Source organism: Petromyzon marinus, unplaced genomic scaffold (assembly GCF_048934315.1).
Source record: "Petromyzon marinus isolate PM22_M1 ecotype Great Lakes invasive population unplaced genomic scaffold, UKy_Petmar_22M1.pri1.0 PM_Scaffold_113, whole genome shotgun sequence".
NCBI classification, from domain to species: domain Eukaryota; kingdom Metazoa; phylum Chordata; class Hyperoartia; order Petromyzontiformes; family Petromyzontidae; genus Petromyzon; species Petromyzon marinus.
In genome coordinates this window covers 141,307-283,072 of record NW_027423073.1, presented here as the reverse complement: position 1 = coordinate 283,072, position 141,766 = coordinate 141,307, and the positions used below count along the sequence as shown (strand labels likewise).

General features: G+C 52.4%; 3 protein-coding genes and 1 long non-coding RNA gene across 6 annotated transcripts; 3 read left to right on the top strand and 1 right to left on the bottom strand.

Moving 5' to 3' along the window:
* The first annotated feature begins 10,166 nt into the window (after positions 1-10,166).
* Positions 10,167-29,979, top strand: LOC142922598 (uncharacterized). 2 transcript variants are annotated; one of them, XM_076063416.1, is made up of 4 exons: positions 10,168-10,847; positions 14,059-14,804; positions 25,545-25,596; positions 26,835-29,979. In XM_076063416.1, exons 1-4 carry the CDS (start codon positions 10,638-10,640, stop codon positions 27,069-27,071), a joined length of 1,245 nt encoding a protein of 414 aa, XP_075919531.1. In that variant the 5' UTR covers positions 10,168-10,637; the 3' UTR covers positions 27,072-29,979. The 2 variants fall into 2 exon arrangements, with proteins under 2 accessions (XP_075919532.1, XP_075919531.1); XM_076063417.1 differs by lacking the exon at positions 25,545-25,596 and having other exon boundaries at positions 10,167-10,847; positions 26,835-26,923.
* Positions 29,980-59,808: 29,829 nt separating this feature from the next.
* Positions 59,809-113,455, top strand: LOC142922596 (cysteine protease ATG4B-like). The gene is made up of 14 exons (XM_076063415.1): positions 59,809-59,892; positions 65,976-66,077; positions 67,725-67,796; positions 77,260-77,358; positions 91,875-91,982; positions 93,441-93,513; positions 94,262-94,341; positions 99,540-99,616; positions 100,773-100,865; positions 104,207-104,285; positions 106,193-106,335; positions 106,847-106,903; positions 110,070-110,181; positions 112,439-113,455. The coding sequence occupies exons 1-14, from the start codon at positions 59,883-59,885 to the stop codon at positions 112,516-112,518; spliced, it is 1,185 nt and encodes a 394-aa protein (XP_075919530.1). The 5' UTR covers positions 59,809-59,882; the 3' UTR covers positions 112,519-113,455.
* LOC142922597 (uncharacterized) lies at positions 106,914-110,063 on the top strand. The gene is made up of 4 exons (XR_012940185.1): positions 106,914-107,661; positions 108,086-108,633; positions 108,767-108,796; positions 108,855-110,063. It is a non-coding gene; the product is annotated as an uncharacterized LOC142922597 (long non-coding RNA).
* Positions 113,439-132,789, bottom strand: LOC116956799 (thymidylate kinase). 2 transcript variants are annotated; one of them, XR_012940184.1, is made up of 6 exons: positions 132,521-132,789; positions 130,454-130,562; positions 124,538-124,628; positions 121,284-121,481; positions 114,663-114,846; positions 113,439-114,553 (listed from the first exon to the last, which is right to left on the bottom strand). XR_012940184.1 is itself a non-coding variant. In XM_032978639.2 (5 exons), the coding sequence occupies exons 1-5, from the start codon at positions 132,651-132,653 to the stop codon at positions 114,736-114,738; spliced, it is 642 nt and encodes a 213-aa protein (XP_032834530.1). In that variant the 5' UTR covers positions 132,654-132,789; the 3' UTR covers positions 113,439-114,735. The 2 variants fall into 2 exon arrangements, 1 of the variants encoding a protein (XP_032834530.1); XM_032978639.2 differs by having other exon boundaries at positions 113,439-114,846.
* Between the last annotated feature and the right edge of the window lie 8,977 nt (positions 132,790-141,766).

Here is a 141,766-nt window from a genome sequence, read left to right as displayed (position 1 = left end):
ACACCCCCTAGACATCCCTAGACACCCCCTAGCTAGACACCCCCTAGACACCCCCTAGCTAGACACCCCCTAGCTAGACACCCCCTAGCTAGACACCCCCTAGCTAGACACCCCCCTAGCTAGACACCCCCTAGCTAGACACCCCCTAGCTAGACACCCCCTAGCTAGACACCCCCTAGCTAGACACCCCCTAGCTAGACACCCCCTAGCTAGACACCCCCTAGCTAGACACCCCCTAGCTAGACACCCCCTAGCTAGACACCCCCCTAGCTAGACACCCCCCTAGCTAGACACCCCCCTAGCTAGACACCCCCTAGCTAGACACCCCCTAGCTAGACACCCCCCTATCTAGACACCCCCTAGCTAGACACCCCCTAGCTAGACACCCCCATAGCTAGACACCCCCTAGCTAGACACCCCCTAGCTAGACACCCCCTAGCTAGACACCCCCTAGCTAGACACCCCCTAGCTAGACACCCCCTAGCTAGACACCCCCTAGCTAGACACCCCCTAGCTAGACACCCCCCTAGCTAGACACCCCCTAGCTTGACACCCCCTAGCTAGACACCCCCTAGCTAGACACCCCCTAGCTAGACACCCCCTAGCTAGACACCCCCTAGACACCCCCTAGCTAGACACCCCCTAGCTAGACACCCCCTAGACACCCCCTAGCTAGACACCCCCCTAGCTAGACACCCCCTAGCTAGACACCCCTAGCTAGACACCCCCCTAGCTAGACACCCCCTAGCTAGACACCCCTAGCTAGACACCCCCTAGACACCCCCTAGCTAGACACCCCCTAGCTAGACACCCCCTAGCTAGACACCCCCTAGCCACCCCCTAGACATCCCCTAGACACCCCCTAGCTAGACACCCCCTAGACACCCCCTAGCTAGACACCCCCTAGCTAGACACCCCCTAGCTAGACACCCCCTAGCTAGACACCCCTAGCTAGACACCCCCTAGCTAGACACCCCCTAGCTAGACACCCCCTAGCTAGACACCCCCTAGCTAGACACCCCCTAGCTAGACACCCCCTAGCTAGACACCCCCTAGCTAGACACCCCCTAGCTAGACACCCCCTAGCTAGACACCCCCTAGCTAGACACCCCCTAGCTAGACACCCCCTAGCTAGACACCCCCTAGACACCCCCTAGCTAGACACCCCCCTAGCTAGACACCCCCCTAGCTAGACACCCCCTAGCTAGACACCCCCTAGCTAGACACCCCCCTATCTAGACACCCCCTAGCTAGACACCCCCATAGCTAGACACCCCCTAGCTAGACACCCCCTAGCTAGACACCCCCTAGCTAGACACCCCCTAGCTAGACACCCCCTAGCTAGACACCCCCTAGCTAGACACCCCCTAGCTAGACACCCCCTAGCTAGACACCCCCTAGCTAGACACCCCCTAGCTAGACACCCCCTAGCTAGACACCCCCTAGCTAGACACCCCCTAGCTAGACACCCCCTAGCTAGACACCCCCTAGCTAGACACTCCCTAGCTAGACACCCCCTAGCTAGACACCCCCTAGCTAGACACCCCCTAGACACCCCCCTAGCTAGACACCCCCTAGACACCCCTAGACACCCCCTAGACACCCCTAGACACCCCCTAGACACCCCTAGACACCCCCAGACACCCCCTAGACACCCCCTAGACACCCCCCTAGACACCCCCTAGACACCCCTAGACACCCCCTAGACACCCCTAGACACACCCCCTAGACACCCCCTAGACACCCCTAGACACCCCTAGACACCCCCTAGACACCCCCTAGACACACCCCTAGACACCCCTAGACACCCCCTAGACACCCCTAGACACCCCCTAGACACCCCCTAGACACCCCCTAGACACCCCCTACACACCCCCTAGATACCCCCTAGACACCCCCTAGACACCCCCCTAGACACCCCCTAGACACCCCCCTAGACACCTCCCTAGACACCCCCTAGACACCCCTAGACACCCCTAGACACCCCCTAGACACCCCCTAGACACCCCCTAGACACCCCTAGACACCCCCTAGACACACCCCTAGACACACCCCCTAGACACCCCCTAGACACCCCTAGACACCCCTAGACACACCCCCCTAGACACCCCTAGACACACCCCCTAGACACCCCCTAGACACCCCTAGACACCCCCTAGACACCCCTAGACACCCCCTAGACACACCCCTAGACACCCCCTAGACACACCCCTAGACACCCCCTAGACACCCCCTAGACACCCCTAGACACCCCCTAGATACCCCTAGACACCCCTAGACACCCCTAGACACCCCTAGACACCCTAGACACCCCCTAGACACCCCTAGACACCCCCTAGACACCCCTAGACACCCCCTAGCTAGACACCCCCTAGCTAGACACCCCCTAGACACCCCCTAGACACCCCCTAGACACCCCCTAGACACCCCCTAGACACCCCTAGACACCTCCTAGACACCCCTAGACACCCCCTAGACACCAACGAGACACCCCTAGACACCCCTAGACACCCCCTAGACACCCCCTAGACACCCCTAGACACCTCTAGACACCCCTAGACACCCCTAGACACCCCCTAGACACCCCCTAGACACCCCCCTAGACACCCCTAGACACCCCTAGACACCCCCTAGACACCCCCTACACACCTCCTAGACACCCCCTAGACACCCCCTAGACACACCCTAGACACCCCCTAGACACACCCCTAGACACTCCTAGACACCCCCTAGACACCCCCTAGACACCCCCTAGACACCCCCTAGACACCCCCTAGACACCCCTAGACACCCCCTAGACACCCCTAGACACCCCTAGACACCCCCTAGACACCCCCTAGACACCCCTACACACCCCCCTAGACACCCCCTAGACACCCCCTAGACACCCCCTAGACACCCCTAGACACCCCCCCTAGACACACCCCCTAGACACCCCCTAGACACCCCCTAGACACCCCCTAGACACCCCCTAGACACCCCTAGACACACCCCTAGACACACCTAGACAACCCCCCCTAGACACACCCCCTAGACACCCCTAGACACACCCTAAACACCCCCTAGACACCCCCTAGACACCCCCTACACACCCCCTAGACACCCCTAGACACCCCCTACACACCCCCCTAGACACCCCCTAGACACCCCTAGACACCCCCTAGACACCCCCTAGACACCCCTAGACATCCCCCCTAGACACCCCCCCTAGACACACCCCCTAGACACCCCTAGACACCCCCTAGACACCCCCTAGACACCCCTAGACACACCCCTAGACACCCCTAGACACCCCTAGACACACCCCCTAGACACTTGTGACGATCGCGTGCCCCCCTTCCCCCCTCCTCCCTCCAGGTGTTCTTCGCGTCGGTCCGATCGGGGGGCAGTAGCCAAGTTTACTTCATGACGCTCAACAGGACGTCCATCATGAACTGGTGAAGAGTGGTGGGGGGGGCGGGGCGAGTGGGGAGGGGGCGGGGCGAGTGGGGAGGGGGCGGGGCGAGTGGGGAGGGGCTACACCCCTTGCCCGAGGGAAGTGGGTGGAGGGAGGAGTTGGGGCGGGGCCAGGGGGAGGGGGCGTGGCTCCTGGGCCTCCAGCCCCTCCCCCCCCCGAGCGAGAGATGTAAAATACACTGAGTTGCGTCGTCACGTGGGGGGCGGGGGGGGCGTGTTTATGGGACCCCCCCCCCCCCGACTTTACCCCTCGAACCCCCTTTGCGTGCCCCCGTCACCCCCCCTCCCCCTCTCGCCAGCTCACCCCCCCCGCCCGCCCCCCCCCCCTAAACTCTCCCCCACCGCGCCCCCCCCCCCACTGCGCCCCAAATTCCCCAGGCTTTTCGTTTTTGTTTTGAGCCAAACTCTGAGCCCAAACTCCTCCCCTCCCCTCCTCCCTCCTCCTCCCCTCCCTCCCCTCCCCCTCCTCCCTCCCCCTCCTCCCTCTCCCTCCTCCCCCTCCTCCCCCTCCTCCCTCCCCTCCTCCCCTCCCCTCCCCCTCCTCCCCTCCCCCTCCCCTCCTCCCTCCCCCTCCTCCCCTCCCCTCCCCCCTCCCCCCCTCCCCCTCCTCCCTCCCCTCCCCCTCCCCTCCCCCTCCCCTCCCCCTCCCCACCCACTCACCCACCCACTCACTCACCCACCTACCTAATCCTCACCCACTCACCCACCCACTCACCCACCCACTCACCTACCTAATCCTCACCCACCCACTCACCCACATAATCCTCACCCACCTAATCCTCACCCACTCACCCACCTACCTACCTAATCCTCACCCACTCACCCACTCACTCACCCACATAATCCTCACCCACTCACCCACCCACTCATCCACCCACTCATCCACCCACTCATCCACCCACTCACCTACCTAATCCTCACCCACCCACTCACCCACCCACTCACCCACATAATCCTCACCTACTCACCCACCCACTCACCCGCCTGTGCCTCACCCTGCTCACCACTAACCCTCACCCTCCCTGTCGCCCACCCCGTCTAACACTCACCCCTCTCACCAACCCACCAACCTCATCCTCACCACACTGAGCCCCCTCCCCCCATTTGTGTGTACACACACACTACACACACACTAATATACACACACACACTACACACACACTACACACACCACACACACACACACACACACACATACACACCACATACAACACACATACACACACACACACTACACACACACACACACACACACAACACACACACACACACTACTACACACACACTCACACACACACTACACACACACTATACACACACTATACACACACACACACACACACACACACACACAACACACACTACACACACACTATACACACACACACTACACACACACACTACACACACACTTCACACCCACACACTACACACACCACACACACACACACACACACTACTACACACACTACACACACACTATACACACACTACACACACCACACACACACACACACACACACACACACACACACACACACACCACACACACACCACACACACACCACACACACACACACACACACTACACACACACACACACACCACACACAACACACACTACTCACACACTACTCACACACACACACACACACACACACACACACTACACACACACACACTACACACACACACACACACACACACACTACACACACACTACACACACACACACACACACACTACACACACCACACACCACACACTACACACACACTCACACACACACACTACACACACCACACACACACCACTACACACACACACACACACACTACACACACACACACTACACCACATACACACACACACACACACACACACACACACACACACACACACTACACACACACACACACACACACACTACACACACACACACTACACACACACACACACACACACTATACACACACACACAACACACACACTACACACACACACACTACACACACACTACACATACACACTACACAACCACACACTACACACCCACACACATATACACACACATACACACACTACACACACACTACACACACATACACACACACTATACACACACACACTACACACACACTATACACACACTACACACACTACACACACACTACACACACACTATACACACACTACACACACTACACACTATACACACACTACACACACTACACACACACTACATACACACTACATACACACTACACACACACACACTATACACACACCACACACACACTACACACACACACTACACACACACTATACACACACACTGCGCGCACACACTACGCACACACACTACACACACACACTACACACACTACACACACACACTACACACACACACTACACACACTACACACACACACTACACACACTACACACACACACTACACACAAACACTACACACACTACACACACACACCACACACTACACACACACACTACTCACACACACTACTCACACACACACACTACACACACACTACACACACACACTACACACACACCACACACTACATACACACACTACACACACACTACACACACCACACACACACCACACACTACACACACACACACTACACACACACTACACACACACACACCACACACACCACACACACTACACACTGCACACACTACACACACACACTACACACACACACTACACACACACTACACACACACACCACACACACACACACACTACACATACACACACCACACACACACCACACACACACACTACACTACACACTACACACACTACACACCACACACTACACACCACACACACACACACTATACACGCACACTACACACACACACACTACCACACACACACTACACACACACACTACACACACACTACACACACTACACACACACCACACACACACACCACACACGCACCACACACGCACACTATACACGCACACTACACACACACACTGCACACACACTACACACACACTACACACACACACTACACACACACTACACACACACTACACACACTACACACACTACACACCACACACACCACACACACTACACTACACACACACTACACACACACTACACACACTACACACCACACACTACACACCACACACACACACCAAACACACCACACACGCACACTACACACACACACTACACACACACACTCTACACACACACTACACACCCCTCACCCCGTGCCCCTCAACCCGTGCCCTCAACCCGTGCCCATCACCCCGTGCCCCTCAACCCGTGCCCCTCACCCCGTGCCCCTCACCCCGTGCCCTCACCCCGTGCCCTCACCCCGTGCCCTCAACCCGTGCCCTCAACCCGTGCCCTCAACCCGTACCCATCACCCCGTGCCCTCACCCCGTGCCCTCACCCCGTGCCCTCAACCCGTGCCCCTCACCCTGTGCCCATCACCCCGTGCCCTTCAACCCGTGCCCTCAACCCGTGCCCCTCAACCCGTGCCCATCACCCCGTGCCCCTCAACCCGTGCCCTCAACCCGTGCCCTCAACCCGTACCCATCACCCCGTGCCCTCACCCCGTGTCCCTCACCCCGTGCCCTCAACCCGTGCCCCTCAACCCGTGCCCTCACCCCGTGCCCCTCACCCCGTGCCCCTCACCCCGTGCCCCTGAACCTGTGCCCCTCAACCCGTGCCCCTCACCCCGTGCCCCTCACCCCGTGCCCCTCACCCCGTGCCCATCACCCCATGCCCCTCAACCCTTGCCCTTCACCCCGTGCCCCTCAACCCGTGCCCCTCACCTCATTCCGTTATCCGTGGGTGTGGGTTCTTGACCGGACATTGCGTGTTTAGGATACCTTGAGCCGATGATGATGTTAATGATGATGATGATAACGATGTTAATGATGATGACGATGTTAGCGATGTTAATGATGATGATGTTAACGATGTTAATGATGATGACGATGTTAATGATGACGACGATGTTAAATGATGATGATGTTAATGATGACGACGATGTTAAATGATGATGATAATAATAATGTCTACAAGGGTACCAGTGTAAGTTGGATACCAGTCTCCCCTGAGTGTTCACTCGCACGCTCACCAAAGTTCACGATGGCCGGAGACACTCAGGGCATGGGCTCAGGCCCCGGGTCGATGAGGTGGTGGTGGAGGAGGAGGAAGACGAGGAGGAGGTGGTGGTGGAGGAGGTGGTGGAGGAGGTGGAGGAGGTGGTGGTGGAGGTGGTGGTGGTGGTGGTGGTGGAGGAAGTGGTGGAGGAGGTGGAGGAGGTGGTGGTGGAGGAGGAAGACGAGGAGGAGGTGGTGGTGGAGGAGGTGGAGGAGGTGGTGGTGGAGGAGGTGGAGGAGGTGGTGGTGGAGGAGGAAGACGAGGAGGAGGTGGTGGAGGAGGTGGAGGAGGAGGTGGTGGAGGAGGTGGAGGAGGAGGTGGTGGAGGAGGAAGACGAGGAGGAGGTGGTGGAGGAGGTGGAGGAGGCGGAGGAGGTGGTGGAGGAGGCGGAGGAGGTGGTGGAGGAGGTGGTGGTGGAGGTGGAGGAAGACGAGGAGGAGGTGGAGGAGGTGGAGGAGGGTGACATGGGGACTCACAAACAGGGTGAGGGTGGGTGGGTGGATGAGAGGTAGTGGTGGGTGAGTGAGAGTGGTAGTGGGTGGGTGGGTGAGAGTGGTAGTGGGTGGGTGGGTGAGAGTGGTAGTGGGTGGGTGGGTGAGAGTGGTAGTGGGTGGGTAAGTGAGAGTGGGTGGGTGGATGGGTGAGTGAGAGTGGGTGGGTGGGTGAGAGTGGGTGGGTGAGTGGTAGTGGGTGGGTGAGTGGTAGTGGGTGGGTGAGTGAGTGTTAGTGGGTGGGTGAGTGGTAGTGGGTGGGTGGATGAGTGAGAGAGTGGATGGGTGAGGGAGAGTGGGTGGTGAGAGAGTGGCGGTGGGTGGGTAAATGAGAGTGGGTGGGTGGATGGGTGGGTGAGAGTGGGTGATTGAGTGGTAGTGGGTGAGTGAAAGAGTGAGAGAGTGGGTGAGTGAGAGAGTGGGTGGGTGAGTGAGTGGGGGGGTGAGTGAGTGGGTGGGCGAGTGAGAGAGTGGGTGGGTGGGCGAGTGAGAGAGTGGGTGGGTAAGTGAGAGAGTGGGTGGGTGAGTGAGTAAGTGAGTGGGTGAGTGAGAGAGTGGGTGAATGAGTGGGTGAGAGAGTGGGTGGGTGAGTGAGTGAGAGAGTGGGTGGGTGAGTGAGTGAGAGAGTGGGTGGGTGAGTGAGTGAGAGAGTGGGTGGGTGGGTGAGTGAGAGAGTGGGTGGGTGAGTGAGCGAGCGAGAGGGTGGGTGAGTGAGGAGTGGGTGGGTGAGTGAGTGGGTGGGTGAGTGAGTGGGTGGGTGAGTGAGAGCGTGGGTGGGCGAGTGAGGGAGTGGGTGGGTGGGCGAGTGAGAGTGGGTGGGTGGTGAGAGAGTGGGTGGGTGAGTGAGTGTGTGGGTGGGTGAGTGAGTGAGAGAGTGGGTGAGTGAGTGAGAGAGTGAGAGAGTGGGTGGGTGGGTGAGTGAGTGAGAGAGTGGGTGGGTGGGTGAGTGAGTGAGAGAGTGGGTGGGTGGGTGAGTGAGTGAGAGAGTGTGTGGGTGAGTGAGTGGGTGGGTGAGTGAGTGAGAGAGTGGGTGAGTGAGTGAGAGAGTGGGTGGGTGGGTGAGTGAGTGAGAGAGTGGGTGGGTGAGTGAGAGAGTGGGTGGGTGAGTGAGTGGGTGAGTGAGTGGGTGAGTGAGAGAGTGGGTGAGTGAGTGGTAGTGGTTTGCGTTACGCCGCGCTACGAACCCGGCGTCCTGAGTTCGATTCCCGCTCACGGCCACCAACACCACCAATGACGACTATCCGGAACGTGGTTCCGGGCCTCCCCTAGGTCGACTCGGCCTCGAATGAGTACGCACACTCTCACACGCACACTCACACGCGCACACACAGGCACACACTCACACGCGCACACACACGGGCACACGTGCACACACGCACGCGCACACTCACGCGCACACTCACACACACGCGCACACTCACACACACGCGCACACTCGCACACGTACACACGCGCACACGTACACACTCACACACACGCGCACACACACACACACGCACACTCTCACACACGCGCACACTCACACACGCAGACCACGGTGGTGTTATGAATCACAGCGAGAGAGAGATGAACACGTGGTACACACAGGTACGTCATCATCGTCATCACATTGATGATCCTCATCCAGCAGTGGATAAGACCACGGTGTTGATATGAATCACAGCGAGAGAGAGATGAACACGTGGTACACACAGGGCTAGTGACGTCATCGTCGTCACATTGACGATCCTCATCCAGCAGTGGATAAGACCACGGTGTTGATATGAATCACAGCGAGAGAGAGATTAACACGTGGTACACACTGGGCTAGTGACGTCATCGTCGTCACATTGATGATCCTCATCCAGCAGTGGATAAGACCACGGTGTTGATATGAATCGCAGCGAGAGAGAGATGAACACGTGGTACACACAGGGCCAGAGACGTCATGAATGAAATTGATCCGCACGCCGATTGGCTGCCCGCTAATTGGCCGTGTCCATAATTACACCCCGACCCACCCACGACCCCCACCACCCACTACCCCCCACCTCCCCCACCCACCCCCTGGTGGGTGGCGACTACCCCCCCCAGCCACCCACCCACCCTGCCTGCTGAGCGCAGCGAGCCACAACTCAACTCTCTCTCGACTCGCACGGGATCCACGTCTCTCGCTGTCTGTCCGTGTCACGTGCTCACCACCTGGTCCACCACCACGTGGTCCACCACCATCACCACGTGTTCCACCATCACCACGTGGTCCACCACCACCACCATCACCACGTGTTCCACCACCATCACCACGTTTTCCTCCACCACCAACACCACGTGGTTCACCACCATCACCACGTTTTCCACCACCACCATCACCACGTGATCCACCTCCATCACCACGTGGTCCACCACCACCATCACCACGTGGTCCACCACCACCATCATCACGTGGTCCACCATCACCACGTGGTCCACCACCATCACCACGTGGTCCACCACCATTGTTATCATCATCAGCTGCTGCTGATCGTCATCATCATCAGCTGATGATGATGATGAGGGGAGGGGTCGTGGGAGACCTCCCGGCGGCTGCCCCCCACACCTCGTCAGCTCGCCTCTTCCGCGTCGTTCGCCTCGACTCGACAACAACAACAACAACCACAGCAGCAACAACAACAACCACAGCAGCAACAACAACAACAACAACCACGGGGAGGAGAGGGCGGTGGGCGTGCGTGGAGTTCAGCGAGAGAGAGGCACAACCACCACCACAACCACCACCACAACAACCACCACCACGACAACAACCACCACAACCACCACAACCTTCAACAACAACCTCAACAACCACTTCAACATCAACCTCCACAATCACTTCAACAACGACCTCAACAACCACCACCACCACTTCAACAACTACAACAACCTCAACAACCACCACCACTTCAACAACTACAACAACCTCAACAACCACCACCACTTCAACAACAACCTCAACAAGCACCACCACTTCAACAACTACAACAACCTCAACAACCACCACTTCAACAACGACCTCAACAACCACCACCACTTCAGCAAAAACCTCAACAACCACCACCACTTCAACAACAACAACCACAACAACCACCACCACTTCAGCAACAACCACAACAACCACCACCACTTCAGCAAAAACCTCAACAACCACCACCACTTCAACAACAACCACAACAACCACCACCACTTCACCAACAACCTCAACAACCACCACCACTTCAACAACAACAACAATAACCACCACCACTTCAACAACAACCTCAACAACCACCACCACATCAACCACCACGACAACAACTTCCATAACCACTGCAACTCCCATATCAGCCACGGCATCATCATCGCCAGCTACAACATCATCATCACCAGCTACAACATCATCATCAGCCACAACATCATCATCAGCTACAACATTATCACCTACATTATGAGCTACATCATCATCATCAGCTACATCATCATCATCATCATTATTAGCTACATCACCAGCTACATCATCATCAGCTACATCATCATCATCAGCTACAACATCAATCACCTACATTATCAGCTACATCATCATCATCAGCTACATCATCAGCTACAACATCATCATCAGCTACAACATCAATCACCTGCATTATCAGCTACATCATCATCATCATCAGCTACATCATCATCAGCTACATCATCATCAGCATCATCATCATCATTAGCTGCATCATCATCAGCTGAATCATCATCATCAGCTGCATCATCATCAGCTACATCATCAGCTACATCATCATCAGCTGCATCATCATCATCAGCTACATCATCAGCTACATCATCATCATCAGCTGCATCATCATCAGCTACAACATCATCATCAGCTACATCATCAGCATCAGCTGCATCATCATCAGCTGCATCATCATCAGCTACATCATCAGCTACATCATCAGCTGCATCATCATCAGCTGCATCATCATCATCAGCTACATCATCATCATCATCAGCTACATCATCAGCTGCATCATCATCAGCTACATCATCAGCTGCATCATCATCAGCTACATCATCAGCTACATCATCATCAGCTACATCATCATTATCATCAGCTACATCATCATCATTAGCTACATCATCATTAGCTACATCATCATCATCTACAACATCACCAGCTACAATATCATCATCAGCTACATCATCAGCTGCATCATCATCATCAGCTACATCATCAGCATCATCAGCTACATCATCATCATCAGCTACATCACCATCATCAGCTACATCATAAGCTGCATCATTATCAGCTATATCATCATCAGCTACATCATCATCAGTTACATCATCAGCTGCATCATCAGCTACATCATCATCATCAGCTACATCATCATCATCAGCTACATCATCATCATCAGCTACATCATCATCATCAGCTACATCATCATCAGCTACATCATCATCATCAGCTACATCATCATGATCAGCTACATCATCAGCTACATCATCAGCTGCATCATCAGCTACAACATCATCATCAGCTGCATCATCATCAGCTAAATCATCAGCATCATCAGCAGCTACATCATCAGCATCATCATCAGCTACATCATCATCATCATCATCAGCTACATCATCAGCTACATCATCATCAGCGACATCATCATCATCAGCTACATCATCATCATCAGCTACATCATCATCATCAGCTACATCATCATCATCAGCTACATCATCATCAGCTACATCATCATCATCAGCTACATCATCATCAGCTACATCATCATCATCATCAGCTACATCATCATCATCAGCTACATCATCATCAGCTGCATCATCATCAGATACAACATCACCAGCTACAACATCATCATCAGCTACATCATCAGCTGCATCGTCATCATCAGCTGCATCGTCATCATCAGCTACATCATCATCAGCTACATCATCATCAGCTACATCATCATCAGCTACATCATCATCAGCTACATCATCATCAGCTACAACATCATCATCAGCTACATCATCATCATCAGCTACATCACCATCATCAGCTACATCATTATCAGCTACATCATCATCATCAGCTACATCATCATCAACAGCTACATCATCATCATCAGCTACATCATCATCAGCTACATCATCATCATCAGCTACAACATCATCATCATCAGCTACATCATCATCAGCTACATCATCAGCTACATCATCATCAGCTACAACATCATCATCAGCTACAACATCATCATCAGCTACAACATCATCAGCTACAACATCATCATCTGCATCATCATCACCATCAGCTACAACATCATCAGCTACAACATCACCATCAGCTACAACATCATCATCAGCTACATCATCATCATCATCATCTGCATCATCATCACCATCAGCTACAACATCATCATCAGCTACAACATCACCATCAGCTACATCATCATCTTCAGCTACATCATCATCAGCTACATCATCATCAGCTGCATCATCATCAGCTGCATCATCATCAGCTGCATCATCATCAGCTACATCATCATCATCAGCTACAACATCATCAGCTACATCATCAGCTACAACATCATCATCAGCTACAACATCATCATCAGCTACAACATCATCATCAGCTACAACATCATCATCAGCTACAACATCATCATCTGCATCATCATCACTATCAGCTACAACATCATCATCAGCTACAACATCACCATCAGCTACAACATCATCATCAGCTACATCATCATCATCATCTGCATCATCATCACCATCAGCTACAACATCATCATCAGCTACAACATCACCATCAGCTACAACATCACCATCAGCTACATCATCATCATCAGCTACATCAACATCATCATCAGCTACATCAACATCATCATCGGCTACATGAACATCATCATCATCAGCTGCATCATCATCATCAGCTATCCCTGTCCCCTCCCCCCATATCCCTCACAGCCCCCCCCTGGACCCCGCTGGGGTCTCTGTGACCCCCTCACCAAGGGGACCCTGGACCCCCTCGCCAAGGGGACCCTGGACCCCCTCGTCAAGGGGACCCTGGACCGCCTCGCCAAGGGGACCCTGAACCCCCTCGTCAAGGGGACCCTGGACCCCCTCGCCAAGGGGACCCTGGACCCTCTCGCTAAGGGGACCCAGGACCCCCTTACCAAGGGGACCCAGGACCCCCTCGCTAAGGGGACCCTGGACCCCCTCGTCAAGGGGACCCTGGACCCCCTCGTCAAGGGGACCCTGGACCCCCTCGTCAAGGGGACCCTGGACCCCCTCGTCAAGGGGACCCTGGACCCCCTCGTCAAGGGGACCCTGGACCCCCTCGTCAAGGGGACCCTGGACCCCCTCGTCAAGGGGACCCTGGACCCCCTCGTCAAGGGGACCCTGGACCCCCTCGTCAAGGGGACCCTGGACCCCCTCGTCAAGGGGACCCTGGACCCCCTCGTCAAGGGGACCCTGGACCCCCTCGTCAAAGGGACCCTGGACCCCCTCGCCAAGGGGACCCTGAGCCAGAGGCGCCGCCCTGCCCCGCTGCAGCTGAAGGGGACCCCCAGCGAGGTGTTTGTGTTCCCTGGGGGGTCCGGGACCCCCAGCGAGGGGTTTGTGTTCCCTGGGGGGTCTGGGGCCCCCTCGTCACCCCCGGCAACACTCGGGGGTCTGCGGTCCCCTCGCGGAGCCAGGCAAGCCGAACCCCGGTGAGTTGGTGAGTGAGTGGGTGAGTTGGTGAGTGAGTTGGTGAGTGAGTTGGTGAGTGAGTTGGTGGGTGATTTGGTGAGTGAGTTGGTGGGTGAGTTGGTGGGTGAGTTGGTGGGTGAGTTGGTGGGTGAGTTGGTGAGTGAGTTGGTGGGTGAGTGGGTGAGTGAGTTGGTGGGTGAGTTGGTGGGTGAGTTGGTGAGTTTGTGGGTGAGTTGGTGGGTGAGTTGGTGAGTGACGGGGTGGAGGGGTGAGTTGGTGAGTGAGTTGGTGGGTGAGTTGGTGAGTGAGTTGGTGGGTGAATTGGTGGGTGAGTTGGTGAGTGAGTTGGTGGGTGAGTTGGTGGGTGAGTTGGTGAGTGAGTTGGTGGGTGAGTTGGTGGGTGAGTTGGTGGGTGAGTTGGTGATTGAGTGGGTGAGTGAGTTGGTGGGTGAGTTGGTGGGTGAGTTGGTGATTGAGTGGGTGAGTTGGTGAGTGAGTTGGTGAGTGAGTTGGTGGGTGAGTGGGTGGGTGAGTTGGTGATTGAGTGGGTGAGTTGGTGGGTGAGTTGGTGAGTGAGTTGGTGGGTGAGTTGGTGGGTGAGTTGGTGGGTGAGTTGGTGGGTGAGTTGGTGGGTGAGTTGGTGGATGAGTTGGTGAGTGACGGGGTGGAGGGGTGAGTTGGTGGGTGAGTTGGTGAGTGTGGGTGGGTGAATTGGTGAGTGAGTTGGCGAGTGAGTTGGTGGGTGATTTGGTGAGTGACGGGGTGGAGGGGTGAGTTGGTGGGTGAGTTGGTGAGTGAGTTGGTGGGTGAGTTGGTGAGTGAGTTGGTGGGTGAGTTGGTGAGTGAGTTGGTGAGTGAGTTGGTGGGTGAGTTGGTGGGTGAGTTGGTGAGTGAGTTGGTGGGTGAGTTGGTGAGTGACGGGGTGGAGGGGTGAGTTGGTGGGTGAGTTGGTGGGTGAGTTGGTGAGTGTGGGTGGGTGAATTGGTGAGTGAGTTGGCGAGTGAGTTGGTGGGTGATTTGGTGAGTGACGGGGTGGAGGGGTGAGTGTGGGTGGGTGAGTTGGTGAGTGAGTTGGTGAGTGAGTTGGTGAGTGGGTTGGTGGGTGAGTTGGTGACTGACGGGGTGGAGGGGTGAGTTGGTGGGTGAGTGAGTTGGTGAGTGAGTTGGTGAGTGAGTTGCTGAGTGTGGGTGGGTAAGTTGGTGAGTGAGTTGGTGGGTGAGTTGGTGAGTGATGGGGTGGAGGGGTGAGTTGGTGAGTGAGTTGGTGAGTGAGTTGGTGAGTGACGGGGTGGAGGGGTGAGTTGGTGGGTGAGTTGGTGGGTGAGTTGGTGAGTGTGGGTGAGTGAGTTGGTGAGAGAGGGGGTGGGTGAGTCGGTGAGTGAGTTGGTGAGTGAGTTTGTGAGTGTGGGTGAGTGAGTTGGTGAGTGTGGGTGAGTGAGTTGGTGAGTGTGGGTGAGTGAGTTGGTCAGTGTGGGTGAGTGAGTTGGTGAGAGAGGGGTGAATGAGTTGGTGAGTGTGGGTGAGTGAGTTGGTGAGTGTGGGTGAGTGAGTTGGTGAGTGAGTTGGTGAGTGTGGGTTAGTGAGTTTGTGAGAGAGGGGGTGAGTGAGTTTGTGAGAGAGGGCGTGAGTGAGTTGGTGTGGGTGAGTGAGTTGGTGAGAGAGGGGGTGGGTGAATGAATAAGTAGGTGGGTGAGTGAATTAGTGGGTGAGTGAATGAGTGGGTGGATGAATGATTGGGTGAGGAAATTAGTGGATGGGTGAGTGAATGAGTAGGTGAGTTAGAAGGTGGGTGAGTGTGGGTGAGTGTGTGAGTTGGTGGGTGAGTGAATGAGTAGGTGGGTGAGTGAATGAGTGGATAGGTGAGTGAATGAGTGGACGGGTGAGTAGGTGGGTGAGTGAATGAGTAGGTGGGTGAGTGAATGAGTGGATGAGTGAGTAGGTGGGTGAGTGAATGAGTGGATGGGTGAGTGAATGAGTGGATAGGTGAATAAATGAGTGGATGGGTGAGTAGGTTGGTGAGTGAATGAGTGGATGAGTAAGTGGGTGAGTGAATGAGTGGATGGGTGAATGAATGAGTGGATGAGTGAGTAGGTGAGTGAGTAGGTGGGTGAGTGTGTACGCGTGTGTGTGTGTCAGCGTGCAAGCCTGCCAGCCAAATGCAAACAAGGAGGCTTTCACAGCACGCTTGTGAAACACACTGGCACACTATCACAGAGACACAGTGTGTGTATGTGAACATCGCCACTGGGGGAGACAAAGGCGGCCGGGCGTGGTGCTGGTAGCCACCCACCCCCTCGTGTGCCACAGTGCCGGTAGCCTTCATAGGCGGTGCTCGCTTAATAGCACTTGCCCCTACAGTCTGTTACAGGCTGGACGGGGGATCTTTGTCTGTGTCTACCTTCATAGGTGCTGCTACTCGCTACTAACAGCACTTGCCCCAGCAGTCTGTAGAGGCTACACGGGGGACCTTTGTCTGTGTCTACCTTCATAGCTGCTGCTGCTACTCGCTACTAACGGCACTTGCCCCTACAGTCTGTAGAGGCTACACGGGGGACCTTTGTCTGTGTCTACCTTCATAGCTGCTGCTACTCGCTACTAACAGCACTTGCCCCAGCAGTCTGTAGAGGCTACACGGGGAGCTTTGTCTGTGTCTGTGTGTGAGTGTTGTTGTTGTGAGTCGTTGAACACCAACTCCTGTGTCGGGATGAAATTACACGGGGAGGTGAGGCCAGAACTCACAATCACTCACTTCATTACACACACACATACACACATACACACATACACACACATACACACTCACAATCACTCACTTCATTACACACACACATACACACACACATACACACACATACACACTCACAATCACTCACTTCATTACACACACACATACACACACATACACACACATACACACACACACTCACAATCACTCACTTCATTACACACACACACATACACACACACATACACACTCACAATCACTCACTTCATTACACACACACATACACACATACACACTCACAATCACTCACTTCATTACACACACACATACACACAGACATACACACACATACACACTCACAATCACTCACTTCATTACACACACATACACACACATACACACACATACACACACATACACACACATACACACACATACACACTCAATCACTCACTTCATTACACACACACAAATACACACACATATACACACACACACATACACACACTCACAATCACTCACTTCATTACACACACACATACACACTCACAATCACTCACTTCATTACACACACACATACACACAGACATACACACACATACACACTCACAATCACTCACTTCATTACACACACACAAATACACACACATATACACACACACATATACACACACTCACAATCACTCACTTCATTACACACACACTTACACACAGACACACACACACATACACACACATACACACAAATACACACACTACATACACACACTACATACACATACATACACACATACACACACAGACACACACACATACACACACACACATACACGCATACACACACACATACACGCATACACACACATACACGCATACATACACGCATACATACACACATACACGCATACATACACACATACACACACATACACACTCACACACATATACACACAACAACAACAACCGCCATTCGCCACTAAGTGGTGGTGACGTCACCACGACGCTTGTGCCAGGCTATGTGCACCCTAAGGCCACGTGAAGTGTCGAACGCCCGCTGGCAGGAGGTCACGGGGCAGACCCAGGTGCCACGGGTCGACTGACTGAGATGACTGGCTGATGCACCACCTGTGCCCCCTACTGTGCCAACCTGCTGTGCTTTAGCCACCCGGCGCTCCGCTCGTTGTTGTGAGCGTCGCTCCTCCGCCCTCCGTTGTTGTTGGAGGGCGACTACCTCCAACTGCCCAGTAGCATCCTTCACGAGCCTCCTCCACAGAGGTCGATCTTGACACCGCTGGTACCAGTCATCGCCAAGTCCACTCAGCTCCACGTCCTCCTGTACCACATCACTCCATCTCTTCTCTAGCCCGTGCCGCGCCCGCTTAGCCCCCTCAATCCGGCCGAACAAAAGCTGTTTCGGCATGCGTTGGCTGGGCATGCGGGCTACATTACCCAGCCATCGCAGCCTTGCCCGCCGGAGGAGCTCACCGATGGGACCTTGCCCAGATCTTTCAAGGATTTGTGAGCTCCTCACACAATCCAGTCTGGTTAAACCCAGGATGGATCGTAGGCAGGCCAGCCTAAATGTTTCTAACCGGCGAAGATGTTCCATTAGGGGGGTCCACGTTTCGCAAGCGTAGAGAAGGGAGGGAATGACCGTGGCCGAGAAGACCTAAAGCTTAGTGCGAAGCGACAGACCAGGTAGCTTCCACACAGCGTTACGCAACCGATGAAAAGATATTGCCGCTCGACTGATTCGGAGTGAGACCTCTGCTGTTAAACTGGAGCCAGTCATAAGCACACTACCCAGGTATGGGAAACTCTCCACTCTCTCCACAACTGCCCCATCACCGATTGGGAGTTGTGGGGGTGGAGTGTCCGATGGTACAAAATACCCAGGCAGGTGCTTAGTTTTGGTGGGGCTGATGGTAAGGCCCCACCTCTTAGTGGCACGCTCCAGTCTCAGCAGCAGCGTCTCCAACTCCTCCTCTGAGTGAGCAGCTATTACCAAATCATCAGCATACATAACGTGGTTGACCAATAGGGAGCCATCCCTTGACCGCACCCGGGCATCGATCAGCCTCCCATTATATCTGTACCATATGGAGATTCCCCCGGTACAGCTATTGAAGGCTTCACGAACTACGTGGTCAAAATAGATGTTAAATAATGTGTGAGCCAGAGGACATCCCTGTCGCACCCCAAGGTGTACAGGGAATGGCTCTGACTCCCGGCCACATAGTTTTACCCGGGCCCGCTCACCATCATGAAGGTCCTTAATGATCGTGAGCAGAGGGTCAGGTACTCCAAAAGCACGAAGAACGACCCAGAGCCCAGGCCTACTGATGGTATCATAGGCCTTGACAGGTCAATAAAGCAGAGATGTAGGTCTTGTTGGAATTCCCTACACCTCTGCTGTAGCAGACGGACAGGAAATATGGCATCTGTGCAGGACCGCCCTTTCCTGAAACCGCATTGGGGCTCCACAAGCCTCTCCTTGCCAGGACCTTTCCCACACTGAGGAGTGAGATGCCCCTGTAGTTGTTACAGTCTGTGCGGTCCCCCTTCTTAAAGAGGGGGACCACCAGCGGCCAGACCGTTGTTATGATGTCATATAGGGCAGTCTGTGCACAAACGCCACCCTCCCTCAGCATTTCGCTTGGGAGATCATCTCTGCCCGCTGCCTTTCCTGGTCTCAGACTCCGGATCGCCTTCAGTCCTTCCTCAACAGATGGCACCTCAGCCAGCCACTCACAGGGGGTGACTTCTTCCAATATTTGAGGCACCGCAGCCTCAGCAGGGTCATCCTCACTTTGTGCCACGATGTTTTCCTGGCTGAGGGATTTTCCCTCCCCCAGGACCTCACAGAAATGCTCAGCAAATCTGCAAACCTGTTCCTGGGGGTCGGAGATTGGATCACCTTTTTTTCCCCTAATGATGGTACACACACACACACACACGTACACACACACGTACACACACACGTACACAACACAACAACCGCCATTCGCCACTAAGTGGCGGTGACGTCACCACGACGCTTGTGCCAGGCTATGTGCACCCTGAGGCCACGTGAAGTGTCGAACGCCCGCTGGCAGGAGGTCACGGGGCAGACCCAGGTGCCACGGGTCGACTGACTGAGATGACGGGCTGATGCACCACCTGTGCCCCCTACTGTGCCAACCTGCTGTGCTTTAGCCACCCGGCGCTCCGCTCGCTGTTGTGAGCGTCGCTCCTCCGCCCTCCGTTGTTGTTGGGGGCGACTGCCTCCAACTGCCCAGTAGCATCCTTCACGAGCCTCCTCCACAGAGGCCGATCTTGACACCGCTGGTACCAGTCATCGGCAAGTCCACTCAGCTCCACGTCCTCCTGTACCACATCACTCCATCTCTTCTCTAGCCCGTGCCGCGCCCGCTTAGCCCCCTCAATCCGGCCAAACAAAAGCTGTTTCGGCATGCGGTGGCTGGGCATGCGGGCTACATGACCCAGCCATCGCAGCCTTGCCTGCCGGAGGAGCTCACCGATGGGACCCTGCCCAGATCTTTCAAGGATTTGTGAGCTCCTCACACAATCCAGTCTGGTTAAACCCAGGATGGATCGTAGGCAGGTCAGCCTAAATGTTTCTAACCGGCGAAGATGTTCCATTAGGGGGGTCCACGTTTCGCAAGCGTAGAGAAGGGAGGGAATGACCGTGGCCGAGAAGACCTGAAGCTTAGTGCGGAGCGACAGACCAGGTAGCTTCCACACAGCGTTACGCAACCGATGAAAAGATATTGCCGCTCGACTGATTCGGAGTGAGACCTCTGCTGTTAAACTGGAGCCAGTCATAAGCACACTGCCCAGGTACGGGAAACTCTCCACTCTCTCCACAACTGCCCCATCACCGATTGGGAGTTGTGGGGGTGGAGTATCCGATGGTACAAAATACCCAGGCAGGTGCTTAGTTTTGGTGGGGCTGATGGTAAGGCCCCACCTCTTAGTGGCACGCTCCAGTCTCAGCAGCAGCGTCTCCAACTCCTCCTCTGACTGAGCAGCTATTACCAAGTCATCAGCATACATAACGTGGTTGAGCAATAGGGAGCCATCCCTTGACCGCACCCGGGCATCGATTAGCCTCCCATTATATCTGTACCATATGGAGATTCCCCCGGTACAGCTATTGAAGGCTTCACGAACTACGTGGTCAAAATAGATGTTAAATAATGTGGGAGCCAGAGGACATCCCTGTCGCACCCCAAGGTGTACAGGGAATGGCTCTGACTCCCGGCCACGTAGTTTTACCCGGGCCCGCTCACCATCATGAAGGTCCTTAATGATCGTGAGCAGAGGGTCAGGTACTCCAAAAGCACGAAGAACGACCCAGAGCCCAGGCCTACTGATTGTATCATAGGCCTTGACCAGGTCAATAAAGCAGAGATGTAGGTCTTGTTGGAATTCCCTACACCTCTGCTGTAGCAGACGGACAGAAAATATGGCATCTGTGCAGGACCGCCCTTTCCTGAAACCGCATTGGGGCTCCGCAAGCCTCTCCTCAGCGTGCCTGGCAAGGCGATGCTGAATAATCCTTGCCAGGACCTTTCCCGGCACACTGAGGAGTGAGATGCCCCTGTAGTTGTTACAGTCTGTGCGGTCCCCCTTCTTAAAAAGGGGGACCACCAGGGCATCCTTCCAATCCTGCGGAACCCGTCCAGTGGTCCAGACTGTTGTTATGATGTCATATAGGGCAGTCTGTGCACAAACGCCACCCTCCCTCAGCATTTCGCTTGGGAGATCATCTCTGCCCGCTGCCTTTCCTGGTCTCAGACTCCGGATCGCCTTCAATACTTCCTCAGCAGATGGCACCTCAGCCAGCCACTCACAGGGGGTGACTTCATCCAATATTTGAGGCACCGCAGCCTCAGCAGGGTCATCCTCACTTTGTGCCACGATGTTTTCCTGGCTGTGGGATTTTCCCTCCCCCAGGACCTCACAGAAATGCTCAGCAAATCTGCAAACCTGTTCCTGGGGGTCGGAAATTGGATCACCGTTTTTTCCCCTAATGATGGTAATAGGTGTGGCGCTGCAGGTTACTTTTTTGATGGAGTTAAATAGCGATTTGTGATCACGGGCCACTGAGGCAGACTCCATCTCCTCAGCAACCCGCGACCACCACCCATCCTTGCAGTGCCTCACGGCTCTCCGAACCTCCGAGCGAAGGCTGCGGTAAGCCTCCTCATTCTCTGACGTGGGATTCTGTAGCCGATGACAGTGGGCCTGTCGCTTTTTCTCAACCATCCTGAACAACTCCTCTGTCATCCAGGGTGTCTGGGGAGGTCTGGACCGCGTACCCAAAGCCGCCATTGCAGCTGCATGAGTCACAGTCCTAAACCTCGCCCATTTACCCTCGACATCAGGAGGAGTCGGGGACGATGCCAATCCCAGCCGCAAGCGATGATGAAATTCTCGCTTGCAACTTTCATCAGATAACTGAGACCAGGCCACTTTAGGTTGGAATGGGGTCCTGGGTGTACACCCACCACCGGAGTGGAAGAATGGCAGGCGTATCTTACAGATGACTAGTCGATGGTCAGAGGGCAGATCAGCTCCACGGTAGGTCCTGGTGTCAAGGACATGGGCTCGCATTCGCTGGTCCGTCACTATGTAGTCCAGCAGATGTTCTTGCTTGGACCCGGCATGCATCCATGATGTTGTGTGGATGCGCCGATGCCGGAACAGCGTGTTGGTAATTACAAGCCCATGGGCTGCACAAAAATCTAGCAGCCTCCTACCGTTGTTATTGAGCTGATCTGGCCCATGCCCTCCAATCACTCCAGACCAGGTGCCAGTATCATGACCAACTCGGGCATTGAAGTCACCCAACATGATGACTCTATCCCGAGGGGCCACTTTAGCCAGCACCTGTGACAGGAGGTCATAGAAGGCATCTGACTCATCGGCTTTGCCTGCATCCCTCCACGGATGTTCATCTTCGGTGGGGGCATAAGTAACCACGACCACCATTCCTCGCCTCCGGTTGATGGGAAGGCGAGCCCAAAGTAGCCTGGGGCTTACAGCTTCCCACACCTCACCGCCACGCTCCCACGCCCCCTTCATTCTTTTGTTCAAAAGAAGACCCACACCCTGTTGTTTGGCAGTCTGCTGCCCCGAGTAGAGGACTGTCCACCCCTCATGGTGGCAGGAGCCAGAGCCGGTCCACCGGACCTCCTGAATGCCGCATAGATCCAGGCGGTACCGGTCCAGCTCCCGACAGAGGAGTGGCAGCCTCTCCTCTGCAGTGAGCGTTCGAACATTCCACGTGGCCACCCGTAGTGGCTTTTCGTTGTTTCTGGAGTAGCCCCGAGGGTAGGTATTCAATCTCCTGGCTCCGCCAATTGGGGTTTGGCCAGGAGACGTCATAGACGCCTGGCCCCCCGGGGCCTCCGGCACAAGCTTAGTTGTTACATATTTCACTTTAATTCGTGGTTTTGTGGTAATTAATTGAAGGTGGAGGGGTTACCAGCCCCTCGCACCCGTCCAGAGCCCCCGTTTAGCCCCTGTGGTGGACACATATGCCATGAGGGGAGGAGCCAATCAAAATTGGAACTCCCCCCACAGCACTGTCCACGACAGAGTTGCCCGTCCGGCACCGCGAGGAGGTAGGGGGTTGTTTTGCCGGACACACACACGTACACACACACGTACACACACACGTACACACACACGTACACACACACGTACACACACACGTACACACACACGTACACACACACGTACACACACACGTACACACACAAAGATCCCCCATATAGCCTTAACAGACTGTAGGGGCAAGTGCTGTTAGCGAGCACCTATGAAGGCCGGAACGGTACACGAGGGGGTGGGTGGCCAGCACCACGCCCGACCGCCTTTGTCTCCCTAGTGGCAATGTTTACACACCGCACCAGGTACTCATTTGAAGCTGAGTCGACCTAGGGGAGGCCCGGGACCGGTTCAGATAATCGTCACTGGTGTTGGCCGTGAGCGGGAATCGAACCCGGGTCGCCGGGTTCATAGCGCAGCACGCTAACCGCTACACTACCGCTCCCCACAACGCACATACACACACATACACACACATACACACATATACACACACATACACACTCACACACATACATACACACACATACACACACATACACACACATACTCACACATACACACGCATACTCACACATACTCACACATACACACACATACTCACACATACACACACAAACACACACACATACACACTCTCATACACACTCTCATACATACATACACACTCAAAGTCACTCGCTTCATTACATACACACTGACATACAAAGACAAAGATCCCCCGTGTAGCCTTAACAGACTTTAAGGGCAAGTGCTGTTAGCGAGCACCTATGAAGGCTGTCTGTGGTTCTCTGTGTGAGTCTGTGGGTCTCTGTGTGAGTCTGTGGGTCTCTGTGTGAGTCTGTGGCTCTCTGTGTGAGTCTATGGGTCTCTGCGTGAGTCTCTGTGTGAGTCTGTGGCTCTCTGTGTGAGTCTGTGGCTCTCTGTGTGAGTCTGTGGGTCTCTGCGTGAGTCTGTGGGTCTCTGTGTGAGTCTGTGGGTCTCTGTGTAAGTCTGTGGGTCTCTGTGTGAGTCTGTGGGTCTCTCTGTGAGTCTGTGGGTCTCTGTGTGAGTCTGTGGGTCTCTGTGTAAGTCTGTGGGTCTCTGTGTGAGTCTGTGGCTCTCTGTGTGAGTCTGTGGGTCTCTGTGTGACACTGTGGGTCTCTGCGTGAGTCTGTGGGTCTCTGTGTGAGTCTCTGTGTGAGTCTGTGGGTCTCTGTGTGAGTCTGTGGGTCTCTGTGTGAGTCTGTGGGTCTCTGTGTGAGTCTGTGGGTCTCTGTAAATTACCGATGGTAGTTGTAGTCACTAAACATGGTTGATTGTGGTTGTGGTGATGGTGGTTGATTTTGATTGATTGTGATTGGTTGTGGTGGTAGTTGTGGTTGTGGTGATGGTTGTGGTGGTGGTTGTGGTTGATTGTGGTGGTGGTTGTGGTTCTCAGATCGGCAGGACTCGGTGCAATGTCCATCGATCAAAAGATTGAGCAAGCTATGGTATGATTACTCACCACCACTCACCACTCACCACCACCACTCACCTACAACCACTCACCTACAACCACTCACCCACCACTACTCACCACAACTAATCACCCACCTACACTCACACAAACACACCACCACCACTCGCCACCATTCACCACCACCACTCACCTACAACCACTCACCCACCACTACTCACCAACACTCACCACCACTCACACACACTCACCACCACTACTCACCACAACTCATCACCCACCCACACTCACCTATACTCACCACCACCACTCACACACACTCACCACCACTACTCACCTACAACCACTCACCCACCACTCACCAACACTCACCACCACTCGCACACACTCACCACCACTCGCACACACTCACCACAAGCCACTCACCATCACTCACCACCATTCACCACCACCACTCACCTACAGCCACTCACCCACCACTCACCACCACTCACACACACTCACCACCACCACTCACCTACAACCACTCACCCACCACTCACCAACACTCACCACCACTCACACACACTCACCACCACCACTCACCTACAATCACTCACCCACCACTCACCAACACTCACCACCACTCACACACACTCACCACCACTACTCACCACAACTAATCACCCACCTACACTCATCCATACTCACCACCACCATACACTCACCACCACCACTCACCACCACTCACCACCACCACTCACCTACAACCACTGACCTACCACCACTCACCACCACACACACACACTCACCACCACTACTCACCACAACTAATCACCCACCCACACTCACCCATACTCACCACCACCACTCACCACCATTCACCACCACCACTCACCTACAACCATGGTGATTGTGATTGTCGTGGTGGTGGTGATGATGGTGGTGATTGTGATTGTTGTGGTGGTGGTTGTGGTTGTTGTGGTGGTGGTGGTGATGATGGTGGTGGTTGTGGTTGTCGTGGTGATTGTGATAGTCGTGGTGGTGATTGTGGTGGTGATTGTGATAGTTGTAGTGGTGGTTGTTGTGGTGATGATGGTGGTGGTTGTGATTGTTGTGGTGGTGTTGATGATGGTGGTGGTTGTTGTCGTGGTGGTGATGATGATGGTGGTGATTGTGATAGTTGTGGTGGTGCTTGTTGTTGTGGTGGTGGTGATGATGATGGTGATTGTTGTCGTGATGATGATGATGATGATGATGACGGTGATTGTGGTGATTGTGGTTATACCCCAGGACCTGGTGAAGGCCCACCTTGTGTCTGCGGTGCGTGACGAGGTGTCTCAACTCCGTGAGGCCGTGGCTCACCTCGTCACGCTCAGCACGGCACTCTGTGCTGAGAACGCCCTCCTCCGCTCCAACTCGTCATCATCAACAGCAGCAGCAGCAGGCACAACCGTCTCGACCAACCACCCACCACCTAGCCCTCTTCTTCCTCCTCCTCCTCCTGCACACCTGAGCCGGCCGCTCTGACTCACCTCGTCACACTCGTCGCGAAGACAATTCCTCCTCGGTCAGCGCCAACTCTTTTAACTGCCACCGCCACCTCTGGCGCAACATCAACAACCTTCACCACAACCACCTGCCTCCTCCTCCTCAACAACCTCAACAACCTCCACCACCACCTCCACCACCACCACCTCCACCTCCTCCACCTCCACCACCATCTCCACCACCACTACCACGTCTACCACCACCACCACCACCACCTCCACCACCACCACCACCTCCTCCACCTCCTCCACCACCACCACCTCCACCACCTCCACCACCACCTCCACCACCACCTCCACCACAACCACCACCACCACCTCCACCACCACCACCACAACCACCACCTCCACCACCACCACCAGCACCTCCTCCTCCTCCTCCACCACCTCCTCCTCCACCACCACCACCACCACCTCCACCACCACCTCCACCACCTCCACCACCTCCACCATCTCCACCACCACCACCTCCACACTCGAGACAGCCATTGTGACACCAGCAGAGTCTCCAGGAGGGTGAGGAGGGCCACGGTGGCTATGAGATGTTGACTACCTCGCCTGGTACACAGGAGGTCGTGGGTTCAATCCCGACCCTGACGCCTGCTGCTGCTGCTGTAGATTTTGAGTCTGCATCTCTCTCTCTCATCATCATCACGGTGGCTAGGAGATGTTGACTACCTCGCCTGGTGTGCAGGAGGTCGTGGGTTCAATCCCGACCCCAATGCCTGAATATTTGGAGTTTGCGTGTCTCTCTCATCATCATCATCACGGTGGCTAGGAGATGTTGACTACCTCGCCTGGTATGCAGGAGGTCGTGGGTTCCATCCCGATCCTGACGACGCCTGCTGTTGTAGATTTGGAGTCTGCGTCTCTCTCTCTCATCATCATCATCATCACGGTGGCTAGGAGATGTTGACTACCTCGCCTGGTACGCAGGAGGTCGTGGGTTCGATCCCGATCCTGGGTCTTCCGGGTCTCCTCCTCCACATTCAGAATGAACGTCACCCACGCGTTCAGAGCATCTGCCTGCTGCTGTGCAATTCCACGTGAAGATAACGACCACCCAATTTGTGATAATCAGGCTCGCTTCAGACAGCAGAGCTACTACACAGCAACTGAGTGGGTCCTTACTACCTGGTAACATAAAAAAAATAGTTTAGTATGGGTCTCTGTAGATTTCTGAGTGTCTCTGTGGGTCTCTATGATTCTATATGGGTCTCCATGGATCTCTGTGTGGGTCTCTATGAGTCGGGGTCTCTGTGGGTCTCTGTGGGTCTTTGTAGATTTCTGAGTGTCTCTGTGGGTCTCTATGATTCTATATGGGTCTATGGATCTCTGCGGGTCTCTATGAGTCGGGGTCTTTGTGGGTCTTTGTAGATTTCTGAGTGTCTCTGTGGGTCTCTATGATTATATATGGGTCTATGGATCTCTGTGGGTCTCTATGAGTCGGGGTCTCTGTGGGTCTTTGTAGATTTCTGAGTGTCTCTGTGGGTCTCTATGATTCTATATGGGTCTCCATGGATCTCTGCGGGTCTCTATGAGTTTGGGTGTCTGTGGGTCTTTGTAGATTTCTGAGTGTCTCTGTGGGTCTCTGAGTGTCTCTGTGGGTCTCTATGATTCTTTATGGGTCTCTGGATCTCTGCGGGTCTCTATGAGTTTGGGTCTCTGTGATCTCTGTGGGTCCTTGTAGATTTCTGAGTGTCTCTGTGGGTTTCTATGATTCTATATGGGTCTCTGGATCTCTGCGGGTCTCTATGAGTCGGGGTCTCTGTGGGTCTCTGTGGGTCTTTGTAGATTTCTGAGTGTCTCTGTGGGTCTCTATGATTATATATGGGTCTATGGATCTCTGCGAGTCTCTATGAGTCGGGGTCTTTGTGGGTCTTTGTAGCTTTCTGAGTGTCTCTGTGGGTCTCTATGATTCTATATGGGTCTCCATGGATCTCTGCGGGTCTCTATGAGTCGGCGTCTCTGTGGGTCTCTGTGGGTCTTTGTAGATTTCTGAGTGTCTCTGTGGGTCTCTATGATTATATATGGGTCTATGGATCTCTGCGGGTCTCTATGAGTCGGGGTCTTTGTGGGTCTCTATGATTATTTATGGGTCTCTGGATCTCTGTGAGTCTCTATGAGTTTGGGTCTCTGTTGGTCTCTGTGGGTCTTTGTAGATTTCTGAGTGTCTCTGTGGGTCTCTATGATTCTATATGGGTCTCTGGATCTCTGGGGGTCTCTATGAGTTTGGGTCTCTGTGTGTCTCTGAGCCTGCTATAAATCTCCACGTGATGATTATGATGATGACAATGATGATGATGATGACGATGATGATGACGATGATGACGATGATGATGACGATGATGATGATGATGACGACGATGATGACGACAACGATGACGACAGTGATGACGACGATGACGACGATGACGACGATGATGACGACGATGATGACGACGATGACGACGATGATGATGACGATGATCCGTCGCTATCGTGAGTGACGTGCCAGGGTTGCTTCAGAAAAGAGGCACAGCAGCTGAGTAGGGGGCGGCTCACTGCCTACAGTGAGGGAAACAAGTCTTTGAACAAACCAATGAGTCATTTTATGCAGTCACGAAAGCTTTAATACTTTATTAAGTATTTGATCCCCTGGTGATTTTGTACGTTTGCCCACTGACAAAGAAATGATCAGTCTATTAATGGTAGGTTTATTTGAACATAATAATAAGCCTTGGCCGTGTGTTTTGGGTCATTGTCATGCTGGAATACCCATCCACGACCCATTTTCAATGCCCCGGCTGAGGGAAGGAGGTTCTCACCCAAGATTTGACGGTACATGGCCCCGTCCATCGTCCCTTTGATGCGGTGAAGTTGGCCTGTCCCCTTAGCAGAAAAAAACACCCCCCAAAGCATAATGCTTCCACCTCCATGTTTGACGGTGGGGATGGTGTTCTTGGAGTCATAGGCAGCATTCCTCCTCCTCCAAACACGGCGAGTTGAGTTGATGCCAAAGAGCTCCATTTTGGTCTCATCTGACCACAACACTTTCACCCAGTTGTCCTCTGAATCATTCAGATGTTCATTGGCAAACTTCAGACGGGCATGTATATGTGCTTTCTTGAGCAGGGGGACCTTGCGGGCGCTGCAGGATTTCAGTCCTTCACGGCGTAGTGTGTTACCAATTGTTTTCTTGGTGATTATGGTCCCAGCTGCCTTGAGATCATTGACAAGATCCTCCCGTGTAGTTCTGGGCTGATTCTTCACCGTTCTCATGATCATTGCAACTCCACGAGGCGAGATCTTGCATGGAGCCCCAGGCCGAGGGAGATTGACAGTTCCTTTGTGTTTCTTCCATTTGCGAATAATCGCACCAACTGTTGTCACCTTCTCACCAAGCTGCTTGGCAATGGTCTTGTAGCCCATTCCAGCCTTGTGTAGGTCTACAATCTTGTCCCTGACATCCTTGGAGAGCTCTTTGGTCTTGGCCATGGTGGAGAGTTTGGAATCTGATTGATTGCTTGCTTCTGTGGACAGGTGTCTTTTATACAGGTAACAAGCTGAGATTAGGAGCACTCCCTTTAAGAGTGTGCTCCTAATCTCAGCTCGTTACCTGTATAAAAGACACCTGGGAGCCAGAAATCTTTCTGATTGAGAGGGGGTCAAATACTTATTTCCCTCATTAAAAGGCAAATCAAGTTATAACATTTTTGACATGCGTTTTTCTGGATTTTGTTGTTGTTATTCTGTCTCTCACTGTTCAAATGAACCTACCATTAAAATTATAGACTGATCATTTCTTTGTCAGTGGACAAACATACAAAATCAACAGGGGATCAAATACTTTTTGTTCCCTCACTGTAGCAGCAAATACAAAGGGTGCCTTAAGTTGTCATCGCTGTACAGTAATAAAGCATATACTCAACGTGCAACGCGCGTGTGCTGTGTGTGTACCTGTGTGTGTGTACGTGTGTGTGTGTGTGTACGCGTAGGTGTGTGTACCTATACATGTGTACCTGTGTGTGTGTACGCGTAGGTGTGTGTACCTATACATGTGTACCTGTGTGTGTATGTAGCTGTGTGTGTGTACCTGTGTGTGTGTATGTAGCTGTGTGTGTGTGTGTGTACCTGTGTGTGTATGTAGCTGTGTGTGTGTACCTGTGTGTGTGTGTACGTGTAGCTGTGTACCTATACATGTGTACCTGTGTGTGTATGTAGCTGTGTGTGTGCACCTGTGTGTGTGTGTGTGTACCTGCGTAGCTGTGTGTACCTATACATGTGTACCTGTGTGTGTACGCGTAGGTGTGTGTACCTATACATGTGCACCTGTGTGTGTATGTAGCTGTGTGTGTGTACCTGTGTGTGTGTGTACGCGTAGCTGTGTGTACCTGTTTATGTAGCTGTGTGTACGCGTAGTTGTGTGTACATGTGTGTGTGTGTAGCTGTGTGTACCTGTCTGTGTGTAGCTGTGTGTACCTATACGTGTGTAGCTGTGTGTACCTGTGTGTGTGTAGCTCTGTGTACCTGTGTGTGTGTACCTGCGTAGCTGTGTGTACCTGTCTATGTAGCTGTGTGTGTACGAATAGCTGTGTGTGTACGTGTAGCTGTGTGTACCTGTGTGCGTGTAGCTGTGTGTACCTGTGAACCTGTGGGCTTTATGTACCTGTGTCCCACGATGTTTTCCCAGGAACTCACAGAAATGCTCAGCAAATCTGCAAACATGTTCCTGGGTGTCAGAGATTGGATCACTGCTCTTTCCTTTAATGATGGTGATCGGTGTGGCGCTGCAAGTTACTTTTTTGATGGAATTAAAGAGCGATTTGTGATCGTGGGCCATTGAGGCAGACTCCATCTCCTCAGAAACCCACGACCACCACCCATCCTTCCAGCGCCTCACGGCTCTTCGAACCTCTGAGCAAAGGCTGCGGTAAGCCTCATTCTCTGACGTGGGATGCTGTAGACGATTAGAGTGGGCCTGTCGCTTTTTCTCAGCCAGCCTGAACACCTCCTCTGTCAGCCAGAGTCTCTGGGGAGGTCTGGACCGTGTACCCAAAGCAGCCATTGCAGCTGCATGAGTGACAGTCCTAAACCTCGCCCATTTCCCCTCGACATCAGGAGTGGAGGACGATGCCAACTCCAGCCACAAGCGATGATGAAATTCTCGCTTGCAACTTTCATCAGCTAGCTGAGACCATGCCAATGTGGGTTTGAACGGGGTCCTGGGTGTACACCCACCACCGGAGTGGAAGAATGGCAGGCGCATCATACAGATGACAAGTCGATGGTAAGTGGGCAGATCAGCTCCACGGTAGGTCCTGGTGTCTAGGACATGGGCTCGCATCCGTTGGTCCGTCACTATGTAGTCCAGCAGATGTTCTTGCTTGGGCCCGGCATGCATCCATGATGTTGTGTGGATGCACCGATGCCGGAACAGCGTGTTGGTAATTACAAGCCCATGGGCTGCACAAAAATCTAACAGCCTCCTACCGTTCTTATTGAGCTGATCTGGCCCATGCCCTCCAACCACTCCAGACCAGGTGCCAGTATCATGACCAACTCGGGCATTGAAGTCACCCAAGAAGATGACTCTATCCCGAGGGGCCACTTTAGCCAGCACCTGTGACAGGAGGTCATAGAAGGCATCTGACTCATCGGCCTTGCCTGCATCCCTCCACGGATGTTCGTCTTCGGTGGGGGCATAAGTAACCACGACCACCACTCCTCGCCTCCGGTTGATGGGAAGGCGAGCCCAAAGTAGCCTGGGGCTTACAGCTTCCCACACCTCACCGCCACGCTCCCACGCCCCCTTCATTCCTTTGTTCAGAAGAAGAGCCACACCCTGTTGTTTGGCAGTCTCCTTCCCCGAGTCGAGGACTGTCCACCCCTCATGGTGGCAGGAGTCAGAGCCGGTCCACCGGATCTCCTGAATACCACAGAGATCCAGGCGGTACCGGTCCAGCTCCCGACAGAGGAGTGGCAGCCTCTCCTCCGCAGTGAGCGTTCGAACATTCCACGTGGCCATCCGCAGTGGTTCTTTGCTGTTTCTGGAGGAGCCCCGAGGGTAGGTATTCAATCTCCTGGCTCCGCCAATTGGGGTTTGGCCAGGAGACGTCATGGATGCCTGTCCCCCCAGGGCCTCCGGCAAATGTTTAATTAGATAGTTTTTTCTTACGTGGTTTAGTGGTAATTTATTTGAAGTGGTTACCAGCCCCTCCTACCCGTCCAGAGCCCCCAATTGGCCGCTGTGGTGGCTACAAACGCCATGAAGGGAATGGCAAATCTCAGTTGACCCTCCCCCCACGACTCTGCCCACCACCTCGTTGCCGCCCGGCACCAACGAGGTGGGGGGTTGTTTTGCCGGGCACACAAAAAGATCCCCCATATAGCCTTAACAGACTGTAGGGGCAAGTGCTGTTAGCGAGCACCTATGAAGGCCGGAACGGTACACGAGGGGGTGGGTGGCCAGCACCACGCCCGACCGCCTTTGTCTCCCTAGTGGCGATGTTTACACACCGCACCAGGTACTCATTTGAGGCTGAGTCGACCTAAGGGAGGCCCGGGACCGGTTCAGATAATCGTCACTAGTGTTGGCCGTGAGCGGGAATCGAACCCGGGTCGCTAGGTTCATAGCGCAGCGTAGCGCTAACCGCTACACTACCGCTCCCCGGGCACACACACATACACACGTACACACGTACACACACCCACACACACGTACACACACCCACATACACACGTACACACACACTGACACGTACACACACACCCACACAACACTCGCACGTACACACACACATCCACACGTACACACACCCACACGTACACACACCCACACGTACACACACTCTCACGTACACACACACCCACACGTACACACACACGTACACACACATACACACACGTACACACACCCACATACACACTGACACGTACACACACAGAAACCATACAAAACCAATTTATTTAAACCCAGAGATAGACACAAACCCAGAGACAAACAAGACAAAGATCCCCCGTGTAGCCTTTAACAGACTTTAGGGGCAAGTGCTGTTAGCGAGCACCTATGAAGGTTACCGGCACTGTGACACACGAGGGGGTGGGTGGCCAGCAGCACCACGCCCGGCCGCCTTTGTCTCCCCAGTGGCGATGTTTACTACACCACCACCGCTACACCAGGTAACTCATTTGAGGCTGGGTCGACCTAGGGGAGGCCCAGGGGACCGGTTCAGATCATCGCTATCACCGGTGTTGGCCGTGATCGGGAATCGAACCCGGATCGCCGGGTTCGTAGCGCTAACCGCTACGAACCCGGATCGCCGGGTTCGTAGCGCTAACCGCTACACTACAAACCCAGAGAGACACAGAGAGACACACATAGAGAGACACAGAGACACACATAGAGAGACACAGAGACAGACACACACAGAGACACACACACAGAGACACACACACAGAGACAAAGATAAAGATCCCCCGTATAGCCTTAACAGGCTGTAGGAGCAAGTGCTGTTAGTGAGCACCTATGAAAGCCGGAACAGTACACGAGGGGGTGGGTGACCAGCATCACGCCCGACCGCCTTTGTCTCCCTAGTGGCAATGTTTTTATCCACCGCACCAGGTACTCATTTGAGGCTGAGTCGACCTAGGGGAGGCCCGGGACCGGTTCAGATCATTGGCACTGGTGTTGGCCGTGAGCGGGAATCGAACCCGGGTCGCCAGGTTCATAGCGCAGCGTAGCGCTAACCGCTATACTACCGCTCCCCTATGTGTGTGTCACACAGAGACACACACAGAGAAAGAGACACACACACAGAGACACACACACAGAGACACACACACAGAGAGACACACAGAGGCACACACAGAGACACACACAGAGACACACACAGAGAGACACACACAGAGACACACACACAGAGACACACACAGAGAGACACACACAGAGAGACACACACACAGAGACACACACAGAGACACACACAGAGAGACACACACAGAGACACACACAGAGAGACACACACAGAGACACACACACAGACACACACAGAGACACACACACAGAGACACACACAGAGAGACACACACAGGGCTGTTGTTCCACATCCAGCAGTGGATAGGCCACGGTGATGATATGAATCACAGAGAGAGAGGAAAACGTGGATTCGAGAATACACACAGGACTAGAGACACCACCACCATCATCACCACCATCACCATCATCACCATCACCATCATCACCATCACCACCATCATCACCATCATCATCACCATCACCTCCATCACCATCACCACCATCACCATCACCACCACCACCATCATCACCACCATCACCATCACCACCATCATCACCACCACCATCGCCATCACCACCATCATCACCATCATCATCACCATCACCACCATTATCACCATCACCTCCATCACCATCACCACCATTATCACCATCACCTCCATCACCATCACCACCATTATCACCATCACCACCATCACCATCATCAACATCACCACCATCACCACCACCACATTGCTAATTTCCATCCAGCAGTGGAGCGAGCACAGGGGGTGGGGGAGGCGCCCGCCAGCGGAGACGGAGCGGCCAAGCCGCCTCCTGCCGCAGGGGGTGGTGGTGGATCGTTGTCTAGCAGGACGGAGAAAGGGTGGGGGTGTGTGTGGGTGTGTGTGTGTCTGTGTGTGTGTGTCTGCGTGTGTGTCTGTGTGTGGGTGTGCGTCTGTGTGTGTGAGTGTGTGTGTGTCTGCGTGTGTGTGTGGGTGTGTGTGCGTCTGTGTGTGTGTGTGGGTGTGTGTGTGTGGGTGTGTGTGGATGTGTGTGTGTATGTGTGTGGGTGTGTCTGTGGGTGTGTGGGTGTGTCTGTGTGTGTGTGTGAGTGGGGGTGTGTGTGTGTGTGGGTGTGTGTGGGGGTGTGTGTGCGTCTGTGTGTGTGTGTGGGTGTGTGTGTGTGGGTGTGTGTGTATGTGTGTGGGTGTGTGGGTGTGTCTGTGGGTGTGTGGGTGTGTCTGTGTGTGTGTGTGAGTGGGGGTGTGTCTGTGGGTGTGTGGGGGGCTCATCCATCCAGCAGTGGATTGACCACGGCCGAGGGTGGGCGACTTGAGATGTGGAGGAGCAGTGAGTTGGTTGCCGTGGTAACGAGAGGGGCGTAGTCATGGCGCTGAGGTGCGGTTGGCGTGGCGATCGTTGGGGTGGGGTGGGTGGGGCGTCGTCATGGCGACTGGGCGGGGTTGCCACGGCGACGGTAGGTGGTGTGCAGGTGCTGCTGCAGGGGCGAGGTCTCCGTTGCCATGGAGACCACGTGCTCCAGCTCTCCCTGCGCAGTGAGGCGGAGAATACGCTGGATCTGGGGGGGGGCACGGGGGGGGGGGCACGGGGGGGGGCACGGGGGGGGGGGTCACGGGGGGGGGCACGGGGGGGGTGGATGTGGGTAACGTTGGATTACCCACCCACTCACTCACCCACCTACCCACCCACCTACCCACTCACTCACCCACTCACTCGCTCGCTCACCCACCCACTCACGTACCCACTCACTCACCCACTCGCTCACCCACCCACTTGCTCACCCACTCACCTACCCACTCACTCACCCACTCGCACACCCACCCACTCGCTCACCCACCCACTCACCCACGCACTCGCTCGCCCACCCACTCGCTCGCTCACCCACCCACTCGCTCGCTCACCCACCCACTCGGTCGCTCACCCACCCACTCGCTCACCCACCCTCTCGCTCACCCACCCACTCGCTCACCCACCCACTCGCTCAGCCACCCACCCGCTCACCCACCCACCCGCTCACCCACCCACCTGGTCACCCACCCACCGACTCACTCACCCACCAACTCGCTCACCCACCCACTCACCTACCCACTCACTCACCCACTCGCTCACCTACCCACTCGCTCACCCACCCGCTCACCCACGCACTCGCTCACCCACCCACTCGCTCGCACACCCACCCACTCACTCACCCACCCTCTTGCTCACCCACCCACCCGCTCACCCACCCACCCGCTCACCCACCAACTCGCTCACCCACCTACACACTCACTCACCCACCTACCCACTCACCCACTCACTCACCCACTCGCTCGCCCAACCACTCGCTCGCCCAACCACTCGCTCACCCACCCACCCGTTCACCCACCTACCCGCTCACCCACCCACTCACCCACCCACCCACCCACTCACCCACCCACCCACTCACTCACCCACCCACTCGCTCAGCCACCCACTCACCCACCCACCCACCCACTCACTCACCCAGCCCACCCACCCACCCACTCACCCACCCACTCGCCCACCCACTCACCCACCCACCCAATCACCCACCCACCCACCACCCACCCACTCGCCCACCCACTCACCCACCCACCCACCACCCACCCACTCGCCCACCCACTCACCCACCCACCCACTCACCCACCCACCCACTCACCCACCCACCCACCCACTCACCCACCCACCCACTCACCCACCCACCCACCCACTCACCCACCCACCCAGCCTCTCACTCACCCACCCACTCACCCACCCACCCACCCACTCGCTCACCCACTCACCCACCCTCTCACTCACCCACCCACTCACCCACCCACCTACCCACTCACCCACCCACCTACCCACTCACCCACCCACTCACCCACCCACCCACTCACCCACTCACCCACCCACCCACCCACTCACCCACCCACCCACCCACTCACCCACCCACCCACCCACTCACCCACCCACCCACTCACCTGCCCACTCGCCCCGGCAGCACCGCGTGGGCCACCAGCGGTGACGTTTGTCTGTGTGAGTGGTGAGTACCTGTGTGAGTGGTGAGTACCTGTGTGAGTGAGTGGTGAGTACCTGTGTGAGTGGTGAGTACCTGTGTGAGTGAGTGGTGAGTACATGTCTGTGTGAGTGGTGAGTACCTGTGTGAGTGGTGAGTACCTGTGTGAGTGAGTGTTGAGTACCTGCGGTGACATGAGGCTGTGTGAGTGAGTGGTGAGTACCTGTGTGAGTGGTGAGTACATGTCTGTGTGAGTGGTGAGTACCTGTGTGAGTGGTGAGTACCTGTGTGAGTGAGTGTTGAGTACCTGCGGTGACATGAGGCTGTGTGAGTGAGTGGTGAGTACCTGTGTGAGTGGTGAGTACATGTCTGTGTGAGTGGTGAGTACCTGTGTGAGTGGTGAGTACCTGTGTGAGTGAGTGGTGAGTACATGTCTGTGTGAGTGGTGAGTACCTGTGTGAGTGGTGAGTACCTGTGTGAGTGGTGAGTACCAGCGTGAGTGGTGAGTACCTGTGTGAGTGGTGAGTACCTGCGTGAGTGAGTGGTGAGTACATGTCTGTGTGAGTGGTGAGTACCTGTGTGAGTGGTGAGTACCTGTGTGAGTGGTGAGTACCTGCGTGAGTGAGTGGTGAGTACCTGTGTGAGTGGTGAGGTGAGTGGTGAGTACCTGTGTGTGTGGTGAGTACCTGTGGTGAGTGAGTGGTGAGTACCTGTGTGAGTGGTGAGTACCTGTGTGAGTGGTGAGTACCTGTGTGTGTGAGTGGTGAGTACCTGTGTGAGTGGTGAGTACCTGCGGTGACATGAGGCTGTGTGAGTGAGTGGTGAGTACCTGTGTGAGTGAGTGGTGAGTACCTGCGGTGACATGAGGCTGTGTGAGTGAGTGGTGAGTACCTGTGTGAGTGAGTGGTGAGTACCTGCGTGAGTCCGTGGTGAGTACCTGTGCGAGTGGTAAGTACCTGTGGTGAGGTGAGGCTGTGTGAGTCTGTGGTGAGTACCTGTGTGAGTGAGTGGTGAGTACCTGTGTGAGTGGTGAGTACCTGTGGTGAGGTGAGGCTGTGTGAGTGAGTGGTGAGTACCTGTGTGAGTGGTGAGTACCTGCGGTGACATGAGGCTGTGTGAGTGAGTGGTGAGTACCTGCGTGAGTGAGTGGTGAGTACCTGCGGTGACGTGAGGCTGTGTGAGTCTGTGGTGAGTACCTGTTGTGATGTGAGGCTGTGTGAGTGAGTGGTGAGTACCTGTGTGAGTGAGTCGTGAGTACCTGTGTGAGTGGTGAGTACCTGCGTGTGTGAGTGGTGAGTACCTGTGTGAGTGGTGAGTACCTGTGTGAGTGAGTGTTGAGTACCTGCGGTGACGTGAGGCTGTGTGAGTGAGTGGTGAGTACCTGTGTGAGTGAGTGGTGAGTACCTGTGTGAGTGGTGAGTACCTGCGGTGACATGAGGCTGTGTGAGTCCGTGGTGAGTACCTGTGTGAGTGAGTGGTGAGTACCTGTGTGAGTGGTGAGTACCTGTGCGAGTGGTGAGTACCTGCGTGAGTCTGTGGTGAGTACCTGTGTGAGTGGTGAGTACCTGTGTGAGTGGTGAGTACCTGCGTGAGTCTGTGGTGAGTACCTGGGTGACGTGAGGCTGTTTGTTAAAGGTCGTTCTCCCGAGCGTGTGAGAGGTCACGGTGAGCGACTCTCCATCCACCTGTCCCTCGCCCACCTCCACCAAACCTGCTCACTCACACACCGCCTTGGTGAGATGTTGACTGCCTCGCCTGGAACGCAGGAGGTCGTGGGTTCGATACCGACCCTGACAACGCTTGCTGCTGTAGATTTGGAGTCTGCGTGTGTCTCTCTCTCTCATCATCAGGGTGGCTAGGAGATGTTGACTACCTCGCCAGGTACGCAGGAGGTTGTGGGTTCGATACCGACCCTGACGATGCCTGCTGTAGATTTGGAGTCTGCGTCTCTCTCTCATCATCATCATCACGGTGGCTAGGAGATGTTGACTACCTCGCCTGGTATGCAGGAGGTCGTGGGTTCGATACCGACCCTGACGATGCCTGCTGCTGTAGATTTGGAGTCTGCGTCTCTCTCTCATCATCATCATCACGGTGGCTAGGAGATGTTGACTACCTCGCCTGGTATGCAGGAGGTCGTGGGTTCGATACCGACCCTGACGATGCCTGCTGCTGTAGATTTGGAGTCTGCGTCTCTCTCTCATCATCATCATCACGGTGGCTAGGAGATGTTGACTACCTCGCCTGGTATGCAGGAGGTCGTGGGTTCGATACCGACCCTGACAACGCTTGCTGCTGTATGTTTGGTTCGGTTGTTGCGCGTTGATGATGGTGACGCAGCTGCCATTGTTTTTGCGGTTGTTGTGCTTGATGTGGTGGTTGTTGTGGTGGTTGTTGTGGTTGTTGTGGTTGTGGTGGTTGTTGTACGGGTGTTCTGTGCGTTGGTGATGGCGATGCGGTTGTTGTCGTGGCGGTTGTTGTTGTGGCGGTTGTTGTTGTGGTTGTTGTGGTACCGGTGTTCTGTGTGTTGATGATGGCGATGCGGTTGTTGTTGTTGTGGTTGTTGTGGTTGTGTTGTACCGGTGTTCTGTGCGTTGATGATGCCGATGTGGTTGTTGTGGTTGTGGTGGTTGTTGTGGTTGTTGTGGTTGTTGTACCGGTGTTCTGTGCGTTGATGATGGCGATGAGGTTGTTGTTGTTGTTGTGGTTGTTGTTGTACCGGTGTTCTGTGCGTTGATGATGGCGATGCGGTTGTTGTTGTTGTGGTTGTTGTTGTTGTGGTTGTACCGGTGTTCTGTGTGTTGATGATGGCAATGCGGTTGTTGTTGTGGTTGTTGTTGTTGTACCGGTGTTCTGTGCGTTGATGATAGCGATGCGGTTGTTGTGGTTGTTGTGGTTGTGTTGTACCGGTGTTTTGTGTGTTGATGATGGCGATGCGGTTGTTGTGGTTGTGGTGGTTGTTGTGGTTGTTGTTGTTGTTGTACCGGTGTTCTGTGCGTTGATGATGGCGATGAGGTTGTTGTTGTTGTTGTTGTAGTTGTTGTGTTGTACCGGTGTTCTGTGCGTTGATGATGGCGATGCGGTTGTTGTTGTTGTGGTTGTTGTTGTTGTACCGGTGTTCTGTGTGTTGATGATGGCGATGCGGTTGTTGTTGTTGTGGTTGTTGTTGTTGTGGTTGTACCGGTGTTCTGTGTGTTGATAATGGCGATACGGTTGTTGTTGTTGTTGTACCGGTGTTCTGTGTGTTGATAATGGCGATACGGTTGTTGTTGTTGTGGTTGTTGTTGTTGTACCGGTGTTCTGTGCTTTGATGATGGCGATGCGGTTGTTGTTGTGGTTGTTGTTGTTGTACCGGTGTTCTGTGTGTTGATAATGGCGATACAGTTGTTGTTGTGGTTGTTGTTGTTGTACCGGTGTTCTGTGTGTTGATGTGGCGATGCGGTTGTTGTGGTTGTGGTTGTTGTTGTGGTTGTTGTACCGGTGTTCTGTGTGTTGATGATGGCGATGTGGTTGTTGTTGTTGTTGTGGTTGTTGTTGTTGTTGTACCGGTGTTCTGTGCGTTGATGATGGCGATGAGGTTGTTGTTGTTGTTGTTGTGGTTGTTGTGTTGTACCGGTGTTCTGTGCGTTGATGATGGCGATGCGGTTGTTGTTGTTGTGGTTGTTGTGGTTGTTGTTGTTGTACCGGTGTTCTGTGTGTTGATGATGGCGATGCGGTTGTTGTTGTTGTTGTGGTTGTTGTTGTTGTGGTTGTACCGGTGTTCTGTGTGTTGATAATGGCGATACGGTTGTTGTTGTTGTGGTTGTTGTTGTTGTACCGGTGTTCTGTGCGTTTATGATGGCGATGCGGTTGTTGTTGTGGTTGTTGTTGTTGTACCGGTGTTCTGTGTGTTGATAATGGCGATACAGTTGTTGTTGTTGTTGTGGTTGTTGTTGTTGTACTGGTGTTCTGTGTGTTGATGTGGCGATGCGGTTGTTGTGGTTGTGGTTGTTGTTGTGGTTGTTGTACCGGTGTTCTGTGTGTTGATGATGGCGATGTGGTTGTTGTGGTTGTTGTGTTGTACCGGTGTTCTGTGCGTTGATGATGGCGATGCGGTTGTTGTTGTTGTGGTTGTTGTTGTGGTTGTTGTACCGGTGTTCTGTGTGTTGATGATGGCGATGTGGTTGTTGTGGTTGTTGTGTTGTACCGGTGTTCTGTGCGTTGATGATGGCGATGCGGTTGTTGTTGTTGTGGTTGTTGTTGTGGTTGTTGTACCGGTGTTCTGTGTGTTGATGATGGCGATGTGGTTGTTGTGGTTGTTATGTTGTACCGGTGTTCTGTGCGTTGATGATGGCGATGCGGTTGTTGTTGTTGTGGTTGTTGTTGTGGTTGTTGTACCGGTGTTCTGTGTGTTGATGATGGCGATGTGGTTGTTGTGGTTGTTGTGTTGTACCGGTGTTCTGTGCGTTGATGATGGCGATGCGGTTGTTGTTGTATTGGTTGTGGTTGTTGTACCGGTGTTCTGTGCGTTGATGATGGCGATGCGGTTGTTGTTGTGTGGTTGTGGTTGTTGTACCGGTGTTGTGTGTGTTGATGATGGCGATGCGGTTGTTGTTGTTGTGGTTGTTGTTGTTGTACCGGTGTTCTGTGTGTTGATGATGGCGATGTGGTTGTTGTGGTTGTTGTGTTGTACCGGTGTTCTGTGCGTTGATGATGGCGATGCGGTTGTTGTTGTTGTTGTTGTGGTTGTGGTTGTTGTACCGGTGTTCTGTGCGTTGATGATGGCGATGCGGTTGTTGTTGTTGTGGTTGTGGTTGTTGTACCAGTGTTCTGTGTGTTGATGATGGCGATGCGGTTGTTGTTGGTGTGGTTGTTGTTGTTGTACCGGTGTTCTGTGTGTTGATGATGGCGATGTGGTTGTTGTGGTTGTTGTGTTGTACCGGTGTTCTGTGCGTTGATGATGGCGATGCGGTTGTTGTTGTTGTGGTTGTTGTGGTTGTGTTGTACCGGTGTTCTGTGCGTTGATGATGCCGATGTGGTTGTTGTGGTTGTTGTGGTTGTTGTGGTTGTTGTACCGGTGTTCTGTGCGTTGATGATGGCGATGAGGTTGTTGTTGTTGTTGTGGTTGTTGTTGTACCGGTGTTCTGTGCGTTGATGATGGCGATGCGGTTGTTGTTGTTGTGGTTGTTGTTGTTGTGGTTGTACCGGTGTTCTGTGTGTTGATGATGGCAATGCGGTTGTTGTTGTTGTTGTGGTTGTTGTTGTTGTACCGGTGTTCTGTGCGTTGATGATAGCGATGCGGTTGTTGTGGTTGTTGTGGTTGTGTTGTACCGGTGTTTTGTGTGTTGATGATGGCGATGCGGTTGTTGTGGTTGTGGTGGTTGTTGTGGTTGTTGTTGTTGTACCGGTGTTCTGTGCGTTGATGATGGCGATGAGGTTGTTGTTGTTGTTGTTGTAGTTGTTGTGTTGTACCGGTGTTCTGTGCGTTGATGATGGCGATGCGGTTGTTGTTGTTGTGGTTGTTGTGGTTGTTGTACCGGTGTTCTGTGTGTTGATGATGGCGATGCGGTTGTTGTTGTTGTTGTTGTGGTTGTTGTTGTTGTGGTTGTACCGGTGTTCTGTGTGTTGATAATGGCGATACGGTTGTTGTTGTTGTGGTTGTTGTTGTTGTACCGGTGTTCTGTGCTTTGATGATGGCGATGCGGTTGTTGTTGTGGTTGTTGTTGTTGTACCGGTGTTCTGTGTGTTGATAATGGCGATACAGTTGTTGTTGTTGTTGTGGTTGTTGTTGTTGTACTGGTGTTCTGTGTGTTGATGTGGCGATGCGGTTGTTGTGGTTGTGGTTGTTGTTGTGGTTGTTGCACCGGTGTTCTGTGTGTTGATGATGGCGATGTGGTTGTTGTTGTTGTTGTGGTTGTTGTTGTTGTTGTTGTACCGGTGTTCTGTGCGTTAATGATGGCGATGCGGTTGTTGTTGTTGTTGTGGTTGTTGTTGTTGTGGTTGTACCGGTGTTCTGTGTGTTGATGATGGCGATGCGGTTGTTGTTGTTGTTGTGGTTGTTGTTGTTGTTGTACCGGTGTTCTGTGCGTTGATGATAGCGATGCGGTTGTTGTGGTTGTTGTGGTTGTGTTGTACCGGTGTTTTGTGTGTTGATGATGGCGATGCGGTTGTTGTGGTTGTGGTGGTTGTTGTGGTTGTTGTTGTTGTACCGGTGTTCTGTGCGTTGATGATGGCGATGAGGTTGTTGTTGTTGTGGTTGTTGTGTTGTACCGGTGTTCTGTGCGTTGATGATGGCGATGCGGTTGTTGTTGTTGTGGTTGTTGTGGTTGTTGTTGTTGTACCGGTGTTCTGTGTGTTGATGATGGCGATGCGGTTGTTGTTGTTGTTGTGGTTGTTGTTGTTGTGGTTGTACCGGTGTTCTGTGTGTTGATAATGGCGATACGGTTGTTGTTGTTGTGGTTGTTGTTGTTGTACCGGTGTTCTGTGCGTTGATGATGGCGATGCGGTTGTTGTTGTGGTTGTTGTTGTTGTACCGGTGTTCTGTGTGTTGATAATGGCGATACAGTTGTTGTTGTTGTTGTGGTTGTTGTTGTTGTACTGGTGTTCTCTGTGTTGATGTGGCGATGCGGTTGTTGTGGTTGTGGTTGTTGTTGTGGTTGTTGTACCGGTGTTCTGTGTGTTGATGATGGCGATGTGGTTGTTGTGGTTGTTGTGTTGTACCGGTGTTCTGTGCGTTGATGATGGCGATGCGGTTATTGTTGTTGTGGTTGTTGTTGTGGTTGTTGTACCGGTGTTCTGTGTGTTGATGATGGCGATGTGGTTGTTGTGGTTGTTGTGTTGTACCGGTGTTCTGTGCGTTGATGATGGCGATGCGGTTGTTGTTGTTGTGGTTGTTGTTGTGGTTGTTGTACCGGTGTTCTGTGTGTTGATGATGGCGATGTGGTTGTTGTGGTTGTTGTGTTGTACCGGTGTTCTGTGCGTTGATGATGGCGATGCGGTTGTTGTTGTTGTGGTTGTTGTTGTTGTACCAGTGTTCTGTGTGTTGATGATGGCGATGTGGTTGTTGTGGTTGTTGTGTTGTACCGGTGTTCTGTGCGTTGATGATGGCGATGCGGTTGTTGTTGTTGTTGTTGTGGTTGTGGTTGTTGTACCGGTGTTCTGTGCGTTGATGATGGCGATGCGGTTGTTGTTGTTGTGGTTGTGGTTGTTGTACCGGTGTTCTGTGTGTTGATGATGGCGATGCGGTTGTTGTTGGTGTGGTTGTTGTTGTTGTACCGGTGTTCTGTGTGTTGATGATGGCGATGTGGTTGTTGTGGTTGTTGTGTTGTACCGGTGTTCTGTGCGTTGATGATGGCGATGCGGTTGTTGTTGTTGTGGTTGTTGTTGTGGTTGTTGTACCGGTGTTCTGTGTGTTGATGATGGCGATGTGGTTGTTGTGGTTGTTGTTTTGTACCGGTGTTCTGTGCGTTGATGATGGCGATGCGGTTGTTGTTGTTGTGGTTGTTGTACCGGTGTTCTGTGTGTTGATGATGGCGATGTGGTTGTTGTGGTTGTTGTGTTGTACCGGTGTTCTGTGCGTTGATGATGGCGATGCGGTTGTGGTGGTTGTTGGCCTCTGCTGGTGCTGGTTTGAGGAATCCGGTCTCTCTGTGCATAGGACGTCCTGACTCCACGTGGCTCGCATAGAAACTACATCAACATAGAAACTACATCAACATAGAAACTACACCAACATAGAAACTACACCAACATAGAAACTACATCAACATAGAAACTACATCAACATAGAAACTACATCAACATAGAAACTACATCAACATAGAAACTACAACAACATAGAAATTACATCAACATAGAAACTACACCAACATAGAAACTACATCAACATAGAAACTACATCAACATAGAAACTACACCAACATAGAAACTACATCAACATAGAAACTACATCAACATAGAAACTACATCAACATAGAAACTACATCAACATAGAAACTACAACAACATAGAAATTACATCAACATAGAAACTACATCAACATAGAAACTACATCAACATAGAAACTACATCAACGTAGAAACTACACCAACATAGAAACTACATCAACATAGAAACTACATCAACGTAGAAACTACATCAACATAGAAACTACATCACCATATAAACTACATCAACATAGAAACTACATAACGTAGAAACTACATCAACATAGAAACTACATCAACATAGAAACTACATCAACATAGAAACTACACCAACATAGAAACTACACCAACGTAGAAACTACATCAACATAGAAACTACACCAACGTAGAAACTACACCAACATAGAAACTACACCAACATAGAAACTACATCAACATAGAAACTGCATCAACATAGAAACTACATCAACATAGAAACTACATCAACATAGAAACTACATCAACATAGAAACTACATCAACATAGAAACTACACCAACATAGAAACTACATCAACATAGAAACTACATCAACGTATAAACTACATCAACATAGAAACTACACCAACATAGAAACTACATCAACGTAGAAACTACACCAACATAGAAACTACACCAACATAGAAACTACATCAACATAGAAACTACACCAACAAAGAAACTACACCAACGTAGAAACTACATCAACGTAGAAACTACACCAACGTAGAAACTACACCAACATAGAAACTACACCAACATAGAAACTACATCAACATAGAAACTACATCAACATAGAAACTACATCAACATAGAAACTACATCAACATAGAAACTACATCAACATAGAAACTACATCAACATAGAAACTACACCAACATAGAAACTACATCAACATAGAAACTACATCAACGTAGAAACTACATCAACGTAGAAACTACACCAACATAGAAACTACATCAACGTAGAAACTACATCAACATAGAAACTACATCAACATAGAAACTACACCAACATAGAAACTACAACAACATATAAACTACAACAACATAGAAACTACATCAACATAGAAATTACACCAACATAGAAACTACATCAACATAGAAACTACATCAACATAGAAACTACATCAACATAGAAACTACATCAACATAGAAACTACATCAACATAGAAACTACACCAACATAGAAACTACAACAACATAGAAACTACATCAACATAGAAACTACATCAACATAGAAACTACACCAACATAGAAACTACATCAACATGGAAACTACATCAACATAGAAACTACATCAACGTAGAAACTACATCAACATAGAAACTACATCAACATGGAAACTACATCAACATAGAAACTACACCAACGTAGAAACTACATCAACATAGAAACTACATCATCATAGAAACTACACCAACATAGAAACTACATCAACGTAGAAACTACATCAACATAGAAACTACATCAACATAGAAACTACATCATCATAGAAACTACACCAACATAGAAACTACACCAACATAGAAACTACATCAACATAGAAACTACATCAACATAGAAACTACAACAACATAGAAACTACATCAACATAGAAACTACATCAACATAGAAACTACACCAACATAGAAACTACATCAACATAGAAACTACACCAACATAGAAACTACATCAACATAGAAACTACACCAACATAGAAACTACATCCACATAGAAACTACATCAACATAGAAACTACATCAACACAGAAACTACATCAACATAGAAACTACACCAACATAGAAACTACACCAACATAGAAACTACATCAACATAGAAACTACACCAACATAGAAACTACATCAACATAGAAACTACATCAACATAGAAACTACATCAACATAGAAACTACACCAACATAGAAACTACATCAACATAGAAACTACATCATCATAGAAACTACACCAACATAGAAACTACACCAACATAGAAACTACAACAACATAGAAACTACATCAACATAGAAACTACACCAACATAGAAACTACACCAACATAGAAACTACATCAACATAGAAACTACATCAACATAGAAACTACATCAACGTAGAAACTACACCAACATAGAAACTACAACAACATAGAAACTACATCAACATAGAAACTACATCAACATAGAAACTACAACATAGAAACTACATCAACATAGAAACTACATCAACATAGAAACTACATCAACATAGAAACTACATCAACATAGAAACTACATCAACATAGAAACTACACCAACATAGAAACTACATCAACATAGAAACTACACCAACATAGAAACTACATCAACATAGAAACTACACCAACATAGAAACTACATCCACATAGAAACTACATCAACATAGAAACTACATCAACACAGAAACTACATCAACATAGAAACTACACCAACATAGAAACTACACCAACATAGAAACTACAACAACATAGAAACTACACCAACATAGAAACTACATCAACATAGAAACTACATCAACATAGAAACTACATCAACATAGAAACTACACCAACATAGAAACTACATCAACGTAGAAACTACATCAACATAGAAACTACAACAACATAGAAACTACATCAACATAGAAACTACACCAACGTAGAAACTACACCAACGTAGAAACTACATCAACGTAGAAACTACATCAACGTAGAAACTACATCAACGTAGAAACTACATCAACGTAGAAACTACATCAACGTAGAAACTACATCAACGTAGAAACTACATCAACATAGAAACTACATCAACATAGAAACTACATCAACGTAGAAACTACATCAACATAGAAACTACATCAACATAGAAACTACATCAACGTAGAAACTACATCAACATAGAAACAACATCAACATAGAAACTACATCAACATAGAAACTACATCAACATAGAAACTACATCAACATAGAAACTACATCAACATAGAAACTACATCAACATAGAAACTACACCAACATCATCAACATTACCATCACCAACATCACCATCAACATCACCACCAACATGACCATCAACATCACCATCACCATCATCACCATCACCACCATCACCACCATCACCATCACCACCATCACCATCACCACCATCACCAACATCACCATCAACATCACCATCAACATCACCATCATCACCATCACCACCATCACCATCACCACCATCACCATCACCAACATCACCATCAACATCACCAACATCACCAACAACATCACCATCACCAACATCACCAACATCACCATCACCAACATCACCAACATCACCATCACCAACATCAACATCACCAACATCACCAACATCACCATCCCCAACATCGCTATCAACATCACCATCAACATCACCATCACCAACATCAACATCACCATCATCAACATCATCATCACCAACATCACCATCAACATCACCATCACCAACATCAACATCACCATCATCAACATCAACATCACCATCACCAACATCACCATCACCAACATCACCATCAACATCACCATCAACATCACCATCACCATCACCAACATCAACATCACCATCATCAACATCACCATCATCAACATCACCATCATCATCACCAACATCACCATCAACATCACCATCACCAACATCACCATCACCAACATCACCATCAACATCACCATCCCCAACATCAACATCACCATCATCATCACCAACATCACCATCAACATCACCATCACCAACATCACCAACAGCAACATCACCAACAGCAACACCATCACCAACATCAACATTGCCAACACCATTAACATCACTTGTTGTGGATGTTGTTGTTGTTGTGGATGTTGTTGTTGTTGTGGTGGTGGTTGTGGTTGTTGTGGTTGTTGTGGTGGTGGTTGTGGTTGTTGTTGTGGTGGTTGTTGTTGTTGTGGTGGTGGTTGTTGTGGTTGTTGTTGTGGTGGTGGTTGTTGTGGTTGTTGTGGTAGTTGTGGTGGTGGTTGTTGTTGTGGTGGTTGTGGTGGTGGTTGTGGTGGTGGTTGTTGTGGTTGTGGTTGTTGTGGTGGTGGTTGTTGTGGTTGTTGTGGTTGTTGTGGTAGTTGTGGTTGTTGTTGTGGTGGTTGTGGTGGTGGTGGTTGTGGTTGTTGTGGTGGTTGTTGTGGATGTTGTTGTTGTTGTGGATGTTGTTGTTGTTGTGGATGTTGTTGTTGTTGTGGATGTTCTTGTTGTTGTGGTGGTGGTTGTGGTTGTTGTGGTTGTTGTTGTTGTGGTTGTTGTTGTGGTGGTGGTTGTTGTGGTAGTTGTGGTGGTGGTTGTTGTGGTGGTGGTTGTTGTGGTTGTTGTGGTAGTTGTGGTGGTGGTTGTTGTTGTGGTGGCGGTTGTTGTTGTGGTAGTTGTGGTGGTGGTTTTGGTTGTTGTTGTGGTGGTTGTTGTGGTTGTTGTGGTGGTGGTTGTTGTGGTGGTTGTGGTTGTTGTTGTAGTGGTTGTGGTTGTTGTGGTGGTGGTTGTGGTTGTTGTGGTGGTGGTTGTGGTTATTGTGGTAGTTGTGGTGGTGGTTGTGGTTGTGGTGGTTGTTGTGGTAGTTGTGATGGTGGTTGTTGTTGTGGTGGTGGTTGTTGTTGTGGTGGTTGTTGTGGTTGTTGTGGTAGTTGTGGTGGTGGTTGTTGTTGTGGTGGTGGTTGTTGTTGTGGTGGTTGTTGTGGTTGTTGTGGTAGTTGTGGTGGTGGTTGTTGTTGTGGTGGTTGTTGTTGTGGTGGTTGTGGTTGTTGTGGTGGTTGTTGTTGTGGTGGTTGTTGTGGTAGTTGTGGTGGTGGTTGTTGTTGTGGTGGTTGTTGTGGTAGTTGTGGTGGTGGTTGTTGTTGTGGTGGTTGTTGTTGTGGTGGTGGTTGTGGTGGTGGTAGTTGTGGTTGTTGTGGTGGTTGTTGTTGTGGTTGTTGTGGTTGTTGTGGTGGTTGTTGTTGTGGTGGTTGTTGTGGTTGTTGTGGTGGTTGTTGTGGTTGTTGTGGTGGTGGTTGTTGTGGTGGTCGTTGTGGTTGTTGTGGTGGTGGTTGTGGTGGTGGTTGTGGTGGTTGTGGTGGTTGTTGTGGTTGTGGTTGTCGTGGTAGTTGTGGTGGTGGTTGTGGTTGTTGTGGTGGTTGTGGTGGTTGTTGTGGTTGTTGTTGTGGTTGTTGTGGTGGTTGTTGTGGTGGTGGTAGTGGTTGTTGTGGTGGTGGTTGTGGTTGTTGTGGTTGTTGTGGTGGTGGTTGTGGTTGTTGTGGTGGTTGTTGTGGTGGTTGTTGTGGTTGTGGTGGTTGTTGTGGTTGTGGTGTTGGTTGTGGTTGTTGTTGTTGTGGTTGTGGTGGTTGTCGTGGTAGTTGTGGTGGTTGTGGTTGTTGTGGTGGTTGTTGTAGTTCTTGTGGTTTTTGTGGTAGTTGTGGTGGTGGTTGTGGTTGTTGTGGTGGTTGTGGTGGTGGTGGTGGTTGCGCTAGTCACGTGTACTCCAATAGTGGCTGCCCCGTGTGTGTGAAGGTGGCCGTCTCCCTGAAGCTGAAGGGCGCCACGCCGGGTGGGTAGAGACCCTCGCCGGCGGGCTGAGACTCCCACGCTCCCAGCAGCCACAGCAGTCCACGCAGTGACGCGTGTGGTGGGGGTCCTACACACAACAACACAACAACAACACAACAACAACAACAATACAACACAACAACACACACACAACAACACTACAACAAGACTCCCACGCCCCCAGCAGCCACAGCAGTCCACGCAGTGACGCGTGTGGTGGAGGTCCTACACACAACAACACAACAACAACACAACAACAACAACAATACAACACAACAACACACACACAACAACACTACAACAAGACTCCCACGCCCCCAGCAGCCACAGCAGTCCACGCAGTGACGCGTGTGGTGGGGGTCCTACACAACAACACAACAACAACAACAACACAACAACAACACTACAACAAGACTCCCACACTCCCAGCAGCCACAGCAGTCCACGCAGTGACGCGTGTGGTGGGGGTCCTACACAACAACACAACAACAACAACACAACAACAACACTACAACAAGACTCCCACGCCCCCAGCAGCCACAGCAGTCCACGCAGTGACGCGTGTGGTGGAGGTCCTACACACAACAACAACACAACAACAACACAACAACAACAACACTACAACAACAACACAACAACAACACAACAACAACACTACAACAAGACTCCCACGCCCCCAGCAGCCACAGCAGTCCACGCAGTGACGCGTGTGGTGGAGGTCCTACACAACAACACAACAACAACACAACAACAATACTACAACAACACAACAACAACAACACTACAACAACACAACAACAAGACTCCCACGCCCCCAGCAGCCACAGCAGTCCACGCAGTGACGCGTGTGGTGGAGGTCCTACACAACAACACAACAACAACACAACAACAATACTACAACAACACAACAACAACAACACTACAACAACACAACAACAAGACTCCCACGCCCCCAGCAGCCACAGCAGTCCACGCAGTGACGCGTGTGGTGGGGGTCCTACACACAACAACACAACAACAACAACACTACAACAACAATACAACAACAACACAACAACAACACAACAACAACACAACAAGACTCCCACGCCCCCAGCAGCCACAGCAGTCCACGCAGTGACGCGTGTGGTGGAGGTCCTACACAACAACAACACAACAACAACAACACTACAACACAACAACACACACACAACAACACTACAACAAGACTCCCACACCCCCAGCAGCCACAGCAGTCCACGCAGTGACGCGTGTGGTGGAGGTCCTACACAACAACACAACAACAACACAACAACAACACTACAACAACACAACAACACACACACAACAACACTACAACAAGACTCCCACACCCCCAGCAGCCACAGAAGTCCACGCAGTGACGCGTGTGGTGGAGGTCCTACACACAACAACAACAAAACAACAACAACACAACAACAACACAACAACAACACAACAACACAACAACAACACTACAACAAGACTCCCACACCCCCAGCAGCCACAGCAGTCCACGCAGTGACGCGTGTGGTGGAGGTCCTACACACAACAACAACACAACAACAATACAACACAACAACAACACAACAACAACACAACAACACAACAACAACAACAACACAACAACAACAACACTACAACAAGACTCCCACACCCCCAGCAGCCACAGCAGTCCACGCAGTGACGCGTGTGGTGGAGGTCCTACACAACAACACAACAACAACACAACAACAACACTACAACAACATAACAACAACACAACAACACTACAACAAGACTCCCACACCCCCAGCAGCCACAGCAGTCCACGCAGTGACGCGTGTGGTGGGGGTCCTACACACAACAACAACAACACAACAACAATACAACAACAACACAACAACAACACACACAACAACACACATCACACAACAACACACACACACACAACAACACACATAACACACAACAACACACAACAACGCACACAACACACACACAACACACACACAACAACACACACAACACACACACATCACACAACAACACACACACAACACACACAACAACACACCATACTACACACAACAACACACACAACACACACATCACAACACACACAACACACACAACAACACACATCACAACACACACACAACATACTACACACAACAACACACACATCACAACACCCACACAACACACACATCACAACACCCACACAACACACACATCACAACACCCACACAACACACACATCACAACACCCACACAACACACACATCACAACACCCACACAACACACACATCACAACACCCACACAACACACACATCACAACACCCACACAACACACACATCACAACACACACACAACACACACATCACAACACACACACAACACACACATCACAACACCCACACAACACACACATCACAACACACACACAACACACACATCACAACACCCACACAACACACACATCACAACACACACACAACACACACATCACAACACACACACAACACACACATCACAACACACACACAACACACACATCACAACACACACACAACACACACATCACAACACCCACACAACACACACATCACAACACACACACAACACACACATCACAACACACACACAACACACACATCACAACACACACACAACACACACATCACAACACCCACACAACACACACATCACAACACACACACAACACACACATCACAACACCCACACAACACACACATCACAACACACACACAACACACACATCACAACACACACACAACACACACATCACAACACCCACACAACACACACATCACAACACACACACAACACACACATCACAACACCCACACAACACACACATCACAACACACACACACAACACACACATCACAACACACACACAACACACACATCACAACACACACACAACACACACATCACAACACACACACAACACACACATCACAACACCCACACAACACACACATCACAACACACACACAACACACACATCACAACACACACACAACACACACATCACAACACACACACAACACACACATCACAACACCCACACAACACACACATCACAACACACACACACATCACAACACCCACACAACACACACATCACAACACACACACAACACACACATCACAACACACACACAACACACACATCACAACACACACACAACACACACATCACAACACCCACACAACACACACATCACAACACACACACAACACACACATCACAACACACACACAACACACACATCACAACACACACACAACACACACATCACAACACCCACACAACACACACATCACAACACACACACAACACACACATCACAACACCCACACAACACACACATCACAACACACACACAACACACACATCACAACACACACACAACACACACATCACAACACCCACACAACACACACATCACAACACACACACAACACACACATCACAACACCCACACAACACACACATCACAACACACACACAACACACACATCACAACACACACACAACACACACATCACAACACACACACAACACACACATCACAACACACACACAACACACACATCACAACACCCACACAACACACACATCACAACACACACACAACACACACATCACAACACACACACAACACACACATCACAACACACACACAACACACACATCACAACACCCACACAACACACACATCACAACACACACACACATCACAACACCCACACAACACACACATCACAACACACACACAACACACACATCACAACACACACACAACACACACATCACAACACACACACAACACACACATCACAACACCCACACAACACACACATCACAACACACACACAACACACACATCACAACACACACACAACACACACATCACAACACACACACAACACACACATCACAACACCCACACAACACACACATCACAACACACACACAACACACACATCATAACACACACACAACACACTACGCACAACACAACAACGAGCGTCATTCGCCAAGAAGTGACGGCGACGTCGCCACAGCGTTTGTGCCAGGCTAGGTGCACTTTAAGACAAAGGTCCCCCGTGTAGCCTCTACAGACTGCTGGGGCAAGTGCTGTTAGTAGCGAGTAGCAGCAGCAGCTATAAAGGTAGACACAGACAAAGGTCCCCCGTGTAGCCTCTACAGACTGTAGGGGCAAGTGCTGTTAGTAGCGAGTAGCAGCACCTATGAAGGTAGACACAGACAAAGATCACCCGTGTAGCCTCTACACACTGCTGGGGCAAGTGCTGTGAATAGCGAGTAGCAGCAGCAGCTATGAAGGTAGACACAGACAAAGGTCCCCCGTGTAGCCTCAACAGACTGCTGGGGCAAGTGCTGTTAGTAGCGAGTAGCAGCAGCACCTGTGAAGGTACACACAGACAAAGATCCCCCTTGTAGCCTTTACAGATGGCTGGGGCAAGTGCTGTTAGTAGCGAGTAGCAGCAGCTATAAAGGTAAACACAAAGGTCCCCCGTGTAGCCTCTACAGACTGTAGGGGCAAGTGCTGTTAGTAGCGAGTAGCAGCACCTATGAAGGTAGACACAGACAAAGATCCCCCGTGTAGCCTCTACAGACTGTAGGGGCAAGTGCTGTTAGTAGCGAGTAGCAGCAGCTATGAAGGTAGACACAAAGGTCCCCCGTGTAGCCTCTACAGACTGTAGCGGCAAGTGCTGTCAGTAGCGAGTAGCAGCACCGGCACTGTGGCACACGATGGGATGGCCAGCAGCAGCAACCCACGCGCGCCCGGCCGCCTTTGTCTCCCCCAAGCGACAGGTTAGCCCACACACGGAGGTCGTGCCAGGCTAGGTGCACACTCACCTTCGTCACTCTTGGAGGCCATTGGCTTCAGCACTTGATGTGAACCCCGTGACCTCTACACTTTAACAATCGCTGCTGATGCTGAATGAATGAATCTGTGTGTGTGTGTTTGTTTACTCCGTGTGTGTTATTTGTTGTTGTTGTTGTGCTGCTGTTTCACTTGTGGTTGTCTGCCGATGTCACCGTGACCCGAGGCCTCGAGCGAGACTCGTGACGTCACCGCGAGTCGTGGGGGAGGGGCGAAACTCGTGACGTCACGGCGAGTCGTGGGGGAGGGGCGAGACTCGTGACGTCACCGCGAGTCGTGGGGGAGGGGCGAGACTTGTGACGTCACCGCGAGTCGTGGGGAGGGGGTGGCGAGACTCGTGACGTCACCGTGAGTCGTAGGGAGGGGGTGGCGAGCCTCCGTGACGTCACCGCCAGCCCGGGAAGCGAAACTCGTGACGTCACCACGTGTCGGGGGGGGGGGGCAGACTCGTGACCTCACCGCGAGTTGGGGCGGAGACACGTGACGTCACCGCCAGCCGTGACGCGCGCGCTGTTTATATATACTAATGTATATAATGTATATATAATATATACATTATAAAATGTATATATAATGTATATGTATACTGTATATAATGTATATATAATATATAATGTATATACTATATAATGTATATAATGTATATGTATATAATGTATAAGTATAATATATTAAGTTAGTTCGAGTTACTCGCCCACTGTTTATCTCCCTTCTGTGCTCACGTTCGTCGTCTTTGCACCACTCGCTGTCGATGTCGGAACTCCTCCATAGACATTCCTCCTACAACGTCCTCCATAGACATTCCTCCTACAACGTCCTCCATAGACATTCCTCCTACAACGTCCTCCATAGACATTCCTCCTACAACGTCCTCCATAGACATTCCTCCTACAACGTCCTCCATAGACATTCCTCCTACAACGTCCTCCATAGACATTCCTCCTACAACGTCCTCCATAGACATTCCTCCTACAACGTCAACAAAGATGCCCATCGAGATTGTTGTTACTACAGCCATTCACGACACCCTACGACTCTTAACATTGCCCCGTAGACTTTATATAGGAACCGGTTCCCTATCTCTCAACATTGCCCTGTAGACTTTCTATGGGAACCGGTTCCTTATCTCTCAACATTGCCCCGTAGACCTTCCAAGGGAACCGGTTCCCTATCTCTCAACATTGCCCCGTAGACTTTCTATGGGAACCGGTTCCCTATCTCTCAACATTGCCCCATAGACTTCCTATGGGAACCGGTTCCCTATCTCTCAACATTGCCCCATAGACTGTCTATGGGAACCGGTTCCCTATCTCCCAACATTGCCCCATAGACTGTCTATGGGAACCGGTTCCCTATCTCTCAACATTGCCCCATAGACTTCCTATGGGAACCGGTTCCCTATCTCTCAACATTGCCCCATAGACTGTCTATGGGAACCGGTTCCCTATCTCTCAACATTGCCCCATAGACTTTCTATAGGAACCGGTTCCCTATCTCTCAACATTGCCCCATAGACTTTCTATGGGAACCGGTTCCCTATCTCTCAACATTGCCCCATAGACTTCCTAGGGGAACCGGTTCCCTATCTCTCAACATTGCCCTATCGACTTCCTATGGGAACCGGTTCCCTATCTCTCAACATTGCCCCGTAGACTTTCTATGGGAACCGGTTCCCTATCTCAACATTGCCCCATAGACTTCCTATGGGAACCGGTTCCCTATCTCTCAACATTGCCCCATAGACTTCCTATGGGAACCGGTTCCCTATCTCTCAATATTGCCCCATAGACTGTCTATGGGAACCGGTTCCCTATCTCTCAACATTGCCCCATAGACTGTCTATGGGAACCGGTTCCCTATCTCTCAACATTGCCCCATAGACTTTTTATAGGAACCGGTTCCCTATCTCTCAACATTGCCCCGTAGACTTTCTACGGGAACCGGTTCCCTATCTCTCAACATTGCCCCATAGACTTCCTATGGGAACCGGTTCCCTATCTCTCAACATTGCCCCATAGACTGTCTATGGGAACCGGTTCCCTATCTCTCAACATTGCCCCGTAGACTGTCTATGGGAACCGGTTCCCTATCTCTCAACATTGCCCCATAGACTTCCTATGGGAACCGGTTCCCTATCTCTCAACATTGCCCCATAGACTTTCTATAGGAACCGGTTCCCTATCTCTCAACATTGCCCCGTAGACTTTCTATGGGAACCGGTTCCCTATCTCTCAACATTGCCCCATAGACTTCCTATGGGAACCGGTTCCCTATCTCTCAACATTGCCCCATAGACTGTCTATGGGAACCGGTTCCCTATCTCTCAACATTGCCCCATAGACTGTCTATGGGAACCGGTTCCCTATCTCTCAACATTGCCCCATAGACTTTCTATAGGAACCGGTTCCCTATCTCTCAACATTGCCCCGTAGACTTTCTATGGGAACCGGTTCCCTATCTCAACATTGCCCCATAGACTTCCTATGGGAACCGGTTCCCTATCTCTCAACATTGCCCCATAGACTGTCTATGGGAACCGGTTCCCTATCTCTCAACATTGCCCCATTGACTTCTATGGGAACCGGTTCCCTATCTCTCAACATTGCCCCATAGACTTTCTATAGGAACCGGTTCCCTATCTCTCAACATTGCCCCGTAGACTTTCTATGGGAACCGGTTCCCTATCTCAACATTGCCCCATAGACTTCCGATGGGAACCGGTTCCCTATCTCTCAACATTGCCCCATAGACTGTCTATGGGAACCGGTTCCCTATCTCTCAACATTGCCCCATAGACTTTCTATGGGAACCGGTTCCCTATCTCTCAACATTGCCCCATAGACTTTCTATAGGAACCGGTTCCCTATCTCTCAACATTGCCCCATAGACTTTCTATGGGAACCGGTTCCCTATCTCTCAACATTGCCCCGTAGACTTTCTATGGGAACCGGTTCCCTATCTCTCAACATTGCCCCGTAGGCTTTCTATAGGAACCGGTTCCCTATCTCTCAACATTGCCCCGTAGGCTTTCTATAGGAACCGGTTCCCTATCTCTCAACATTGCCCCATAGACTTCCTATGGGAACCGGTTCCCTATCTCTCAACATTGCCCCGTAGGCTTTCTATAGGAACCGGTTCCCTATCTCTCAACATTGCCCCATAGACTTTCTATGGGAACCGGTTCCCTATCTCTCAACATTGCCCCGTAGACTTTCTATGGGAACCGGTTCCCTATCTCTCAACATTGCCCCGTAGGCTTTCTATAGGAACCGGTTCCCTATCTCTCAACATTGCCCCGTAGGCTTTCTATAGGAACCGGTTCCCTATCTCTCAACATTGCCCCATAGACTTCCTATGGGAACCGGTTCTCTATCTCTCAACATTGCCCCACAGACTTTCTATGGGAACCGGTTCCCTATCTCTCAACATTGCCCCATAGACTTTCTATAGGAACCGGTTCCCTATCTCTCAACATTGCCCCATAGACTTTGTATGGGAACCGGTTCCCTATCTCTCAACATTGCCCCGTAGGCTTTCTATGGGAACCGCGTGACGGGTCACGCGATCTGCCGTAAAGCGTGACATATGTGGGGGGGGGGGTTGTGGGCGTGTTGAAGTTTTACGACAGTGACGTCAGCGCTTCACGACAGCGGCGATGGAGGCGGGTGAGGCGGCGGTTCTGTTGTTGTTGTTGTTGGTGGTGGTTGTTGTTGTTGTTGGTCGTTGTTGTTGTTGTTGGTGGTGGTGGTGGTTGTTGTTAGTGATGGCTGTACCTAGCCTGGCACGGAGCGGCGGTGGTTTCAACTTTCGCCTCCTGTCCGTTGTTGTCGACTAACTGCGTTGTCGGCCGCGGTTTTTGTTGTTGATGTTGTTGTTGTCTTTGTTGTTGTTGTCTTTGTTGTTGATGTTGTTGATGTTGTCTTTGTTGTTGTTGATGTTGTCTTTGTTGTGGTGTATTCGATTTGCTTTGTTCTCATCATCGATATTTATCATCGCTAACCCGTCACTCACCAGTCACTCGCCAGTCACTCACCAGTCACTCGCCAGTCACTCACCAGTCACTCACACCAGTCACTCGCCAGTCACTCACCAGTCACTCACCAGTCACTCACCAGCCACTCACCAGTCACTCACCAGCCCCTCACACCAGTCACTCGCCAGTCACTCACCAGCCACTCACCAGTCACTCACCAGTCACTCACCAGTCACTCACCAGCCACTCACCAGCTCCTCACCAGTCACTCACCAGTCACTCACCAGCCACTCACCAGTCACTCACCAGTCACTCACCAGCTCCTCACCAGTCACTCACCAGTCACTCACCAGTCACTCACCAGTCACTCACCAGTCACTCACCAGTCACTCACCAGCCACTCACCAGCCACTCACCAGCTCCTCACCCGTCACTCACCAGTCACTCACCAGTCACTCACCAGTCACTCACCAGTCACTCACCAGCCACTCACCAGCCACTCACCAGCTCCTCACCAGTCACTCACCAGTCACTCACCAGTCACTCACCAGCCACTCACCAGTCACTCACCAGTCACTCACCAGTCACTCACCAGCCACTCACCAGTCACTCACCAGTCACTCACCAGTCACTCACCAGCCACTCACCAGCCACTCACCAGCTCCTCACCCGTCACTCACCAGTCACTCACCAGTCACTCGCCAGTCACTCACCAGTCACTCACCAGCCACTCGCCAGCTCCTCGCCAGTCACTCACCAGTCACTCACCAGCCACTCACCAGCTCCTCACCAGTCACTCACCAGTCACTCACCAGTCACTCACCCGTCACTCACCAGTCACTCACCAGCTCCTCACCAGTCACTCACCAGTCACTCACCAGCTCCTCACCAGTCACTCGCCAGTCACTCACCAGTCACTCACCAGTCACTCACCAGCCACTCACCAGTCACTCACCAGTCACTCACCAGCCACTCACCCGTCACTCACCAGTCACTCACCAGTCACTCACCAGTCACTCACCAGTCACTCACCAGTCACTCACCAGTCACTCACCAGTCACTCACCAGCCCCTCACACCAGTCACTCGCCAGTCACTCACCAGCCACTCACCAGTCACTCACCAGTCACTCACCAGCCACTCACCAGCTCCTCACCAGTCACTCACCAGTCACTCACCAGCCACTCACCAGTCACTCACCAGTCACTCACCAGCTCCTCACCAGCCACTCACCAGCCACTCACCAGCTCCTCACCCGTCACTCACCAGTCACTCACCAGTCACTCACCAGTCACTCACCAGCCACTCACCAGCTCCTCACCAGTCACTCACCAGTCACTCACCAGCCACTCACCAGTCACTCACCAGTCACTCACCAGTCACTCACCAGCCACTCACCAGCTCCTCACCCGTCACTCACCAGTCACTCGCCAGTCACTCACCAGTCACTCACCAGTCACTCACCAGTCACTCACCAGCTCCTCACCAGTCACTCACCAGTCACTCACCAGTCACTCACCAGCTCCTCACCAGTCACTCACCAGTCACTCACCAGCTCCTCACCAGTCACTCACCAGCCACTCACCAGTCACTCACCAGTCACTCACCAGCTCCTCACCAGCTCCTCACCAGTCACTCACCAGTCACTCACCAGCTCCTCACCAGTCACTCACCAGCTCCTCACCAGTCACTCACCAGTCACTCACCAGCCCCTCACACCAGTCACTCGCCAGTCACTCACCAGCCACTCACCAGTCACTCACCAGTCACTCACCAGTCACTCACCAGCCACTCACCAGCTCCTCACCAGTCACTCACCAGTCACTCACCAGCCACTCACCAGTCACTCACCAGTCACTCACCAGCCCCTCACACCAGTCACTCGCCAGTCACTCACCAGCCACTCACCAGTCACTCACCAGTCACTCACCAGCCACTCACCAGCCACTCACCAGCTCCTCACCCGTCACTCACCAGTCACTCACCAGTCACTCACCAGTCACTCACCAGCCACTCACCAGCTCCTCACCAGTCACTCACCAGCCACTCACCAGTCACTCACCAGTCACTCACCAGTCACTCACCAGCCACTCACCAGCTCCTCACCCGTCACTCACCAGTCACTCACCAGTCACTCACCAGTCACTCACCAGTCACTCACCAGCTCCTCACCAGTCACTCACCAGTCACTCACCAGCTCCTCACCAGTCACTCACCAGTCACTCACCAGCTCCTCACCAGTCACTCACCAGTCACTCACCAGTCACTCACCAGCTCCTCACCAGTCACTCACCAGTCACTCACCAGCTCCTCACCAGTCACTCACCAGTCACTCACCAGCCACTCACCAGTCACTCACCAGTCACTCGCCAGCTCCTCACCAGTCACTCACCAGCTCCTCACCAGTCACTCACCAGTCACTCACCAGTCACTCACCAGTCACTCACCAGCTCCTCACCAGTCACTCACCAGCTCCTCACCAGTCACTCACCAGCTCCTCACCAGTCACTCACCAGCCACTCACCAGCTCCTCACCAGTCACTCACCAGTCACTCGCCAGCTCCTCACCAGTCACTCACCAGTCACTCACCAGCCACTCACCCGTCACTCACCAGTCACTCACCAGTCACTCACCAGTCACTCACCAGCCCCTCATCAGTCACTCACCAGCTCCTCACCAGTCACTCACCAGCCCCTCATCAGTCACTCACCAGCTCCTCACCGCCTCGCTCACTCACCCCACTCACTCACCTCACTCACCACACTCACTCACCCCACTCACTCACCTCACTCACCACACTCACTCACCCCACTTACTCACCACACTCACCACATTCACTCACCACACTCACCACACTCACCACACTCACTCACCCCAATCACCACACTCATTCACCACACTCACCACACTCACTCACCACACTCACCCCACTCACTCACCCCACTCACTCACCTCACTCACTCACCACACTCACTCACCACACTCACCACACTCACTCACCACACTCACCACACACACTTACCACACTCACTCACCCTCACCACACTCACTCCCCACACTCACTCACCACACTCACTTACCACACTCACCCCACTCACCACACTCATTCACCACACTCATCACACTCACTCACCACACTCGCTCACCTCACTCACCACACTCACTCACTCACCACATTCACTCACCCCACTCACTCACCTCACTCACTCACCACACTCGCTCACTCACCGCACTCACCACACTCACCCCACTCATCACACTCACTCACCACACTCATTCACCACACTCACCACACTCACTCACTCACCACACTCATTCACCACACTCACTCACCACACTCACTCACCACACTCACTCACCGCACTCACCACACTCACCCCACTCACTCACCACACTCACCACACTCATTCACCACACTCACCACACTCACTCACTCACCACACTCATTCACCACACTCACTCACCACACTCACTCACCACACTCACTCACCACACTCACCACACTCACTCACCTCACTCACTCACCACACTCACCACACTCACTCACCACACACACTCACCACACTCACTCACCCTCACCACACTCACCACACTCACCACACTCACTCACCACACACACTCACTCCCCACACTCACTCACCACACACACTCACTCACCACACTCACTCACCACACTCACCACACTCACTCACCACACTCACTCTCTCGACTCACTCACCACACTCACTCACCACACTCACCTCACTCACCACACTCACCCACCCCACTCACTCACCCTCACCACACTCACCCTCATTCTCACACACCCTCACTCAGTCCACTCACTCACCTCACTCGCTCACCCTCGCCCACGCACCACGCTCACCCCACCCACTCACTCACCAATTGGCCTCACCCACTCACTCACCCTCACCTCCTCACTCACTCACCCACTCACCTCACCCCACCCACTCACTCACCAAATTACCTCACCCACTCACCTCACCCGCTCATCTCACTCACCCCACCCAATCATTCACCTACTCACCTCACCCCACCCACTCACTCACCCACTCAACTCACCCACTCACCTCACCCCACCCACTCACTCACCCACTCACCTCACCCACTCACCTCACCCCACCCACTCACCTCACCCCACCCACTCACCCACTCACTCACCCACTCACCCACTCACCTCACCCCACCGACTCACTCACCCACTCACTCACCCACTCACCTCACCCCACGCACTCATTCACTCACCCACTCACCTCACCCCACCCACCCACTCACTCACCCACTCACCCACTCACTCACCCACTCACCTCACCCCACCCACTCACTCACCCACTCACCTCACCCCACCGACTCACTCACTCACCCCCTCACCCCACCCACTCACCCACTCACTCACCTCACCCACTCACCTCACCCCACCCACTCACCCACTCACTCACCCACTCACTCACCCACTCACCCACTCACTCACCCACTCACTCATTCACTCACCCACTCACCTCACCCCACCCACTCACCCACTCACCCACCCACTCACCCACTCACTCACCTAACCCCCTCGATTCCCGCTCACGGCCAACAAACTCCCGGTTTGATACCGGTCCTGGGCCTCCCCTAGGTCGACTCAGCCTTGAATGAGTTACCTGGTGTAGCGATGGTGTAGTAAACACCACTGGGGGAGACAAAGGCGGCCGGGCGTGGTGCTGGTAGCCCCCCACCCCCTCGTGTGCCACAGTGCCGGTAGCCTTCATAGGTGCTACTACTCGCTACTAACAGCACTTGCCCCTACAGTCTGTAGAGGCTACACGGGGGATCTTTGTCTGTGTCTACCTTCATAGGTGCTCCTACTCGCTACTAACAGCACTTGCCCCAGCAGTCTGTTGAGGCTACACGGGGGATCTTTGTCTGTGTCTACCTTCATAGGTGCTGCTACTCGCTACTAACAGCACTTGCCCCAGCAGTCTGTTGAGGCTACACGGGGGACCTTTGTGTCTACCTTCATAGCTGCTGCTGCTACTCGCTACCAACAGCACTTGCCCCTACAGTCTGTAGAGGCTACACGGGGGATCTTTGTCTGTGTCTACCTTCATAGGTGCTCCTGCTACTCGCTACTAACAGCACTTGCCCCTACAGTCTGTAGAGGCTACACGGGGGATTTTTGTCTGTGTCTACCTTCATAGGTGCTGCTACTCGCTACTAACAGCACTTGCCCCACCACTCTGTTGAGGCTACACGGGGGACCTTTGTCTGTGTCTACCTTCATAGCTGCTGCTACTCACTACTAACAGCACTTGCCCCAGCACTCTGTTGAGGCTACACGGGGGACCTTTGTCTGTGTCTACCTTCATAGCTGCTGCTACTCGCTACCAACAGCACTTGCCCCAGCACTCCGTAGAGGCTACACGGGGGACCTTTGTCTGTGTCTACCTTCATAGGTGCTGCTACTCGCTACTAACACCACTTGCCCCAGCAGTCTGTTGAGGCTACACGGGGGACGTTTGTCTGTGTATACCTTCATAGGTAGCTGCTGCTACTCGCTACTAACGGCACTTGCCCCTACAGCCTATAGAGGCTACACGGGGGATCTTTGTCTGTGTCTACCTTCATAGCTGCTGCTACTCGCTACTAACACCACTTGCCCCTACACTCTGTTGAGACTACACGGGGGATCTTTGTCTGTGTCTACCTGCATAGGTAGCTGCTGCTACTCGCTACTAACATCACTTGCCCCAGCAGTCTGTTGAGGCTACACGGGGGACCTTTGTCTGTGTGTAGCGACGATGACGTATGATGCTCTCCTGCTGCTGGACGTGGAGGACTTTCCCGATTCAGAGGAACCGGTGTGGATCCTGGGTCGTCAGTACAGCACACTCACAGGTACCACCACTACTACTACTACTCACACAGGTACCACCACTACTACTACTACTCACACAGGTACCACTACTACTACTACTACTCACACAGGTACCACTACTACTACTCACACAGGTACCACTACTACTACTACTCACACAGGTACCACTACTACTACTCACACAGGTACCACTACTACTACTACTTACACAGGTACCACTACTACTACTACTTACACAGGTACCACTACTACTACTACTACTCACACAGGTACCACCACTACTACTACTCACACAGGTACCACTACTACTACTACTCACACAGGTACCACCACTACTACTACTACTCACACAGGTACCACTACTACTACTCACACAGGTACCACTACTACTACTCACACAGGTACCACCACTACTACTACTCACACAGGTACCACCACTACTACTCACACAGGTACCACTACTACTACTCACACAGGTACCACCACTACTACTACTACTCACACAGGTACCACTACTACTAGTACTCACACAGGTACCACCACTACTACTACTACTCACACAGGTACCACTACTACTACTACTCACACAGGTACCACTACTACTACTACTCACACAGGTACCACTACTACTACTACTCACACAGGTACCACCACTACTACTACTACTCACACAGGTACCACCACTACTACTACTACTCACACAGGTACCACTACTACTACTACTCACACAGGTACCACTACTACTACTCACACAGGTACCACTACTACTACTACTCACACAGGTATCACCACTACTACTACTACTCACACAGGTACCACTACTACTACTCACACAGGTACCACCACTACTACTACTCACACAGGTACCACTACTACTACTACTCACACAGGTACCACTACTACTACTACTCACACAGGAACCACTACTACTCACACAGGTACCACTACTACTGCTAGTACTCACACAGGTACCACCACTACTACTACTACTACTCACACAGGTACCACCACTATTACCACTACTACTACTCACACAGGTACCACCACTACTACCACTACTACTACTCACACAGGTACCACCACTAATACCACTACTACTACTCACACAGGTACCACCACTAATACCACTACTACTACTCACACAGGTACCATCACCACTACCACTACTACTACTCACACAGGTACTACTACTACTACTCACACAGGTACCACCACTACTACTACTACTCACACAGGTACCACCACTACTACTACTACTCACACAGGTACCACTACTACTACTCACACAGGTACCACTACTACTACTACTCACACAGGTACCACTACCACCACTACCAGTACTGCTCACACAGGTATCACCACCACTACTACTCACACAGGTATCACCACTACTACTACTACTCACACAGGTACCACTACTACTACTACTCACACAGGTACCACCACTACTACTACTCACACAGGTACCACTACTACTACTACTCACACAGGTACCACTACCACCACTACCAGTACTGCTCACACAGGTATCACCACCACTACTACTCACACAGGTATCACTGTAGCTCACCCTCTGCTCACCCTCTGCTCACCCCCTGCTCACCCTCTGCTCACCCCTCTGCTCACCCTCTGCTCACCCTCTGCTCACCCTCTGTGTGTATCTGCAGACAAAGATGCGATTCTGGACGACGTGAGGTCCCGGCTCTGGTTCACGTACAGACGGAACTTTCCAGCGATCGGTAATGCACGCACCGGGGGGGGTCATGGGGTCATGGGGTGAGTGAGTGGGCGGGTGGGTGGGTGGGCGGGTGAGTGGGCGGGTGGGCGGGTGGGCGGGTGGGCGGGTTGGTGGGTGGGTGAGTGGGTGGGTGGGTGGGTGAGTGGGTGAGTAAGTGGGTGGGTGGGTGGGCGGGTGGGTGGGTGGGCGGGTGGGCGGGTGGGTGGGTGAGTGAGTGAGTGACTGGGTGAGTGAGTAGGTGAGTGAGCGGGTGGATGAGTAAATGGGTGAGCGAGTGACTGGGTGAGTGAGCGAGGTGGGTGAGTAGGTGGGTGAGTGGGTGAGCGAGTGAGTAAGTGACTGGGTGGGTGGGTGAGTAAGTGGGCGAGCGAGTGACTGGGTGAGTGAGCGAGGTGGGTGAGTGAGTGGGTGAGTGGGTGAGCGAGTGAGTGGGTAGGTGAGTAAGTGGGTGAGCGATTGACTGGGTGAGTGAGCGAGGTGGGTGAGTAGGTGAGTGAGTGGATGAGCGAGTGACTGGGTGGGTGGGTGGGTGAGTAAGTGGGCGAGCGAGTGACTGGGTGAGTGAGCGAGGTGCGTGAGTAGGTGGGTGAGTGGATGAGCGAGTGACTGGTTGAGTGATCGAGGTGGGTGAGTAGGTGGGTGAGTGAGTGAGCGAGTGACTAGGTGAGTGGGTGAGTGAGTAAGTGGGTGAGCGAGTGACTGAGTGAGTGAACGAGGTGGGTGAGTAGGTGGGTGAGTGGGTGAGCGAGTGACTGGGTGAGTGGGTGGGTGGGTGAGTAAGTGGGCGAGCGAGTGACTGGGTGAGTGAGCAAGGTGGGTGAGTAGGTGGGTGAGTGGGTGAGCGAGTGACTGGGTGAGTGAGCGAGGTGCGTGAGTAGGTGAGTGAGTGGGCGGGTGGGCGGGTGGGTGAGTGGGTGAATAAGTGGGCGAGCGGGTGACTGGTTGAGTGAGCGAGGTGAGTGAGTAGGTGGGTGAGTGGGTGAGCGAGTGACTGGGTGAGTGAGCGAGGTGCGTGAGTAGGTGAGTGAGCGGGCGGGTGAGTGGGCGGGTAGGTGGGTGGGTGGGTGAGTAAGTGGGTGAGCGAGTCACTGGTTGAGTGAGCGAGGTGGGTGAGTAGGTGGGTGAGTGGGTGAGCGAGTGACTGGGTGAGTGGGTGAGTGGGTGGGTGGTTGAGTAAGTTGGTGAGCGGGTGAATGGGTGAGTGAGCGAGGTGGGTGAGTAGGTGGGTGAGTGGGTGAGCGAGTGAGTAAGTGACTGGGTGGGTGGGTGAGTAAGTGGGCGAGCGAGTGACTGGGTGAGTGAGCGAGGTGGGTGAGTGAGTGGGTGAGTGGGTGAGCGAGTGAGTGGGTAGGTGAGTAAGTGGGTGAGCGATTGACTGGGTGAGTGAGCGAGGTGGGTGAGTAGGTGAGTGAGTGGATGAGCGAGTGACTGGGTGGGTGGGTGGGTGAGTAAGTGGGCGAGCGAGTGACTGGGTGAGTGAGCGAGGTGCGTGAGTAGGTGGGTGAGTGGATGAGCGAGTGACTGGTTGAGTGATCGAGGTGGGTGAGTAGGTGGGTGAGTGAGTGAGCGAGTGACTAGGTGAGTGGGTGAGTGAGTAAGTGGGTGAGCGAGTGACTGAGTGAGTGAACGAGGTGGGTGAGTAGGTGGGTGAGTGGGTGAGCGAGTGACTGGGTGAGTGGGTGGGTGGGTGAGTAAGTGGGCGAGCGAGTGACTGGGTGAGTGAGCAAGGTGGGTGAGTAGGTGGGTGAGTGGGTGAGCGAGTGACTGGGTGAGTGAGCGAGGTGCGTGAGTAGGTGAGTGAGTGGGCGGGTGGGCGGGTGGGTGAGTGGGTGAATAAGTGGGCGAGCGGGTGACTGGTTGAGTGAGCGAGGTGAGTGAGTAGGTGGGTGAGTGGGTGAGCGAGTGACTGGGTGAGTGAGCGAGGTGCGTGAGTAGGTGAGTGAGCGGGCGGGTGAGTGGGCGGGTAGGTGGGTGGGTGGGTGAGTAAGTGGGTGAGCGAGTCACTGGTTGAGTGAGCGAGGTGGGTGAGTAGGTGGGTGAGTGGGTGAGCGAGTGACTGGGTGAGTGGGTGAGTGGGTGGGTGGTTGAGTAAGTTGGTGAGCGGGTGAATGGGTGAGTGAGCAAGGTGCGTGAGTAGGTGGGTGAGTGGGTGAGCGAGTGACTAGGTGAGTGGGTGAGTGGGTGGGTGGGTGGGTGAGTAAGTTGGTGAGCGGGTGAATGGGTGAGTGAGCGAGGTGCGTGAGTAGGTGGGTGAGTGGGTGAGCAAGTGACTGGGTGAGTGGGTGGGTGAGTAAGTGGGTGGGTGAGTAAGTGGGTGGGTGAGTAAGTGGGTGAGTGGGTGGGTGAGTAAGTGGGTGAGCGAGTGACTGGGTGAGTGAGCGAGGTGCGTGAGTAGGTGGGTGAGTGAGTGAGCGAGTAACTAGGTGAGTGGGTGAATGGGTGGGTGGATGAGTAAGTGGGTGAGCGAGTGACTGGGTGAGTGAGCGAGGTGCGTGAGTAGGTGGGTGAGTGGGTGAGCGAGTGACTGGGTGAGTGGGTGGGTGAGTAAGTGGGTGGGTGAGTGGGTGAGTGGGTGGGTGAGCGAGTGACTGGGTGAGTGAGCGAGGTGGGTGAGTAGGTGGCTGAGTGAGTGAGTGAGCGAGTGACTGGGTGAGTGGGTGGGTGAGTAAGTGGATGGGCGAGTGACTGGTTGAGTGAGCGAGGTGCTTGAGTAGGTGGGTGAGCGGGTGAGCGAGTGACTGGGTGAGTGAGCGAGGTGGGTGGGTGAGTAAGTGGGTGGGTGAGTAAGTGGGTGAGTGGTTGGGTGAGTAAGTAGGTGAGCGAGTGACTGGGTGAGTGAGCGAGGTGGGTGAGTAGGTGGGTGAGTGGGTGAGTGAGGTGGGTGAGTGGCTGGGTGAGTAAGTGGGTGGGTGAGTAAGTGGGTGGGTGAGTAAGTGGGTGAGTGGGTGGGTGAGTAAGTGGGTGGGTGAGTAAGTAGGTGAGCGAGTGACTGGGTGAGTGAGCGAGGTGGGTGAGTGATTCCAGACATGAGGTTCGCTTACCGACGCATTGGTACCAGCGATCGGTAATGTGGGTGGATGAGTGTCTCTCTGTGTGTCCTCGTGTCTCTCTGTGTGTCTCCGTGTCTCTCTGTGTGTCCCCGTGTCTCTGTGTGTCCTCGTGTCTCTCTGTGTGTCCTCGTGTCTCTCTGTGTGTCTCCGTGTCTCTCTGTGTGTCCCCGTGTCTCTGTGTGTCCTCGTGTCTCTCTGTGTGTCCCCGTGTCTCTGTGTGTCCTCGTGTCTCTCTGTGTGTCTCCCTGTGTCTCTCTGTGTGTCTTTGTCCCCCGTGGCTGTCCCTGTGTCTCTCTGTGTGTCCTCGTGTCTCTCTGTGTGTCCCCGTGTCTCTCTCTGTGTCCCTGTGTCTCTCTGTGTGTCTCCCTGTGTCTCTCTGTGTGTCCCCGTGTCTCTCCGTGTGTCTCCGTGTCTCTCTGTGTGTCTCCCCGTGTCTCTCTGTGTGTCTCCCTCTGTCTCTCTGTGTGTCCCCGTGTCTCTCTGTGTCTCCCTGTGTCTCTGTATGTCCCCGTGTCTCAGTGTGTCCTCGTGTCTCTCTGTGTGTCCTCGTGTCTCTCTGTGTGTCCCCGTGTCTCTCTGTGTGTCCCCGTGTCTCTCTGTGTGTCCCCGTGTCTCTGTGTGTCCCCGTGTCTCTCTGTGTGTCCCCGTGTCTCTCTGTGTGTCCTCGTGTCTCTCTCTGTGTCCCCGTGTCTCTCTGTGTGTCCCCGTGTCTCTCTGTGTGTCCCCGTGTCTCTCTATGTGTCCCCGTGTCTCTGTGTGTCCCCGTGTCTCTCTGTGTGTCCCCGTGTCTCTCTGTGTGTCCCCGTGTCTCTCTGTGTGTCCTCGTGTCTCTCTCTGTGTCCCCGTGTCTCTCTGTGTCCCCGTGTCTCTCTGTGTGTGTCCCCGTGTCTCTCTGTGTCCCCGTGTCTCTCTGTGTCCCCGTGTCTCTCTGTGTGTCCCCGTGTCTCTCTCTGTGTCCCTGTGTCTCTCTCTGTGTCCCCGTGTCTCTCTGTGTGTCCCCGTGTCTCTCTGTGTGTCCTCGTGTCTCTCTGTGTGTCCTCGTGTCTCTCTGTGTGTCCCCGTGTCTCTCTGTGTGTCCCCGTGTCTCTCTGTGTGTCCCCGTGTATCTCTCTGTGTCCCCGTGTCTCTCTGTGTGTCCCCGTGTCTCTCTGTGTGTCTCCGTGTCTCTCTGTGTGTCCCCGTGTCTCTCTGTGTGTCCCCGTGTCTCTCTCTGTGTGTCCCCGTGTCTCTCCGTGAGTCTCCCTGTGTCTCTCTGTGTGTCCTCGTGTCTCTCTGTGTGTCCCCGTGTCTCTCTGTGTGTCCTCGTGTCTCTCTGTGTGTCCCCGTGTCTCTCTGTGTGTCCTCGTGTCTCTCTGTGTGTCTCCGTGTCTCTCTGTGTGTCTCTGTGTCTCTCTGTGTGTCCTCGTGTCTCTCTGTGTGTCCCCGTGTCTCTCTGTGTGTCCCCGTGTCTCTCTGTGTGTCCCCGTGTCTCTCTGTGTCCTCGTGTCTCTCTGTGTCCTCGTGTCTCTCTGTGTGTCCCCGTGTCTCTCTGTGTGTCCCCGTGTCTCTCTGTGTGTCACCCTCTGTCTCTCTGTGTCCCCGTGTCTCTCTGTGTGTCCCCGTGTCTCTCTGTGTCCCTGTGTCTCTCTGTGTGTCCTCGTGTCTCTCTGTGTGTCCTCGTGTCTCTCTGTGTGTCTCCGTGTCTCTCTGTGTGTCTCCGTGTCTCTCTGTGTGTCCCTGTGTCTCTCTGTGTGTCTCCGTGTCTCTCTGTGTGTCCCCGTGTCTCTCTGTGTGTCCCCGTGTCTCTCTGTATCCCCGTGTCTCTCTGTGTGTCCCCGTGTCTCTCTGTGTGTCCCCGTGTCTCTCTGTGTCCCTGTGTCTCTCTGTGTGTCGCCGTGTCTCTCTGTGTGTCCCCGTGTCTCTCTGTGTGTCCCCGTGTCTCTGTGTGTCTCCGTGTCTCTCTGTGTGTCCCCGTGTCTCTGTGTGTCCCCGTGTCTCTCTGTGTCCCTGTGTCTCTCTGTGTGTCCTCGTGTCTCTCTGTGTGTCCTCGTGTCTCTCTGTGTGTCTCCGTGTCTCTCTGTGTCCCCGTGTCTCTGTGTGTCCCCGTGTCTCTCTGTGTGTCCCCGTGTCTCTCTCTGTGTCCCCTTGTCTCTGTGTCCCCGTGTCTCTCTGTGTGTCCTCGTGTCTCTCTGTGTGTCCTCGTGTCTCTCTGTGTGTCCCCGTTTCTCTCTGTGTGTCCCCGTGTCTCTCTGTGTGTCCTTGTCTCTCTCTGTGTCCCCGTGTCTCTCTGTGTGTCCCCGTGTCTCGCCGTGTGTCTCCCTCTGTCTCTCTGTGTGTCCCCGTGTCTCTCTGTGTGTCCCCGTGTCTCTCTGTGTGTCCCCGTGTCTCTCTGTGTGTCCTCGTGTCTCTCTGTGTGTCCCCGTGTCTCTCTGTGTCCCCGTGTCTCTCTGTGTGTCCTCGTGTCTCTCTGTGTGTCCCCGTGTTTCTCTGTGTGTCCCCGTGTCTCTCTCTGTGTCCCCGTGTCTCTCTGTGTGTCCCCGTGTCTCTCTGTGTGTCCCCGTGTCTCTCTGTGTGTCACCGTGTGTCTCTCCGTGTGTCCCCGTGTCTCTCTCTGTGTCCCCGTGTCTCTCTGTGTCCCCGTGTCTCTCTCTGTGTCTCCGTGTCTCTCTGTGTGTCCCCGTGTCTCTCTGTGTCTCCGTGTCTCTCCGTGTGTCTCCCTCTGTCTCTCTGTGTGTCCCCGTGTCTCTCTGTGTCCCCGTGTCTCTCTGTGTGTCCTCGTGTCTCTCTGTGTGTCCTCGTGTCTCTCTGTGTCCCCGTGTCTCTCTGTGTGTCCCCGTGTCTCTCTCTGTGTCCCCGTGTCTCTCTGTGTGTCCCCGTGTCTCTCTGTGTCCCCGTGTCTCTCCGTGAGTCTCCCTGTGTCTCTCTGTGTGTCCCCGTGTCTCTCTGTGTCTCCCTCTGTCTCTCTGTGTGGCCCCGTGTCTCTCTGTGTCCCCGTGTCTCTCTGTGTCTCCCTCTGTCTCTCTGTGTGGCCCCGTGTCTCTCTGTGTGTCCCCGTGTCTCTGTGTGTCCCCATGTGTCTCTCCGTGTGTCTTTGTCCCCCGTGGCTGTCCCTGTCTCTCTCTGTGTGTCCCCGTGTCCAGCACAGAGAGTGGCTCATCCTCGGCTGTGGATGTGGGCTGTATGCCATGTGTTGGTGTGTCTCCGTGTATGTCCGTGTGTCTCTGTGTTTGTCTCTCTGTGTCTCCGTGTGTCTCCGTTTGTCTCTGTGTGTGTCTCCGTTTCTCCGTGTGTGTCTCTGTGTGTGTCTCCGTGTGTCTCCGTGTGTGTCTCCGTGTCTTCCGTGTGTGTCTCTTTGTGTGTCTCCGTGTGTGTCTCCGTGTCTCCGTGTGTGTCTCTGTGTGTGTGTCTCTCTGTGTGTCTTTGTGTGTGTCTCCGTGTGTGTCTCTCTGTGTGTGTCTCTCTGTGTGTCTCTGTGTGTGTCTCTGTGTGTGTCTCTGTGTGTGTCTCTCTGTGTCTCCGTGTGTCTCCGTTTGTCTCTGTGTGTGTCTCCGTGTCTCCGTGTGTGTCTCTGTGTGTGTCTCCGTGTGTCTCCGTGTGTGTCTCCGTGTCTCCGTGTGTGTCTCTTTGTGTGTCTCCGTGTGTGTCTCCGTGTCTCCGTGTGTGTCTCTGTGTCTGTCTCTGTGTGTGTCTTTGTGTGTGTCTCCGTGTGTGTCTCTCTGTGTGTGTCTCTCTGTGTGTCTCTGTGTGTGTCTCCGTGTCCCCGTGTGTCTCCGTGTGTGTCTCTCTGTGTGTGTCTCCATGTGTGTCTCCGTGTCCCCGTGTGTCTCCGTGTGTGTCTCCTTGTGTGTCTCTGGGTGTGTCTCTCTGTGTGTCTGTGTGTGTCTCTATGTGTCTCTGTGTGTGTGTCTCCGTGTCCCCGTGTGTCTCCGTATGTGTCTCTGTGTGTGTCTCCGTGTGTGTCTCCGTGTGTCCCCGTGTGTGTCCCCGTGTGTGTCTCCATGTGTGTCTCTGTGTGTGTGTCTCCGTGTCTCTCCGTGTGTCTCTGTGTGTGTCTCTGTGTGTGTCTCTGTGTGTCTCTGTGTGTGTCTCCGTGTATCCATGTGTCTCCGTGTGTGTCTCTGTGTGTGTCTCCGTGTGTGTCTCCGTGTGTGTCTCTGTGTGTGTCTCCGTGTGTGTCTCCGTGTGTCTCCGTGTCTCTCCGTGTGTCTCTGTGTGTGTCTCTGTGTGTGTCTCTCTGTGTCTCCGTGTGTCTCCGTTTGTCTCTGTGTGTGTCTCCGTGTCTCCGTGTGTGTCTCTGTGTGTGTCTCCGTGTGTCTCCGTGTGTGTCTCCGTGTCTCCGTGTGTGTCTCTTTGTGTGTCTCCGTGTGTGTCTCCGTGTCTCCGTGTGTGTCTCTGTGTCTGTCTCTGTGTGTGTCTTTGTGTGTGTCTCCGTGTGTGTCTCTCTGTGTGTGTCTCTCTGTGTGTCTCTGTGTGTGTCTCCGTGTCCCCGTGTGTCTCCGTGTGTGTCTCTCTGTGTGTGTCTCCATGTGTGTCTCCGTGTCCCCGTGTGTCTCCGTGTGTGTCTCCTTGTGTGTCTCTGGGTGTGTCTCTCTGTGTGTCTGTGTGTGTCTCTATGTGTCTCTGTGTGTGTGTCTCCGTGTCCCCGTGTGTCTCCGTATGTGTCTCTGTGTGTGTCTCCGTGTGTGTCTCCGTGTGTCCCCGTGTGTGTCCCCGTGTGTGTCTCCATGTGTGTCTCTGTGTGTGTGTCTCCGTGTCTCTCCGTGTGTCTCTGTGTGTGTCTCTGTGTGTGTCTCTGTGTGTCTCTGTGTGTGTCTCCGTGTATCCATGTGTCTCCGTGTGTGTCTCTGTGTGTGTCTCCGTGTGTGTCTCCGTGTGTGTCTCTGTGTGTGTCTCCGTGTGTGTCTCCGTGTGTCCCCGTGTGTCTCTGTGTGTGTCTCTGTGTGTGTCTCCGTGTGTCTCCGTGTGTCTCCGTGTGTGTCCCCGTGTGTCTCCGTGTCTCTCCGTGTGTCTCTGTGTGTGTCTCTGTGTGTCTCCGTGTCTCCGTGTGTGTCTCCGTGTGTCTCTGTGTGTGTCTCCGTGTGTCCCCGTGTGTCCCCGTGTGTCTCCGTATCCCCGTGTGTCTCTGTGTGTCTCTGTGTGTCTCTCTGTGTGTGTCTCCCCGTGTGTCTCTGTGTGTCTCTCTGTGTGTCTCTCTGTGTGTGTTCCCGTGTGTCTCCGTGTGTCTCCGTATCCCCGTGTGTCTCTGTGTATCTCTGTGTGTCTCTGTGTGTGTGTCTCCGTGTGTCTCTGTGTGTCTCTGTGTGTCTCTGTGTGTCTCTGTGTGTGTGTCTCCGTGTCTCTCCGTGTCTCTCCGTGTGTCTCTGTGTGTCTCTCTGTGTGTCTCTCTGTGTGTGTCTCTGTGTGTGTCTCCGTGTGTCTCTGTATGTGTCTCTGTGTGTGTCTCTGTGTGTCTCTGTGTGTCTCCATGTGTGTCTCTCTGTGTGTCTCTCTGTGTGTGTCTCCCCGTGTGTCTCTGTGTGTCTCTCTGTGTGTCTCTCTGTGTGTGTCCCCGTGTGTCTCTCTGTGTGTCTCTGTGTGTGTCTCTCTGTGTGTGTCCCCGTGTGTCTCCATGTGTGTCTCTCTGTGTGTGTCTCCCCGTGTCTCTCTCTGTGTCTCTCTGTGTGTGTCCCCGTGTGTCTCCATGTGTGTCTCCGTGTGTGTCTCTGTGTCTCTGTGTGTGTCTATGTGTGTCCCCGTGTGTCTCCATGTGTGTCTCTGTGTGTCTCTCTGTGTGTGTCCCCGTGTGTCTCTCTGTGTGTCTCTGTGTGTGTCTCTCTGTGTGTCTCCCCGTGTGTCTCTGTGTGTCTCTCTGTGTGTGTCCCCGTGTGTCTCCGTGTGTCTCTGTGTGTGTCTCTGTGTGTGTCTCTGTGTGTGTCTCTGTGTGTGTCTCCGTGTGTGTCTCTGTGTCTCTGTGTGTGTCTATGTGTGTCCCCGTGTGTCTCCATGTGTGTCTCTGTGTGTCTCTCTGTGTGTGTCCCCGTGTGTCTCTCTGTGTGTCTCTGTGTGTGTCTCTCTGTGTGTGTCCCCGTGTGTCTCCATGTGTGTCTCTCTGTGTGTGTCTCCCCGTGTCTCTCTCTGTGTCTCTCTGTGTGTGTCCCCGTGTGTCTCCATGTGTGTCTCCGTGTGTGTCTCTGTGTCTCTGTGTGTGTCTATGTGTGTCCCCGTGTGTCTCCATGTGTGTCTCTGTGTGTCTCTCTGTGTGTGTCCCCGTGTGTCTCTCTGTGTGTCTCTGTGTGTGTCTCTCTGTGTCTCCCCGTGTGTCTCTGTGTGTCTCTCTGTGTGTGTCCCCGTGTGTCTCCATGTGTGTCTCCACGTGTGTCTCTGTGTGTCCCCGTGTGTCTCCATGTGTGTCTCCGTGTGTCTCCATGTGTGTCTCCGTGTGTCCCCGTGTCTCAGGAGGGACCGGCCCATCAACGGATGTCGGCTGGGGCTGCATGCTACGGTGTGGACAGATGATCCTGGCACAAGCCCTGCTGTGTCTCCACCTGGGCAGAGGTGGCAACCACCACCACCACAACCACCACAACCACAACAACCACCATCACAACCACAACAACCACCACAACAACCACCACAACAACCACCACAACCATCATAACAACCACCACAACCACCACAACAACCACCACAACCATCATAACAACCACCACAACCATCACAACAACCACCACAACAACCACAACAACCACCACAACAACCACAACAACCACCACAACCACAACAACCACCACAACCATCACAACAACCACCACAACCACCACAATAACCACCACAACCATCATAACAACCACCACAACCATCACAACAACCACCACAACCATCACAACAACCACCACAACAACCACAACAACCACAACCACCACCACAACCACCACAACAACCACAACAACCACAACCACCACAACAACCACCACAACAACCACAACAACCACAACCACCACCACAACCACCACAACCATCACAACAACCACCACAACAACCACCACAACAACCACAACAACAACCACAACAACCACCACAACCATCATAACAACCACCACAACCATCACAACAACCACCACAACCATCACAACAACCACAACCATCACAACAACAACCACAACCATCACAACAACCGCCACAACCATTACAACAACCCCACAACCACCACAACAACCACCACAACAACCACAACAACAACCACAACAACCATCACAACAACCACCACAACAACCACAACAACCACAACCACCACCACAACAACCACAACAACCACAACCACCACCACAACCACCACAACCATCACAACAACCACCACAACAACCACCACAACAACCACCACAACAACCACAACAACAACCACAACCACAACAACCACCACAACCATCATAACAACCACCACATCCATCACAACAACCATCACAACAACCACAACCATCACAACAACAACCACAACCATCACAACAACCGCCACAACCATCACAACAACCACAACAACCACCACAACAACCACCACAACCATCATAACAACCACCACAACCACCACAACAACCACCACAACCATCATAACAACCACCACAACCATCACAACAACCACCACAACAACCACAACAACCACCACAACAACCACAACAACCACCACAACCACAACAACCACCACAACCATCACAACAACCACCACAACCACCACAATAACCACCACAACCATCATAACAACCACCACAACCATCACAACAACCACCACAACCATCACAACAACCACCACAACAACCACAACAACCACAACCACCACAACAACCACAACCACCACAACAACCACCACAACAACCACAACAACCACAACCACCACCACCATCACAACAACCACCACAACAACCACCACAACAACCACAACAACAACCACAACAACCACCACAACCATCATAACAACCACCACAACCATCACAACAACCACCACAACCATCACAACAACCACAACCATCACAACAACAACCACAACCATCACAACAACCGCCACAACCATCACAACAACCCCACAACCACCACAACAACCACCACAACAACCACAACAACAACCACAACAACCATCACAACAACCACCACAACAACCACAACAACCACAACCACCACCACAACAACCACAACAACCACAACCACCACCACAACCACCACAACCATCACAACAACCACCACCACAACAACCACAACAACAACCACAACCACAACAACCACCACAACCATCATAACAACCACCACATCCATCACAACAACCATCACAACAACCACAACCATCACAACAACAACCACAACCATCACAACAACCGCCACAACCATCACAACAACCACAACAACCACTACAACAACCACCACAACCATCATCACAACAACCACAACCACCACAACCATCACAACCATCACCACAACCACCACAACCAGCATCAGTCAGAACAATCCACCACAACCACCACAATTACATCAGCCACACAACCACCACCACAACAACCACCACAGTTACAACAACTACCACAACAACAACCACCACCATCACCACAACCACCACAACTAGCATCAGTCACAACAATCCACCACAACCACCACAATTACATCAGCCACACAACCACCACCACAACAACCACCACAGTTACAACAACCACAACAACAACAACAACCACCATCACCACAACCACCATCACAGTTATAACACTCCACCACAACCAACACCACCACCACCACCACCACAATTACAACATCAGCCACACAACCACCACCACAACAACCACCACAGTTACAACAACCACCACAACAACAACCACCACCACAACAACAACAACCACCATCACCACAACCACCATCACAGTTACAACACTCCACCACAACCAACACCACCACCACCACCACCACAATTACAACATCAGCCACACAACCACCACCACAACAACCACCACAGTTACAACAACCACCACAACAACAACCACCACCACCACAACAACAACAACAACAACCACCATCACCACAACCACCATCGCAGTTACAACACTCCACCACAACCAACACCACCACCACCACAATTACAACATCAGCCACACAACCACCACCACAACAACCACCACAGTTACATCAACCACCACAACAACCACCATCACCACAACCACCATCGCCATTACAACACTCCACCACAACCACCACCACCACCACAATTACAACATCAGCCACACAACCACCACAGTTACAACAACCACCACAGTTACAACAACCACCACAACAACAACCACCACCACAACAACAACAACAACAACCACCATCACCACAACCACCATCACAGTTACAACACTCCACCACAACCACCACAACCACCACAATTACATCAGCCACACAACCACCACCACAACAACCACCACAGTTACAACAACCACCACAACAACCACCATCACCACAACCACCATCACAGTTACAACACTCCACCACAACCACCACCACCACCACAATTACAACATCAGCCACACAACCACCACCACAACAACCACCACAGTTACAACAACCACCACAACAACCACCATCACCACAACCACCATCACAGTTACAACACTCCACCACAACCAACACCACCACCACCACCACAATTACAACATCAGCCACACAACCACCACCACAACAACCACCACAGTTACAACAACCACCACAGTTACAACAACCACCACAGTTACAACAACCACCACAACAACAACCACCACAACAACAACCATCACCACCACAACAACCACCACAGTTACAACAACCACCACAGTTACAAAAACCACCACCACAACAACAACCACCATCACCACAACCACCATCGCAGTTACAACACTCCACCACAACCACCACCACCACCACAATTACAACATCAGCCACACAACCACCACAGTTACAACAACCACCACAGTTACAACAACCACCACAGTTACAACAACCACCACAGTTACAACAACCACCACAACAACAACCACCACCACAACAATAACAACAACCACCATCACCACAACCACCATCACAGTTACAACACTCCACCACAACCACCACCACCACCACCACAATTACAACATCAGCCACACAACCACCACCACAACAACCACCACAGTTACAACAACCACCACAGTTACAACAACCACCACAGTTACATCAACCACCACAACAACAACAACCACCATCACCACAACCACCATCACAGTTACAACACTCCACCACAACCAACACCAACACCACCACCACCACCACAATTACAACATCAGCCACACAACCACCACCACAACAACCACCACAGTTACAACAACCACCACAACAACCACCATCACCACAACCACCATCGCAGTTACAACACTCCACCACAACCAACACCACCACCACCACAATTACAACATCAGCCACACAACCACCACCACAACAACCACCACAGTTACAACAACCACCACAACAACCACCATCACCACAACCACCATCACAGTTACAACACTCCACCACAACCAACACCACCACCACCACCACAATTACAACATCAGCCACACAACCACCACCACAACAACCACCACAGTTACAACAACCACCACAGTTACAACAACCACCACAGTTACATCAACCACCACAACAACAACAACCACCATCACCACAACGACCATCACAGTTACAACACTCCACCACAACCAACACCACCACCACCACCACAATTACAACATCAGCCACACAAGCACCACCACAACAACCACCACAGTTACAACAACCACAACAACAACAACCACCACCACCACAACAACAACAACCACCATCACCACAACCACCATCACAGTTACAACACTCCACCACAACCAACACCACCACCACCACAATTACAACATCAGCCACACAACCACCACCACAACAACCACCACAGTTACAACAACCACCACAGTTACAACAACCACAACAACAACAACAACCACCATCACCACAACGACCATCACAGTTACAACACTCCACCACAACCAACACCACCACCACAATTACAACATCAGCCACACAACCACCACCACAACAACCACCACAGTTACAACAACCACCACAACAACAACCACCACCACAACAACAACAACAACCACCATCACCACAACCACCATCACAGTTACAACACTCCACCACAACCAACACCACCACCACCACAATTACAACATCAGCCACACAACCACCACCACGACAACCACCACAGTTACAACAACCACCACAACAACAACCATCACCACAACCACCATCACAGTTACAACACTCCACCACAACCACCACCACCACCACAATTACAACATCAGCCACACAACCACCACCACAACAACCACCACAGTTACAACAACCACCACAACAACCACCATCACCACAACCACCATCACAGTTACAACACTCCACCACAACCACCACCACCACAATTACAACATCAGCCACACAACCACCACCACAACAACCACCACAGTTACAACAACCACCACAACAACAACCACCACCACAACAACAACAACAACCACCATCACCACAACCACCATCACAGTTACAACACTCCACCACAACCAACACCAACACCACCACCACAATTACAACATCAGCCACACAACCACCACCACAACAACCACCACAGTTACAACAACCACCACAACAACAACCACCACCACAACAACAACAACAACCACCATCACCACAACCACCATCGCAGTTACAACACTCCACCACAACCAACACCACCACCACAATTACAACATCAGCCACACAACCACCACCACAACAACCACCACAGTTACAACAACCACCACAACAACCACCATCACCACAACCACCATCACAGTTACAACACTCCACCACAACCAACACCACCACCACCACCACCACAATTACAACATCAGCCACACAACCACCACCACAACAACCACCACAGTTACAACAACCACCACAACAACAACCACCACAACAACAACAACAACCACCATCACCACAACCACCATCGCAGTTACAACACTCCACCACAACCAACACCACCACCACAATTACAACATCAGCCACACAACCACCACCACAACAACCACCACAGTTACAACAACCACCACAACAACCACCATCACCACAACCACCATCACAGTTACAACACTCCACCACAACCAACACCACCACCACCACCACAGTTACAACATCAGCCACACAACCACCACCACCACAACAATACCATGTAGTCATGGTATTGTTGTGGTGGTTGTGCGGTTGTTGTGCGGTTGTTGTGGTTGTTGTGCGGTTGTTGACTGGCGGTGGAAGCAGGCTGCAGAACCGCCGTGTTTGGAATCAGCGATTTCGGTTGTTGTGGTTGTTGTGGTTGTTGTGCGGTTGTTGTGGTTGTTGTGAAGTTGTTGTGCGGTTGTTGTGCGGTTGTTGTGGTTGTTGTGAAGTTGTTGTGGTTGTTGCGCGGTTGTTGTGGTTGTTGTGAAGTTGTTGTGCAGTTGTTGTGCGGTTGTTGTGGTTGTTGTGAAGTTGTTGTGGTTGTTGTGAAGTTGTTGTGCGGTTGTTGTGTGGTTTAGAGACCGCCGAAAGTTGGCAGATGGCCTATTTCGGTTTCGGACGAAAGTAATTTTTTTTTTTTACTTTGGGTCTGGTTTTGGTTTCGGCCGAAACTGATATTGACTTTCGGTCGTCAACCGAACATCTATTTTGAGAATATAACACTCGTGCTGAGTCTCATCAGCCGGTCAGTCGGCGCTAGGCAATCCTATGCGATAGGCTGCATACACACACACGTACACACGAACACACACGTACACACACACACGTACACACGTACACACGTACACACACGTACACACACACAACAACAACAACAACCGCCATTCGCCACTAAGTGGCGGTGACGTCACCACGACGCTTGTGCCAGGCCATGTGCACCTTGAGGCCACGTACACACATACACACACACACGTAGACACACACACACGTACACACATACACGTACCCACACACGTGTACACACACACACACGTACACACACGTATACACACACATACGTACACACGTACACACACACACATGTACACACACACGTACACACACACGTACACACACACGTACACACACATGTACACACACGTACACACACACGTACACACACACACACGTACACACACAGACACGTACACACACACACGTACACACACGTACACACATACACGTACACACACGTACACACACACGTACACACACACGTACACACACACACACGTACACACACACACACGTACACACACACGTACACACACACACGTACACACACACGTACACACACACACACGTACACACACATACACACGTACACACACACACACACGTACACAACAACAACAACCGCCATTCGCCACTAAGTGGCGGTGACGTCACCACGACGCTTGTGCCAGGCTATGTGCACCCTGAGGCCACGTGAAGTGTCGAACGCCCGCTGGCAGGAGGTCACGGGGCAGACCCAGGTGCCACGGGTCGACTGACTGAGATGACTGGCTGATGCACCACCTGTGCCCCCTACTGTGCCAACCTGCTGTGCTTTAGCCACCCGGCGCTCCGCTCGCTGTTGTGAGCGTCGCTCCTCCGCCCTCCGTTGTTGTTGGAGGGCGACTGCCTCCAACTGCCCAGTAGCATCCTTCACGAGCCTCCTCCACAGAGGCCGATCTTGACACCGCTGGTACCAGTCATCGGCAAGTCCACTCAGCTCCACGTCCTCCTGTACCACATCACTCCATCTCTTCTCTAGCCCGTGCCGCACCCGCTTAGCCCCCTCAATCCGGCCAAACAAAAGCTGTTTCGGCATGCGGTGGCTGGGCATGCGGGCTACATGACCCAGCCATCGCAGCCTTGCCTGCCGGAGGAGCTCACCGATGGGACCCTGCCCAGATCTTTCAAGGATTTGTGAGCTCCTCACACAATCCAGTCTGGTTAAACCCAGGATGGATCGTAGGCAGGCCAGCCTAAATGTTTCTAACCGGCGAAGATGTTCCATTAGGGGGGTCCACGTTTCGCAAGCGTAGAGAAGGGAGGGAATGACCGTGGCCGAGAAGACCTGAAGCTTAGTGCGGAGCGACAGACCAGGTAGCTTCCACACAGCGTTACGCAACCGATGAAAAGATATTGCCGCTCGACTGATTCGGAGTGAGACCTCTGCTGTTAAACTGGAGCCAGTCATAAGCACACTGCCCAGGTATGGGAAACTCTCCACTCTCTCCACAACTGCCCCATCACCGATTGGGAGTTGTGGGGGTGGAGTGTCCGATGGTACAAAATACCCAGGCAGGTGCTTAGTTTTGGTGGGGCTGATAGTAAGGCCCCACCTCTTAGTGGCACGCTCCAGTCTCAGCAGCAGCGTCTCCAACTCCTCCTCTGACTGAGCAGCTATTACCAAGTCATCAGCATACATAACGTGGTTGAGCAATAGGGAGCCATCCCTTGACCGCACCCGGGCATCGATTAGCCTCCCATTATATCTGTACCATATGGAGATTCCCCCGGTACAGCTATTGAAGGCTTCACGAACTACGTGGTCAAAATAGATGTTAAATAATGTGGGAGCCAGAGGACATCCCTGTCGCACCCCAAGGTGTACAGGGAATGGCTCTGACTCCCGGCCACGTAGTTTTACCCGGGCCCGCTCACCATCATGAAGGTCCTTAATGATCGTGAGCAGAGGGTCAGGTACTCCAAAAGCACGAAGAACGACCCAGAGCCCAGGCCTACTGATGGTATCATAGGCCTTGACCAGGTCAATAAAGCAGAGATGTAGGTCTTGTTGGAATTCCCTACACCTCTGCTGTAGCAGACGGACAGAAAATATGGCATCTGTGCAGGACCGCCCTTTCCTGAAACCACATTGGGGCTCCGCAAGCCTCTCCTCAGCGTGCCTGGCAAGGCGATGCTGAATAATCCTTGCCAGGACCTTTCCCGGCACACTGAGGAGTGAGATGCCCCTGTAGTTGTTACAGTCTGTGCGGTCCCCCTTCTTAAAAAGGGGGACCACCAGGGCATCCTTCCAATCCTGCGGAACCCGTCCAGTGGTCCAGACTGTTGTTATGATGTCATATAGGGCAGTCTGTGCACAAACGCCACCCTCCCTCAGCATTTCGCTTGGGAGATCATCTCTGCCCGCTGCCTTTCCTGGTCTCAGACTCCGGATCGCCTTCAATACTTCCTCAGCAGATGGCACCTCAGCCAGCCACTCACAGGGGGTGACTTCATCCAATATTTGAGGCACCGCAGTCTCAGCAGGGTCATCCTCACTTTGTGCCACGGTGTTTTCCTGGCTGAGGGATTTTCCCTCCCCCAGGACCTCACAGAAATGCTCAGCAAATCTGCGAACCTGTTCCTGGGGGTCGGAAATTGGATCACCGTTTTTTCCCCTAATGATGGTAATAGGTGTGGCGCTGCAGGTTACTTTTTTGATGGAGTTAAATAGAGATTTGTGATCACGGGCCACTGAGGCAGACTCCATCTCCTCAGCAACCCGCGACCACCACCCATCCTTGCAGCGCCTCACGGCTCTCCGAACCTCCGAGCGAAGGCTGCGGTAAGCCTCCTCATTCTCTGACGTGGGATTCTGTAGCCGATGACAGTGGGCCTGTCGCTTTTTCTCAACCATCGTGAACAACTCCTCTGTCATCCAGGGTGTCTGGGGAGGTCTGGACCGCGTACCCAAAGCAGCCATTGCAGCTGCATGAGTCACAGTCCTAAACCTCGCCCATTTACCCTCGACATCAGGAGGAGTCGGGGACGATACCAATCCCAGCCGCAAGCGATGATGAAATTCTCGCTTGCAACTTTCATCAGATAACTGAGACCAGGCCACTTTAGGTTGGAATGGGGTCCTGGGTGTACACCCACCACCGGAGTGGAAGAATGGCAGGCGCATCTTACAGATGACTAGTCGATGGTCAGAGGGCAGATCAGCTCCACGGTAGGTCCTGGTGTCAAGGACATGGGCTCGCATTCGCTGGTCCATCACTATGTAGTCCAGCAGATGTTCTTGCTTGGACCCGGCATGCATCCATGATGTTGTGTGGATGCGCCGATGCCGGAACAGCGTGTTGGTAATTACAAGCCCATGGGCTGCACAAAAATCTAGCAGCCTCCTACCGTTGTTATTGAGCTGATCTGGCCCATGCCCTCCAATCACTCCAGACCAGGTGCCAGTATCATGACCAACTCGGGCATTGAAGTCACCCAACATGATGACTCTATCCCGAGGGGCCACTTTAGCCAGCACCTGTGACAGGAGGTCATAGAAGGCATCTGACTCATCGGCTTTGCCTGCATCCCTCCACGGATGTTCATCTTCGGTGGGGGCATAAGTAACCACGACCACCATTCCTCGCCTCCGGTTGATGGGAAGGCGAGCCCAAAGTAGCCTGGGGCTTACAGCTTCCCACACCTCACCGCCACGCTCCCACGCCCCCTTCATTCTTTTGTTCAAAAGAAGACCCACACCCTGTTGTTTGGCAGTCTGCTGCCCCGAGTAGAGGACTGTCCACCCCTCATGGTGGCAGGAGCCAGAGCCGGTCCACCGGACCTCCTGAATGCCGCATAGATCCAGGCGGTACCGGTCCAGCTCCCGACAGAGGAGTGGCAGCCTCTCCTCTGCAGTGAGCGTTCGAACATTCCACGTGGCCAACCGTAGTGGCTTTTCGTTGTTTCTGGAGTAGCCCCGAGGGTAGGTATTCAATCTCCTGGCTCCGCCAATTGGGGTTTGGCCAGGAGACGTCATAGACGCCTGGCCCCCCGGGGCCTCCGGCACAAGCTTAGTTGTTACATATTTCAGTTTAATTCGTAGTTTCGTGGTAATTAATTGAAGGTGGAGGGGTTACCAGCCCCTCGCACCCGTCCAGAGCCCCCGTTTAGCCCCTGTGGTGGACACATATGCCATGAGGGGAGGAGCCAATCAAAATTGGATCTCCCCCCACAGCGCTGTCCACGACAGAGTTGCCCGTCCGGCACCGCGAGGAGGTAGGGGGTTGTTTTGCCGCACACACACGTACACACACACACGTACACACACACACGTACACACACACACACGTACACACACACACACGTACACACACACGTACACACACACACACGCATACACACACACACACACGTACACACACACACACGTACACACACACACACACGTACACACACACGTACACACACACACACGTACACACACGTACACACACGTACACACGTACACACACACACGTACACACACGTACACACACACGTACACACACGTACACACACACACACACGTACACACACACACGTACACACACACACACGTACACACACACACACACGTACACACACATACGTACACACACACACACGTACACACACACACACGTACACACACACACACGTACACACACACACACACACGTACACACACACACATACACACACACGTACACACACACGTACACACACACACGTACACACACACGTACACACACACACATACGTACACACACACACGTACACACACACACACACGTACACACACACACACGTACACACACACACATGTACACACACACGTACACATACACACACGTACACACACACACACACACGTACACACACACACACGTACACACACACACACACACGTAGACACACACACACGTACACACACACGTACACACACACACACACGTACACACATACACACACACGTACACACACACATACACACACGTACACACACACACACATACACACACACGTACACACACACACACGTACACACACACGTACACACGTACACACACACACATCAGCAGCAGCTTGCGAGCGAGGTGACAGCCATAACCAATGGTCTGGGGCCCTCAATAAGTGACGTCACGCACCTAGAGATTGGCGCTACGAACCCGGCGGCCCGAGTTCGACTCCCGCTCACGGCCGGTGACGATTATTTGAACCGGTCCTGGGCCTCCCCTAGGTCGACTCGGCCTCAAGCGTGCACGCGGTGCGGTGTGTCAACATCGCCACTGGGGAGACAAAGGCACCCGGCCTTGGTGAATCGGAAGTCCCGGGGGTAGTAAAGCTGGTGTTTCATAAATGTTGTGTTGGGTAACTTGGGTTGTACATCTTCTTTGGTTCTTTCGGTAATGTCACCACCACGTGGAATGAGAAAAATAAAATAATAAAACGACGAAATTCTCACGACGTTTCGGCCACAACGCAAGCGGCCTTCCTCAGGTGAAGATTCGGGACTATCCAGGAGACAGAATCTATCCAGGAGACAGAGACAGAATCTATCCATGAGACAGAGTCTCTCTGTCTCATGGATAGACTTTGTCTCTGTCTACTGGATAGACCTGTTTCTTCACCTGAGGAAGGCCGCTTGCGTTGTGGCCGAAACGTCGTGAGAATTTTATCGTGTTATTTTATTATTTTATTCTCATTCTACGTGGTGGTGACTTTACCGACGGAACCAAAGAAGCTGAAAATCTTGCAGTCATCGCGAAAGCTTTAAATCGAAAAAGAGAGACAACTCTGATAATGATATTGGCGGCGTCCTTGACATTGATTGGTCCACACCCGAGACGGCTTTTCTTAGAGCCCTTAGTCTCACACTGGTGTTGGACCAGATGAATAGTATCAAAGTACGAAAAAAAATAGTCTCCACACAGGTGTTGGACCAGATGACGCCATTGAAGCTCTGTCGTCCCGACACTTCTGTTCCTTCACCTGAAGACGGCCGCTTGCGTTGTGGCTGAAACGTCGTGAGAATTTTTAGTGTCTCATTTTGTTTGATTGTTTTATTCGCATTCTACGTGGTGGTGACTTTACCGAAAGAACCAAAGAAGATGAATCTTTTGCAGTCATCACGAAAGCTTCAAATCGAGAATGAATATTCGTTGGTTCTTTCGGTACAAGTCACCACCACGTTAGAAGGGAAACAATAAAATAATAAAAATCTAAAACAATAAAATTATTATTCTTGGTTCTTTCGGTACAAGTCACCACCACGTTAGAAGGGAAACAATAAAATAATAAAAATATAAAACAATAAAATTATTATTCTTGGTTCTTTCGGTACAAGTCACCACCACGTAGAAGGGAAACAATAAAATAATAATAAACATATATAAAACAATATTATTATTTTATTGTTTCCCTTCTACGTGGTGGTGACCTTACCGAAAGAATCAAAGAGGACGAATCCTTGCAGTCATCACGAACGCTTTAAATCGAAATCTGAATCTTTTGCAGTCATCACGGAAGCTTTAGAATCGAAATTTGTGGTTATTACAGTATGCCTCTCTGTTTCGGTCGGCCTCTACTGTGGTTGTTGTTGTTGTTTTGTTGTGGTTGTTGTGGTTGTTGTTGTTGTTGTTGTCGTGGCGGTTGTTGTGCGTCTGCAGATTGGCGTAGGGAGCATGGTGCAGAACCGCCGTGCATTTGTATTGAGCGATTACGGTTGTTGTTGTGATGTTGTTGTGTTGTTGTTGTTGTGTTGTTGTTGTGATGTTGTTGTGATGTTGTTGTTGTGATGTTGTTGTGATGTTGTTGTTGTGATGTTGTTGTGATGTTGTTGTTGTTGTGATGTTGTTGTGATGTTGTTGTTGTTTTGTTGTTGTTGTCGTGGTGGTTGTTGTGCGTCTGCAGTTGGCGTAGGGAGCATGGTGCAGAACCGCCGTGCGTTTGTATTGAGCGATTACGGTTGTTGTTGTTGTGATGATGTTGGTGTGATGTTGTTGTTGTGATGTTGTTGTGTTGTTGTTGTGTTGTTGTTGTGTTGTGATGTTGTTGTTGTTGTGATGTTGTGTTGTTGTTGTGATGTTGTTGTGATGTTGTTGTGTTGTTGTTGTGATGTTGTTGTTGTGTTGTTGTGATGTTGTTGTGATGTTGTTGTGATGTTGTTGTGATGTTGTGATGTTGTTGTGTTGTTGTGATGTTGTTGTGATGTTGTTGTGATGTTGCTGTTGTTGTTGTGTTGTTGTTGTGATGTTGCTGTTGTGTTGTTGTTGTGATGTTGTTGTGATGTTGCTGTTGTGATGTTGCTGTTGTTGTGTTGTTGTGATGATGTTGTTGTGATGTTGTTGTGATGTTGCTGTTGTGATGTTGCTGTTGTGTTGTTGTGATGTTGCTGTTGTGATGTTGTTGTGATGTTGTTGTTGTGATGTTGTTGTGATGTTGTTGTGATGTTGCTGTTGTTGTGATGTTGTTGTGATGTTGTTGTGATGTCGTTTAAAGCTTTCGTGACTGCAAGGATTAATCTTCTTTGGTTCTTTCGGTAACGTCACCACCACGTAGAATGAGAATAAAATAATAATACATTGATAAAATAAAATAACACAATAACGTCGTGAGAATTTTATTGTGTTATTTTATTTTATCAATTTATTATTTTATTCTCATTCTACGTGGTGGTGACTTTACCGAAAGAACCAAAGAAGATGTGTTGTTGTTGTTATGTTGTTGTTGTTGTGATGTTGTTGTTGTTGTTGTGATGTTGTTGTGTTGTTGTGATGTTGTTGTGTTGATGGTGTTGTGATGTTGTTGTGATGTTGCTGTTGTTGTGATGTTGTTGTGATGTTGCTGTTGTTGTGATGTTGTTGTGATGTTGTGATGTTGTTGTGATGTTGTTGTTGTGTTGTTGTGATGTTGTTGTTGTGATGTTGTGATATTGCTGTGATGTTGTTGTGATGTTGTTGTGATGTTGCTGTTGTTGTGTTGTTGTGATGTTGTGATATTGCTGTGATGTTGTTGTTGTGATGTTGTTGTGATGTTGTTGTTGTGATGTTGCTGTGATGTTGTTGTTGTGATGTTGTTGTTGTGATGTTGTTGTTGTGATGTTGCTGTTGTTGTGATGTTGTTGTTGTGATGTTGTGATGTTGTTGTTGTGATGTTGTTGTTGTGTTGTTGTTGTGATGTTGCTGTTGTTGTGATGTTGTTGTGATGTTGTTGTGATGTTGTTATTGTGATGTTGTTGTGATGTTGCTGTTGTTGTTGTTGTTGTGTGGTGGCTGTAGACTGGCGGTGGGAGCAGGACGCCGTGCTGCCCGGTGGGGGCGGCTACGGCAACATCGTGGAGGCCTTCCTGGACAAGAAGGACTCCTACTACTCCATACACCAGATCGGCACGGCCTGACGGGAGACACGGGGGGGAGACACGGGGGGAGATCATGGGGGGAGATCACGGGGGGACACGGGGGGGAGATCACGGGGGGGAGACACGGGGAGACACGGGGGGAGATCACGGGGGGAGACACGGGGAGACACGGGGAGACACGGGGGGAGACATGGGGGGAGACATGGGGGGAGACACGGGGAGACGCGGGGGGAGACATGGGGGGGAGACACGGGGAGACACGGGGAGACACGGGGAGACGCGGGGGGAGACACGGGGGGGAGATGGGGGGGACACACGGAAATATACAGGGACACACGGTGGGTGACAGTAGGGAGGACAGGGACGCACAGACATATACTGTGCCTGTGTAGTGTATAATGTAGTGTATAATGTAGTGTATCGTGTGCTTGTGTAGTGTATGATGTAGTGTATAATGTAGTGTATAATGTAGTGTATAATGTAGTGTATCGTGTGCTGTGTGTAGTGTATAATGTAGTGTATCGTGTGCTGTGTGTAGTGTATAATGTAGTGTATGATGTAGTGTATAATGTAGTGTATCGTGTGCTGCGTGTAGTGTATAATGTAGTGTATTGTGTGCTGTGTGTAGTGTATAATGTAGTGTATCGTGTGCTGTGTGTAGTGTATAATGTAGTGTATCATGTGCTGTGTGTAGTGTATAATGTAGTGTATCGTGTGCTGTGTGTAGTGTATAATGTAGTGTATAATGTAGTGTATCATGTGCTGTGTGTAGTGTATAGTGTATAATGTAGTGTATAATGTAGTGTATCGTGTGCTGTGTGTAGTGTATAATGTAGTGTATCGTGTACTGTGTGTAGTGTATAATGTAGTGTATCGTGTGCTGTGTGTAGTGTATAATGTAGTGTATAATGTAGTGTATCGTGTGCTGTGTGTAGTGTATAATGTAGTGTATAGTGTAGTGTATAACGTAGTGTATAATGTAGTGTATAATGTAGTGTATCGTGTGCTGTGTGTAGTGTATAATGTAGTGTATAATGTAGTGTATAATGCAGTGTATAATGTAGTGTATAATGTAGTGTATAATGTGTATAATGTAGTGTGTAATGTAGTGTGTAATGTAGTGTGTAATGTAGTGTATAATGTAGTGTATCGTGTGCTGTGTGTAGTGTATAATGTAGTGTATAATGTAATGTATAATGTAGTGTATCGTGTACTGTGTGTAGTGTATAATGTAGTGTATAATGTAGTGTATCGTGTACTGTGTGTAGTGTATAACGTAGTGTATAATGTAGTGTATCGTGTACTGTGTGTAGTGTATAACGTAGTGTATAATGTAGTGTATAATGTAGTGTATCGTGTGCTGTGTGTAGTGTATAATGTAGTGTATAATGTAGTGTATCGTGTGCTGTGTGTAGTGTATAATGTAGTGTATAATGTAGTGTATAATGTAGTGTATAATGTAGTGTATGGTGTGCTGTGTGTGCAGCCCAGATGGGTGTGGGGGAGGGGAAGCAAGTCGGGCAGTGGTACGGACCAAACACCGTTGCACAGGTGCTCAGGTGTGTATACGTGTGTACGTGTGTGTGTACGTGTGTGTGTACGTGTGTGTGTACGTGTGTGTGTACGTGTGTGTGTACGTGTGTGTGTGTGCGTACGTGTGTGTGTACGTGTGTGTGTACGTGTGTGTGTGTACGTACGTGTGTGTGTACGTGTGTGCGTGTATGTGTGTGTGTACGTGTGCGTGTACGTGTGTGCGTGTGTGTGTGCGTGTGTGTACGTGTGTGTGTGTACGTGTGTGTATACGCGTGTATACACGTGTGGTGGGGAGCGATAGTGTAGCGGTTAGCGCTACGCTGCGCTATGAACCTGGCGACCCGGGTTCGATTCCCGCTCACGGCCAACACCAGTGACGATTATCTGAACCGGTCCCGGGCCTCCCCTAGGTCGACTCAGCCTCAAATGAGTACCTGGTGCGGTGTGTAAACATCGTCACTAGGGAGACAAAGGCGGTCGGGCGTGGTGCTGGCCACCCACCCCCTTGTGTACCGTTCCGGCCTTCATAGGTGCTCGCTAACAGCACTTGCCCCTACAGTCTGTAGAGGCTACACGGGGGACCTTTGTCTGTGTCTACCTTCACAGCTGCTGCTGCTACTCGCTACTAGCAGCACTTGCCCCAGCACTCTGTTGAGGCTACACGGGGGACCTTTGTCTGTGTCTACCTTCATAGCTGCTGCTGCTACTCGCTACTAACAGCACTTGCCCCAGCAGTCTGTTGAGGCTACACGGGGGATCTTTGTCTTTGTGCAGGAAGCTGACCCTGTTTGACGAGTGGAGCTCGTTAGCCGTGCACGTTGCCATGGACAACACAGTGGTTATCAAGGACATAGGTGAGTAAGAGCGTTGGAGTGCACCTAGCCTGGCGCAAGCGTCATTCCTGCCAGACTGGTTGGGAATGGCGCCTGTGATATGCAGGAGGTCGTGGGTTCCATCCCGACCCTGACGATGCCTGCTGCTGTAGATTTGGAGTCTGCGTCTCTCTCTCATCATCATCATGGTGGTTAGGAGATGTTAACTACCTCGCCTGGTGTGCAGGAGGTCGTGGGTTCCATCCCGATCCTGACGCCTGCTGTATATGTGGAGTCTGCGTCTCTCATCATCATCACGGTGGCTATGAGATGTTGACTACCTCGCCTGGTATACAGGAGGTCGCGGGTTCCATCCCGATCCTGACGCCTGCTGTATATGTGGAGTCTGCGTCTCTCTCTCATCATCATCATCACGGTGGCTATGAGATGTTAACTACCTCGCCTGGTATGCAGGAGGTCATGGGTTCGATCCCGACCCTGACGATGCCTGCTGCTGCTGTATATTTGGAGTCAGCGTGTGTCTCTCTCTCTCCCCGTGGTCGTGTGGATTTTTCTCCGGGTCCTCCGCTTTTTCCCCCTCCACATTTTTACAATCGGCTTAACCCACGCGTTCAGAGCAAGGCCGTAGCCATGGAATCAACATGGGGGGGGGGTGGGGACAACATCATCCAGGGGGTTTGGGGGTCCCAACCCAGAAAAAATATAAATTTTAAAATAATTTCCTGCCTTAAAATATTTTAAAAAATTCACTCGCACGTGGGATAGCCTTTTTATTTATTTCTTACAATGATGTCCAATAGTGTTATTGTATTACATCATCGCTCTGTTTCTGTTTTACCTCTTCTTGTTCCATCGTATGTAATGGCAGAGATTAGCGATTGATAAAGTAACAACCGTAACCACAATCACGCAGACACGAATCTACGCGTTGATTTATTCTTTGGTTTTTTTCGGTAAAGTCACGTAGAAATAATAATAAATAAAATAAAATTATATGCCGGCATACGACGTTTAAGTATTCTATCGCCGTCTTAAACTTCACACTTAACTTACAATCTAACAATCTTTGAAACAGCGTATTCAACCAAACCACGCGTTAATTGCGTTTTAGCCGACCGTTTGTGTTGCTTTACATAGTTTCCAAATTTTGCTGAACCCTGTTTGATTTAATGTGATGTTCCGTCTCTCTGTATCCCCTGGTGTATCTGTGTTAATTCCCCCTACTTAAGGTCCGCGTATATATATCTCCGCGGTTATGCGTGTTCCTCTACCTGACGATGATTGCTTGTGTTGCGATCGAAACGTCGCATGCTATTATATATAAAAAAGTTTATTTTTTTATTATTTCCACGTGACTTTACCGACAAAACCAGAGCGTAATTCCTGCAGTGACGGAAGCGCCTCGTCAAGTTCGCATAGATTTACGTGAAGGCATGTCCAGACAGTAGTGTGGCCAAGGTTTTGCACAGCGTTTTTATTTACATAGCATAGCAATTATTTTTTTTCTAGCAATATATTGGGGGGGGGGGGGGTGTGTCCCCCCCCCCCCCCATATATATTATCATTAGAGCCTTGGTTCAGGATATTTGGCTAGTGCTGCTATAAACTTCCACGTGATGACGATGATGATGATAAGCCTTCACACTTCGTTGGGCTATCGTTTGTGATCTGAAGAAGTGAAACTTTTTTTTAAAAACACGCTTTAATGAAACGTACCGTACGAGTAGTAATGGCAGAACCGCACGTCTCCAGGAAGTGGCCCCGGAGCTTTGCCACAACGTAAGGGACCCGTGGACAATTACAGCCAATAGCCGAAACATAACATTTAAAAAAAGATTGTTTAAAAAAATATATTTTTTATGATAGAATGTAGTATTGTCATCAGTATGACATCAGTATACCAAGTTTGCAGTCGATATCACATTGGGAAGTGGGTTAATATTGAGTTACAAGATTTGAGGATACAACAACAGAGTGAGTTAAATGAAAGTGTGTAAAAAGATTGTGTCAAAATATATATTTATATTTTTGTATGATATAATATAGTATTGTCATCAGTATGACATAAGTATAGCAAGTTTTCAGTCGATATCACATTGGGAAGTGGGGTACAATTGAGTTACGAGATTTAAGGATACAACAACAGAGTGAGTTAAATGAAAGTGTGTAAAAAGATTGTTTCAAAATAAATATTTTTATTTTTTATGATAGAATGTAGTATTGTCATCAGTGTGACATCAGTATACCAAGTCTGTAGTGGATATCACATTGGGAAGCGAGTTAATATTGAGTTACAAGATTTGAGGATTCAACAACAACAGACAGTGAGTTCAATGAAAGCGTGTAAAAATAATAAGTAATATTTAAAACTACTTTTTAAAAATCACACGCTTTAATGAAATGTACCGTACGAGGAGTAATGTAAGAACTCCACGCCTCCAGGAAGTGGCCCCGAAGTTTGCCACAAAAGCCGAAACATGTAAAAAAGATTGTTTCGAAATAAATATTTTTTATTTTTTATGATATAATATAGTATTGTCATCAGTGTGACATCAGTATACCAAGTCTGTAGTCGATATCACATTGGGAAGTGGGTTAACATTGAGTTACAAGATTTGAGGATACAACAGAGTGAGTTAAATGAAAGTGTGTAAAAAGATTGTTTCAAAATAAATATTTTTATTTTTTATGATATAATGTAGTATTGTCATCAGTGTGACATCAGTATACCAAGTCTGTAGTCGATATCACATTGGGAAGCGGGTTAACATTGAGTTACAAGATTTGAGGATACAACAACAACAGACAGAGTGAGTTAAATGAAAGCGTGTAAAAATAATAAGTAATATTTAAAACTACTTTTTTAAAAATAACACGCTTTAATGAAATGTACTGTACGAGTGGTAATGTAAGAACTCCAGGAGGTGGCCCCAAAGCTTGCCACAAAAGCTGAAACATAACATGTAAAAAAGATTGTTTCGAAATATATGTTTATTTTTGTATGATATAATATAGTATTGTCATCAGAATGACATAAGTATAGCAAGTTTTCAGTCGATATCACATTGGGAAGTGGGTTACAATGGAGTTACAAGATTTGAGGATGCAACAATGACAACAGACAGAGTGATTTAAAGCTTTCGTGACTGCAGGGATTCAAATTCTTGGTTCTTTCGGTAAAGTCACCACCACCACCACCACCACGTAGAAGGGAAACAATAAAACAATACAAAGAAATATAAAACAATAAAATTCTCACGAAAATTTCGACTGCAACACAAGCAATCATCATCAGGTGTGAAAACCACAGCAAGACAAATTTTCTTGCTTTTTTAGTTATTTTCTTTGGTTCTTTCGGTAAAGTCACGTAGAATGAGAATAAAATAATAAATTGATAAAATAAAATAACACAATAATATTCTAACACGACGTTTCGGCCACAACACAAGCGGCCTTCATCAGGTGAAGGGGGCGAGACTGTCTGGTAGGACAGCGCTGGAGTGTCAGTCTCGTCCCTTCACCTGATGAAGGCCGCTTGTGTTGTGGCCGAAACGCCGTGAGAATATTATTGTGTTATTTTATTTTATCAATTTATTATTTTATTCTCATTCTACGTGGTGGTGACTTTACCGAAAGAACCAAAGAAGATGAATCATTGCAGTCACGAAAGCTTTCAATCGAAATTTAACCGCCTCTACGGGGAGGGATTCCACACATCCTTAAGATCATTCAACAGACTTCGGGATAAGAAGGCTCAACTAATCGAGTCTCTCACCTTTCTGAAGAGATGCCGCGACTCTAAGGCGCTTTGTTCCTCTCACACAGCTTAAAGGCCGTGATCTGAACGTGGCTCTTTCACTCCAGCGCTGTCCTACCAGACAGTCTCGCCCCTTCACCTGATGAAGGCCGCTTGTGTTGTGGCCGAAACGTCGTGAGAATATTATTGTGTTATTTTATTTTATCAATGTATTATTATTTTATTCTCATTCTACGTGGTGGTGACTTTACCGAAAGAACCAAAGAAGATGAATCATTGCAGTCACGAAAGCTTTAAATCGAAAATTTTTAGTTATTGTTTTATTGTTTCCCTTCCACGCGACTTCAACCGAAGGAACCAAGAATAACAACAGAGCGAGTTAAAATGCAACGTTAAAATAGCTCCTTAGCTCAGTGAGGGCGTTACCCGGTAACAATAAAAACTAGTGTGTGTGTGTGTCTCTGCGTAGTGCAGAGGTTAGCGCTGCGCCGCGCTACGGAGCCGGCAACACCGGAGACGATTATCTGAACCGGTCCTGGCCCTCACCTAGGTCGACTCAGCCTCAAATGAGTAGCCTGGTGGTAGCGGTGGTGGTGGTGTTGTAAACGTCGCCAATGGGGGAGACAAAGGCGGCCGGGCGTGGTGCTGGTAGCCACCCACCCCCTCGTGTGCCACAGTGCCGGTAGCCTTCATAGCTGCTGCTACTCGCTACTAACAGCACTTGCCCCAGCAGTCTGTCGAGGCTACACGGGGGACCTTTGCCTGTGTCTACCTTCATAGCTGCTGCTGCTACTCGCTACTAACAGCACTTGCCCCTACAGTCTGTAGAGGCTACACGGGGGACCTTTGTCTGTCTACCTTCATAGCTGCTGCTGCTACTCGCTACTAACAGCACTTGCCCCAGCAGTCTGTAGAGGCTACACGGGGGACCTTTGTCTGTGTCTACCTTCACAGGTGCTGCTACTCGCTACTAGCAGCACTTGCCCCAGCAGTCTGTCGAGGCTACACGGGGGACCTTTGTGTCTACCTTCATAGCTGCTGCTGCTACTCGCTACTAACAGCACTTGCCCCTACAGTCTGTAGAGGCTACACGGGGGACCTTTGTCTGTGTCTACCTCCATAGCTGCTGCTGCTACTCGCTACTAACAGCACTTGCCCCAGCAGTCTGTAGAGGCTACACGGGGGACCTTTGTCTGTGTCTACCTTCATAGGTGCTGCTACTCGCTACTAACAGCACTTGCCCCAGCAGTCTGTCGAGGCTACACGGGGGACCTTTGTCTGTGTCTACCTTCATAGGTGCTGCTGCTACTCGCTACTAACAGCACTTGCCCCAGCAGTCTGTAGAGGCTACACGGGGGACCTTTGTCTGTGTCTACCTTCATAGCTGCTGCTGCTACTCGCTACTAACAGCACTTGACCTCGCAGTCTGCTGAGGCTATGGGGGGTGTCTTTGTCTTTGTAGAGAGTTTGTGCAGGAGGCCGCACACTGCCAGTGTCTCCGACGCCCAGGCCCAGCAGCCCAAGGGGTCCTCTTCACAGGTGAGTGAGTGGGTGAGTGGGTGACACACTGGTTGAGTTAGTGAGTGAGTGGGTGAGTGGGTGGGTGAGTGACACACTGGTTGAGTTAGTGAGTGGGTGGGTGGGTGAGTGAGTGGGTGGGTGACACACTGGTTGAGTGAGTGAGAGAGTGGGTGGGTGAGTGGGTGACACTGGGTGAGTGGGTGGGTGAGAGAGTGGGTGGGTGAGTGGGTGAGTGGGTGACACACTGGTTGAGTTAGTGAGTGAGTGGGTGACACTGGGTGAGTGGGTGGGTGGGTGAGTGGGTGACACGCTGGTTGAGTTAGTGAGTGAGTGGGTGACACTGGGTGAGTGGGTGGGTGGGTGAGAGAGTGGGTGGGTGAGTGGGTGACACGCTGGTTGAGTAAGTGGGTGAGTGGGTGGGTGGGTGAGAGAGTGGGTGGGTGAGTGATTGGGTGACACACTGGTTGAGTTAGTGAGTGGGTGGGTGAGTGGGTGGGTGAGAGAGTGGGTGGGTGAGTGATTGGGTGACACACTGGTTGAGTTAGTGAGTGGGTGGGTGAGTGGGTGGGTGGGTGAGTGAGTGGGTGACAGACTGATTGAGTGGGTGGTTGAGTGAGTGAGTGAGTAGGTGGGTGGGTGGGTAAGAGAGTGGGTGGGTGGGTGGGTAAGAGGGTGTGGGTGGGTAGGTGACACACTGGTTGAGTTAGTGAGTGAGTGGGTGGGTGAGAGAGTGGGTGGGTGAGTGGGTGACACGCTGGTTGAGTGGGTGGGTGGGAGAGTGAGTGGGTGAGTGGGTGGGTGGGTGAGGGAGTGGGTGGGTGAGTAGGTGAGCGATTGAGTGGGCGACAGACTGATTAGGTGAGTGAGTGGGTAACACACTGGTTGAGTTAGTGAGTGGTTGAGTGAGTGAGAGAGTAGGTGGGTGGATGAGAGAGTAGGTGGGTGAGTGGGTAAGATTTGGTGAGTGGCGGTGACTCCCGGTGAGTGACGGTGAGTACCGGTGAGTGACGGTGAGTACCGATGAGTGGCGGTGACTCCCGGTGAGTGGCGGTGACTCCCGGTGAGTGACGGTGACTCCTGGTGAGTGACGGTGAGTACCGGTGAGTGACGGTGAGTACCGGTGAGTGACGGCGAGTACCGGTGAGTGACGGTGAGTACCGGTGAGCGTGTGCAGTGTGGGGACGGGAGTTGGAGGCCGCTGCTGCTGCTGATTCCGCTGAGACTGGGACTCACGGAAATCAACCCAATCTACATCCCCTCGCTCCAGGTAACCGGGGACTCACGGGGGACACGCGGAGACACAGGGGGGTCACACGGAGACACTGGGGGACACGCGGAGACACAGGGGGACACGCGGAGACACAGGGGGACACGCGGAGACACAGGGGGGACACGGAGACACAGGGGGAGACACGGAGACACTGGGGGAGACACGGAGACACAGGGGGAGACACGGAGACACAGGGGGAGACACGGAGACACAGGGGGAGACACGGGGGGACACACGGAGACACACGGAGACACAGGGGGGGACACGGAGACACAGGGGGACACACAGAGACACAGGGGGACACGCGGAGACACAGGGGGACACAGGGCTCAGCGTTTCTCAATGACACTGTCTCTATGACTGTGTCTGTTTGTCTCTGTGTGTGTGTGTCTGACGGTGTGTGTCTCTGTGTCTCTGTGTGTGTGTCTGACGGTGTGTGTCTCTGTGTGTGTGTCTGTGACGGTGTGTCTCTGTGTGTGTGTGTCTGACGGTGTGTGTCTCTGTGTCTCTGTGTGTGTGTGTCTGACGGTGTGTGTCTCTGTGTCTCTGTGTGCATGTGTCTGTGACGGTGTGTGTCTCTGTGTGTGTCTGTGACGGTGTGTGTCTCTGTGTGTCTGACGGTGTGTCTCTGTGTGTGTCTGTGACGGTGTGTGTCTCTGTGTGTGTGTGTCTGTGTGTCTGTGACGGTGTGTGTCTCTGTGTGTGTGTGTCTGACGGTGTGTGTCTCTGTGTCTCTGTGTGTGTGTGTCTGTGACGGTGTGTGTCTCTGTGTGTGTGTGTGTGTGTCTGACGGTGTGTGTCTGTGTGTCTGACGGTGTGTGTCTCTGTGTGTGTGTCTGTGACGGTGTGTGTCTCTGTGTGTGTGTGTCTGTGACGGTGTGTGTCTCTGTGTGTGTGTGTCTGACGGTGTGTGTCTCTGTGTGTGTGTGTCTGTGACGGTGTGTGTCTCTGTGTGTGTGTGTCTGTGACGGTGTGTGTCTCTGTGTGTGTGTCTGTGACGGTGTGTGTCTCTGTGTGTGTGTCTGTGACGGTGTGTGTCTCTGTGTGTGTGTGTCTCTGTGTGTGTCTGTGACGGTGTGTGTCTCTGTGTCTCTGTGTGTGTGTGTCTGACGGTGTGTCTCTGTGTGTGTCTGTGTGTGTGTGTGTCTGTGACGGTGTGTGTCTCTGTGACGGTGTGTGTCTCTGTGTGTGTGTGTCTGACGGTGTGTCTCTGTGTGTGTCTGTGTGTGTGTGTCTGTGACGGTGTGTGTCTCTGTGACGGTGTGTGTCTCCGTGTGTGTCTCTGTGTGTGTGTCTGTGACGGTGTGTGTCTCTGTGACGGTGTGTGTGTGTGTCTGTGACGGTGTGTGTCTCTGTGACGGTGTGTGTCTCTGTGTGTGTGTCTGACGGTGTGTGTCTCTGTGTGTGTGTCTGTGACGGTGTTTGTCTCTGTGTCTCTGTGTGTGTCTGTGACGGTGTGTGTCTCTGTGTGTGTGTGTCTGACGGTGTGTGTCTCTGTGTGTCTGACGGTGTGTGTCTCTGTGTCTCTGTGTGTGTCTGTGACGGTGTGTGTCTCTGTGTGTGTGTGTGTCTGACGGTGTGTGTCTGTGTGTGTGTGTGTGTGTGTCTGTGACGGTGTGTGTCTCTGTGTCTCTGTGTGTGTCTGTGACGGTGTGTGTCTCTGTGTGTGTGTCTGACGGTGTGTGTCTCTGTGTGTGTGTGTCTGTGACGGTGTGTGTCTCTGTGTGTGTGTGTCTGTGACGGTGTGTGTCTCTGTGTCTCTGTGTGTGTCTGTGACGGTGTGTGTCTCTGTGTCTCTGTGTGTGTGTCTGACGGTGTGTGTCTCTGTGTGTCTCTGTGTGTGTCTCTGTGTGTGTGTGTCTGTGACGGTGTGTGTCTCTGTGTCTCTGTGTGTGTGTCTGACGGTGTGTCTCTGTGTGTCTCTGTGTGTGTGTCTCTGTGACGGTGTGTGTCTCTGTGTGTGTGTCTGACGGTGTGTGTCTCTGTGTGTCTCTGTGACGGTGTGTGTCTCTGTGACGGTGTGTGTCTCTGTGTGTGTGTCTGTGACGGTGTGTGTCTCTGTGACGGTGTGTGTCTCTGTGTGTGTGTGTCTGACGGTGTGTGTCTCTGTGACGGTGTGTGTCTCTGTGTCTCTGTGTGTCTGTGACGGTGTGTGTCTCTGTGTGTGTGTGTCTGTGACGGTGTGTGTCTCTGTGTGTGTGTGTCTGTGACGGTGTGTGTCTGTGTGTGTGTCTGTGACGGTGTGTGTCTCTGTGTCTCTGTGTGTCTGACGGTGTGTCTCTGTGTGTGTGTGTCTGTGACGGTGTGTGTCTCTGTGTGTGTGTGTCTGTGACGGTGTGTGTCTCTGTGTGTGTGTGTGTCTGACGGTGTGTGTCTCTGTGACGGTGTGTGTCTCTGTGTCTCTGTGTGTCTGTGACGGTGTGTGTCTCTGTGTGTGTGTGTCTGTGACGGTGTGTGTCTCTGTGTGTGTGTGTCTGTGACGGTGTGTGTCTGTGTGTGTGTCTGTGACGGTGTGTGTCTCTGTGTCTCTGTGTGTCTGACGGTGTGTCTCTGTGTGTGTGTGTCTGTGACGGTGTGTGTCTCTGTGTGTGTGTGTCTGTGACGGTGTGTGTCTCTGTGTGTGTGTGTGTCTGACGGTGTGTGTCTCTGTGTCTGACGGTGTGTGTCTCTGTGTCTCTGTGTGTGTCTGTGACGGTGTGTGTCTCTGTGTGTGTGTGTCTGACGGTGTGTGTCTCTGTGTCTGTGTGTGTCTGTGACGGTGTGTCTCTGTGTGTGTCTGTGACGGTGTGTGTCTCTGTGTGTGTCTGACGGTGTGTGTCTCTGTGTGTCTGACGGTGTGTGTCTCTGCGTCTCTGTGTGTGTGTCTGACGGTGTGTGTCTCTGTGTCTCTGTGTGTGTGTCTGACGGTGTGTGTCTCTGTGTGTGTGTCTGTGACGGTGTGTGTCTCTGTGTGTGTGCGTGTGACGGTGTGTGTCTCTGTGTCTCTGTGTGTGTGTGTCTGTGACGGTGTGTCTCTGCGTCTGTGTCTCTGTGTGTGTCTGACGGTGTGTGTCTCTGTGTGTGTGTCTGTGTGTCTCTGTGTCTCTGTGTGTGTGTCTGACGGTGTGTGTCTCTGTGTCTCTGTGTGTGTGTGTCTGTGACGGTGTGTGTCTCTGTGTGTGTGCGTGTGACGGTGTGTGTCTCTGTGTCTCTGTGTGTGTGTGTCTGTGACGGTGTGTCTCTGCGTCTGTGTCTCTGTGTGTGTCTGACGGTGTGTGTCTCTGTGTGTGTGTCTCTGTGTCTCTGTGTGTGTGTCTGACGGTGTGTGTCTCTGTGTCTCTGTGTGTCCACGGGCTCAGGTCTGCTTCACGTTCCCGCAGTCGCTGGGTTTCATCGGCGGGAAACCCAACAGTGCCCACTACTTCATCGGATACGTGGGTACGAGGGTGTGAGAGTGTGCCTGGGTGTGTCCGTCTCTCTCTACGTGTCTCTCTCTACGTGTCTTTCTCTTTGTATCTGTCTCTCTCTCTGTGTCCGTCTCTCTCTCTGTGTCTCTCTGTCTGTCTCTGTGCCTGTCTGTCTCTCTCTCTGTATCTGTCTCTCTGTATCTGTCTGTCTCTCTGTATCTGTCACTCTGTATCTGTCTGTCTCTCTCTCTCTGTATCTGTCTGTCTCTCTGTATCTGTGTGTCTCTCTCTCTGTATCTGTCTTTCTGTGTCTGTCTCTCTCTCTCTGTATCTGTCTTGTCTCTGTGTCTCTCTCTCTGTATTTGTCTGTCTCTCTCTCTGTATCTGTCTCTCTCTCTGTATGTCTCTCTCTGTATCTGTCTCTGTATTTGTCTGTCTCTGTGTCTGTCTGTCTCTCTCTGTATCTGTCTGTCTCTCTCTCTGTATCTGTCTGTCTCTCTCTCTGTATGTCTGTCTCTCTCTCTGTATGTCTGTCTCTCTCTCTATGTCTGTCTCTCTCTGTATCTGTCTGTCTCTCTCTGTATCTGTCTGTCTCTCTCTGTGTATCTGTCTGTCTCTCTCTGTGTATCTGTCTGTCTCTCTCTCTGTATCTGTCCGTCTCTCTCTCTGTATCTGTCCGTCTCTCTCTCTGTATCTGTCTGTCTGTCTCTCTCTGTATCTGTCTGTCTCTCTCTGTATCTGTCTGTCTCTCTCTGTATCTGTCTGTCTCTCTCTATCTGTCTCTCTCTGTGTCTGTCTCTCTCTCTGTATGTCTGTCTCTCTCTCTATGTCTGTCGCTCTCTGTATCTGTCTGTCTCTCTCTGTCTCTCTTTATCTGTCTGTCTCTCTCTGTGTATCTGTCTGTCTCTCTCTGTCTCTCTTTATCTGTCTGTCTCTCTCTGTGTATCTGTCTGTCTCTCTCTCTGTATCTGTCGGTCTCTCTCTCTGTATCTGTCTGTCTCTCTCTCTGTCTCTCTCTGTATCTGTCTGTCTCTCTCTCTGTATCTGTCTGTCTCTCTCTGTATCTGTCTGTCTCTCTCTGTATGTCTGTCTCTCTGTATCTATCTGTCTATCTCTCTGTTTCTCTCTCTCTGTATGTCTGTCTCTCTCTCTATGTCTGTCGCTCTCTGTATCTGTCTGTCTCTCTCTCTGTCTCTCTCTGTATCTGTCTGTCTCTCTCTCTCTGTATCTGTCTGTCTCTCTCTGTATGTCTGTCTCTCTGTATCTATCTGTCTATCTCTCTGTATCTGTCTGTCTCTGTCTCTCTCTGTATCTGTCTGTCTCTCTCTCTCTGTATCTGTCTGTCTCTCTCTGTATGTCTGTCTCTCTGTATCTATCTGTCTATCTCTCTGTTTCTCTCTCTCTGTATCTGTCTGTCTCTGTCTCTCTCTGTATCTGTCTGTCTCTCTCTGTATCTGTCTGTCTCTCTCTGTATGTCTGTCTCTCTGTATCTATCTGTCTATCTCTCTGTTTCTCTCTCTCTGTATCTGTCTGTCTCTGTCTCTCTCTGTATCTGTCTCTCTCTCTCTGTATCTGTCGGTCTCTCTCTCTGTCTGTCTCTCTCTGTATCTGTCTGTCTCTCTCTGTATCTGTCTGTCTCTCTGTATCTATCTGTCTATCTCTGTGTTTCTCTCTCTCTGTATCTCTCTGTATCTGTCTCTCTCTGTATCTGTCTCTCTCTCTCTGTATCTGTCGGTCTCTCTCTCTGTCTGTCTCTCTCTGTATCTGTCTGTCTCTCTCTGTATCTGTCTGTCTCTCTGTATCTATCTGTCTATCTCTGTGTTTCTCTCTCTCTGTATCTCTCTGTATCTGTCTCTCTCTGTATCTGTCTCTCTCTGTATCTGTCTCTCTCTGTATCTGTCTCTCTCTGTATCTGTCTGTCTGTCTCTCTGTCTGCAGGGGATGAGCTGCTCTATCTGGACCCGCACACGTGCCAGAATGCGGTGGAGCTGGATTCCACTTCGCGTTTACCCGACTCCTCCTTCCACTGCCAGAGAGCGTCCCGCATCCACATCACCCAGCTGGACCCGTCCATCGCCCTGGTGAGACGCGGGGATCCAGGCGGAGACACGGGGAGACACGGGGATCCAGGCGGAGACACGGGGACACACGGGCAGAGACGGGGAGACGCATGTGGAGAAACTGGGGACGCATAGGGAGACACGGGGAGACACGGAGACGAGAGGAGACACGGGGAGACACGGAGACGAGAGGAGACACGGAGACGAGAGGAGACACGGGGAGACACGGGGAGACATGGAGACGAGAGGAGACACGGGGAGACACGGAGATGAGAGGAGACACGGGGAGACACGGAGAGACACGGAGACGAGAGGAGACACGGGGAGACACGGAGACGAGAGGAGACACGGGGAGACACGGAGACGAGAGGAGACACGGGGAGACACGGAGACGAGAGGAGACACGGGGAGACACGGGGAGACATGGAGACGAGAGGAGACACGGAGACGAGAGGAGACACGGGGAGACACGGGGAGACACGGAGACACGAGAGGAGACACGGAGACGGTGATGCCGCCGGTGTCTCCGCAGGGATTCTTCTGCAAGACGGAGAGCGACTTCCGCGAGTGGAGCGACTTCGTTACCAAGGTAACCGGGACTCGGGATCGTGTGTGTACGTGTTTGTTTACGTGTGTGTTTGTACGTGTGTGTGTGTGTACGTGTGTACGTGTGTGCGTATACTTGTGTACGTACGTGTGTGTGCGTACGTGTACGTACGTGTGTACGTGTACGTGTGTGCGTACGTGTGTGTGCGTACGTGTGTGCGTACGTGTGTGTGCGTACGTGTGTGTACGTGTGTGTACGTACGTGTGTGTGTGTACGTGTGTGTGTACGTGTGTGTGTACGTGTGTGCGTACGTGTGTGTGTGTACGTGTGTGTACGTGTGTGTACGTGAGTGCGCGCGTGCACGTACACATTTTTGGTACATCTACCGGTCATCTCAGTCGGCCGAGCCATGGCACCCGGGATCCGTGCCCGTGACCTCCTGCCAGCGAGCGCCAGCCTGCGACACGCTTTATCACGTGGCGGCCTCAAAGCGGTGCACCTAGCCTGGCACAAGCCCCCCCCCCCCCCTGCCTACGGTGACGTCGCCGCCACTTGGTGGCGAGCCGTGGTGGTGGTTGTGGTGGTGGTGGTTGTGGTGGTTGTGGTGGTGGTTGTTGTGGTTGTTGTTGTTGTGGTTGTTGTTGTTGTTGTACACGTGTGCCAGCGAGCGTGAAGTTTAGTCCGCCTGTCACCGGCGACGCCACACGGCCAGCACAGTTGGGGTAGGCTGCTTCGACTGGCGACGAGGTGAACCGTGAAGACGACGAGGTGAAGAAGGGGGACGAGGTGAAGACGACGAGGTGAAGAAGGGGACGAGGTGAAGGGGAACGGTGAAGACGACGAGGTGAAGGGGAACGGTGAAGACGACGAGGTGAAGAAGGGGACGAGGTGAAGGGGAACGGTGAAGACGACGAGGTGAAGGGGAACGGTGAAGACGACGAGGTGAAGAAGGGGACGAGGTGAAGGGGAACGGTGAAGAAGGGGACGAGGTGAAGGGGAACGGTGAAGACGACGAGGTGAAGAAGGGGACGAGGTGAAGGGGAACGGTGAAGAAGGGGACGAGGTGAAGGGGAACGGTGAAGAAGGGGACGAGGTGAAGGGGAACGGTGAAGACGACGAGGTGAAGAAGGGGACGAGGTGAAGGGGAACGGTGAAGAAGGGGACGAGGTGAAGGGGAACGGTGAAGACGACGAGGTGAAGAAGGGGAACGGTGAAGATGACGAGGTGAAGAAGGGGGACGAGGTGAAGACGACGAGGTGAAGGTGAACCGTGAAGACGACGAGGTGAAGGGGAACAGTGAAGATGACGAGGTGAAGAAGGGGGACGAGGTGAAGACGACGAGGTGAAGGGGAACGGTGAAGACGACGAGGTGAAGAAGGGGGATGAGGTGAAAACGACGAGGTGACGGGGAACGGTGAAGACGACGAGGTGAAGAAAGGGACGAGGTGAAGGGGAACGGTGAAGACGACGAGGTGAAGGGGGATGAGGTGAAGAACGGTGAAGACGATGAGGTGAAGACGAGGTGAAGACGAGGTGAAGAAGGGGAACGGTGAAGACAACGAGGTGAAGGGGAACGGTGAAGACGACGAGGTGAAGGGGATGAGGTGAAGAACGGTGAAGACGACGAGGTGAAGACAACGAGGTGAAGGGGAACGGTGAAGACGACGAGGTGAAGACGACGAGGTGGAGACGAACGGTGAAGACGACGAGGTGAAGGGGATGAGGTGTAGAAGGAGAACAGTGAAGATGACGAGGTGAAGAAGGGGGACGAGGTGAAGACGACGAGGTGAAGAAAGGGACGAGGTGAAGAAGGGGAACGGTGAAGAAGGGGACGAGGTGAAGGGGATGAGGTGAAGACGACGAGGTGAGGACGACGAGGTGAAGGGGAACAGTGAAGATGACGAGGTGAAGAAGGGGAACGGTGAAGACGACGAGGTGAAGGAGGAGAAAGGTGAAGACGACGAGGTGAAGACGACAAGGTGAAGGGGATGAGGTGAAGGGGAACGGTGAAGACGACGAGGTGAAGGGGAACGGTGAAGACGACGAGGTGAAGACGACGAGGTGAAGGGTGAAGACGACGAGGTGAAGGGTGAAGGTGAAGACGACGAGGTGAAGACGACAAGGTGAAGGGGATGAGGTGAAGGGGAACGGTGAAGACGACGAGGTGAAGGGTGAAGACGACGAGGTGAAGGGTGAAGGTGAAGACGACGAGGTGAAGACGACGAGGTGAAGACGGTGGACTTGAGTGGGGACCCCACTCCACGCCACAGCCCCGAGGTCCCCCCGCAGGGGCCCCTCAGGCCTGGCTCCGCCCCCGGCTCCGCCTCCGGCCACGCCCCCGGCCACGCCCCCTTTCTGGAACCTCCCAGCGGGGTTCCTGGCGGGCTCCTTCTGTGACCTTTGCCCTCGACCCCGCCCCCCCCTCTCTCTCGTCTCTCCTGGCCTGCTGACGTCAGGGCTGCCGTACGCCGCTGATCCCCTTTGGTGACAGCAGCCGAAGCTATGCCACTACACGTGTGTGTGTGTGAGAGAGACTCTGGGCCTCTGAAACTGTGTGTCTCTATAAGACTGTGTGGGTCTCTATGTGTGTCTCTATGAGACTGTGGGTCTCTATGAGACTGTGTGGGTCTCTATGTGTCTCTGTGTGTCTCTATAAGAGTTTGTGGGTCTCTGTGAGTTTCTATGAGACTGTGGGTCTCTATGAGGCTCTGTGTGTCTCTGTGAGTCTCTATAAGACTGTGGGTCTCTATGTGTCTCTGTGAATCTCTTTAAGAATACGTGGGTCTCTGTGAATCTCAATAGGACTACGTGGGTCTCTGTGTGGGTTTCTGTGGGACTCTATGGGACTCTATGGGACTGTGGGTCTCTGTGGGACTCTATGGGACTCTATGGGACTCTATGGGACTGTGGGTCTCTGTGGGACTCTATGGGACTCTATGGGACTGTGGGTCTCTGTGGGTCTCTGTGTGGGTTTATATGGGACTCTATGGGACTGTGGGTCTCTGTGTGGGTTTCTGTGGGACTCTGTGGGACTCTATGGGTTTCTATGGGTTTCTATTGGACTCTGTGGGACTCTATGGGACTCTATGGGACTGTGGGTCTCTGTGTGGGTTTCTATGGGTTTCTATGGGACTGTATGGGACTCTGTGGGTTTCTATGGGTTTCTATGAGACTGTATGGGACTGTCCGTGTGTCGTGCCGCCCCCAGCTGGTGCTGGCCGGGTCGTCTCTGCCCATGTTCGAGCTGATCCCCTCCCGCCCCCTGCACTGGCCTCCGTTCGTCCCTCCCAGCAAACCCGACGTGCTGCAGGCTGCTGCTGGTACACGTGGGGATACGTGGGGGACACGTGGGGACACGTGGGGACACGTGGGGGGGACACGTGAGGGGGACACGTGGGGGACACGTGGGGGACACGTGGGGACACGCGGGGACACGTGGGGGACACGTGGGGACACGTGGGGACACGTGGGGAGATGTGGGGGACACGCGGGGACACGCGGGGGACACGTGGGGACACGTGGGGACACGTGGGGACACGTGGGGGGGACACGTGGGGGACACGTGGGGGACACGTGGGGACACGTGGGGAGATGTGGGGGACACGTGGGGACAAGCGGGGACACGCGGGGGACACGTGGGGACACGTGGGGACACGTTGGGACACGCGGGGACACGTGGGGGACACGTGGAGGACACGTGGGGGACACGTGGGGGACACGTGGGGGACACGTGGGGACACGTGGGGACACGTGGGGGACACGTGGGGGGGACACGTGAGGGGGACACGTGGGGGACACGTGGGGACACGTGGGGACACGTGGGGACACGTGGGGGACACACGCACGTGGGGGGGAGACACGTGGGGACACGTGGGGGACACGTGGGGGACACGTGGGGGACACGTGGGGGACACGTGGGGGACACGTGGGGACACGTGGGGGACACGTGGGGGACACGTGGGGGACACGTGGGGGACACGTGGGGGACACGTGGGGGACACACGCACGTGGGGGACACACGCACGTGGGGGGGAGACACGTGGGGACACGTGGGGACACGTGGGGACACGTGGGGGACACGTGGGGGACACGTGGGGGGGACACACGCACGTGGGGGGGAGACACGTGGGGACGCAGGCAAGAAGACACTGGGACACGGTGAGACAAGGGAGAGATGGGGACGTGTGGAGAGACACACGGGGAGAGACGCCCACTCACCCAATCACACCGGGAGACACCGGGACACTCGCCCACACGCTCAGCCACACACGGAGACACTCACCCACACACGGAGACACTCACCCACACGCTCACCCACACACGGAGACACTCACCCACACGCTCACCCACACGCTCATCCACACGCTCACCCACACGCTCACCCACACGCTCACCCACACACTCACTCACACACTCCTCACACCGGGAGACACCGGGACACTCGCCCACACGCTAACCCACACACGGAGACACTCACCCACACGCTCACCCACACGCTCACCCACACGCTCACCCACACGCTCACCCACACGCTCACCCACACACTCCTCACACCGGGGCACTCACCCACACACTCACCCACTCACACCGGGAGACACAGGGACACTCGCCCACACGCTCACCCACACACGGAGACAGGGGACACTCACCCACACTCCTCACACCGGGAGACACAGGGACAATCACCCACACGCTCATCCACACACGGAGACACAGGGACACTCACCCACACTCCTCACACCGGGAGATACAATGACACTCACAATACTCACCCACACACGGAGACACTCACCCACACGCTCACCCACACACTCACCCACACACTCCTCACACCGGGAGACACAGGTACACTCACCCACACCCCTCACACCAGGAGACACAGGTACACTCAACCACACAGTCCTCACACCGGGAGACAGGTACACTCACCCACACAGTCCTCACACCGGGAGACACAGGGACAATCACCCACACGCTCACTCACCCACACGCTCACCCACACGCTCACCCACACGCTCACCTACACGCTCACCCACACATGGAGACACAGGGACACTCACCCACACTCCTCACACCGGGAGACACAATGACACTCACCATACTCACCCACACGCTCACCCACACACTCACCCACACACTCACCCACACACTCCTCACACCGGGAGACACAGGTACACTCACCCACACACTCCTCACACCAGGAGACACCGGGGCACTCACCCACACACTCACCCACACGCTCACCCACACACTCACCCACACACTCACCCACACACTCCTCACACCAGGAGACACCGGGGCACTCACCCACACACTCACCCACACACTCACCCACACACTCCTCACACACTCCTCACACCGGGAGACACAGGTACACTCACCCACACGCTCCTCACCCACACGCTCCTCACCCACATGCTCCTCACCCACATGCTCCTCACCCACACGCTCCTCACCCACACGCTCCTCACCCCCACACGCTCCTCACCCCCACACGCTCCTCACCCCCACACGCTCCTCACCCCCACACGCTCCTCACCCCCACACGCTCCTCACCCCCACCCTCACCATCTCCAGGCTTCACACAGGTGGAGCGGCCTGACGAGGTGCGCTTCTACGACTCCGACGACGACGAGTTCGAGATCCTGCAGGCGTAACCACGGCAACCGCCCAGCGCGTCGCTGCGGAAACCGCCGGGTTGCTTGGCCGCTGCACTGCCTGAGGGGGGAGGGATCCCAGATGTCGGGAGGGATCCCAGATGTCGGGAGGGATCCCAGATTCCTGTAGGGGTCTGTTTCCGGGGTTCCTACAGAGGTAAGGGGGGGCGGGGGGGGGTACCCCCAAGTTTTCCTGAGTGGCCCGTAGGGTCACTCTGAGATTCTCCCCCCCCCCCCCCCTACTCATAGGGGTCCTGGGTTCTCTTGGGGGGGGGGGGTCCCATTGGGGGTCTCCCATTGGGGGTCTCCCATTGGGGGTCTCCCGTACGGGGGGGGGGGGTCTCAGATTATGTCAGCGGTCCGAGGTTTTCCTTTGGGAGTTCCGCCGGAGTTCTGGTGACACACAGAGAGTGGGGGGCGGATCCTGCGAGGGGTCTGTCATTAGGGGGTCCCCCTCCCACCCCGCCCCCCTGGGGCCTCCGAGGGTCTGTGCACACGTGTGTACACGTGTGTGTGCGTGTGTGGACACACGCACACACACGTGTGGACACACACACACACACGCGTGTGGACACACACACACACGTGTGGACACACACACACACGCGTGTGGACACGCACGGAGACGGTGCCCCCACACACACACGTGCACAGCAAACGCACAGGCGACTCGCAAATAACGGAGCTCGCACGCAAGCGCCTGCGGGGAACTGCAGAACAAGACTCAACCTTTTAAAAATTTGCCATCTTGCCAGCAGCGTTTATTCTGTCACAAAAGGCTTGACTGCGAAAAAGAGGGGATGATGATGGGGATGCTGATGATGGTGGTGGTGGTGATGATGTCCAATCCCCCACCCCTGTAATTCTACCCCCCTCCCTCCCCCAACCACCTGTCCGCCTCCTCCCACCCCCCACCAAATAAACGAGTTGGTTTACACTACAGCCACCTTCCTCCTCATCGACCTCTTCGACGTCCTTGCTACGTCGTTGGGACGCTTTCAGCCGGACGCGATGCCGAGTCAAGGTGCCAGCTGTAGCCCTGTCAGGGCGGCGGGAGGCTGCCTGGGCGGGACCTCTCTCTGCGCATGGCTAGGCACCGCCCAGTGGCTAGGCCCCGCCCAATGGCTAGGCACCCCCCAGTGGCTAGGCCTCGCCCTATGGCTAGGCCTCACCCAATGGCTAGGCCCCGCCCAATGGCTAGGCCCCGCCCTATGGATAGGCCCCGCCCAATTGCTAGGCCCCGCCCAATTGCTAGGCCCCGCCCAATTGCTAGGCTCCGCCCAATGGCTAGGCCTCGCCCAATGGCTAGGCCCCGCCCTATGGATAGGCCCCGCCCAATTGCTAGGCCCCGCCCAATGGCTAGGCACCCCCCAGTGGCTAGGCCTCGCCCTATGGCTAGGCCCCACCCAATGGCTAGGCCCCGCCCTATGGATAGGCCCCGCCCAATTGCTAGGCCCCACCCAATGGCTAGGCACCGCCCCAGTGGCTAGGCCCCACCCAATGGCGAGGCCCCGCCCAATGGCTAGGCCCCGCCCAGTGGCTAGGCCTCGCCCAATGGCTAGGCCCCGCCCAATGGCTAGGCTCCGCCCAGTGGCTAGGCCTCGCCCAATGGCTAGGCCCCGCCCAATGGCTAGGCCCCGCCCAATGGCTAGGCCCCGCCCAATGGCTAGGCCCCGCCCTATGGCTAGGCCCCGCCCAGTGGCTAGGCCCCGCCCAATGTGCACGATGACGAGGAGAGAGCCGAAAACGCCAAACCTACAGCAGCAGGCGTCGTCAGGGTCGGTATCAAACCCACGACCTCCTGTACACCAGGCGAGGTAGTTAACATCTCCTAGCCACCGTGATGATGATGAGAGACACCGAAAACTCCATATATACAGCAGGCATCAGGGTCGAGATTGAACCCACGACCTCCTGCATACCAGGCGAAGTAGTTGACATCTCCTAGCCACCGTGATGATGCTGCTCTTGAGAAAGACACCGCAAACTACAAATATACAGCAGGCGTCGTCAGGGTCGGTATCGAACCCACGACCTCCTCCATACAGGCGAGGGAGACGACATCTCCTAGGATGATGATATAGACACCGCAAACTCCAATATACAGCAGCAGGCATCGTCAGGGTCGGGATCGAACCCACGACCTCCTGCGTACCGGGCGAGGGAGATGACATCTCGTAGCCGCCGTGCCACCGCCACTGGGCGAGGTGGTGGTGGCTATGCCCACAGGGGGAGGATGGGGTTGGTGGCCGCCTGTTGGATGGCGCGGGTGGCGAGCGGCAGGATCCTCTGGTGGACCTCGTCCGGACTGCCTGTGCCATCCACCTGCTGCAGTCGGGAGTGGCAGTGAGTGTCACAGTGAGGAGTGAGTGTCACAGTGAGTGGCACAGTGGGGGGAGTGAGTGGCAGTGAGTGGCACAGTGGCAGTGAGTGGCAGTGGGAGGAGTGGCACAGTGGGGGAGTGAGTGACACAGTGGGGGGAGTGGCACAGTGGGGGGAGTGAGTGGCACAGTGGGGGGAGTGAGTGACACAGTGGGGGGAGTGGCACAGTGGGGGGAGTGAGTGGCACAGTGGGGGGAGTGAGTGGCACAGTGGGGGGAGTGAGTGGCACAGTGGGGGGAGTGAGTGGCACAGTGGGGGGAGTGGCACAGTGGGGGGAGTGAGTGGCACAGTGGGGGGAGTGAGTGGCACAGTGGGGGGAGTGAGTGGCAGTGGGGGGAGTGAGTGGCACAGTGGGGGGAGTGAGTGTCACAGTGAGAGGAGTGAGTGGCACAGTGAGGAGTGAGTGACACAGTGAGAGGAGTGAGTGACACAGTGAGAGGAGTGAGTGACACAGTGAGAGGCGTGACACAGTGAGAGGAGTGAGTGACACAGTGAGAGGAGTGAGTGTCGCAGTGAGAGGAGTGGCACAGTGAGAGGAGTGAGTGACACAGTGGGGGGAGTGAGTGGCACAGTGAAAGGAGTGAGTGTCACAGTAAGGGAAGTGAGTGACACAGTGAGGAGTGAGTGACACAGCGAGAGGAGTGAGTGACACAGTGATGAGTGACACAGTGAGAGGAGTGAGTGACACAGTGAGAGGAGTGAGTGACACAGTGAGGAGTGAGTGACACAGTGAGAGGAGTGAGTGTCACAGTGAGAGGAGTGACACAGTGAGAGGAGTGAGTGACACAGCGAGAGGAGTGAGTGACACAGTGATGAGTGACACAGTGAGAGGAGTGAGTGTCACAGTGAGAGGAGTGAGTGACACAGTGAGAGGAGTGACACAGTGAGAGGAGTGAGTGACACAGTGAGAGGAGTGAGTGTCACAGTGAGAGGAGTGACACAGTGAGAGGAGTGAGTGACACAGTGAGAGGAGTGACACAGTGAGAGGAGTGAGTGACACAGTGAGAGGAGTGAGTGACACAGTGAGGAGTGACACAGTGAGAGGAGTGAGTGACACAGTGAGAGGAGTGAGTGACAGTGAGAGGAGTGACACAGTGAGGAGTGAGTGACACAGTGAGAGGAGTGAGTGACACAGTGAGAGGAGTGAGTGACACGGTGAGGAGTGAGTGACACAGTGAGAGGAGTGAGTGACACAGTGAGGAGTGAGTGACACAGTGAGAGGAGTGACACAGTGAGAGGAGTGAGTGACACAGTGAGAGGAGTGAGTGTCACAGTGGGAGGAGTGAGTGACACAGTGAGAGGAGTGAGTGTCACAGTGAGAGGAGTGAGTGACACAGTGAGAGGAGTGAGTGTCACAGTGAGAGGAGTGAGTGACACAGTGAGAGGAGTGAGTGACACAGTGAGAGGAGTGAGTGACACAGTGAGAGGAGTGACACAGTGAGGAGTGAGTGACAGTGAGAGGAGTGAGTGACACAGTGAGGAGTGAGTGACACAGTGAGAGGAGTGACACAGTGAGAGGAGTGAGTGACACAGTGAGAGGAGTGTCACAGTGGGAGGAGTGAGTGACACAGTGAGAGGAGTGAGTGTCACAGTGAGAGGAGTGAGTGACACAGTGAGAGGAGTGAGTGACACAGTGAGACGAGTGAGTGACACAGTGAGAGGAGTGAGTGACACAGTGAGAGGAGTGAGTGACACAGTGAGGAGTGAGTGACACAGTGAGAGGAGTGAGTGACACAGTGAGAGGAGTGAGTGACACAGTGAGAGGAGTGAGTGTCACAGTGAGAGGAGTGTCACAGTGGGGGGAGTGAGTGACACAGTGAGAGGAGTGAGTGTCACAGTGAGAGGAGTGAGTGACACAGTGAGAGGAGTGAGTGTCACAGTGAGAGGAGTGAGTGACACAGTGAGAGGAGTGAGTGACACAGTGAGAGGAGTGAGTGACACAGTGAGGAGTGAGTGACACAGTGAGAGGAGTGACACAGTGAGAGGAGTGAGTGACACAGTGAGGAGTGAGTGTCACAGTGGGAGGAGTGAGTGACACAGTGAGAGGAGTGAGTGTCACAGTGAGAGGAGTGAGTGACACAGTGAGAGGAGTGAGTGTCACAGTGAGAGGAGTGTCACAGTGGGGGGAGTGAGTGACACAGTGAGAGGAGTGAGTGTCACAGTGAGAGGAGTGAGTGACACAGTGAGAGGAGTGAGTGTCACAGTGAGAGGAGTGAGTGACACAGTGAGAGGAGTGAGTGACACAGTGAGAGGAGTGAGTGACAGTGAGAGGAGTGAGTGACACAGTGAGAGGAGTGAGTGACAGTGAAAGGAGTGACACAGTGAGGAGTGAGTGACACAGTGAGAGGAGTGAGTGACACAGTGAGAGGAGTGAGTGACACAGTGAGGAGTGAGTGACACAGTGAGAGGAGTGAGTGACACAGTGAGCAGTGAGTGACACAGTGAGAGGAGTGACACAGTGAGAGGAGTGAGTGACACAGTGAGGAGTGAGTGTCACAGTGGGAGGAGTGAGTGACACAGTGAGAGGAGTGAGTGACACAGTGAGAGGAGTGAGTGACACAGTGAGAGGAGTGAGTGACACAGTGAGAGGAGTGAGTGACACAGTGAGAGGAGTGAGTGACACAGTGAGAGGAGTGACACAGTGAGAGGAGTGACACAGTGAGGAGTGAGTGTCACAGTGGGAGGAGTGAGTGACACAGTGAGAGGAGTGAGTGACACAGTGAGAGGAGTGACACAGTGAGAGGAGTGAGTGACACAGTGAGAGGAGTGAGTGACACAGTGAGGAGTGACACAGTGAGAGGAGTGAGTGACACAGTGAGAGGAGTGAGTGACAGTGAGAGGAGTGACACAGTGAGGAGTGAGTGACACAGTGAGAGGAGTGAGTGACACAGTGAGAGGAGTGAGTGACACAGTGAGGAGTGAGTGACACAGTGAGAGGAGTGACACAGTGAGGAGTGAGTGACACAGTGAGAGGAGTGACACAGTGAGAGGAGTGAGTGACACAGTGAGAGGAGTGAGTGTCACAGTGAGAGGAGTGAGTGACACAGTGAGAGGAGTGAGTGACACAGTGAGAGAAGTGAGTGACACAGTGAGAGGAGTGAGTGACACAGTGAGGAGTGAGTGACACAGTGAGAGGAGTGAGTGACACAGTGAGAGGAGTGAGTGACACAGTGAGAGGAGTGTCACAGTGGGGGGAGTGAGTGACACAGTGAGAGGAGTGAGTGTCACAGTGAGAGGAGTGAGTGACACAGTGAGAGGAGTGAGTGACACAGTGAGAGGAGTGAGTGACACAGTGAGAGGAGTGTCACAGTGGGGGGAGTGAGTGACACAGTGAGAGGAGTGAGTGTCACAGTGAGAGGAGTGAGTGACACAGTGAGAGGAGTGAGTGTCACAGTGAGAGGAGTGAGTGACACAGTGAGAGGAGTGAGTGACACAGTGAGAGGAGTGAGTGACACAGTGAGAGCAGTGAGTGTCACAGTGAGAGGAGTGAGTGACACAGTGGAGGAGTGACACAGTGAGGAGTGAGTGACACAGTGAGAGGAGTGAGTGACACAGTGAGGAGTGAGTGACACAGTGAGAGGAGTGAGTGACACAGTGAGGAGTGAGTGACACAGTGAGAGGAGTGACACAGTGAGAGGAGTGAGTGACACAGTGAGAGGAGTGAGTGACACAGTGAGGAGTGAGTGACACAGTGAGAGGAGTGAGTGACACAGTGAGGAGTGAGTGACACAGTGAGAGGAGTGACACAGTGAGAGGAGTGAGTGACACAGTGAGGAGTGAGTGTCACAGTGGGAGGAGTGAGTGACACAGTGAGAGGAGTGAGTGTCACAGTGAGAGGAGTGAGTGACACAGTGAGAGGAGTGAGTGACACAGTGAGAGGAGTGAGTGACACAGTGAGAGGAGTGAGTGACACAGCGAGAGGAGTGAGTGACACAGTGAGAGGAGTGAGTGACACAGTGAGGAGTGAGTGACACAGTGAGAGGAGTGAGTGACACAGTGAGAGGAGTGAGTGTCACAGTGAGAGGAGTGAGTGTCACAGTGAGAGGAGTGAGTGACACAGTGAGAGGAGTGAGTGACACAGTGAGAGGAGTGAGTGTCACAGTGAGAGGAGTGAGTGACACAGTGAGAGGAGTGAGTGACAGTGAGAGGAGTGACACAGTGAGAGGAGTGAGCGACACAGTGGGAGGAGTGAGTGACACAGTGGGGGGAGTGAGTGACACAGTGAGAGGAGTGAGTGACACAGTGAGAGGAGTGAGTGACACAGTGAGAGGAGTGAGTGACAGTGAGAGGAGTGACACAGTGAGGAGTGAGTGACACAGTGAGAGGAGTGAGTGACACAGTGAGAGGAGTGAGTGACACAGTGAGAGGAGTGAGTGACACAGTGAGAGGAGTGAGTGACACAGTGAGAGGAGTGAGTGACACAGTGAGAGGAGTGAGTGACACAGTGAGAGGAGTGAGTGACAGTGAGAGGAGTGACACAGTGAGGAGTGAGTGACACAGTGAGAGGAGTGAGTGACACAGTGAGAGGAGTGAGTGACACAGTGAGAGGAGTGAGTGACACAGTGAGAGGAGTGAGTGACACAGTGAGAGGAGTGAGTGACACAGTGAGAGGAGTGAGTGACACAGTGAGAGGAGTGAGTGACACAGTGAGGAGTGACACAGTGAGGAGTGAGTGACACAGTGAGAGGAGTGAGTGACACAGTGAGAGGAGTGAGTGACACAGTGAGAGGAGTGAGTGACACAGTGAGAGGAGTGAGTGACACAGTGAGAGGAGTGAGTGACACAGTGAGAGAGTGACACAGTGAGAGGAGTGAGTGACACAGTGAGAGGAGTGAGTGACACAGTGAGAGAGTGACACAGTGAGAGGAGTGACACAGTGGGGGGAGTAAGTGACACAGTGAGGAGTGAGTGACAGTGAGAGGAGTGAGTGACAGCGAGGAGTGAGTGACACCGTGAGAGGAGTGAGTGTCACAGTGAGAGGAGTGAGTGTCACAGTGAGAGGAGTGAGTGACACCGTGAGAGGAGTGAGTGTCACAGTGAGAGGAGTGAGTGACACCGTGAGAGGAGTGAGTGACACCGTGAGAGGAGTGAGTGACACAGTGAGAGGAGTGAGTGACACCGTGAGAGGAGTGAGTGACACCGTGAGAGGAGTGAGTGACACAGTGAGAGGAGTGAGTGTCACAGTGAGAGTGACACAGTGAGAGGAGTGAGTGACACCGTGAGAGGAGTGAGTGACACCGTGAGAGGAGTGAGTGACACCGTGAGAGGAGTGAGTGTCACAGTGAGAGTGACACAGTGAGAGGAGTGACACAGTGAGAGGAGTGAGTGACACCGTGAGAGGAGTGAGTGTCACAGTGAGAGTGACACAGTGAGAGGAGTGAGTGACACCGTGAGAGGAGTGAGTGACACCGTGAGAGGAGTGAGTGACACCGTGAGAGGAGTGAGTGACACCGTGAGAGGAGTGAGTGACACCGTGAGAGGAGTGAGTGACACAGTGAGAGGAGTGAGTGACACAGTGAGGAGTGAGTGACACAGTGAGAGGAGTGAGTGTCACAGTGAGAGTGACACAGTGAGAGGAGTGACACAGTGAGAGGAGTGAGTGACACCGTGAGAGGAGTGAGTGTCACAGTGAGAGTGACACAGTGAGAGGAGTGAGTGACACCGTGAGAGGAGTGAGTGACACCGTGAGAGGAGTGAGTGACACCGTGAGAGGAGTGAGTGACACCGTGAGAGGAGTGAGTGACACCGTGAGAGGAGTGAGTGACACAGTGAGAGGAGTGAGTGACACAGTGAGGAGTGAGTGACACAGTGAGAGGAGTGAGTGTCACAGTGAGAGTGACACAGTGAGAGAGTGACACAATCTGAGTGATGCGCAGGGAGCGTGACACAAGGAGGGCCCCCCCCCCGCCATGTGCGTGGTGGTGGTGGTGATGGTGGTGGTGGTGGTGGTGATGGTGGTGGTGATGGTGGTGGTGATGGTGGTGGTGATGGTGGTGGTGATGGTGGTGATGGTGGTGATGGTGGTGATGGTGGTGGTGGTGGTGATGGTGATGGTGGTGGTGATGGTGGTGGTGGTGATGGTGGTGGTAGTGATGGTGGTGATGGTGGTGATGGTGGTGATGGTGGTAGTGGTGGTGATGGTGGTGGGGGTGATGGTGGTGATGGTGGTGGTGGTGATGGTGGTGGTGATGGTGGTGATGGTGGTGGTGGTGATGGTGGTGATGGTGGTGATGGTGGTGGTGGTGATGGTGGTAGTGATGGTGGTGATGATGGTGATGGTGGTGATGATGATGGTGGTGGTGGTGGTGATGGTGGTGGTGGTGATGGTGGTGATGGTGGTGATGATGGTGGTGGTGGTGGTAGTGGTGGTGGTGGTGCCTCACCTCCCAGGTGAGCGTGGGGTCACGTGCCAGCTCGTCGTACCGCTGCAGCACGCGCTGCTGGAAGGCCGCGTGCTCGTAGCGCTCGTCGCCGTAGCGACCGCGCTGCTGGGCGTGGGCCGGGGGCACGGACAGGAAGAGGACCAGGTCCGGGCGCGGGAGGCCCACGTCCGGGTGGCGGCACCACTCGGGGTCAAACCCCTAAACGCACGCAATCAAACGCACGCAATCAAACGCACGCAATCAAACGCACAATCAAACGCGCAATCAAACGCGCAATCAAACGCACACAATCAAACGCACGCAATCAAACGCACGCAATCAAACGCACAATCAAACGCGCAATCAAACGCGCAATCAAACGCGCAATCAAACGCACGCAATCAAACGCACGCAATCAAACGCACGCAATCAAACGCACAATCAAACGCGCAATCAAACGCGCAATCAAACGCACACAATCAAACGCACGCAATCAAACGCACGCAATCAAACGCACAATCAAACGCGCAATCAAACGCGCAATCAAACGCGCAATCAAACGCACGCAATCAAACGCACGCAATCAAACGCACGCAATCAAACGCGCAATCAAACGCGCAATCAAACGCACACAATCAAACGCACGCAATCAAACGCGCAATCAAACGCACGCAATCAAACGCGCAATCAAACGCACGCAATCAAACACACAATCAAACGCACGCAATCAAACGCACGCAATCAAACGCACAATCAAACGCGCAATCAAACGCACGCAATCAAACGCGCAATCAAACGCACGCAATCAAACGCACAATCAAACGCGCAATCAAACGCACACAATCAAATGCACAATCAAACGCGCAATCAAACGCACGCAATCAAACGCACAATCAAACGCGCAATCAAACGCACACAATCAAATGCGCGATCAAACGCACACAACAACAGCAAGTCGCCATTCGCCACTAAGTGGCGGCGACGTCACCGCGGCGCCTGTGCCAAGCTAGGTGCACCGCTTTGAGGGCCGCCACGTGAAGTGTCGAAGGCTCTCGCTGCTGGCAGGAGGTCACGGGGACAGACCCAGCAGGTGCCATGAGGTTGACCGACTGAGATGACTACTGGCAGATGCACTACCAGCTGTGCCCCTTACTGTGCCAGGCTAGGTGCACGAGGTCACGGGGACAGACCCAGCAGGTGCTATGGGTTGACCGACTGAGATGAGTGGCAGATGCACCACCAGCTGTACCCCCTACTGTGCCAGGCTAGGTGCACGAGGTCACGGGGACAGACCCAGCAGGTGCCATGAGGTTGACCGACTGAGATGACTACTGGCAGATGCACCACCAGCTGTACCCCCTACTGTGCCAGGCTAGGTGCACGAGGTCACGGGGACAGACCCAGCAGGTGCCATGAGGTTGACCTACTGAGATGACTACTGGCAGATGCACCACCAGCTGTACCCCCTAATGTGCCAGGCTAGGTGCACGAGGTCACGGGGACAGACCCAGCAGGTGCCATGAGGTTGACCGACTGAGATGACTACTGGCAGATGCACCACCAGCTGTACCCCCTACTGTGCCAGGCTAGGTGCACGAGGTCACGGGGACAGACCCAGCAGGTGCCATGAGGTTGACCGACTGAGATGACTACTGGCAGATGCACCACCTGTGCCCCCTACTGTGCCAGGCTAGGTGCACGAGGTCACGGGGACAGACCCAGCAGGTGCCATGAGGTTGACTGACTGAGATTACTACTGGCAGATGCACCACCACCTGTACCCCCTACTGTGCCAGGCTAGGTGCACGAGGTCATGGGGACAGACCCAGCAGGTGCTATGGGTTGACCGACTGAGATGAGTGGCCTATGCACCAGCTGTGCCCCCTACTGTGCCAGGCTAGGTGCACGAGGTCACGGGGACAGACCCAGCAGGTGCCATGAGGTTGACTGACTGAGATGACTACTGGCAGATGCACCACTTGTGCCCCCTACTGTGCCAGGCTAGGTGCACGAGGTCACGGGGACAGACCCAGCAGGTGCCATGAGGTTGACTGAGATGACTACTGGCAGATGCACTACCAGCTGTACCCCCTACTGTGCCAGGCTAGGTGCACGAGGTCACGGGGACAGACCCAGCAGGTGCCATGAGGTTGACCGACTGAGATGACTACTGGCAGATGCACCACCAGCTGTACCCCCTACTGTGCCAGGCTAGGTGCACGAGGTCACGGGGACAGACCCAGCAGGTGCCATGAGGTTGACCGACTGAGATGACTACTGGCAGATGCACCACCAGCTGTACCCCCTACTGTGCCAGGCTAGGTGCACGAGGTCACGGGGACAGACCCAGCAGGTGCCATGAGGTTGACCGACTGAGATGACTACTGGCAGATGCACCACCACCTGTACCCCCTACTGTGCCAGGCTAGGTGCACGAGGTCATGGGGACAGACCCAGCAGGTGCTATGGGTTGATCGACTGAGATGAGTGGCCTATGTACCAGCTGTGCCCCCTACTGTGCCAGGCTAGGTGCACGAGGTCACGGGGACAGACCCAGCAGGTGCCATGAGGTTGACCGACTCAGATGACTACTGGCAGATGCACCACCAGCTGTACCCCCTACTGTGCCAGGCTAGGTGCACGAGGTCACGGGGACAGACCCAGCAGGTGCCATGAGGTTGACCGACTGAGATGACTACTGGCAGATGCACCACCAGCTGTACCCCCTCCTGTGCCAGGCTAGGTGCAGGAAGTCACGGGTTGACCGACTGACACTACTGGCAGATGCACCACCAGCTGTTACCCCCCCCCCTCACTGTGCCAACTCGCTGCGTTTTATCCGCTCCGCTCGCTCCGCTCCCCGTTGCGAGCGTCGCTCCTCCGCCCTCCGATGCTGCCGGGAGGGAGCCTCCCAGCTGCCCAGTAGCGTCAGCGTCCTTCACTAGCCTCCTCCATGGCGCGCATACAACAACAACACCACCAACAACAACAACAACAAGCGCCATTCGCCACTAAGTGGCGGTGACGTCACCACGACGCTTGTGCCAGGCCACGTGCACCCTGAGGCTACCACGTCAAGCGTCGAACGCCCGCTGGCAGGGGGTCCACGGGGGCAGACCCAGCAGGTGCCACGGGTCGACTGACCGAGATGACTACTGGCTGATCTATGCGGCGCGCACACACGCACACACTCACACACGCACACACACGCGTGTACACTCCGCCCACGGACGCGTGTGTGCGTGTGTGCACGTGTACCAGCGCCGGGCGCGTACCGGCTTGGCGGCTGTGAAGGCGACCCCGGAGAACGCGTACCGATCCACCACCAGCGTCACCCCCGCCTGCAGCCTCTCCCGAATCAGGGAGCTGGGGCGGAAGGGCACGAGAGATACGCAGGCATATCACACGGACGCGCGCAAGATACGCAGACTCGCGCACAGATGTACATGGACGCGCACGCACATACACGGGAGATGCACGCAGCAGCAGCAACAACAACCGCCCTTCGCCACCAGGTGGCGGTGGCGTCAGCACGGCGCTCGTGCCAGGCTAGGTGCACGTTGAGGCCACGTGAAAGCGTCGCAACGCCCGCTGGCAGGGGGGGCAGACCCAGGTGGCACGGGTCGACTGACCGAGACGACTGGCCGACGCACCACCTGTGGACCCCTACTGTGCCAACTTGAGATGCACAGGCATTTATAGACGGCACGCAAATATGCAGACACACACAGAGATGTACATGAACACACGCACGCAGATACGTAGACACAAGCAGAGATGTACATAGACGCACACAGATTACATACACAGATACACAGGCATATATAGACACGCACGCACGCAGATACGTAGACACACAGATGTACAGACACACACACAGATTACATACACAGATACACAGGCATATATAGACACGCACGCACGCACATACGTAGACACACAGACACACACACAGATTACACAGATACACAGGCATATATAGACACGCACGCACACAGATACGTAGACACGGAGATGTACAGACACACACACAGATTACATACACAGATACACAGGCATATATAGCCACGCACACACGCAGATACGTAGACACAAGCAGAGATGTACATAGACACACACAGATTACATACACAGATACACAGGCATATATAGACACGCACACAGATACGTAGACACATGTACAGGCACAAAGATACCCCGTGTAGCCTGAACAGACTGTAGGGGCAAGTGCCGAGCACCTATGAAGGCCGGCACGGCACACGAGGGGGTGGGTGGCCAACACCACGCCCGGCCGCCTTTGTCTCCCTAGTGACGATGTTTACACATCGCACCAGCTACTCATTTGAGGCCGAGTCGACCTAGAGGAGGCCCGGGACCGGTTCAGACAATCGTCACTGGTGCTGGCCGTGAGCGGGAATCGGACTCGGTGTGTATCTGTGTGTGTGAGTAGCGCTAAACACTACACTACACACACAGATACACACGCGTCTCTGTGTGTGGTGTAGCGCTAAACACTACACTACACACGCAGATACACACTTGTCTCTGTGTGTGTAGTGTAGCGCTAAACACTACACTACACACACAGATACACACGTGTCTCTGTGTCTCCGTGTAGCGCTAAACACTACACTACACACGCAGATACACACGTGTCTCTGTGTCTCCGTGTAGTGCTAAACGCTACACACACAGATACACACGTGTCTCTGTGTCTCCGTGTAGCGCTAAACGCTACACACACAGATACACACGTGTCTCTGTGTCTCCGTGTAGCGCTAAACGCTAAACGCTACACACACAGATACACACGTGTCTCTGTGTCTCCGTGTAGCGCTAAACACTACACTACACACGCAGATACACACGTGTCTCTGTGTCTCCGTGTAGCGCTAAACGCTACACACACAGATACACACGTGTCTCTGTGTCTCCGTGTAGCACTAAACACCACACACACAGATACACACGTGTCTCTGTGTCTCCGTGTAGCGCTAAACACTACACTACACACACAGATACACACGTGTCTCTGTGTGTGTAGTGTAGCGCTAAACGCTACACTACACACGCAGATACACACGTGTCTCTGTGTAGCGCTAAACACTACACTACACACACAGATACACACGTGTCTCTGTGTCTCCGTGTAGCGCTAAACACTACACCACACACACAGATACACACGTGTCTCTGTGTCTCCGTGTAGCGCGGGGAGCGGTAGTGCAACGAGCGGTAAAGAGCTCTGCGCTACGAACCCGGCGACCCGGGTTCGATTCCCGCTCACGGCCACCGACACCGGTGACGACTATCTGAACCGGTCCCGGGCCTCCCCTAGGTCGACTCAGCCTCGAGTGAGTAGATGGTGTCGCGGTGTTGGTGTAGTTAAACATCGCCACTGGGGGAGACAAAGGCGGCCGGGCGTGGTTCTGGTGGCCACCCACCCCCTCGTGTGCCACAGTGCCGGCAGCCTTCATAGCTGCTGCTACTCGCTACTAACAGCACTTGCCCCGGCAGTCTTTTAAGGATATACGGGGGATCTTTGTCCCCACGTCTCCATATATCCCCTGTGGGACCCTATGTTCCCCTGTGTCTCCACGAGTACTCTCCCCCCACCCGGGTTCCTGTGTGTGTTTCCACATCTCCTCCATGTGCAGTGATCTTAACGGAGGCACACACTTTGACTTGGGAGGCAATGCGTTTATTACACATCCCCAACAGAGCTAACTACATCAACGTATACACACACACACTAACTAGACCCCAACAGGGTAACAACATGAGAATAGGTTTTCCCCTTTTTTCTGGCAACAACAAAACAGGCTGTGTTAAGATGTTAAAACACCAAACTGAAACCTTTTACAAGGAATCATGTAACTGCATTAACCGCAATACTTGTGGTCAGAATGCAAACCAAAAAAAAACGTACTCTGATAATATGATGCATTGTCTTTGAAACTGATTGGTCCACACCAGAGACAGCTTTCTTTTGAGCCTCGTCTCAAAACGGTGTTAGACCAGAGGACGCCAAAAGGCGTAACAACAACAACAACTCCTAGGCCTAACGGGGCGACTACATAACCGGGTCAGTCAGCATCATGCTGGCTGACCCACGTTGCCGAGCGAAGACCGAAGGTCGGAGAGACGTAGCGCCGAGCGTTGATTCCAGAGAGACAGCCAAGAACGCTCTTGGGACCGCCCATTTATGCTCCCGAGCGTGGCCTCGCTCCGCCCTCGGCCACGCCCCCTTCTGGGTCTTTCCAGAAGGGGGCGTGGTCTCGCTCCGCCCTCGGCCACGCCCCCTTCTGGATCTTCCCAGAAGGGGGCAGGGCCTCGCTCCGCCCTCGGCCACGCCCCCTTCTGGATCTTCCCAGAAGGGGGCATGGTCTCGCTCCGCCCCTTGGCCACGCCCCCTTCTGGATCTTTCCAGAAGGATCTGGAGCCAGTATCACGTGTCCCTCAAGCCCCCCCCCCCCCCCTTTTGGGCCCCCTTTCCACCCCGTGCCGGTCACGTGCCCTCTCGGGTTCAGGCAGACGGTCACGTCCTCACGTGCCCCTCTCTCTGCCCGTCAACGGGACCCATGCAAAGTATTATTCTGCATTTTGGTTTTAGCGTGCTGATCTTAAATGTGCATTGAAAAATGTGATACTCCCGACTGATGCTCCTGCTGTTGTTTGTGGAGTGACTCATGCAGCCAGCTGTGGCTCTAGGGTTTGGTGTTACGTGTTATTTATGTAGTTTACTGTAAAAAAATTCATTCACAGTTCCAAAGTTACATTGCATTTATGGCTTTATTTTGGTGATTTCTAAAAGTGTTTTGGTTTGGCCATGTTTTTGTTTATTGTAGTACGGAGTTAGACTGATGGCCTTAATCTAAGTTTTCTTGTTGTTGTGTTTTGACTTGCATCCCACTGGGATTTTTGCACACAGCGTTGGTGTACGGTGCTATTTCAGGAATAGTTTGATGTTTTTTCCTGGATTTTCTGTTTGCACATGCACACAAAGTCCCTTTAAGATGTTTTTCTTGTTCACGTTTTTGTTTGTTGCGGTTGCACCCGATTCAAGAGCCGAATGGCTCACACAGGGCTCTACCAAAATAAATGAAACTATGAACTAACTATGAAACTATGCCCTCTAGGACCCCGTTTCCCTGCCGTACCTACGCCGGCGCCAGAGAGGGGCACAAGACGCACAGTTACCGGCTTGTGAGCGTAGATGGCGCACACGCCATAGGGAATCTACTGCTGTCTCCACGCATACTCTTTGGTTCTTTCGGTAAAGTCACGTAGGCAAGGCCCCCAAGCGGCTGCTGCGTGGCTCCTTTTTCAGACAGCGACCCTGGCGGTCACAAATGATGGCGCGCGCGAAATGGCGGCTTGTGATCGTCGTCATCGTCACCACGTGGACATTTATAGCAGCGGCGGCAGCAGCCAAATGCGTGGTGTTGATTCTAAACGGGGAGGGAAACGCCGGAGGACCCGAAGAATAATCCACGCGACCACGGGGAGAGAGAGAGACGCAGACTCCAAATATACAGCAGGTGTCAGGGGTCGGGATCGAACCCACGACCTCCTGTACACCAGGCGAGGTAGTTAACATCTCCTAGCCACCGTGATGATGATGATGAGAGAGACAAGCAAACTCCACCTACACAGCAGGTGTCAGGGTCGGGATCGAATCCACGACCTCCTGCATACCAGGTGAGGTCGTTAACATCTCCTAGCCACCGTGATGATGATGAGAGAGACAAGCAAACTCCACCTACACAGCAGGTGTCAGGGTCGGGATCGAATCCACGACCTCCTGCATACCAGGCGAGGTAGTTAACATCTCCTAGCCACCGTGATGATGGTGATGAGAGAGCGATGCAGACTCCAAATATACAGCAGGCATCAGGGTCAGGATGGAACCCACGACCTCCTGTATACCAGGCGAGGTAGTCAACATCTCCTAGCCACCGTGATGATGAGAGAGCGATGCAGACTCCAAATATACAGCAGCAGGCATCGTCAGGGGTCGGAATTTAACCCACGACCTCCTGTATACCAGGCGAGGTAGTTAGCATCTAGCCACCGTGATGCTGATGAGAGACAGAGACGCAAACTCTAAATATACAGCAGGCGTCGGGATCAGGTTCGAATCCACGACCTCCTGTACACCAGGCGAGGTAGTTAACATCTCCTAGCTACCATGATGATGATAGAGACATGCAAACTCCAAATATACAGCAGGCGTCAGGGTCAGGATCGAATCCACGACCTCCTGCATGCCAGGCGAGGTCGTTAACATCTCCTCGCCACCATGATGATGATGATAAAGACACGCAAACTCAAAATATACAGCAGGCGTCAGGGTCGGGATCGAACCCATAACTTCCTCCATACCAGGCGAGGTAGTTAACATCTCCTAGCCACCATGATGATGATGAGAGAGAGACAAGCAAACGCCAAATATACAACCAGGCGTCAGGGGTCGGGATCGAACCCACGACCTCCTCCATACCAGGCGAGGTAATTAACATCTCCTTGCCACCATGATGATGATGATGAGAGAGACACGCAAACTCCAAATGTACAGCAGGCATCGTCAGGGTCAGGATCGAATCCACGACCTCCTGTACACCAGGCGAGGTAGTTAACATCTCCTAGCCACCATGATGATGATGAGAAAGACACGCAAACTCCAAATATACAGCAGGCGTCAGGGTCGGGATCGAACCCATAACTTCCTCCATACCAGGCGAGGTAGTTAACATCTCCTAGCCACTATGATGATGATGAGAGAGAGAGACATGCAAACGCCAAATATACAACCAGGCGTCAGGGGTCGGGATCGAACCCACGACCTCCTCCATACCAGGCGAGGTCGTTAACATCTCCTAGCCACCATGATGATGATGAGAGAGACATACAAACGCCAAATATACAACCAGGCATCAGGGGTCGGGATCGAACCCACGACCTCCTCCATACCAGGCGAGGTAATTAACATCTCCTAGCCACCACGGTGGCGATGTCTCCATGTCTCACCTTTGCGTCACCCCGTGTCCTTGCTTGTCCCGTCCACCCTTCGTGTCTTCCCGTGTGCTCACCGTGCGTGTGTGCGCGCGTACGTGCATGTGCTCATACATGCGTGTGCATGTGCTCATACGTGCGTGTGCATGCGTACATGCGTGCGTGCGCGTGCGTACGCTCGCTCCCATCGGTTGGCGGAGAAGAGGAGGTGGACAACGTGATCATCCAACTCCACGTTGCGCTGCAGGTACGAGCTCACCAGCTGGCCTATGTGCGTTGTGCGGTCTGCGGCAGACACACACACACAAGAGTTCCACGCGACACAGGCACTAGAGCTAAACTATCTTTCTTTTAAACAGTTTTTTTTATTTTATTTTACCAGGTAAGCCCCACCGAGCTATAATCACAGCTCATAGAAGTGGCCTAATCACGTGGAAATGTATAGCAACAGGCAAATGCTCTAAACGCGTGGTGACGTTGATTCTAAATGTGGAGGGGAAAAACCGGGGGACCCGGAGAGAAAAATCCACGCGACCACGGGGAGAGAGAGAGAGACGCAGACTCCACATATACAGCAGCAGGCATCGTCAGGGTCGGGATCGAACCCACAACCTCCTGCGTAGTACGCGAGGTAATCAACATCTCCTAGCCACCGTGATGATGATGATGAGAGAGAGACGCAGACTCCTAATATACAGCAGCAGGCGTCGTCAGGGTCGGTATCGAACCCACGACCTCCTGCGTACGAGGCGAGGTAGTTAACATCTAGCGATCACGGCAAGATGTGCCAGGGGGGGATTGATGATTACTGTGTGGGTCTAGCCTAGGGGCACCCCCAGTGGCAGCTGTCCCTGTGCATCAGTCTGTCAGTAGTAGGGGGTGGTGGTGATTGACTGCTGTGTGGGTCTAGCCTAGGGGCACCCCCAGTGGCAGCTGTCCCTGTGCATCAGTCTGCTGTCAGTAGTAGGGGTGGTGATGATTGCTGCTGTGAGGGTCTAGCCTAGGGGCACCCCCAGTGGCAACTGTCCCTGTGCATCAGTCTGTCAGTAGTAGGGGTGGTGATGATTGACTGCTGTGTGGGTCTAGCCTAGGGGCACCCCAGTGGCAGCTGTCCCTGTGCATCAGTCTGCCAGTAGTAGGGGTGGTGATGATTGACTGCTGTGTGGGTCTAGCCTAGGGGCACCCCAGTGGCAGCTGTCCCTGTGCATCAGTCTGCCAGTAGTAGGGGTGGTGATGATTGACTGCTGTGTGGGTCTAGCCTAGGGGCACCCCAGTGGCAGCTGTCCCTGTGCATCAGTCTGCCAGTAGTAGGGGGTGGTGATGGCTGCTCTGTGAAGTGGCGGTGACGTCACCACGGCGCTCGTGCCAGGCTAGGTGCACCTTGGGGTCGTCACGTTTAGGGTGTAAGGCTCTCGCTTCCTGCTGTGCCAGCCTAGGTGCACGAGGTCACGGGACAGACCCAGCAGGTGCCATGGGTTGACTGCTGTGCCAGGCTAGGTGCAGGAGGTCACGGGACATACACAGCAGGTGCCATGGGTTGACTGCTGTGCCAGGCTAGGTGCAGGAGGTCACGGGACAGACCCAGCAGGTGCCATGGGTTGACTGCTGTGCCAGGCTAGGTGCAGGAGGTCACGGGACAGACCCAGCAGGTGCCATGGGTTGACTGCTGTGCCAGGCTAGGTGCAGGAGGTCATTGGGGTCAGTGCCAGGTGCCATGGGTTGACTGCTGTGCCAGGCTAGGTGCATGTCACGGGACAGAACCAGGTGCCATGGGTTGCCTGAGATGCCTGGCAGATGCACCACCTGTACCCCCCACTGTGCCAGGCTAGGTGCACCAGCTATGCCCCCGACTGTGTAAACTCGTTTGCTACAAACCACACGCGGGTGAGTGTACACCCTGCGTCTCTCACCTCCTCACCTTTAACCTCACCCCGTGTCTACCTCACCCCGTGTCTACCTCACCCTTAACCTCACCCCGTGTCTACCTCACCCTCACCTTTAACCTCACCCCGTGTCTACCTCACCCTCACCTCCTCACCTTTAACCTCACCCCCTGTCTACCTCACCCTCACCTCCTCACCTTTAACCTCACCCCGTGTCTACCTCACCCTCACCTCCTCACCTTTAACCTCACCCCCTGTCTACATCACCCTCACCTTTAACCTCACCCCGTGTCTACCTCACCCTCACCTCCTCACCTTTAACCTCACCCCGTGTCTACCTCACCCTCACCACCTCCTCACCTGGGAACGCCATGCCCTGTGCGCTCACCCCGGCGCGTGTGAGGAGGTGGTCGACGAGGAGGGCGGCCTGGGTCGATTTCCCGGCTCGGTCCGCGCCCTCCAACACCAGCAGGGCGCCTCTTCGTAGACTCATCCTTCACCTCGTCACAGGGGCGACGAGGTGTGGTGGACAAGGTGTGGTGTACGATGTGGTTTACAAGGTGGTGGATAAGGTGGACGAGGTTGTGGTGGTGGATAAGGTGGTGGACGAGGTGGTGGTGGATAAGGTGGACGAGGTGGTGGTGATGAGGTGGTGGATGAGGTGGTGGGTGAGGTGGTGGACGAGGTGGTGGTGTATGAGGTGGTGGGTGAGGTGGTGGTGGATGAGGTGATGGGTGAGGTGGTCGACGAGGTGGTGCTGGATGAGGTGGTGGACGAGGTGATAGTGGATGAGGTGATGGTGGACGAGGTGGTGCTGGATGAGGTGGTGTGTGAGATGGTGGACGAGGTGGTGCTGGATGAGGTGGTGTGTGAGGTGGTAGACGAGGTGCTGGTGGACGAGGTGCTGGTGAACGAGGTGCTGGTGGACGAGGTGGTCCTGAATGAGTTGGGATGACGATGAGATGAGGGATGGCGGGGTTAATGAGGAGGTGAGACGACGGGGAAAACGAGGTGCGTGCGTTGAACTTCCTTCGCACCGTACGCAGCCCAATCGCGCTAATCTGAGCTTGCGTGTGACGAGGTGGACTTCGGAGGCGAAGAGGTGGTGGGCGATATCGTCACTTGACGTCCACCCTCGCTCGCTCGCTCTTTCTGAGGCGCAAACGCCAATAAAAAGCGCGGGAAAACTGATCTCGTTGGGTGCGTCCATTACGCTGAGTGGGGGGGGGTATCCGCCATCTCGCCTCAGGCTCCTTTCGTCTTTCCTTTCCACAGCCGTATTTGTCTTCCCACCCACCCACCCACCACTATTTAGTTTTTAATTTCACTCGTTACCGTTTAAAAGTTTTCGAAACGTATTTGCGGCCGTCGTTGTGTCTCGGGGCGAATTAACAATTATTACACCCCCCCCCCCCTCCACCACCGTCAAACCTACTTGGTCGCGTCCACTGAGAGGTACCACGAGCGGCAAGATCCGGACTCAGACGGATTTTAAATTTTAATTTAAAAGCTTTGGTGACTGCAGTAATTAATATTCTTAGCTCTTTCGGTTAAAGTCACGTTGAAGGGAAACAATAAAATAATAAAATGTACATCTATAAAACAATAAAAACAATTCTCACGACGTTTCGACCATAACACAAACGGTCGTCATCAGGTGAGTCGGTTTGCATTAATTTATAATTATAATTAATTATAAATTAATGCAAACCGACTTATTATTAATTATAAATTAATGCAAACCGAAGAAGATTAATCCTTGCAGTCACGAAAGCTTTAAATCGGGATTTTAATTTCATTCTCGCGATTTGAATTTAAAGCCTTCGTGACCGCAGGGATTCAAATTCTTGGTTCTTTCGGTAAAGTCACCACCACGTTAGAAGGGAAACAATAAAATAATAAAAATATAAAACAATAAAATTATTATTCTTGGTTCTTTCGGTAAAGTCACCACCACGTTAGAAGGGAAACAATAAAATAATAAAAATATAAAACAATAAAATTATTATTCTTGGTTCTTTCGGTAAAGTCACCACCACGTAGAAGGGAAACAATAGAATAATAAAAGTATAAAACAATAAAATTATTATTCTTGGTTCTTTCGGTAAAGTCACCACCACGTAGAAGGGAAACAATAAAATAATAAAAATGTAAAACAATAAAATTATTATTCTTGGTTCTTTCGGTAAAGTCACCACCACGTAGAAGGGAAACAATAGAATAATAATAAAAATATAAAACAGTAAAATTATTATTCTTGGTTCTTTCGGTAGTCACCACCACGTAGAAGGGAAACAATAGAATAATAATAAAAATATAAAACAATAAAATTATTATTTTTGGTTCTTTCGGTAAAGTCACCACCACGTAGAAGGGAAACAATAGAATAATAATAAAAATATAAAACAATAAAATTATTATTCTTGGTTCTTTCGGTAAAGTCACCACCACGTAGAAGGGAAACAATAGAATAATAAAAGTATAAAACAATAAAATTATTATTCTTGGTTCTTTCGGTAAAGTCACCACCACGTAGAAGGGAAACAATAGAATAATAATAAAAATATAAAACAGTAAAATTATTATTCTTGGTTCTTTCGGTAGTCACCACCACGTAGAAGGGAAACAATAGAATAATAATAAAAATATAAAACAATAAAATTATTATTTTTGGTTCTTTCGGTAAAGTCACCACCACGTAGAAGGGAAACAATAGAATAATAATAAAAATATAAAACAATAAAATTATTATTCTTGGTTCTTTCGGTAAAGTCACCACCACGTAGAAGGGAAACAATAGAATAATAAAAATATAAAACAATAAAATTATTATTCTTGGTTCTTTCGGTAAAGTCACCACCACGTAGAAGGGAAACAATAGAATAATAATATTGTTTTACATATGTTTATTATTATTTTATTGTTTCTCTTCTACGTGGTGGTGACTTTTACCGAAAGAACCAAAGAATATTCTTTCTTTGATTTGAAGCTTTCGTGATGACTGCAAAAGATTCATCTTCTTTGGTTCTTTCGGTAAAGTCACCACCACGTAGAATGAGAATAAAATAATAAAATAATAAAATAAAATTCTCACGACGTTTCGGCCACAACGCAAGTAGCCTTCTTCAGGTGAAAGGAACAAATCCTGTCGGAACAAACCCGTCGGGACGACAGGTTTGTTCCTTTCACCTGAAGAAGGCCACTTGCGTTTGTGGCCGAAACGTCGTGAGAATTGTATAACGTTTTATTTTATTATTTTATTCTCATTCTACGTGGTGGTGACTTTACCGAAAGAACCAAAGAAGATGAATCCTTGCAGTCACGAAAGCTTTAATACTTTATTATCAGTCTAACTGTGTACTACAACCACAAACAAATATGGCTAAACCCCAAAAAAGTTTTCGAAATCACCAAAATAAAGCTATGAAAAAGCAATGTAACGGTGATCGTAGGAACTGTGATTGAAATTTTACAATAAACGATACATACATAACATGCGCTACCAGAGTTTGCAGCCATTAGCTGGCTGCATGAGCCACTCCATGTAGGAGTATCAACAATTCTTCAATGCACCTTCAAAGATCAGCACAATATAATCACATTCTCCTGCGGGAGGGAGCTGGTTGGAACGTTGGGTTGCTCGGTCAATGGACAGGGTCAACAACGGGCGGCACCACCACGTGGTGTGTTCAGCAACAATATGCCCGACTGTGAGGGCGGGCACAAGCCGGAGTGAGTTGGTGAAACGTTGAGTTTTATAAGGGGGGCACCACGGGGTGACCAGCCCCTCCCCACCCAGCCCCTCCCTCCCCACCCAGCCCCTCCCCAACCAGCCCCTCCCCACCCTCCCCTCCCCACCCAGCCCCTCCCTCCCCACCCAGCACCTCTCCACCCAGCCCCTCCCCACACTCCCCTCCCCACCCAGCCCCTCCCCACACTCCCCTCCCCACCCAGCCCCTCCCTCCCCACCCAGCACCTCCCCACCCAGCCCCTCCCCACACTCCCCTCCCCACCCAGCCCCTCCCCACACTCCCCTCCCCACCCAGCCCCTCCCCACACTCCCCTCCCCACCCAGCCCCTCCCTCCCCACCCAGCACCTCCCCACCCAGCCCCTCCCCACACTCCCCTCCCCACCCAGCCCCTCCCCACACTCCCCTCCCCACCCAGCCCCTCCCCACACTCCCCTCCCCACCCAGCCCCTCCCCACACTCCCCTCCCCACCCAGCCCCTCCCTCCCCACCCAGTCCCTCCCCACCCAGCCCCACCCTCCCCTCCCGCCCCTCCCCACCCAGCCCCACCCAGCCCCTCCCTCCCCACCCAGCCCCTCCCTCCCCACCCAGCCCCTCCCTCCCCACCCAGCCCCTCCCCACTCTCCCCTCCCTACCCAGCCCCACCCTCCCCACCCAGCCCCTCCCTCCCCTCCCCACCCAGCCCCTCCCTCCCCACCCAGCCCCTCCCCACCCAGCCCCTCCCCACTCTCCCCTCCCTACCCAGCCCCTCCCTCCCCACCCAGCCCCTCCCTCCCCACCCAGCCACTCCCTCTCCTCCCCACCCAGCCCCACCCTCACCACCCAGCCCCTCCCCACCCAGCCCCTCCCTCCCCACCCAGCCCCTCCCTCCCCACCCAGCCCCTCCCCACTCTCCCCTCCCTACCCAGCCCCACCCTCCCCACCCAGCCCCTCCCTCCCCTCCCCACCCAGCCCCTCCCTCCCCACCCAGCCCCTCCCCACCCAGCCCCTCCCCACTCTCCCCTCCCTACCCAGCCCCTCCCTCCCCACCCAGCCCCTCCCTCCCCACCCAGCCACTCCCTCTCCTCCCCACCCAGCCCCACCCTCACCACCCAGCCCCTCCCCACCCAACCCCTCCCTCCCCACCCAGCCCCTCCCTCCCCACCCAGCCCCTCCCCACTCTCCCCTCCCCACCCAGCCCCTCCCTCCCCACCCAGCCCCTCCCTCCCCACCCAGCCACTCCCTCTCCTCCCCACCCAGCCCCTCCCCACCCCACGCAGCCCCTCCCCACCCAGCCCCACCCTCCCCACCCGCCCCTCCCCACCCAGCCCCTCCCTCCCCACCCAGCCCCTCCCCACCCAGCCCCTCCCCACCCAACCCAGCCCCTCCCCACCCAGCCCCTCCCTCCCCACACTCCCCTTCCCACCAAGCCCCTCCCTACCCTCCCCACCCAGCCCCTCCCCACCCTCCCCTCCCTACCCAGCCCCACCCTCCCCACCCAGCCCCTCCCTCCCCACCCTCCCCTCTCCACCCAGCCCCACCCCTCCCATGTTTGGATGCACGACGGACGGACACAACAACAACAACAACAATCCCCTGTGGGCTTGTGGTGTATAACCAGGAGGTTCCTCCTACCAGCATCAAATCTCAATATCATACTTTGCAGTGGTCATCCGGAGCGAAACATTTGATTTCATTTCAGGCCACTCTGAATGGCAGTGGCAGCTAGGGGTGTACAGCTCCTCTAGAGCAGTTTTGAGTGAAGATCTCACAGGTAGTGTGATCCAGGTTGCAGTTTATTGTCGAAAGCATTCCAGACCCCAGGGGGCATCAATAGCAAAGTCCCTTCCTCCAGTATTTGTACGGCAATAAGGGAAATGTGAAGCTGGTAGATGAGCGAAGAAGACCTTAGGTCACGTTTGTTCTTTGAAACAGAGAGGAGATCCAGCAGGTATTCTTAGCTCTTTCGGTAAAGTCACGTTGAAGAGAAACAACAAAATAATAAAATATATATAAAACAATAAAAAATTGCTCACGACGTTTCGACCATAACACAAACGGTCGTCATCAGGTGTGCCGGTTTGCATTAATTTATAAATTAAATTAAATTTATAAATTAAATACACTGCCAAATCGCTGCGCGTGGCGCTGACGTTTTATAAATAAATAAATACATCGTTTACAAATAAATAAATTAATGCAAACCGACACACCTGATGACGACCGTTTGTGTTATGGTCGAAACGTCGTGAGAATTTTTTAAATTGTTTTATATATTTTATTATTTTATTGTCCCTTCAACGTGACTTTACCGAAAGAGCTAAAAATATGAATTACTGCAGTCACGAAAGCTTTAAATCAAATTTTTTTCCGTCATATTGTTTATATTTAATAGAAATTCTCTCTTTTTTTAAATAAAACAATAACATTCTCACGACGTTTCGGCCACAACACAAGTGGCCTTCTTCAGGTGAAAGGAACAAACCTGTCATTGTAGACAGAGGCTCTGTCTCCTTGATAGACCTGTTTCTTCACCTGAGGAAGGCCGCTTGCGTTGTGGCCGAAACGTCGTGAGAATTTTATTGTTTTATTTTATTGTTTTATTATTTTATTCTCATTCTACGTGGTGGCGACTTTGCCGACGGGAACCAAAGAAGATGAATCCTTGCAGTCATCACGAAAGCTTCAAATCGAAAAAGAGAGACAACTCTGATGATGATATTGGCAGCGTCCTTGACATTGATTGGTCCACACCCGAGACGGCTTTTCTTAGAGCCCTTAGTCTCACACTGGTGTTGGACCAGATGAATAGTATCAAAATACGAAAAACAGTCTCCACACTGGTGTTGGACCAGATGACGCCATTGAAGCTCTGTCGTCCCGACACTTCTGTTCATTCACCTGAAGAAGGCCGCTTGCGTTGTGGCCGAAACGTCGTGAGAATTTTACTGTTTTATTTTATTGTTTTATTGTTTTATTCTCGTTCTACGTGGTGGTGACTTTGCCGACGGAACCAAAGAAGATGAATCCTTGCAGTCACGAAAGCTTTAAATCGAAATGTAACCGCCTCTACGGGGAGGGATTTCACACAACCTTAAGGTCACTCGAAGACGGCCGCTTGCGTTGTGGCCCGAAACGTCGTGAGTAGTAAAGCTGGTGTTTCATAAATGTTGTGTTGGGTAACTTGGGTTGTGCATCTTCTTTGGTTCTTTCGGTAAAGTCACCACCACGTGGAATGAGAATAAAATAATAAAATAAAATAACACGACAAAATTCTCACGACGTTTCGGCCACAACGCAAGCGGCCTTCCTCAGGTGAAGAAACAGGACTATCCAGAGACAGAGACAAAGTCTAACCAGGAGACAGAGTCTCTGTCTCATGGATAGACCTGTTTCTTCACCTGAGGAAGGCCGAAACGTCGTGAGAATTTTATTGTGTTATTTTATTATTTTATTGTTTTATTCTCATTCTACGTGGTGGTGACTTTACCGACGGAACCAAAGAAGATGAAAATCTTGCAGTCATCGCGAAAGCTTCAAATCGAAAAAGAGAGACAACTCTGATGATGATATTGGCGGCGTCCTTGACATTGATTGGTCCACACCCGAGACGGCTTTTCTTAGAGCCCTTAGTCTCACACTGGTGTTGGACCAGATGAATAGTATCAAAATACGAAAAAAAACAGTCTCCACACTGGTGTTGGACCAGATGATGCCATTGAAGCTCTGTCTCCCCGACAGTTATGTTCCATCATCTGAAGAAGGCTACTTGCATTGTGGCCGAAACGTCGTGAGAATTTTATTGTGTAATTTTGTTTTATTATTTTATTCTCATTCTACGTGGTGGTGACTTTACCGACGGAACCAAAGAAGATGAATCTTTTGCAGTCATCACGAAAGCTTTAAATCGAAATGCACGAGCTTGATGCGCGGTGTTTAAAAGCGTCTGCAGTTCACTATTATTAAAATTTCCCTCCCTTTATTACTGCTAATCCTACATGATACACTAGCAAAATATGACTTTGAGACCACCCCCCCACCACCACCACCGCCTACACATTCCGGAAGCAGTGACTAACCCCATATCTGCATTTGTCATCAATATGCTAAATTGCCTCTGCTGATATGTAAACTCCTTTGTCAAGGATCTCTCCTCCTCCTCCTCCTCATCCTCCCACCCAGCTTAAAATACGCTGCCAAGCTTAGCAGTGTTCATTAAGGGATTTTTTTTAATGCACACAGCGTTGGTGTGCGGTGCTTTTTCGGGTAATATTTCGCTGTTTTTTTTTCTTTCCCCACCATGGATTTTCTTGTCTTGCACAAAGTCACACACGTAGTCACTTTAAGATGCTGTTTTTTTTATTGTTCGTGTTTTTGTGTTTTATTGTTTTTTTTTTAGCGGTTGCACCCGATTCAAGAGCCGAATGGCTCACAGGGGTGTACCGAAATGAATGAGATGAAACCGAATTAAGACGCCGTCTTTCGCGACAGCATCTCGTTCTTCACCTGAGGACTGCTGCTTTGCGTTGTGGCCGAAACGTCGCGAGAATTTTATTACGTTTTATACTTTCATTATTTTATTGTTTCCCCTCTAACGTGGTGGTGACTTTACAGAAAGAACCAAGAATAATAATTTTATTAGTTTTATATTTTCATTATTTTATTGTTTCCCTTCTAACGTGGTGGTGACTTTACAGAAAGAACCAAGAATAATAATTTTATTGTTTTATATTTTCATTATTTTATTGTTTCCCTTCTAACGTGGTGGTGACTTTACAGAAAGAACCAAGAATAATAATTTTATTGTTTTATATTTTTATTATTTTATTGTTTCCCTTCTAACGTGGTGGTGACTTTACAGAAAGAACCAAGAATGTGAATCCCTGCAGTCACGAAAGCTTTAAAGCGAAAAGGAACACACAAAATTAAAATACTCTTTGGCTCTATTCGGTAAGGTCACGTAGGTAAAAAAAATAAAACAACAACAATCACGGACGTTTCGGCCACAACACAAGCGGCCTTCATCAGGTGAAGGGATCAGGCCGTCTCGAGGACAGCGCTGGAGCGAAACACAGCCACGCTCAGACCGCGGAGCTTTAAGCTGTGTGCGGGGAAACAAGGTGCCTTGACAAAGGAATTAGCATAAAAAATTTGCATTTGATTGGCCGACTTAGCATGATGAACGGTGTGGAGGTGGTGTACATGCGGGTGAACAAGCTGGTTGGCGCGGGGGGGAGAGGGGGAGTTTACCTATTGATGGTGTGAAAAGGGTTTGGGGTACCACTAACTTGACTTTACCGAATAGAACCCAAAGAGTATGGATCCTTGCAGTCACGAAAGCTTTAAATCTAAAATGAATAATGATAAAGTGTTACCCTTTCTGGCAATAAAACATGCGGTAAGATGTTGAAACAGCACGTATAAAACTGGCAACAGTTTTTGTTGTTGTTGTTGTTGTTGCAAAGTTAGCGAATATGACAAGTAATAAATACTGATAATCCTTCGATAAAACATGCGTTAAGATATAAACCTTGTAAAAGTTTTTTGTTGTTGTTGTTGTTGTTGCAAAGTTAATGAATTGTGAGAAATAATGATAAAGTGTTACCCTTTCTGGCAATAAAACATGCGGTAAGATGTTTAAATACCCAATTGTAAACCTTGCAAAAGCTTTATATTTGGTGTTTGAATATATTAGGGGCCGTCCATAAATGACGTCACGCACCTAGGGTGGGGGGGGGGAGGGGTCAGACATTTGTGACGATGTGTGACGAGGGGGGGGGGGAGGGGGGTGAGAAATGTGACGTCACATCAAAAACGCGCAACTTTAAATAAATATATAATTGTTACAACAACACTCCAGTACAACATCAGAGTGCAG

What these genes read in the sequence shown, in the direction of transcription:
- LOC116956799 (XM_032978639.2), bottom strand. Translation starts at nt 132,653, where the DNA reads ATGAGTCTACGAAGAGGCGCCCTGCTGGTGTTGGAGGGCGCGGACCGA. An exon ending in GCCAACCGATGGGAGCGAGC is followed by an intron (nt 124,629 to 130,453) that starts GTACGCACGCGC and finishes CTTCCGCCCCAG; the next exon opens with CTCCCTGATTCGGGAGAGGC. An exon ending in ACCCCACGCTCACCTGGGAG is followed by an intron (nt 114,847 to 121,283) that starts GTGAGGCACCAC and finishes TCCCGACTGCAG; the next exon opens with CAGGTGGATGGCACAGGCAG.
- LOC142922598 (XM_076063416.1), top strand. Translation starts at nt 10,638, where the DNA reads ATGATGATGATGAGGGGAGGGGTCGTGGGAGACCTCCCGGCGGCTGCC. An exon ending in TGGAGTTCAGCGAGAGAGAG is followed by an intron (nt 10,848 to 14,058) that starts GCACAACCACCA and finishes TATCCCTCACAG; the next exon opens with CCCCCCCCTGGACCCCGCTG. An exon ending in AAAAGATTGAGCAAGCTATG is followed by an intron (nt 25,597 to 26,834) that starts GTATGATTACTC and finishes GTTATACCCCAG; the next exon opens with GACCTGGTGAAGGCCCACCT.
- LOC142922596 (XM_076063415.1), top strand. An exon ending in AGTGGTTATCAAGGACATAG is followed by an intron (nt 94,342 to 99,539) that starts GTGAGTAAGAGC and finishes TTGTCTTTGTAG; the next exon opens with AGAGTTTGTGCAGGAGGCCG. An exon ending in CGTGCTGCAGGCTGCTGCTG is followed by an intron (nt 110,182 to 112,438) that starts GTACACGTGGGG and finishes CACCATCTCCAG; the next exon opens with GCTTCACACAGGTGGAGCGG.